A 141,744-nucleotide genomic window follows, 5' to 3' on the forward strand; every position below is an offset into this window, starting at 1 on the left:
GCTAACGAAATTGACATGAAATTGACAACGTCGTCATAGGTAAAATAGCGATAAATAGATTATCATTGTTCATCTCAACTCGATTGCCTTTCTCGCTTTCGCCGTCCCGGCTCAAGCGAGAAAATCAATCTCGTTGAGATGATCACCGATAATCTATATTTATCAGTTGGTAGTAAAAAGTGAATATACATTGTATATTGTATATAACAAAGATTTAAGTTGATTCTGGACAAAGAAAGATAACTCCAATTAAAAAAAAATCTTGCTATTGCACAATATTTTGCAATTAGATATTTCTTGCTTACTATTCTGGACAAAGAAAGATAACTCAAATTAAAAAAAAATTTGATATTTCACAATATTGTGCAATTAGATATTTCTTGCCATTGCGCAATACTGTGCAATTGAAAAGACTTGCTATTGCACAATACTTAATATAATAATTTTAGATCCTGATTTGGACCAACTTGAAAACTGGGCCCATAATAAAAAATCTAATTACATTTTTGGATTCAGCATATCAAAGAACTTCAAGATTTCAATTTTTGTTAAAATCAGACTAAGTTTAATTTTGGACCCTTTGGACTTTAGTGTAGACCAATTTGAAAACAGGACCAAAAATGAAGAATCTACATACACAGTTTGATTTGGTATATCAAAGAACCCCATTTATTCAATTTTTGATGAAATCAAACAAAGTTTAATTTTGGACCCTGATTTGGACCAACTTGAAAACTGGGCCAATAATCAAGAATCTAAGTACATTTTTAGATTCAGCATATCAAAGAACCTAACTGATTCATTTTTTGTCAAAATCAAACTAAGTTTAATTTTGGACCCTTTGGACCTTAATGTAGACCAATTTGAAAACGGGACCAAAAGTTAAGAATCTACATACACAGTCATGACAGTTAGATTCAGCATATCAAAGAACCCCAATTATTCAATTTTGATGAAATCAAACAAAAGTTTAATTTTGGACCCTTTGGGCCCCTTATTATGTTGGGACCAAAACTCCCAAAATCAAACCCAACCTTTCTTTTATGGTCATAAACCTTGTGTTTAAATTTCATAGATTTCTATTTACTTATACTAACGTTATGGTGCGAAAACCAAGAAAAATGCTTATTTGGGTCCCTTTTTGGCCCCTAATTCCTAAACTGTTGGGACCTAAACTCCCAAAATCAATACCAACCTTCCTTTTGTAGTCATTAACATTGTGTTTAAATTTCATTGATTTCTATTTACTTAAACTAATGTTATTGTGCGAAAACCAAGAATAATGCTTATTTGGGCCCTTGTTTGGCCCCTAATACCTAAACTGTTGAGACCAAAACTCCCAAAATCAATCCCAACCGTTCTTTTGTGGTCATAAACCTTGTGTCAAAATTTCATAGATTTCTATTAACTTAAACTAAAGTTATAGTGCGAAAACCAAGAAAATGCTTATTTGGGCCCTTTTTGGCCCCTAATTCCTAAAATGTTGGGACCAAAACTCCCAAAATCAATACCAACCTTCCTTTTGTGGTCATAAACCTTGTGTTAAAATTTCATAGATTTCCATTCACTTTTACTAAAGTTAGAGTGCGAAAACTAAAAGTATTCGGACGCCGGACGACGACGACGACGACGACGACGCCGACGCCAACGTGATAGCAATATACGACGAAAATTTTTTCAAAATTTGCGGTCGTATAAAAAGCGAATACAAGAAGATGTGATAGTTTAGTTTGAAGCTACAGAAGTATTGTACAACAAAATTAAACCTCAGTCGTTAATTATAATCTTAAAGATGTTAAAAGCCAAAGATACCTTGAACAACAGAGGAAGTCTTCAAAGTACGTCTCAATTTTTCGAAAAAACTAAGTCCCAGGCATAGATTACCTTAGCCGTATTTGGCACAACCTTTTGGAATTTTGGATCCTTAATGCTCTTCAACTTTTTACTTGTTTGGCTTAATAAATATTTTGATATGAGCGTCACTGATGAGTCTTATGTAGACGAAACGCGCGTCTGGCGTACTAAATTATAATCCTGGTACTTTTGATAACTAACAAATTCTACCTAATTACAGAAAAGCTTTTTGAAAAGCCAATACTTGTGATCAACTTACCCTCAGTGGTTGATCTAGAAGTTTGACCTTAAATACCAGAAACCCTTCCGGTCCGTCTTTTACATTCTCTACTAGAACTGATATTACTGTTAATATAAAATGGCACATTTTCAAAATGATATACAAATGTATTATCCTCACGTACAATTGTAATAATTAATTATTTGAGTACTGTGGATTCATTATAGTTCGTTGGATACCAATTTTCGTGGGTTTCGTTGGTACAGGTGAACCACGAAATCAAATGTTTAACAAAATGAATATTTTTAAATAGACTTTGTATACAGAGATTTTCAAAACCACGAAATCAAATATCCACGAATATGCAAGTTTTCTGCAATCTACTAAAATTGATACACACGAAAATATATGAATCTACAGTATACATAAGTACTTCTAGTTATGTGTATTAGCCATGAACTCCACATTGGTGGGAAACTAAGATGGACAAAATATAAAGCTCAAATATTAACATGATTAAAAACCCCCTCTTTTGTGGTTTAAATATAGGACAATTCAAATATTTCTGTATTCTAATTTTAAATCAGCAATCTTCAAGTTTAATTTTGATTTAAAACATTTAAAATTTGTGTTCTGAAATAGTTTGTATGCTGCATAATTTTGTAATTTTGTAAAGAAAAAAATTATAATTTTTTTTCTTATCCTACTCAGAACGGTTCTTGTATCTTTTCTTAATCTACCTATCTTAACATGCTTTGCTCTTTGTTGAAGGCCGTACGGTGACCTATAATTGTTAATTTCTGCGTCGCTCTCTTGTAGAGAGTTGTCTCATTGGCAATCATACCACATCTTTTTTTTTACATTTCCTTAACAATATACAGTTTACCCCAGAGGACTAATCATTTGATGGATTTAACACTTATTAGGAGTCGATGAATAAATTCAGTCACACAGGAGGTTTTACAGATCTAATACAGTGGCGGATCCAGAACTTGTCATAAAAGGGGAGTGGGGGCGCTGACTGACCTAAGGGGGTGCCGCTCAAGTCATGCTTTAGTGACTCAGCCCCCCTTTCCACCCAACCACTGGATCCGCCTATGTTATACAGTTGCTGATCGTTTTTGCTCTTATCGATTGAAGCTGTGTTTTCTATTCAATATGTCGGTTGATTTTATGCAAAATAAATGGGGAATGTGTTCATAGGAACACAGATGATGATCCCGCGAGCAAATATCATCATAAAGGGACATAACTCAAGAACTGTAAAAGTGACGCTTCCAAACTTTAAACTAAAACTGAGTTTTGTGGTAATAAGCATTGTATCATATGTTGTATCATTTAGTTGAGACTAACTAAAGGAAGAGAACGGAAACGACAAATTCAGCAATTTTAAATATTTTTAAAGGGGCGTAACTCTAGAATGGCAAATCTGACGCCACCAAAATGGTAATGAGCATTGTGTCTAAGTTTTATAACAGTTGGTAGACGCAAAGTAAAGTTAGAGAACGGAAACAATGTTTGGGACTTACGAATGGACGTTCAGACGAACAAGGGTAAAACGTAATGCCCTCCGCGGGCATGATTTTTTTTTATGTTCCATTCAAAGGGAGGTCAACCAATCTATGAACCCCTTTCGTCAGTCACTCACTGTTCTAAACATTTTAGCCACGTCAGATTTCCTTGTCTAACATGGTTTTCAAGATATCACTGTCTTAATCCTTATAGTAAGTAAAGACGGCCTTGCTGGTTGATCAAGTATAAAAAAGAAGATGTGGTATGATTGCCAATGAGACAACTATCCACAAAAGACCAAAATGACACAGACAATAACAACTATAGGTCACCGTACGGCCTTCAACAATGAGCAAAGCCCGTACCGCATAGTCAGCTATAAAAGGCCCCGATAAGACAATGTAAAAAAATTCAAACGAGAAAACTGACGGCCTTATTTATGTAAAAAAATGAACGAAAAACAAATATGTAACACATAAACAAACGACAACCACTGAATTACAGGCTCCTGACTCGGGACAGGCACATATATAAATAATGTGGCAGGGTTAAACATGTTAGTGTCAATCAAGGATATTTCAAATGGCATGGTGGATGACAGACTCCAAGTGATATGAATAGCTTATTTTTGCAACTTATTCGTACATGACACAACAACCAATTAGACAACCTGAAGATTTATTTTGTTGTTTGTGTGTTTGTTTGCCGTCTCATTGACGTAAATATACCACATGTCCTTTCATTCTGATACCAAGACGTTAAAATCGGGACTTTTACAACAACAAAAGCAAACAACATCATGTCAACCTCTAAACCTCACCCAAGGGTACTTTAAGATAAAACCAGAGTACAGGGCTGATATGCATAAAACCAATATTCAATCGTAGTACTAATTTATGGTAGGACATGGCAATCTCCCATACAGACAGACAGTCTGAGAGCTGTCGTCCTTTGCAGAAGGAGGCGTCAACCAGACCACACATGTGTATAAAGAATGTGCATGCTAACGGATTTAATTTTCTTTCATTTACAGGTCACTGGATGTCGGATCATGCTGGCTTTTTTCGTACACATTTATACGGGAAGACAGATTTGTTGATTCTAAGAGGAAAGGACGACAACTCTGTCTGGAAATGTAGAAAAATCCGTCCGTTCGGAACACATTTTACGCATGGGGCGCTTACGTACTGATTTGGTTCCCTCCTTTCAAATATTTATGATTTTATTTTATTAATGCTCGGTAATCAACACCAACGACTTACTTGTTTCTGCTGTACATAGGTTCCCAGAAATTTCTTCCCCATTGATGTAAATATTGTCATCCTTACAATCACACTGGTCAGAGGATTGTACTATGGACAATAGTAGTACAATTATAAGTATTTTCATTCTTAGAAATTAGTACCTGAAACGAATAACAATCATGTGACACTGTGTTTTCAATATTCAGTGTTATCATACCTGTCGGCATACAATTCAGAAAAAGACAATAATTATGATGGACAGCAACATTGCTAATTCATTCAAAGTCGCTGGACCAATAACTATATGCCGTCTGCAAGGACTCGAAAATATTACAACAACTGGGGGATATCAGTCATTGGACAAAGGGGAGTTCCCAGTCAAAAAATGTCCTCTCATTTCAACTAAAATCAATATTTTTTCAAAAAAATATTACTAAGTAACTACATGACTGATTTATATAAAATAAACATGATAAATACCATAAGATGTAGAAATGTTAAAAGTTTTATTGTTTATTTGGACATGATATATTATTCATGCTCATTTTAATTTTCTGACGAGATGAACACAAAGAAACATAGTTTTTTTTCTTGAAATGTTGCTATGTATTCTAACCAAATTAAAATCGTAAAAATTTGCATTTGTGTTTAAACCATTAGATAATGAAAACGAAACTCACGAAAATTATGGCCAAATAAACAATAAAACTTCAGACATCTCAACATCTTTTGGTATTTATTTGATAAAAATCGCTCATACAGTTACTTGGTAATATTTTTTTGTAAAATATCAATTTTAGTTGAAATGATAGGACATTTTTTGAGTGAGAACCCACTTTTATCTTGGTAATATTTTTTTGCAAAATATCAATTTTAGTTGAAATGATAGGACATTTTTTAAATGAGAACCCACTGTTATCCCATGAGTGTAGTTTAGTACACATGTTACGTTTTTTTTTTAACCGGCATCATACTCGGTGAATGAAGGCTTCAAATAGTCGCTTGAAAATTGCCAGGAACAATTTCAATTATTTTCTAATGCATTGTAATCCATTTAGCTTTTCAAAGAATTTGGAATCTTATTTTTGTCTAATAGAAAAAAAAAGACAACTGAAATATGGTTAAAAAAATATTCAAAGAAAAAAAGATGGACAAACTTACCAATATGTTTTGGTCAAACAAACTGCTCTTTAAAGAGCTTTTGAGCGATGCAAAAAAATATAGAAAATAATTTACCTCGTTTAATGGTTTATGAATGTGTGCTGTTTTTGTCCTTCCGTCGATCTAGCAGGTTATTAACAACATCCGATTTTATATATTAAACTATAATTACATTCACTTTTATAGAGTGATAATTTATATAAAAGATTTACCGATACCATAATTTACACATATATATATATGTAGAGGTCGATTAACCGACTAAGCACCTGCCTGAACAGTAACTGTTGCTGACGTTGAAAATAATGGAGTCAATCGTGAAGAAATGAAAAAGACGGTTATCATTTTGAGTCAAACTTTTTTCTTTCTCATTGTTGATCAGTTTTTGGCGAAAGTGCAAATTCAATGTACGAAATTTTCGTTCTTTATTTCGATCGAACAGCTTATTAGCAACATCCAATTTGTAAATTATTATACCGTATATAACTACACCATCAATACAGTGGTAATATTCATGTTTACAGATAATTAATTTTCCTCGTTTAAATTTAATAACATTAGATCCATTTATAAATGTACAGGTTATAATTCATAATTGCCGTGGAAATTGTTGGCAAGGGACTGTGTTTTTGGTTGCAGGTTCGATACATACGTCAAAGGAATGGGTTTTGTTTTTCATTCCATCGATCCTTGATCCTTCCGGAGCACCTGAGATCACCATTGTTCATGTTGTCTTTTTGTGTGTTTTTTTTTTTTGTTGCTTGTTTATTTTTGTTTTTGTTTGAGCATTTTAGGAGAGAGGAGGTTGCGTTGCTCTGCTTTTTGTTTCTAAATAGTGTTTTGTAGATTGTTGTTTGTTGCTTGTCTTCCCGTCGTATTTGTCCTTTTGTTATGGTGCTGTTGTCTTCCCATTGACTTAAAAGCATATGGGTAGTTCATCAACATAGGGAACCATATTGTCGTGCGAAATAATCGATGACCAACTCCCACGGTTACCTAAGGGCACCGATTACCCCAGGGCCTACATCAGCGGACCTTTCTTCCACCTGCATATGGGTACTGATTGTCCTTATGTATCTTTCGTAAGATTAAAAAAAAATACTAGAATATAATTGCAATAATTTTATAGTTAGCTCTTAGCTTGTGCTGCTATGTCACTCTCACATGTTAGGGGAGGATTGAGTACTCACAAACATACTTAAATAACCCCGTCATATTCTATATGATATTTATGCCGGTATCTAAAGTAGCCTGTCATGCCTGAAATTCCGTGTTTGTCATTGGTTGACGTTTTGCAAATTAATTTTTCGTTAATTGTTTTATCATACATAAGGCCGTTGGTTCTAAAAAAATGTTTCATTCATATTTTGTCATGTGTTTGCTTATTGTTAAAGCTGTCGTTTGGCAATCATAATTACAGTTCCGCTAATTACGACTAGCTTAGTCGGTATTTACTATGAAAGGGAAGCAATCCCGTAACGCACAACAGAAGAAAAAAATAATAATGCATGCAATATTTTCTTTCTAATCAAATACTGATTGTCTTGTAGCCATGTTTACAAACAAAGAACATTGGTGATACATATATACAGTAAATATACTAGAATAATGATATATTTTTTGTCCTTCCGTTCTCAATAATGCCTTCCATAGAAAACACAACGCATACATTTTAAAAAATGACAATGTGTAGTATATTATTATTCTGTAAATAATATCAAATGAATGTCAGAAAATGATTACACAATACTCACTAACTTGCGTAGATTGATCACCATTACAGATTGATACCCACTGATATTAATAATAACAGATTAATTGATATAGTTGTAACATCATTTACAATGAAGATTTGTTTACAAGGTGACGTATCAGGTAAATATGTATGGCAAACAGTAAGCGCCATTAATGATCTTCGACGGAAATACCTATATCTCTTTAAGATGGTTGACTGTAATGTAATTACCGTTTCACATATGATATCGGCTATATTCCGTATGTCGTAACTACAATCCTTTTCCCTTTTCACAAATGTGAACCACCGAATTGATTGATTGATTTTTTTATTTTTAGTGTTTTAACGCCACTTTTAAGCACCATATTTAGGATATTTTGTGGCGAATTATAATTTATTTATTCGTGAAATGCACATTTATACCCCTGGGGGTTGAAGGCATATACAAACAATACAATACAATATACACAATGGAAAATTAACATATTAAACATCATATATAAAGTGGTAAAACAGTAATATTTATGCAGGCGTTGCGTCCACTCCCCTCAGTGCAAATGACTTTTTAATGAACGGAACAGTAAGCTGCATAATATCAAATAAAGATAGAATTAATTGTAATCTATCTGTTTCAGACAATTTAAAGTGTAATTCTGGAGCTGATTACGTAAAGATTTATTAATTTTACATTTTAAGAAAAAGTTGGTTTCATCTTCAACCGCATTTATATTACAATGTTTACATATTCTGTTTTCTCTTTGAATTCTTTTATATCTACTCCTCTCTATTTCCAAGAAATGGTCACTTACTCGCATTTTACATAATAATTTTCTATTTTCAAAACTATTTTTAGAAATGTATTCGTCTATTTCATATTTTGTTTTTATTTTACTGTACAAGAATATTTTACTGGTTTCATTAGTTAATTTTAATTTTTCAAAGAAAATATTTTCAAAGCTATCTTTTAGTTCTTTTTTAATATTTTTTGAGAATGAACTCTTCTCTTGTTTATAGTTTATATCCTGTATTTTATTTATGTCTAATTTATTTACATTGGCTATATTTTCTACATATGAGAACCATGAAAATATACCGTTAGTGCTAAGCCATTTAGATAAACAGAAAGCATCATATACATGTAATAAAGGGTTATTTTCATCACTAGAAATTCTTGCTAAGTACTTCAATGATTGTACTTTAATAAAGACATCTATGGGATACTGAGCTAGTTCTGCTCTTGCAGCTATATATTTACTTGGTTTGTAATAACATTACAACAACACGACGGTTGACACATGTGGAGCAGAATAAGCTTACCCTTTCGGAGCACTTGAGATCACCTACCGTTTTTTTTGTATGGTTCGTGTTTCTTAGTCTTTAGTTTTCTATATAGTGTCTTGTGTACTTTTTTGACAATGTCTGTTTGTCTTTTTTTTTGCCATTGCCATGGCGTTGTCAGTTTATTATCTATGAGTTTGGCTTTCCCTCTGGTATCTTTCGCCCCTCTATAAATCGGCATTCTAAAATTTATTTTGAAGGGATGAATATATTTTTATAAATTCAATTCAAATGAAATCTTTAATGCAAATAAAATAGTGTCAAAGTCATAGTTCTGGACATTTTTAAATTGAAAAAAAAATGTTAACATTATGTGATTAAACTTGATTGACTCTGTCCTTTGTTTGATACCCAGTATCAAATATTTCATGAAAAAAAAGGTGATACAATGTAGTAGTTGTAATTGTGCCAGTCATTATACAGGGATGGGGATATATTTGCAGTTGAGTCACATGTAAACATATTCATAAAGTTTAACTATAACTGATTATTTTAAATAAAACCAATAAATAATAATTATAAATAGCAATTAATAGAGGAAAAACACAGGCACTTGTCTTTGAATTGTTTTTTTCCTGAGACAAGTGCCTGTGAGGAAAAATGGTAAAAAGAAACTCAGTAGAACATTAGCCTTATACTTTCGTACATCAAATACGACAGGCGTCTACCTAATAGGTATTAGACTAGTAAAAGATTGTAAAACGAAAACCGTTAACTTGATAACAGCAAAATATACAAAATAGCCTTTAGAATTTACAAAATGTACACTTTTCGTTTTATAGGCCTCATTGGCCTATAGTGGTATATATCAAATTAAAGCTTTTCAAAACTGAGGGTGCAAGTTCGAACCCCTCGCGTTAAATGTGATCTAAACTCCATACCATATACTAGTAGTAAGAACAACAGAAACTTGTCTCTGACCTTGAACCCTGGTGTTATAGATTATCACAAGAACATATAGTGCATGTAAAGTAGTTGGTAAGGGAATGTATTCATGCCTTCGATCTGCATTTAGCAAACCAACTAACAAAATTACATAAGACACAAGGAACCGACATAAGGGTACTCGCAGTTACTGGAAGCTAGATCAATTTCTATTTACAAGTAATAAATTAAACATATTTACGAAGGGTTAAAATATGAAGTTGTAAACCTGTTTCCTTTTCCTTTAAACTCGCGTGTTTGTCTCCTGAAACCTGTACAAACAAATTTTAACAAACGAACCCAACTCCAAAGTATATTCAAACAGAGGGAAGTCTATAAAAATTAAGCGGTAGACTATAATTTTATAAACCAATGCAACGAATGTAAAATTCGACATTCCCGACTTAGAATAGGTACATGTATATCCCGAAGTATATGGTGGATTAAACCTGGTTTTATTGCTAGCCAAACCTCTCACTATCGACACATATTATATGGCTGGTTATGATGAGGGGATAATATAGTAATAAATCAAACATCAGCGGTTTTAAGAAGAAGGTTTAAATTCAACATAGAATGTTACTTAGTCAAAAATTACTAAGTCTGCAGGGTCAGGTAGAGTAACCAGGGTCTCAATTTGACATTCGTCCCTTGCATCTCTTTTTAGCTCACGTGGCCCACAGGACCAAATGCGCGTTCATCAACTTTTGCGTCCGTCGTCGTCTGTTAATTTTGTACAACAACTTTCTTCTCTACAACTACTGGGACAAATTTGATCAAACTTGGCATCACTCATCATTAGGGTATTTATACTTTGAAACACGTGTCCGATGAGTTTGATCCGCCTGCGAACCAACGTTACATGACCTCAATATGTTCTTTTGAATATTTGTGTTGTTTGGTTGTAGTCCATTTAATTATATCAAAACCTCCTTTATTCACATACATGTAATAAATAAATAAATAAAAAGACGGATAACTTTTTATTATAAATGAAAAATAAACATATTCCATCAATTTGTGTAGTTAAAAAAATAATACACATATCATCTACAATTTCATCCAAATTATATACTGCAATATTTTTAAATCATCTGGTTTGGTAATTACTCACAACATTATTGATCTCAAAACCAGTAGCTGCAATTTTCATTTCATGAAATTCTTTTTTCTATCATCTTTGGATTATTCATTTTCTGAGGAAGTAACACTGGTTTACTGCATTGAAGAGAGTTATATGACAATTTGAGTTCATCCTATTTAATTTGAATGCACTAAATCAAAGAATCGCATCCTGATAGCCATATACTGAAAACAGTTAATAAATGTTAACTATTTGAAACACCCTATCTTACCCCAGCTTACAAATCGTAAATAATTCAAATAAGCCGGGTTATAAAGAAGAACTGCTACACTGCTCTTACAATTACCATTGACAGTTTTATTTTTAACTCGGCAAGTCTCGACATTTATTGAAAGAGATTCTATCTTTTAAAAGCAGATGCAAAGATACCTTCAATCATCTTAATTGGAAATAATATCATTGAAGCACCTTTGTCTATCGATTACATGCCAATCTAAATTTAACATATTTTTTTTAAATACAATTGAGAACGAAATGGGGAATGTGTCAAAGTCTGCATTGAAAAAAATTGCTTGTCAGACGTTTTATGGAATTTGATCTTGAATACGTTGATCTTTTAACTCGATGATGAATGTTCAATGCTTTATTTAATCTTCTTGTAACATTTCACTCTAAATTGCAGCAAACCAGTGTTACTTGCGCTCAAAATAAATTAAATTCAGGAATCAGGAATTGCTTTTTTTAAATTGTTATACAAAAATTCAGATGCATACATTTGTAATTCGATCATTCAAAGATAATTCTCAAATCTTCTTGATTGAAAAAAAGATCATCAACGCATCTTTGTTCCATAAATATACAAAAAGTTACAATTCTTTTTCTTAATATAGTTCATATGTGTATACAACAACTGTCTAAAGATTACATTATGTACGTAAACAATTACAGGCAACCGTACGGCCTGCAACAAAGCCGCTTTTCTTAGCGTTTTATATAATATACACCAAAAGTATAATTTTATAATCTTCTTTTTGGAGCACAGAAAGTTATGTCAATATATAAAAAAAAAAAAATACAAAACGTAAACGCAGTATATAATACACCATAAGTATAATTTCATAATCTGCTTTTTGCAACAAAGAAAGTAACATCAATATATATAAAAAAAAAAAACACTAGCACAATATCTTTCCTATAAAAGCAGACGCAAAGATACCTTCAATCATCTCAATTGGAAATAATATCATTAAAGCCTCGTTGTCATAACTACATGCCAATGTAATTGAAAGTGTTTTCAATATTCTGTATTGGAAAACGCAACCTTAACATTTTTGTTTATAAAAATATAAAAAAAAAGTATAAAAAGGACAATGCAGACGCACATCACAACTTTGTCATTCTTTTTAAATGGAAAAATATTATTTTGCGTCTTTGTTCCATAAAATGCATTAAAATGAAAAAATAAAAATATTTAGTTGCCATGGACTCGAGCGCGGATTGTGGTACTTTACGTCTGAGTAAAACACCTCTCAAAATTATGCATTTTTCTTTTTTAAAATAGAAAAAAATAAAACATTCGTGAGACGACAAAACACCTGCGATGTTTAAATTCCAGTGTTTAATTGTTTGGTATTATTCTCACTGAGAAGTATTTAAAATAGAAAAACAAGTTTTCTCTAATTTTTTTTCATTTATATAAAACTTATTTTTATACCAAAATAGATGATAAACTAAGATAGCGTTTATGCAGTAAAGCTCGGTATAAATGTACCTAAAAGTTTGGACACTTGTTTAATTTGTGTCAAACATGTATATTTTATACACAAAACCAACTAGTCAAACAAACCAAACCCAAATTTCAAACTTGATTTTCCTCTACGTTAAGACAGTCTAAAGTTATATTGACCATATACATTTACACAAAAAAAAACCACACACACACTAAGAAAACAACACAAAAGCAACAAAAAAATACAAAAGCAAAAATAAAACACACAAACGAAACAAAGAGTAAATAAATTTAACCATAGGAAACCCCCCTGTTTGAACAAACGAATTTTATATACAAAAGACATCCCATACAAACAAAGGCGAACGAAATAATCGTCAGTAGGCCGAATTCCTCTGGGTATGGGGCTAATATGACCATTAAAGCCTTCAACATGTCCATCAGCTGATTCAAAGAGTTCTGTACACCACTAACCAGACCTCGTTCTTTCTCTTTCACCGTCTGTAAGAAGAGCTGCGTTATGGAAAGATCTGCTATCCATAATCCTGGAAAATATACAAGAAGTATAAATATATCATTGAAATTCAATGTTCGAAAAAAATATGCATCTGGTGCAGTGAAACTAGTACCGTTATAATTGTAAATAATTAATAGTTGTCTATAACTTCACTGACAGATATCCAGGTTGACATGGCAATTAAATTCAATGCTCTTTTAAATATTCATAATCGTACTCCAGTAATAGAACAAATGCTACAAATTCAGAATGAACTCTTTATCCTTTCGGAGCACCTCAGGCTTGGTGTACTCTTTTTTCTTCTTTCGATTCTTTATGTTCAATTTGTGTTTTTTGTTCTACTTCATTTTATTTCTTTTATTCATGATGTTGTTCATGCATCTGTCTTTGACTTATCGTTTCTAAATCTGGATTTGTTTTTCCTCCAATTGACGGAACCAACAGTCCTTATTTTTGAAGGAACGGAACAGATGTCAATCGTAAACTTATTGTGTGATCATTTTTAAAATCTAGAATATGTTTTTAAGACCATCGATCGATCAAAGGTATTCCATTAATTGCAAATTAACATAGCAACAATACTTTCTTTTAGACTACATGTATATTCATATGACCGACTTTTGACTCCGGAGTAAATATTTTTTCGACAGGCAACTTCTCTGATCGAAAGATGCTTACAATCGGTGCAAATTAGGTAATATTTCGAAAATAATATAATCCAGTGTAAAAAGTCTGTTAATATGAAAATATTCTATTGAGCAATAAAAAGGGATTAGTTTGTATATTTAAAACAAAAATATAGCCGGAAAAAAATATTACCAAATCTAGCAACAATGAGTCCTCCCAGGAAAAATCCAATGGACAGGTAGGAATCGGGTTCGTCGCTGTCGACTGCAGAAGCACGTGTTGTATTCTGAAATATAGTTGTGGGATCGGATACGGATGCAGATGTGGTTAAATTAAAAAGTTCTGTCGATGCAGACATTGGAAACGTGGTTGTAGATGCTTCAGTTCCATTTATTATTGAACTATCATCGTCATTCAGTCGATGTAATAAATCGAATGGACTCCCAGCTAAGAATATTGATACTACGCATGCGCTCAAACAGGTAATTTGAAAAACCATTCCAGTTAGACCGGTTGATTTTAATCCTAAATGTTTTCGGAAAAGTGGATATGCAAATGTCCCAGTAATACCAAACAATGATCCGACGGCCATAAATATACCAAGAAGGGACTCGGATATTCCTTGTGAATATGCATAACCTACAATGGAAAAAAGAAGTGTTTGAACGAAAAAAAAAAAACATGATACACATAGCTGTTACATTATTTGGACGAAATTTTTTCTAAAGCCAGTAACTCAAACATTTATAAATAGATATTCGACAAGAATTTATTCTTTCTTTAAATTCATAATATCATCAATGCATAGATAATAACACGAAGTTTGTGTATCTAATAGAATATTATATTAACCTTGATTTATCTAATTGGTAAGATTTATTAACAAACAATTATGAGAAATGAACTAAATAGGACTTCATGAGGGGCTGTATAAGCTTTACAGAATAGAGAATAAAAAATTATAGACAAAATCTTCATAAACATTACAAAAAAAAAAGAATGGAGAAAAATAAACGAACAAATAAAGAAAGAGAATAAAGGGAAAAGAATATAAAGACTATAGAGAAAAATGACATAAAACAATAAATCAGTAATGAAGGACCCACACCCGGACTCACATTCATAGCAATGCCCATGATAATTATTACCATAAATGATGTTTAATAAGAATTTGATTCGCATCATATAACATAATATTCGGCAATTATGTTATATAATGCACGTGCTCTCTATGAAAACAGTAGAAACACTTTATCTATCTCGAAATTCTCTGGATTTTAGTATTCAGTAGTCTGTTTTACAAAAATACTTAAGACTAAGATTGATCGTAAGTCATAAACATTTCACTATACTTACGATTAATCTTAGTCGAAAATTTATTAAATGTTCCTCTTTAATATGGTCGAATAAGAGAATAAAGTCATTCTTACCAACTGTGATATTATCAAAACCTAGTACAGTCATATAGAGCGTGGCGAGACCAAGACCAGCAAAGGCAACTTTGTAACTCATGAATATCCTCCATCCCTTATACAGAACTATAAAACTGTAGAAAATTGTGTAACACCACGAATTAGGCTTTTCTTCTTTCTTCTTTTTAGGTAGTTCTTCTGTGATGTCAATGCCAACATCCTTTTCTTTAGAAGGTCCGCCATTTTGATTTTCGTTGCTACCATATGTGTACTCCGATTTTCCATCGTCTATCGTTATAGATTTGTCGTCTTGGTTGTATTTAACTGCTTTGACGCTATCATTCCCAATCAGTGGTGAAGTTTCATCTGTAGTTTCTGAAATGGAATTAGAAAATGAAATTTGATTTGATGGAACTATAAGTAGATAATTTGAAGAAAAATTAATTCCATGTTATTCAAATATCTAGAATACTGTGCAACGTGTGTATGTCGGTCTTGCGTAGACTCAAATAATATCCGTGTTCATTTGTTAGACCTTGTTCAGTGCGTAGGGTGTTATCGCGGTAAAACGGCTTACGATTATATCCTATCCAACTAAATAATTTTAAAATGAAATATGAAAAAATGTCCAACAACTCAATAACAAAGCCATATTAAGGACAACTACCAAAATCAAGCAATTCCTTCTCCACATTCGTCATTGCAAATATATTTTTTACTGTATTCACAAGATTCTGTCAAGTGGAAATTTCAAACAGAAATCGTAAAAATCATTTTGTTTTTTAGAAATCTAAGGGTTCCTATTTTTGATAGAATAGGTAGAATGATTTTTTTTATTATCTAAAATACACACAAACTTTAAGTCTGGTAGTGAGTATGACTTTATACAAACATTGAAAGCGCAGTTACAGTTTACTGTGTTAAAATATAGAAAGTGCATCAGATCTCGTGTTGATTACGAAGTACACACAGTACTGAAGTACGAAGAGCGCATACACAACTGGATGGAAATGTAATTTGGGTCGGTGTACCGCCTATGGAGGACAAATTAATAACAAACCTTCAGCACTGTCTAAGCCTTCTTTGAATTTCTGATCAGCAAGGGATGGTATCTGGTCATAAACTTTCTTGATCATATTGTACTCCAAAAATAGGGACACCACATTCCATGAAGCTATGAACACTCCTCCCCAACCGATATGTAGAAAGTAAATGACCTGTCCTGTCACTATCGGAGCTGCTAGTTTAGTAGTCAAATCAATCGATCTTAGAGTTGCCGTCATAGCTGTTAAATATAAAGGTAAAATTATTTTTATATTAAATATAAAAATAAGGTGATGTAAAACCAAATTACGTTGAAGGTTGACAACCATAGGCCACCGTAAGACATTCAACAATGAGAAGAACCAAATTGAATCCACATACCAGGAGGTATAAGGCTCCGAATAGAAAGATAGTCAAAACGAAAAAAATAACGAACAGTTTTATGTAAAGGGCAATAAAACAATATGACAAAACGCTAACCAAATGACAACCACTAACTTACGGGCTTCTGACCAGGGATAGGCACGTACAGAATGCAGGCTCACTGAAAGAACTGTTTACAAGTAAGGAAAATTAAGATAAGTTTATAACTACAGAAAATATTCAAACAAAAAATTCAAAGCAAACTATTTAAAATAGTAACGGCTACTGAAATCATATGATTTGTCGTTAGAACGAGTGTGTCTGAGATGAAGACTCCAGAAACAATAGTAAAAAAGAAAGTGATGTTATTAAAACTGAAATAACAGTTGCATAAATACAAATTTTAAGTTGACCTACTTCAAGATAATACAATCAATGATACTGATAAATAGAAATCTTTATTTGCACAAAACAAACTACGGTGTTGATATATATATATACTTGTTCATAATCTACCTTCTGAACTCTCTAATTTGACCAAATTTTTAAATATACACTTCATGAATATATGATATGATTTCGAACACTTGTAACACATTAAGGATGATTTTAAAAGTTTTGGAGTGGTATATAGTTAGATGTATTTTGTATTTTTTGTAGGATAAAATATTTCTCTCTTCTTTAGATTTTTTCCCTATTAATCTGTATTCTGTATATTGAAGCACCCAATATTCCCTTTTCTTTATTTTTTTGTCTATTCATTTGTCTACATTCCCCTTATAATTATTTTTGTTAATCTTCCATATTCTGTATTTTTATCACCCTAACACATCTGTCTTATTAATCTCTATTTTGTAAACTTATACAGTACAATCACAGCAGAAAGTTCTTGCTCTGTTTAAACCGGGTCGAAAGAAAAACAGCTATTTAGTAAAGTATAGTCTTTTAGATATGTCAAACAAGACAATAGATTATCTATCTACAGCTATATATTTGAAAGCTTTAATAAAAAAAGTAGTCAGTTAAACATATGATATTTAAACACGAAAATGACATTCTAATATCAGTATACTAAAGTCAGAAATCTATAAATGAAGGAACCCAACCCAGACCCTCATATTTTTATCACAATGATTGTAAAAATTGCTTTGCAGTGGCGGATCTAGATATTTTTATAAGTTGGGGCCCACTGACTCCCTAAGAAAGGCCCGCTTCCATCACGCTTCAGTGATTCCCTATATAACCAACCAAACATTTCCCCCGGGGGCACCCCCTTAATCCGCCTCTGCTTCGCACTAAACTAAACCTTACAGCCTAGCAGATCTGTGTCATGTTGACAGAGTTCTACCACCCAGTCTCTCTCTATTACTATGGTATTTGCTACACTTGCTAAGTCAGCACAGATTCCCAACAGAATGATAATGGCAAAACACAACGTAAGGAGCCATTCGTCTTCCCATTCCGCTTTGATCTCGTCAAGGTATTTGTGAACCACAAATACAACTGCGGCGCAAACGGCGACAAAAATGTTTTGCGTTGCTAAAGAAAGTCTTGCAGCTGAAAATATAATGATTATCAGAAGCAAATTATAAACTACAAAATCATTCCGTAAAGTTGTATCAAATACGGCTATTCCATTATATATTCCTTGCGTAGAAAAATGTTAGCATTTCGAACAATTCAACCTTTTTATTAGTCCGAGATTACTCTGACGTCCAACGGCTGTTTTGCCAGACAAGCTGGGGCCGTGGGACGTCAGAGCTCGTCCCATATCAAAAAGTGGATATTTGCCCACCCAAAATAGATACGCTGCTTCGTCGCTTCTGGTGCCGACTGACGGCCTTGGAATTATATAAATCGGGCATCAATCTGTTCATTTTTCATTTATCTTTTCATTTATGTAAGTTTCACCTACCTGTCAACTTTTATTTTTCCATATTTTAACAGTTTTCACAGAGACTCATCGATTTCTGCATTTTGACTTTCACTTTCAAATGGACGTCAAGTTACGAGAGAGTTCGTGGCCTCGAGAATCAAATATGCAAATTTTGTAGGAGATCGATGTTTAACATTTAGTAGCCAACCCCGATTTTTCACCTCCTTTACAGGAGATCGGTATTAAGCATTTAGTTCCGACCACGAGAACAATCGGAAGCTCTCGGACATTTAGATAACTTGCATCGTAAATGAACGAGGTGTTACATTATGGTCATTTGCCTAAATCATCACTGTTTTCTCGTGGTCACGTGATAATCTTTGAAAATGAAAGGCAAAATGCAGAAATCGATGGGTCTCTGTGAAAACTGTTAAAATATGGAAAAATAAAAGTTGACAGGTAGGTGCAACTTACATAAATGAAAAGATAAATGAAAAATGAACAGATTGATGCCCGATTTATATAATTCCAAGGCCGTCAGTCGGCACCAGAAGCGACGAAGCAGCGCATCTATTTTGGGTGGGCAAATATCCACTTTTTGATATGGGACGAGCTCTGACGTCCCACGGCCCCAGCTTGTCTGGCAAAACAGCCGTTGGACGTCAGAGTAATCTCGGACTACCTTTTTATAAACAGTGAATTTACAGAAAATGAGTATATCAATCGTACTTCATGTCAAGACAAAATATTTGTCTAAAATCTAATGATCCCTACTTTAAACAATGTGTTATGAATAAAATCGAAGCACACTTGTTTAGGCAATCGTTATGTTTTTTATGTTCGTTCTGTTTTTTTCCCAAACAAACAAAACAAAAGTAAACAAACAAATAACCAAACAAGAAAAATGTTTTAGGAAATCTTTTGAAATCTACGCTGTATCATTATCCCCTAATTCTTAATCAAGAGTGAATTGTTTCGAATATACAGTCAATAACATATTGAAGCACAAGACGCACATTTCGACAAATAATATCTTCACAGTGATGCTGGAGGACAAACCAGAAATGTAATATTGATTATAGCCCAAGGGGATTTAAAATAATATTCTATCTAAACTTTGAACAACCTTCAATTATCAGACAGAAAAACGGGCGATAAATCTTTACCTTCATGGTTTAGACACATAAAGACGTTTGTAATGTAATCTTAGTTTTAACTGTTCCTACATAATTCATAACAGCTCTAGCTTTTCCCTGGCCAATATAATAAAACATATCTACATCAAGCATTAATTTTTACCATTGCGACTGGAATATTATTTTATTTATATTTCAACCACATTTTTAAACAGTTTATCAGTTATATATCGTCCCATACATTTCATAAGAGAGAAAAACGACAGACATTTTCCCACATTTCCATTTGTTTTCAATACTTGTGTTTCAAGAACAAGAACACGGATCTAATAGTAGTATTTTTTTTTACCATAATGTTGATTGATTCGTAATATTATATTAAATACCTTTTAACCTAGCAGTCCTGTCAACCCAATCACCAATAAGGGTGGAAAGAAGAAGAGTCATGGCACCTGATATAAACCCATATATAGCAACCAGCTGTAATGAATCTGGCTCTAGTTCAATTAAAAACAAACCAATTCCAAACTGCCACATACGATCGCCCTTAAACAAGAAAAGTAACATTAACTATAAAATCATAGTATTATTGAATAACACACATTTTTCAAAAGGTTTGATTGATGTGTCACCTGCTAATATACCAAAAAAAGTCTGTTTGTTGACATTCCATTTTGTGTGGCTTTCGATTATTTTTGTCGTTGAGTTGCTGTATACCTAAAATATACCTAGCTCCCCTTTATCCATATTCATCGGAAATTGAATTTATTTAAGAAGAAAATAGATTTATGTAGAAATTTTAACACATCACTTTTCTTTTTTCTTACCCAGCAGACATTTTAATCGTCTAGATCAAAAGATAGAAGAAACGGAAATTATTTACCCAAAATACCATGATTGCAAGCTTATTTCTCATCAATATATTACAATCTTACGGTTAAATAGTTAAGTATTCATTGTGCTCCACCAAATCCCTTTAAATACTCACCCATGCTGAGAGAAAGTGACTGATATAGACAAATAGCCTCGTTTTCAGTGTTATAGTAGGATGTTCTACAAACAGAAAATTGTCAAATAGAGTTTTCAAGTATTTAAAGGAAAAAAAAGAATATTTCATTTTCGGAAGAAAATCTGTAATGTTATTTATGTAGTGCCTTTAGTAAGAACAACCACAAACAGCTTCATGTATATATGTATGGTTAATCGAATGTTACGGACCATTGTATTATTGAAAGTAATTATCACTGTCTTAACTACATGTATATATACATTTGTACATGTATTTTCAAATAAAAAAATAACCTGCACGAATTTTACTTTAGTATATATAACATAGAAAAAGTCGCAATAATGTTGGTTTAGTTTTGATATACTGATACATTTGTAAATATCACTTATCAATCTCCATCAAACAGACAAACTACTACAGGGAAAAACAATTTATACTTGCAACATAATTTAATAATTTAATTTTGGATGTAACGCGTCTTCTGATTGGCTGACGTTATTTTGTTGTGAGCCCATAGACATAATTTAGTCATGTGACCGTGACGTCATCAACGTTTTTTCATGGTTTTCTAAGGTTTAAAATTGAATTTAGAACTAAATTATAAGAAATGACTTTAATATTTTTTCTGTCTATTCGAAATAACATAAAAAATGTTGTGCACACTGTTAAATAACCCGCTACGCGCGTTATTCAGTGTGCATCAAATTTTTTTATGTTATTTCTTCATAGACAGAAAAAAATATTACAGTCATTCCTTAAATAAAATAAATAATTTAAACTTTTTACTCGGCCTATCAATAGGACCGCGGCATTTGATTAAAATACATTTAAATAGGAAACTTTCTTAATTTGTAGTTTTTCAAAAACAGAAATACAGTAAAGTAAAAAGAAAATTTTAGATTAAGATAGAAGTAATTCAACATGCAGTCTCCATAAATAAGGCCGTTAGTTTCTCGCTTGAATTTTTTTACATTGTCATTTTGGGGGTTTTCATAGCTGACTATGCAGTATGGGTTTTGTTCATTGTTGAAGGCTGTACAGTGACCTATAGTTGTAGATTTCTGTGTCGTTATGGTCTCTTGTGGAGTGTTGTCTCATTGGTAATCATGCCTCATCTTCTTTTTTTATATTGATCTTGTGATTAGGTGTATATTGTTTTAATTCTCTAGTAAAAGGCATTCTAACAATAGTCAAGATGAAGAAATAAATTCATCATAGAGGATTAAAATTTTGTACGCCAGACGCGTTTTTCATCTACGAAAGACACATCGGTGACGCTCGAATAATAAAATTAAAGGACCAACATAAAGTACGCAGAGAGCATTGAGGACCCACATTGTGACAACTCCGACAGGTTTTGTCAAATACATGTACATCTAGTAATCTATTCAAAGTAGAATTGTATGTCTTTTGTTTCATCATCTTCTATTTCCACTTTTTCAAAAAATTGAATGCCAACTTATCTAGAGAGAGAGAGTGAGAATATATCTAGAGAGAAAGTGAGAATATATCTAGAGAGAGAGTGAGAATATATCTAGAGAGAAAGTGAGAATATATCTAGAGAGAGAGTGAGAATATATCTAGAGAGAGAGTGAGAATATATCTAGAGAGAGAGTGAGAATATATCTAGAGAGAGAGTGAGAATATATCTAGAGAGAGAGTGAGAATATATCTAGAGAGAGAGAGTGAGAATATATCTAGAGAGAGAGTGAGAATATATCTAGAGAGAAAGTGAGAATATATCTAGAGAGAGAGTGAGAATATATCTAGAGAGAAAGTGAGAATATATCTAGAGAGAGAGTGAGAATATATCTCGAGAGAGAGTGAGAATATATCTAGAGAGAGAGTGAGAATATATCTAGAGAGAGAGTGAGAATATATCTAGAGAGAGAGTGAGAATATATCTAGAGAGAGAGTGAGAATATATCTAGAGAGAGAGTGAGAATATATCTAGAGAGAGAGTGAGAATATATCTAGAGAGAGAGTGAGAATATATCTAGAGAGAGAGTGAGAATATATCTAGAGAGAGAGTGAGAATATATCTAGAGAGAGAGTGAGAATATATCTAGAGAGAGAGTGAGAATATATCTAGAGAGAGAGTGAGAATATATCTAGAGAGAGAGTGAGAATATATCTAGAGAGAGAGTGAGAATATATCTAGAGAGAGAGTGAGAATATATCTAGAGAGAGAGTGAGAATATATCTAGAGAGAGAGTGAGAATATATCTAGAGAGAGAGTGAGAATATATCTAGAGAGAGAGTGAGAATATATCTAGAGAGAAAGTGAGAATATAGAGAGAAAGTGAGAATATATCTAGAGAGAGAGTGATAATATATCTAGAGAGAGAGAGTGAGAATATATCTAGAGAGAGAGTGATAATATATTTAGAGAGAGAGTGAGAATATATCTAGAGAGAAAGTGAGAATATATCTAGAGAGAGAGTGAGAATATATCTAGAGAGAGAGTGAGAATATATCTAGAGAGAAAGTGAGAATATATCTAGAGAGAGAGTGAGAATATATCTAGAGAGAGAGTGAGAATATATCTAGAGAGAGAGTGAGAATATATCTAGAGAGAGAGTGAGAATATATCTAGAGAGAGAGTGAGAATATATCTAGAGAGAGAGTGAGAATATATTTAGAGAGAGAGTGAGAATATATCTAGAGAGAGAGTGAGAATATATCTAGAGAGAGAGTGAGAATATATCTAGAGAGAGAGTGAGAATATATCTAGAGAGAGAGTGAGAATATATCTAGAGAGAGAGTGATAATATATTTAGAGAGAGAGTGAGAATATATCTAGAGAGAGAGTGAGAATATATCTAGAGAGAGAGTGAGAATATATCTAGAGAGAGAGTGAGAATATATCTAGAGAGAGAGAGTGAGAATATATCTAGAGAGAGAGTGAGAATATATCTAGAGAGAGAGTGAGAATATATCTAGAGAGAGAGTGAGAATATATCTAGAGAGAGAGTGAGAATATATCTAGAGAGAGAGTGAGAATATATCTAGAGAGAGAGTGAGAATATATCTAGAGAGAGAGTGAGAATATATCTAGAGAGAGAAAGCGAAAATATATCTAGAGAGAAAGTGAGAATACATCTAGAGAGAAAGTGAGAATATATCTGGAGAGAAAACGTGAATATATCTAGAGAGAAACACGAATATATCTAGATGGAAAACGAGAAAACGCGAATATATCTTGCAAAAACGCAAATATATCTTTAGATAAAACGCAAATATATCTTTAGATAAAACGCAAATATATCTAAAGAGAAAACGAACAGATATTACAACTTACCCATCCTTCTCCGACTAGTTTTCACAACAAGAGATAATTGAACGTTTTACTTTCGGTACAGTTAAGGACAGTCACAAACTACCACAACAGCAAGCGTCTATTTGTCGTGGTAATAATGCATTCCAGTTATTATGCTAGAAGTTTATGTTGGTTAGTAGTCTACAATAACATTGATACATTTAAAAATTCATATTGCTTCTCAAAGTATTTTTTCTCCTTTCAATTGACATTAACTAAAACACTTATGCACGACACGATTACGGTGAATGATTGTAGGTTACGACTTTATGTATCAATACAATTATCTGCACATCTACCCTTAATTGATAATTATTTATTTACTGTTATACAATCATATCACTTAGACATATGTGAGGATCATGTGACAAAAATTTGTCAACTGATTATTGTAAATGAAAAGATTAATGAAAAATAAAATGAACTGTGTGTCATTTTACAGATAAAACAAGTCTCGGATGGAGGACAACTGCATCTGTCAAAATGTCGTACTGCAGCTCCCATTCCTGAAGAGACATCATTTCTGTTCTCGGGCTTACCATTTGTTTCAGAACAAACATTTTTTTTTCTGTATCGAGACTAACTTTTTTCAAAAACTAGAATAAAACCAAACAAATCATTTAAAAACATAACAAGAAGAACAATTATTTATGTTTCGACAAAACTCTTGATTATTTTCTATGGAAAGACATTTGTTTATGACTTCTTTTCGAGAATACAACAATCTATTTACATATGTTCACATTTTATAAAACAATGAAGAAGATACAAATCTAGCAAACAAACAAAAACTAAAGGAAAGAGATTGGTTGCATCGACAGGAAATCGTATATTACTATGGCGGCTTCATCATATCAACAGACTTTATTCCAGTGATAGTCTTAGGTTACTGTCTGTCATATGTATTTCAGGGCCTCGGTGGCCGAGTGGTCTAAGTAGATACTATCGTAATCACTAGCCAGTCAACACTGATATTCTGAGTCTCGAATCCTGCATGCTCGTGCGAGTGCACTCAACTCCAATCTTGATTGACTAGGATTATCAGTTTTCCTATCGAAGGTCGGTGGTTTTCTTCGGGAATTCCAGCTTCCTCCCAACATAAAAACTGACTGCCACGAAATAGTCCAAATGCGGTGCATAAAAGTGGCGTTAAAATACAAAAAAAAAAAAAAAAAAAATGATATGTATTTCCCAAGTATTGTTTTAATAGGGGCGTTGTTTTTGTCGTTGGAATTTTGTTTCACGTGTGACAAAAAAAAGTCATGCCAACTCCTTTTACGGCTGACTTTGCCGTATCACGGTAAAGGTCTTGCTCGTTGTTGAAGGTTTAACTGTGACTTGAAGTTGTTAAGTTGTTTACACCCTCATCCTTTGATGTTTGGTTGATAGTTGTCTCATTGGCAATCATACCAGATCTCCATCTTTTGTATATATAGAGGGATTTGATAGTTATTTAATGTATAATATAGTCAGATATGGCACGCGTAACCGATTATTTGTCATCATAACATGTAGCCCTTGGATGATAATAAAATATCATGTATTATATGTGTATACGCATAGTCATAACGTATACCTATTTCGATTATATGAATTTATCAAACCGGACATAGATAATTAAAGAACATAATTACATAAGTTCGATTGTATAACGAGTTGAACAGGTGTGATTTAAAAAAGAAGATGTCCCAAGACCATGAGTACGTATATACAAGACTACTTTTGGGCAGAGAACACTGCATTCATTAGCAGCAGACAAAACATCAATGTAAAATAAAACTCTCCATATACCTGATATAGAGGCGTAGCATTTATAATTGGTATACATTTTTTTTGTTATAGTTTAAATAAACCTGACTGTGTCATTTCAATTTTGAATTGTTTAATTGTTTTGAACTTGGATTGTTATCTCAAAAAATGCAAACATGCAATGTGTTTGTTGCTTATTAATTTATAAATGATCTATGGTTGGTTATTGTCTTATTGACAATCATTAACATATTATTGTGTATATCGTGCGTAAACCCATATTCCTTAATTTTACTTTCGGTCCTTAAAAGCAACACGTCAGTTGCCAAATGCTAAGAAGAATCTGCTTACTCTTTAGGACCGTCAGAGATCACTACATGATTGTACTGGGGGATTTGTTGCGCAGTCTTAAGTATTCTATGTTGTATTGTATAGGCTGTTGCTTCTCTATACGGTGTTGTTTTTCTCCCCCTGACGTAGTCATATTGTTAATGACCTTTTGGATTATCCATTCGGTATCTCCCATCTCTTTTTTATCTTAATTTTTGATAGAATGATACACAAATGTTTCAGTGAAAAATAATAAGCATTCTGATTTATATCTAGAACCGTGTTTGCAATTGCTTTTCAAACAAATTCATAGTTCTTATAATATCTAATTTTTTTCTACTAAAGCCGCGAAATTGCGGAAACATCATAGAATTGTTAAGGTTTTGACATTGCATTGCTGCTTGTAGTATTTGAATTGTTTTAATTTTAATTCCCACGCCACTTATACCGTTGTATTTTTAATTCCAATGCTTTGCTGTATTTGCTACACATTGTGATGTTGTATTGCTACATTTTATGTTGGTGTATTCATGATATTGCTACACATTGTGATGTTGTATTGCTATATTCTATGTTTGTGTATTCATGATAATGCTTCACATTGTTGTTTTTCTAATATTTCTTATTGTTTTGTTGTATTACTACGCATTGTTCCTTTGTATTGCTCCACATTGTTTTTGTTGTATTGATATACATTGTTTTGTTGTATTATTACACATTGTTTTGTTGTATCGCTACAATTGTTTTGTTGTATTGCTCAACATTGTTTTTTGCTCCAGATTGTTTTGTTGTATTGCTTCACACTATTTTGTTGGATTGCTCCACATTGTTTTGTTGGATTGCTTCATATTGTTTTGTTGTATTGCTACACATTGTTTTGTTGTATTGCTACACATTGCTTTGTTGTATTGCTCCACACTGTTTTGTTGTATTACTACGCATTGTTTTGTTGTATTACTACACATTGTTCCTTTGTATTGCTCCACATTGTTTTGTTGTATTGCTCCACATTGTTTTGTTGTATCGCTACTCATTGTTTTGTTGTATTGCTCCACATTGTTTTTTTGTTATATTACTCCACATTGTTTTGTTGTATTGTTCCACATTGTTCTGTTGTATTGCTCCACATTGTTTTGTTGTATCACTACAATTGTTTTATTGTATTGCTCCACACTGGTCTGTTGTACTGCTCCACATTGTTTTGTTGTGTCGCTACAATTGTTTTGTTGTATGACTACACATTGTTTTGTTGTATTGCTCCACATTATTTTGTTGTTTTGCTCCACATTGTTTTGTTGTATCAGTACAATTGTTTTGTTGTATCAGTACAATTGTTTTGTTGTATGGCTACACATTGTTTTGTTGTATTACTCCATATTCTTTTGTTGTGTCGCTACAATTGTTTTGATGATGGCTACACATTGTTTTGTTGTATGGCATTGTTTTGTTGTATTGCTCCACATTGTTTTGTTGTATGGCTACACATTGTTTTGTTGTATTGCTCCACATTGTTTTGTTGTATGGCTACACACTGGTTTGTTGTATTGCTCTATATTCTTTTGTTGTGTCGCCACAATTGTTTTGATGATGGCTACACATTGTTTTGTTGTATGGCATTGTTTTGTTGTATTGCTCCACATTGTTCTGTTGTTTCGCTCCACATTGTTTTGTTGTTTCGCTCCACATTGTTTTGTTGTATGGCTACACATTGGTTTGTTGTATGGCTACTCATTGGTTTGTTGTATGGCTACACATTGTTTTGTTGTATGACTCCACATTGTTTTGTTGTATTGCTCCACATTGTTTTGTTGTTTCACTCCACATTGTTATGTTGTATAATTACACATAGTGTTGTTATATAGCTCCACATTTTTTTGTCTTTATTACTCCAACATATTTTTTTTTTTTAAATCCTCAAAACTTACAATGATGTCTTATACCTAACATGGATCTGCCTGCAATCATTGCATTGCATTGAATATTATCTTAATATCTTTTTTATATGCATCCTTCGATATTCCGGACGTAAACTGTGATACAATTTGGCTAAATATCCACGGCGTCAGTGTTTGTTTTTTATAACGAAAATACGTATTGATACGATTGAAATAATGTAACAGTTAAAACATGACATAATGATATCCTTTCATATCTTCTCATTTCTTTTCACTAAGCTATGAAATTCAGTAATTTTGTCATTGAATTTCCTTTTTTGATTAATTATCTCTTATTTAAATATGTTGAACACTGATCCCGATAGTACAATAACTTACTGTTTTATTCGCATATGAATACTACATGTTCATAGTAAGTTAATAACTCAAACAATTTACCTTAATCAAACTGTGTTTATTCATATACACGTGAGTATACACTATATCATAGTATTAGTATAATATAGACAATGATGTTTGTTGAAAAATGAGATACGAAAGAAATTAAGTTTATTGTATACCAACAAATGTATCTATTTTTTTTAACTTTTGTTCCTTTGTCTTTCATCTTAGCAACCTTTTTCACACAGAACAACGTCGTATCAAACATCTATAAAGGAAATGTACCCTTGAATTAACATACTTTATGAAATGAGTAGACACCTGAATGACAAATGGAATAAAGAATATTATTTTTATTAAGATATATGTATCTATATAGGGGGAGGGTTGAGATCTGAGACTCACAAACATGTTTAACCCCGCCGCATTTTTGCGCCTGTCCCAAGTCAGGAGCCTCTGGCCTTCAGGGCCGTAACTACATTTAGGCAAATGAGGCAAATGCCTCATGTTTTAAATTTAAAAAAAAAACCAAAAAAAAGCCTTAAACAAAAGATTATCTTTATATGATTGTCTTCATATCAAATAGTTTTCACTGAAAGTGTCTTGCAAGAAGCAAGTTCTCTTCACTCTCTGATGTCGCCCCTGCATATTTTTCGTAAACCATGTTTCTATTTTACTTTTGGTTTTCAGAGTTGATAATCTATTATTATATTGTTTGTACTTCTGTGTCCCGGGTTTGTCTTTTGTTCATTTATTGTCCTACTTAATGACTAGTTTGAGTGTTGATTTTATTTATAAAAATGTCAAACTGTGTAATGTTGCATGTCCACCGATGTCCTGACATTATGCGAGAAAATATTCTAAGAATATACGATGCTACTGGACACAGAAAAAAGGGGTCGTTTCTGCATGGAGAATTGAACTTGATATCAAAGAATACGAAACTGCCTTTCTTGTATATAAAACCATACCCAATTTTTCTTAGTATGTATTGCAAAATTAGGTATTTTCTGTAGGTGAGATATGCACAGAAGTGATCGATATGTTTTATAAATATAGAAAATTGAATATCTTAATCAACAAAAAAAATAAAAAAATAAAATAAAATAACTGTATCATATACCCAAGCGCCTGTGGATAAAACTAGATAGCTGACATTGTTTAAAGTTAAGTAAGACCACCAATTTCCCGGTATCAAATCATTTGTTGAAAAAAACATCAATGTATTGCCATATGACCTTTTTCATTCAAGGGTTAAATTTGCATTAAGTCGTGTTCTGACCCTTTAACAGAAAATAAAGGAATATGAAGTACACGTGCACGGGAGCTAATCGCACACAATGTCAATTTATAGAAAAAAATGCAAATGATCAATGGTCAAAGTTTTTATTCCTGTTGTTTATCTTGATAGTTGCTGGAGGGTCTTCAATAATGAAAGAATCATAAATACGGTAAAACAAGGTCAATATGGTCCCTAGTGTCGACTTGAGCAGTACTAGTATTTAACGTATATTACTGCACTAATGACTGTCACTATATTTAATTCTAGTCATAAAAAATCTCAAGTCAGCACAATACAAGACAAGAACAGACAGACAGACAGACAGACTCGGTATTAATGATTATGAGAATTACGATTTTTGCTTTATCCTACATATCAGTCTTTTAATGTTTTGAATTTCCCTAAAACTTTAAAGTCTTAAATAACAATAAATCTATGTTTTTGCTTTGAGACCAGAATATTGTCGAAAAAAAGCTAAAAAATAATTTGCGTTCCTATGTAAGAAAGAGTCCGGGAAACGCTCAGAATGCGCGATTTTGCGTTATTTTTCTCAGAGCTTGAAGACCTGTTGGTGACCTTCTGCTGTTGTCTGCTCTATGGTCGGGTTGTTGTCTCTTTGGCACATTCCCCATTTCCATTCTCCATTTTTTCTGATATCGCATTGTGGCCTATCAGATAAGATATGATTCCAAGGCTGAGTATGGATAGAAATATTGTGGATGGGGGTAAAGGGGGTAGAATTTCATGGATATTAAAAAAAAAAGAATGCAATTATAGGCAACCATACGGCCTTCAACAATGAGAAAAAGATATTCCATATAATCGGTTCTAAACGGACCCACATGAAATGTGAAACAATTCAAACGAGAAAATTATACGGCCTAATTTGTGTAAAATAATTAACGAACAACAAATATGACAGATATGAACAAACGAAAACCACTGAAATGCAGGCTCCTGACTTTGGACATGCACACAAAGAATATCGCGGGTTTAAACATGTTTGTAAGCGTTCAATCCTCTCTTAACTAGGGACAGTGGTGTATCAGTACAACATCAGAAAAACCGAAACAAAAACATCAGTTGCAATCGGCTTAACTAAAAAATCGTTACGAGGCATAATATAACTTATATAAATACAAAAGACGCAAAGCACGAAATAAGGAGTCATTAACTGAGTTTAGTCTTTGAATGATCATATTCTCTCAGACTGAAGTATCATTCAGTACATATCCAACGAATTTAGTGTAAAGACGTCATAAACAGTCTGAGAAACGCATGACCGTATGCCATGCCAAACTATATAAGTAAAGTTAACAACACCAACAGGATGAAGGTTAATTCGTGAGTTCTCATAACTGTAAATACATGTATATAGCTAAATATATATAGTTTTGTTCGTCCTCGGTCAATATAATCTGAACAGGTCCATATATAACGTATTGACCTCGTCAATAATTGATAAATATATTATTTTCCCTAAAAAGGTTCAACAACCTTAACAGCTCCCAGTTTGCTATACAGTTGGTACGTTATTAGTCCTCTGACATATGACTTCGCATTTTATTTTCTGTACGTATTTATGTTGATTTTTCCTTTTTCTTTTTTTTTATATAGGATATTACAATTTTCATAATGCATTTCAGGGCGAAAAGAACATTGCCCTCAATATCGACCAAAGATGCGACAAAAAATAGTTTTGTTTTGTAGGGTTATTTCATGAATGTTTTGAATATTGTCCCACGTAGAATTTCAATTGTAGTACGTCTTGATAGTGCAATATATATTCTACAATGGACACTATTCCCAAATATTCTTTCAATGCATTGTATATTGTATAAAGTGTACTTTTATTTGGGGTTTATTTTCACGACAAACTTATCAATCAGTAAATAGTGTATAATGGAGACATTTCTTTACTTTTTTCGTAAGAGTTAGTAGTGATATTAAGAATTTACTATGGATTGAAATGGTATATTTTACTAGGACCATTTGTGCGAGGGGCTTGCCCCAAACACTTTATTTTATAGTACAATTTGGCGGATCCAGGGACGGGTGTTTCTGGGGTTGGAACCCCCTTTTTATTATTAATTTTAATTTTAATAATGGAAACGATTAATGGCATACCCCTTTTCCCGTCATAATGTAATTACCCCTTCCCATTTCGGACATACGTATTTTTCTCCGTGTTCAAAACTTCAGTGTGACTTTTCAGATGAAGAACAGTAATACAAGAGCTATTTCGTTGCATTATGTGTGTTCCTTTGCTGTGTCAGCTTTACAGTCATTCTGTTATTCTTCCTCTTCCGTGTCATACTGTTAGTATACCTTCCCTTACCTGACACACTGTCAGTATCCCAAATAAATTTCATTGTCATACTCTTAAATACCAAATCCTTGTGATATTATCAGTAACCCCATTATCTTCTCCGTGATAACGAAATATCGTTCCCCTTACCTGTGATACTGTCTCCCTACCTTTATTTTGCCTTACTGTGAATACCTCAGTCCTTGTGATACTGTAAGTACCCCTCCCCAAGGGTGGCTAGGGATTATAAATATTGTCACTCTTGATCTTTTTCTTTGAAAAAAAAACGCTTGCAAAAGTTGCCCGTTCGTTTGGCTGTGCTCGCTGTGCTGGCTGTACAAATGTTAAATCCGATGCCGTTTGTAAAGACAGTGCCATGCTCTCTATACGTTATTAACCCTTTCAAAAACTCTTTGAGGGGTTCGTAGGTGGTCTCGTGCGGGACAACATTTCTGCCACGTTCCAAAAAATATACAAGTTAATTACTGATTTCCCTCTAAGAAAAACAATGTTATATTTGAAAGCACATTTAATTCAAGTCTTGGTTTATTTAAGGTCTGTGTATTCGTATACGAGTTATGGTATGCGCATAGTAACTTTCGACACTAATGCCATTTACATGAAATACAATATACATATGAACATGCTAGAACAGAACAAAAAAAATAAAAAGAGATTTATAAAATGCCTGCTTATTATTTCAGTGAGTGCACACAGAACATCAGATGCAATCAAAGCTAAACAACACCAAAAGCTGTCTATGGATGAAACAACACCAAACGCTGCTGTATATGGATGAAACAACACCAAACGCTGCTGTCTATGGATGAAACAACACCAAACGCTGCTGTCTATGGATGAAACAACACCAAACGCTGCTGTCTATGGATGAAACGACACCAAACGCTGCTGTCTATGGATGAAACAACACCAAACGCTGCTGTCTATGGATGGAACAACACCAAACGCTGCTGTCTATGGATGAAACAACACCAAACGCTGCTGTCTATGGATGAAACAACACCAAACGCTGCTGTCTATGGATGAAACAGATCTCCACAAACTTATTGGCGAGTCAGTGTCCTCAGCGTTGGACGATATTATTAAAAATCCTTTCTACAACAACGCTACATCATTAAGGGACAGGATACCATCGAATTGGCTTCATTCAAGTTCGAAATTAAAGATGAGAATAATATAGTACAACAAATAATTGCTGTAATAGAACAACCCTTTACAGATATTGTCAAATCAATAGAAAATGACTGCTGTCTAGACCTTTACCCAACTGAGAGACCTTTCAACAAATACAATGGTCTTAACACTGACAACGAGATTCAATCTCAAACCTCTTATAATAAATACTTTACACAAATGATGTGTCTTATTGTGCATCTCTTTCTGTAAAGTCGTTGTTGGCAGTTTTACAAGATGACATTCACAAGTGAGTGTAAAACATATTACAACAAGAGAGCTAGTGAACCATCACAACTTTTGGACACTGACATGTTAGTTTTATTTTGCATTATATGTGGTTATATTATAAGTGATTAAAACAAACAATCATAAGGACCCGGTAAAGTAGATAAAAATTATGATTGCTGTAGACAATGCAACAGGAAAAAATTGCAGCCAAGTTTGCCAGCTGGACAGCGTCACTCAACTATGGTGGTTTATTAATTCCAGTTGACAATTTCAATATTCTGATGGATGGGTTCGAGACCATCTTCAGAAATAACGTTGACCTGAACAGCCTTACTAACGCTGGACAGATGATCCCTTATTGTGAACATTATAGACAATTTTATGGATAACTTTTACTTTAACGTACAGGTACAAGTAACAAACTATGCTCAAGTAATAAAACTATGTACAAGTTACAAACTATGTACAAGTAATAAAAAATATGTAAGAGTATCAAACTATGTACAAGTCATACACTATGTTCAAGTAATAAACTATGTACAAGTTACAAACTATGTACAAGTTACAAACTATGTACAAGTAATACACTATGTACAAATAACCGACTATGTAAAAGTAACAAGTTCAAAGAAATTCTGCTTGAAAAATGTGTCATGCTTCACCTTACTATCAGGCAATTTAACTGCTCTTTATTTGAGGAAAAGAGGTCTACCACCAAACCCTTGTGGAAAATACTGAAAGACACTGGTCACTGAAACAAATATTTTGTAGAGGTTCAATCCATATTACTTGAATACATTTTTATGACCAGGAAATATGTAGCTCACATATTGAATCATTATCTCATCTGTTCTTTGTAACTTAGAATGTGTTTTGTATGAATATATGATATGCACATGTTTACATATTAATAATGTATGTTATCTTATGCTCTCGTGTCCTCAATGCTTTTCAACTTCGTACTTTATTTGACCTTTTTAACTTTATTTTATTCGAGCGTCACTAATGAGTCTTTTGTATATACAAAATTTAGATACTGGTATCTATGATGAGTTTTTTTTATGGACGTTCTTTTATAACCTTTTTTCCTACTATTTAAAAAAAAAACTGGTACTGATCTCATTAATATGAATATATTAAAATGATTGATATATTTCAATAAAACATTGTACAACACCAACAATATACATGATATACATTGTATATATAAAAAAGAAGATTTGGTATAATTGCCATTGCCACAAGAGACCAAAATGACACAGAAATTAACAACTATAGGTCACCGTACGGCTTTCAACAATGAGTAAAGCCCATACCGCATAATCAGCTTTAAAAGGTCCTAAAATGACAACGTAAAACAATTTATACGAGAAAACTAACGGTCAAATTTATGTACAAAATAAGAACGAAAAACAAATATGTAACACATAAACAAACGACAACCACTGAATCATGTAATTTCCTTTTAATTTTACTTTGTGTAATGCAACTTGTAGCTTGTTAAATTTTATAATATCATATTGCTTATAAATAAATCTATAGTAATATTCTTAACAAAGCACAAACATGTCGGCTTTCACCTCAAAAGCTAACAAACCTTTAAATAAATTTATTAAGAAGGGATGTAGTAACGATGCTGTTGCCATGTCAATAAAGATTTCACATTTTGGCTTAATATTGATTCACTTTTAGAGTCTTTGCATCGGAAATAAACACATTTGTTCTAAAACCAGTTTTTTGCATGATACGGGTTATGTTCTTTTCATATGTTTTATGATGGTATGATACAACACCCCTAACGTGAAGGATTGTACTTGATATTCATATAATGAAGACATAATCTTTCAATCTTTCAATCAGTTTAATTGAAGTCTGCAGCTGGCATGTCAGTAACTGCTAGTACAATGTTGTCCTTTGTTAATGTATGTATCATTGTCATTTTGTTTAGTTTCTTTTGTTACCTATTCTGACATCGGACTCGGACTTCTTTTGCACTGAGTTTTACTGTGCGAGTTGTTGTGTGTTTGTTTTTTTTCTACTTTGGCTAGAGGGAGGGTTGGGATCTCAAAAACATGTTTAATACCGCCGCATTTTTGCGCCTGTCCGAAGTCAGGAGCATCCGGTCTTTGTTAGTCTTGTATGATTTTTAATTCTAGTTTTTTGTGTATATATCGCAGTTAAGTATGAGAATACATTTTTGTTTAGGGCCCAGCTGAAGCACGCCTACGGATGCGGGAGTTTCTCGCTGCATTGAAGACCCATTGGTGGCCCTCAGCTGTTGTCTGTTCTTTGGTCGGGTTGTTGTCTCTTTGACAAATTCTCCATTTCTATTTTCAATTTTATTATAGATGTACGTTGAACCCTCTTGTTTGTAATGATAAGGTTGAAAAGCTGATTGCATGCAATCTCTGTTCAGTTTGAGCGCCAAATTTAAGAGTGATCAAGAATAGAGTGTGTGTAATTGTCTTCTGAAAGGTATAACAGAAAGTGGTTTTAAATCAAATAGGCCAAGATTGAGAAGCTATATGTATACACATAATATATCTGCTTATCTATCGAATACATGTATACGTGATCTGAATTAAACAAAATCTGTCTAGCTTTAAATTGATAATTTTTGTTTATCATTAAACATGGATAACGTCGAAGACAGAGAAACTCCAAGTGAACCATTTTTAAAGCAAAGCCAGATACGAGGTAAATTTATGGAACGACATTATTAAGTACTGTTATTCATGAAAGGAAAACCATGCATAAATAGTAATTATATCAAGGCAAACAAATCGTTTTAATATTTTTGTAGTTGTGCATTTCCATGTTATAGTATTATTTAAGAATTGAATGCTTCTTTTTGTAACTTCATTGGGATGTAAAAGCGTTGACCGAAGTACATTTTGTATGAAGCGCGGAAGCACTTCATACTAAAAATGTGCGCACGGTCAACACTTTTACAACCCTATGAAGTTACAAAAAGAAGCATTCAATACTTATAATTACATTTTTTTTAGCAATGATCAAGAAAACACGAATTTTATTATTGTTTTTTTTAATTCACGTGTGCACTTTATTGTGTGACCACGTGTTATCATGAATGAAAAGTTTTATTGAGCAATCCAATGCTTACGGAATAACACGCGATGTGCAGTTAGCCAATCAGAATAAAGTATCATAATGAAACATACATCTAATGTAATTATATAGAAAACAAATCGTTTTTATGGATGTTTTATACTACCCGTTATAATATAGATTGTCAGCGGCAGAAGTTATCAAAATAAAAACAACACTTTCTAAATTGCCTGCGTCCGAAGCGTTTTTGTGGATTAACCTACACCAGGAAAGCTCTAAAAACCAAGGGTGTATAAGAACCGAAACAGTTAAAGAGCTATAGACCCAAAAAGACTAAAAACAGACAATTTTAGAAAGGATTATTATAAAACATGTCAGTACCGATGTACTGACTAATACACAAGATAATTGATAAACATAATGTTTTTGAAATAAACCAAATGGCCAATTGCTCTTGAAATTGTGTCATACACATGTTAAAAATATGAAATTGGATTAAAATTTAGTAGAGTGTTTGTTGATTAAATGTTTTAAACATGATTCTCATAAATTATTAAAACAAAGGCTCCCTATATAATACAAATGTAATTCGGATTATTATCCTGGATTTGTAAAATATTAAAACTTTACCAAAATCTATTGGCATTGCAGTTTGTGTGACATGTATCTTCCAGCGTTTTATGATACGAGCACGTCAATCTATTTTTATTTTCTGTTTAAAACATTTCCGGTATCCTCGGGTTTTGTCAAAATGATACACACATTCACAAATGTGAAAGCAGACATTTCATTGCTTGGAGGAATTATTATAAAACACAAAAAAGAACGTAGTGCTCGAAGCTACATGAAAGAGAATCATGATTACAACATGTAGATATAAACGGGATAGCACATCCTAATGTTGTTTACAGAGTCCGGAAATTTAAATACGATCAGGGTTAACTAATCGATCATCCCTAAAATACACTTACTATAAAAGAATACCGATTCAACACTGTAATACTATCTTTAAATACTGTTTCATTGGTAAAAATATTGATTTTTTCATCAGTTAATTGACACCTAACTAATATTATTGTTTTAAACATATACATACATGTATGCACTGTTCTACAATCTGTCGATATCTGTATTTTATCATTGCATAAGGTCATGATTTTCCCTTAGATACATTTCTTATTAGTTGTTTCTGGCTTTGATTTATCTGTCAGTAACTGTGAGTACTTTCAGATCTGCACTAAGTGTCTCTTTTTCGTAGAGGTATATAAATACTCTGCCACGTTCGGTCTGTGTTTTCCCCCTTTTTCAACATACGGGAATGCCTTTCCCAAGACAAGAATATGAAAGTTATTTTCCATCCGCATTCGTTAAATGTTTAAATTTTTTGATGAATCTATTTGATAAAGGACTTCAGGTTTTGAATTTGCCTTTCAGTTCGATTTTTTTTTGTGACTTGTTTGTTTTTTGCTTTATATCGATCTAGTGAGCTTAGCTTTTCATCTGATTTTAAAAGTTTGTTCATATTTTTAACTGTTACAACACTGTCCGATATTAAGGGAAATTCAATGTTTGGGTGCCCGCTAATATGCTTAACTCCGCCACATTCTTAATGTGCCTGTCCCAAGATCTATTTTCTTATTTTGCTTTTACTTTGATAAAGTTTGACGAGAGACACACAATTAATAACACGTATTTGCCTTTCGGGGGAATGGTTATACACCGTGTAAGTTCACTTGATGTACATGTATTATTTGTTTATGCATGTTAAATTATGTATTCAATCTTGAAAATGTTAACATTATTTTGCACCTTTATAACTTTCCCGAACATGTGTTTAAGTGTATGCATCATTCTAGCGGATTGCAATGAGTTCTTCCAAAGGTAAGTTAAGCAAATGAGAACTGTAATTAACATGAATTAAAACGAAGTTTAATAGGTGCTTGACAGGTTAAGGATACATGTGTTCAGCCATTTATTTCATTAGGTAAAAGTAAAAGTTACATGCTAGTAGTAATCGGTTAAAACACCATTGCATGTTAATCTATCAAGGCAGATCGATGCTTTAGATTGAATATTTCGATTTTTATTCCTGATAATTTTTATCATTAAGTTTATAATAACTGTGATAATATTTTGAAAATATGTTACCGAAACTAAATTTAGTTTTTTTAAGCAAGCAACTCCTGATCAAAATACATAGGAGCGGCCTGTATAATGTTCCGATTGCAATTTTTATTTCTAGAGAACTCTTTCTCGTAATGCTCCACCTACGGTAGTAGAGGGATATTATATTTTCTGGTCTGTGCCTCCGTCCTTCCGTTCGTTCGTCGTACCGTCCCTCTTCAGTTTAAAGTTTTTAGTCAAGGGAGTTTTTGATAAAGTTGAAGTACAATCAACTTGACACTTAGTACAAATGTGTCTCATGATATGATCTTTCTAATATTAATGCCAAATTAAAATTTGGACCCCAATTTCACAGTCCACTGAACATGGTGAATGATAGTGCGAGTGGGGCATCTATGTACTATGGACACATTTTTTTCTCTTAATTTAATGTCCATTAGCAGAGCAATCATAAGTTTTTATATTTTTCATTACACGCTGAGACTTTTATAAATGTAACACGGGACAGTATATATTTTGACTTAATCCCTAGAAAGCAAGATCAGTCAATTTACTTTGGACTTTTTGTGCGTGTATTTTTTTCTTAAAACATGTAATCTAACCGATAGATATAACCAAGAAAGGGAATAAAAATAGTTTGATATAAACAAAATTAGTGTATATTCACATGCAGCCATTTGTTAAAACGTAGACAAGAAGTTTTTCGATCGGTAGTTCTCTCTGTCTACTCATGCTTTCTCCACCAATACAAACTAATTATACATAGAAAAATGAATATATAACGTCACGAAATAACAATTTGTTAAACAATTACTTTCATTTCCGTTTCAGATGTTCCATGTTGTTGTTCACAGCGCTGGATTTTGGCGTATACTAGTTTTGTTGGTTTCTTCTTTGTGTATTCATTACGTGTGAATATTAGTGTGGCTATTGTGTGTATGGTTAAGACACCAAATATTACAACAGCCAATACATTTGACAATTCGTCATCTAGTATATGTACCGGTACTGCTTCGTCAAGACAAGTCTTCAATGAGGTACATGTATTATATTTGAAACTTTAAAAAAAAAAATTGAAATAACACTTTATACATGTTAATGTTAGACATCTGAATCGCTTTTCTGGAACATTACAAATGCCTTTGCCGATAGGAGAAACTTTACGTATATGACCAGTATCTTAGAATAAAACGCTTTCAAATTTATTCTATTAAAATCGAAAGACATTAATTTTTTTTATATGGTTTTCTAACAAACCGGTTTTGAGGATGTTCGCTCTGGTGTCATAATATCCAGCAATTTAAAAAACTGCTTTACATGATTGATAGCATATGAATAAAGAAACTTAAAAAGAATAGGCAAAATGGAAGGTCTGTGTCCTTTTTTTTTTTTTTAAAGTAAAAAGGTATAATAATTCACAATTTGCGGGTAATGATTCTCTCTAGAATTGTCATACATTGTACATTATTATTACCTTCTTTCAAAAACTGAAAAATGTAAAAATCTTATATATACGTAAACAAAATATGAATAGAAAGGTAGGGGTAAGATGGTCTATATATATATTTTTAACTATATACATATGGGTAAATGCATGTCTAGAGGATTCCGAAAAGGTCAAATCCAAGAAAACCGAACAACCTCAACTCATAATATACATGTAGTACATTTATGACACACTTTCCTAAACTATTTCAATCCATCATGCAATATATATATGCCTACTGTATATTTATGTATTGCAAGTAGTGAGACTGTAATAAAATATTGAATCTGAATCTGCAATATGTAAATTTGTAGAAATTTTGTATCCTAATTATAGCACGCCGAATTTGATTGGAACAAGGAAGTGACGTCATCAATATTGGCATCTTTTTTCTATGGTTACATCATAACCCAGATTCCAGGAGGTTGGTTGTCAGACAGATTTGGCGGCAGATATGTGTTTGGGGTTGCCATGGCAATTTCTTCCATCAGTACGTTGCTGATACCCGTATGTGCCAGGAATTCAGTAGTTTCTGTTTATGTATTACGTGTTATTCTGGGATTAGCTACAGTAAGTTTATAAATGTAAATTATATATCAGCTGTATTGACTAAAACTGGTCATCGTTTGGACTGCACAAATCAAAGTTTTAAAATGATTGTCGTCAGACCTCACTATGACTTTCAGAGGATGCTCAGCAAGTGGTTCCTTTAAACTTGGTTTGTCCATATGCCTGCGGACGTTTTTTGTCATGTTTTGATTCTACATAACCTACATATAATATTATTCTGTTATATGTTCTATCTTACAAAGGTTTCAAATACGATCTGGTCATATTATGACAAATGTTTAGTTTGGGTGCAATATACAATTCGTTTTTTGTTTGTTTAGTCAAGGTTAAAACAATTATTTATGAAACACCTTAGCTCCAAGCTGGGATCACTCCAGGAACATTTTCCATTTTCTAACCGAGTTTCTTTTGCCTGTTTGTTTTTTCAAAATCTTTTATTTCAGTGAATTTTTTAACGTGGTCATCCTTTTCATCAAGACATTTCAAGTGCACCTTAAAAATTCTAAATTATACTTCATAAGCAAGCTAAAATCAGTGGGTCCCGTCATTTCAAAATAAATACTATGGTTAGCAAGTATACAACGATGCCAACATTTCTTTGAAAAGTGTCAACATACATTTTTGTTTCCTGACAATTAATTTTTAAGAACAAAATTCAATTGAATTCTTAAACAAAACCCCCGAGAATAAAAGGGAATAAATCAAGCCTTTAGAAACATACCAAAGGGATATTTAAACTCGAAAACAAACTGACAATGGAACTAAAAATCTGCATAATGATTTTGAATGCAAACATTTAAATATTTCAATATACAAACTTTATATATATATATGCCGACTCTAAATAAAATTTACTAACTTAAATAGCTATATTCAGATCTATTCAGTTATCTGACATGCGATTTCTCATTATTGCGATACTCATCCAGTCGCATTATTCGCATTGGTAATAACTTCGCATTCATTTCTGAATTGACAGTGATGTGGTCGAATCAGTAATATTTACGAAGCCATCTGATTATATGGCTTTGTACAATAAAATTGAGAATGGAAATGGGAAATGTGTCAAAGAGACAACAACCCGACCATATAACAGACAACAGCAGAAGGTCACCAATAGGTCTTCAATGCAGCGAAAAATACCCGCACCCGGAGGTGTCCTTCAGCTGGCCACTAAATAAATATATATTATACTATTTCAGTGATAATGAACGCCATACTAAACTCCAAATTATACACAAGAAACTAAGTTAAAAATGATACAAGACTAATAATTAAAGGCCAGAGGCTCCGGACTTTGACAGGCGCAAAAATGCGGCGGAGTTAAACATGTTTATGAGATCTCAACCCTCCGCCTACACCTCTAGCCAATGTAGAAAAGTAAATGCATAACAATACGCACATTAAAATTCAGTTTAGGTAAAGTCCGAGTCTGATGTCAGAAGATGTACCAAAAGAAACTAAACCAAGTGACAATTAAAAACCAATTGTTCAGAGAACAATTGAAGGTCTTTCCACTAGTAAAGATCTATTTTGATATTGAAATATGAAAAATCAGTTTAAAATGTTAGTTCCTATGGCTTTATGATGTATTAATATCAATTTAAAGCAAGGTCAAAATCTAGAACGTCCTATTAACCTATGACCTTGACCTCAATTTCAAGGTCACAAACCAAGGATCTTAAATCAAAAGACTCTAGGTCTTTAATATGTTTGGTTAAAGAGTAATAATACTTTACGGGTAAACCTAAAAATAAGATGGGCAAAAACTCCCATTTATTGTCTGCGCACCCTTTCACCCAAAATATACAAGTAAGGACATGTCGCAACTAACAATTTATGAAAAATTATTTGTCGATATGTCATACAGTATTTGAAAATCATTGAAAATAAGCAAAAATCAAAATTTAGAACATGACCTTGACCTTTGACCTTGACCTCATTTTCATTTTTTGGACCAAGGACCTCAAATCTGAAGACCCTAGGTCTCTATCAATCATGGTTTACCAGTTAAAAATGCATAATACTTATATCATTTACATAAGGGGAAATAACTTTCATATGGAGTCCCTGGAAAGCTTCGGTCCAAATGATTTGCCTAATCCTGAAGATGTAACGAGCAATTTGGTAAAATAAATTTGTCGTAATCTTTTACGGTTGCGAAGGAGTAGTGGCCACAAGAAAAACAGTGTTTGGGGAGATAACCATTACAACGTAAAGTATTTTGTTACGCGGTTGAAAATTTTTAAAGCGTATAAACTATACGATATCATATTCCAAATATCTAAGCAACATCTTTTGAAACATCAACAATACGCAAGAAAAAATTTAGGCGGAAGAAAAAAAAAAAAAAAAATAATCAGAACAAAAGCAATAGGTCTTTCCACGGAAAGGTGGAAAGACCTAATAATACATAATAACAACAGACTACTAGCATGCCAGCTTCAGACCTCAATTACACTGATTGAAAGATTATGTCTTCATCATATGAATAACAGGCAGAATCCCTCCCGTTAAGGGTTTAGTATCATATTCAAATGGAGAGCTCTTAATTGGAAGAATATTCAGAGGCCATAATGTTTTCTAAATGAAAACTGCAATTTTTATTTCTGTTCTTCAATTTATAGCTCTTTTTGTCAAATAACAAAATAACATTGAAATATTTGCAAATAAGAGCTGATTATGATTTTGTGTAATATTATATTTGTGACAGGGTGTATCATTTCCGTGTGTGCAGTCGATGTGGGGACGCTGGGCTCCTCCCCTAGAACGCAGCAAACTAATCAGTGTATCTTTTCTAGGTAACGTACTGTAATTTTGATAAAAGCCTTCATCCGGTAAAGGTGTCAAGTTATCTTCATTTCGACTTTATTTAATATAAGGAAAAAAAACTGCTCATTGTCAAAGAATTATTTTAAATGTACAGAAGAATCATATCAATAATAATCTAGATTTTAACTGAATTCATAAAATAGGTAATAAGAACGACGCTTTATCTGATATCAATTTATTAATAGAAATGTAAAAATAGAAAATTGTCTTTATTTGTGGTCGCTAGTACGCCCATTTAAAAAAAAATGGTGTGTCTAGTGCAGAAATTATATTTTTTTCAATAAATTGTTTAACCTTCTGTTTTGCTTTTTAAGGTACAATGTTCGGGAATGTAGCCACATTTGGATCATCGGGGTATTTATGTGAATATGGTTTTGACAACGGATGGGGATCTATATTCTATATAACGGGTAAATCAAAAAAATACGCTTTCACTGGATGAGAACATTTCTGTTTGTCAAAATTACTTATTTTGTTATAGTGTTTTAATACAAAGGAGAGATCTATTGATTGTTTTCTAACATGAGGTACTGTGAATTTATATTGGTTATACTGTCCGATTTCTTAAAACCGTATGCTTGCAGACAAAACTTTTCGAATCTGAAATTTCGAAATCAATATTTCGACATTCGTTCGCATTATTAAACTTCACATATTAAGTTGGTATTCAGTGTGTAGAATGATCATTCATAGTTTTCTTGTGATTATGAATATCAATTATTATTTGATATAAAATAAGGAGATGGGTATGATTACCAATCAGACAACTATCTACCAAAGTTCAAATTAAGTGAATGGAAGCAATTATAGGCAATTGTGCGACCTTTAACGACGAGAAAAAAAAAACCATACCGTATTGTAGGCTATAAAAGGGCCCGACATGAAAAAAAAGAAAAACAATTTACGAAAAACAAATATTACAGACATAAATCCCCTTGCTTTCTTTCTTTTCTGCTATGATTTAAAAGAGTAAATAATATATGTTATATGAGTTCCTGTGTTTTTCCTGCAGGCGGTCTTTCTGCTATTTGGGTAGTTATATGGTTCGTGGTGGTACGTGACACACCGTCGGAACATCCTTGGATCAGTGAGGTCGAGAGAGATTATATTAACAATGCCATAGAATATGACACGTCAAAAAGGGTGAAGTTGTTTTTCTTTTTTCTAACAAAGTTTTTCATAACATTGGAGTTTAATAATGACAAAACAGTGAAATAACAATAATACCGAACTCCAAGGAGTAATAAAACGGAAAGTCCAGGTCTACTAAAGGCTAAATAAATAGCCCATTCACATCAAACGAATGAAAAAAAACCCTGCATATTCCTCATTTGGTACAGGCATTTCCTTAATTAGAAAATAGAAGATTAAATCTGGTTTAATAGTTAGGTAAACCTCTTACTTATATGAACATCGCATAACAGGCAATCCTTGTGTTGCCCTCAATTGGGGAAATCATTTAGGTATTGAGTTATTTTTTTTTATTTCAAAGAACCTAATGTGATATAAATACGTCGTGTTATATTAGACTCAAAACAAATTAGTGAAAAGTAAAATCACAAAAATACTAAACTCCGAGGATAAATCAATAGCGCAAACACATCAAACGAACGAATAACAACCGTCATATTCCAGACTTGGTACAGGCATTTTCTTATGTAGAAAATGGTGGATTGAACCTGGTGTTGTAGCTAGCTAAACCTCTTACTTTTATGACAAATTCCATTATATTGACAACGTTGCGTGAACAAAACAAACATACACATTAGGTAAAAATGTCACAAAAATAGGGATACAGCAGTCAACATTGTGTTATAATCTTAATCACTATAAAAGCAAACATATGTAATATTAAATAAATAAAAAAAGTATAACATACTACCCGTTTTAAAAAGGATACATATAATCAATGTAAACGGTTCAGCGGTTACGCCTCTATTAAACAATGAAAGCCAATTCGTCAGGTTGGGGACTTTTATAACTTTATATATATACTAATGTACTCCACTTTTTGTCTTTATAGAGTTAGGTCATCAAGTGTGATTCATAAATGTAAAGTACCAAATATCGATAAAAACGACACAATTAGTAGTGGTAAAAGAAAAGTGCTATTTGTTCGGAGCACTTTCCTGAGGTTACCTTCATTTATAGGAATTATCTAACCAAAATCGTTGATATATAAATACATTATATTTTATATTGAATTATATGACCATAACAGGACATAAAAGGAAACAAAACAATTTAGAGCCAGTTTTGACTGAGTTTTTTAAAATCTTTTTGTATTTACATAGATACAATGTACATAAACATACCATTTTAGGTAAAACATATTGATAAGTGTACGTTTTGATAAGTTATAAAAATATAGAAATAATACACGAGTGTCAACGGTTTCAAACTGATCCACAAAAGTATGTATAGCTTATACATGTTATATAAAAATTAAACATGGCAGGCGAATTATTTGTTTGTAAGAAGACATGTTATTTCTAGACAGGCAAGGTACCATGGTTAGAAATGGCAAAATCACCAGCACTTCTTGCCTGTACCACTGCTCATATATGTAATAACTGGACAAACTACACATTGTTAACAAGTTTGCCGGCATTTTTGAAGGCAGTCCACAAGTTTAATATAAAAAGTGTGAGTATTTATGTTTTAAACTGCATTTGGATAAAACCCTTCTGGCAATTTTCATTGTGAAAGGACAAAGCCTCTTTTATAAGCACAGCACTATATATTCAAGCTGATGGTCTTGATGTTGACTTGAAGATAGAAAATCTGATCTCATGATAACATCTATATAACCATTTAAAAAAAAAATATTCAAACATTCAAAATTGAAAAACTGTATTTGTCAAAGCGACAACAATCTGACTTAAAAAAACCAGATATCAACAAAATCTGGCACCCGGAGGTCAGCTTCAACCAAGCGTTGTCATTAAACGAAATATACGTATTCAAAACTTTCGAGTTTTGCCGTGATAGATTTGTATCAAACTTGAAAGAAGTCTGATCAAAACATATTGATGGTATTGTTCATTTAGATCTTGGCCAAATCTAGCATTGTCTCTGTGACAAAAATAAAATGGAAAATGGGAATAGGGAATGAAGAGCAGAACACCACCGAAATCCACCAATGGAACCAACTAAGGTCTATAGGTCATACCATCAACTTTTTTATTTGTATGCTTTATAAATAACGATTGAAATCCTTTTCCAATGTTTTTCTTCTCGTTCAAAAAGAGAAAATTGCTTTACACAACAAGGACAAGGCGTATACAGCAAACGCTTATCTACCCGTATCATTATTTCAGAATGGTTTACTTAGTGCTTTACCATACATTTGCCAGGCTGTATCAGGATTTAGTTCAGGACAGATAGCTGATATTTTACGCAGTAAAGGTGTTTTATCAACTACTGCAACACGACGACTACTTCAGATCATTGGTAAATTGATAATAAGCAGATTAGAATGACGTTTGGGTAACTAAAGGATGCTTTGATCGGTTCTTAAAGTTTTGTTAAAATTGCTGACAAGGTGTGACACATTAATTTTTAAATTGAACAAATATCTTCTTCATTTAGCATAGCTCAGATTTGTAAAACAAAGTCCGGCTTACATGTTAATTCTCGTTTAAATACTGACAACATGACCGATGCGAAAGAGTTTGTAAAAAATTCTCATCGGAGTTCATGCCGTTTATGTTGATTATTCCACATTGTTTTAAGACCAAAACGCTATCAAAACAATGAAACACATATTAGTGGGGTGACATAATTACAAACAAATGTACTTTTTAAGACGACTTTTAATTACCAAGTTGGGTGTATTTGATGGGATTTGTGTTGCTCAGTCTTCAGTTTTCAATGAAATGTTTAAATACTGTTGTTTGTGTTGTTTGTGTTTTTTCTGTCCTTTCCTTTTTTTCATGGCGTTGTCAGTTTCTATCTGACTTACTAGTATGAGCTGAAATGTCCAATTGGTATCTTTCTCCTCTCTTTGAAATTTAGAAGAATATTAATTATATTGTTTGAAATTTGCAATTTTTCCAAATATGATCCTCATGTTATTCAAATGACAAAACATACTTACTTTAATGAATTTAAGCAATTATCCTTTCAATAAGTCCATCTGTAATTATGACATTATTGTCCAGTATGTTCGTCCTATGATGATATGCACTACACGGGTCTATTCAAACAATAGATGCATTTATTATTACACGTTTTTATCGAATAAAATCCGTAAACTTTGAAATCAACATTTATTTTTAAAATATTATGATTTAATAATACTGCACACCATGAAAACATATCATTGTAAAATATTTTATTGCTATGCAATTTACTTGCATCAATAGTCTGAATGGCACGGACTTTTATTACTCAGATCATGAAACATAAATTCTGATTGAGTTAAGTTCCAATATATTTTTTTTAACAACACAAGTCAGGCACATTTGTTGATAATTAAAGCAAGCTCTTTTTTTTGAAGCGACTCAGATTTTGACATAGTCGCCTTTGCTGTGTTTTTCCTATTGTAAGGTGTTCTAATATAACATATCAGAACACATTGTTCAGCTGGGCTACCATAATGATATGAAATTTATCTGTTGGTAATATGTACTTTTTTTCTTACACTTAGCTTTTTCGGGATCTGGTATATTCTTGGTCGCTACTGGATTTACTTCATGTGAGCACAGATCCCTTGCTATAGCATTTTTATCACTAGCTGTCGGAATAAACGGATTTTGTAGAGCTGGTTATGTTGTAAACCACGTTGATTTTGGGCCAAAGTAAGTTATACATATAGACAGTTACAATGTTAAAATGATCCAAAAAATGGTTGAGGAATAATAGATCTAGTCCGCAGTTAAGTGTTATATACTTGATTTGTATATGATTTTTGAAAGCGTAGAATAACAGGGGTGCTCCTGATGGTTTTTGTAAATAAAATATTCATCTATACATAAAATTGAGAATGGAAATTGAGAATGGGACAACAACCCGACCATAGAGCAGACAACAGCCGAAGGCCACCAATGGGTCTTCAATGTAGCACCGGAGGTGTCCTTCAGTTAGCCCATAAACAAATATGTACACTAGTTCAGTGATAATGAACGTCATTCTAAACTCTGAATTATACAAAAGAAACTAAAATTAAAAATCATACAAGACTAACAAAGGCCAGAGACTCCTGACTTGGGACAGGCGCAAAATTGCGGCGGGGTTAAACATGTTAATTAGTATGGCGTTCATTATCACTGGACTAGTATATATTTGTTTAGGGGCCAGCTGAAGGACGCCTCCGGGTGCGGGAATTTCTCGCTACATTGAAGACCTGTTGGTGACCCTCTGCTGTTGTTTTTTATTTGGTCGGGTTGTTGTCTCTTTGACACATTCCCCATTTCCATTCTCAATTTTATTTACATGTATCCACTGTATCATACTTTGTTAGCATGCCTTCTCTATCTCTCTGTTCCACCGCATGTCAAGGTAGTCACACACAAATATATGTAGAGCAGTAAAGCTCAATTTTAAAAACGATTTTGACTTTTTTAGTCCCCCAAGGAAATCAGATATGTAGTCGAATACAATTTAGATACTCTAAACTTTCCATTCAAGTATATTGATAACAAAAGCTCATGTTTTTGCTGACTGTTTATAACGTCTTCACACTTAACCCATATACAATTGTTTTAAGTCTGGGAAACGTAAAATATATATAAAGTTGTAATTGGTGTTAAAGTTGGATTCAGTGGCTATGAGTAGTCCTCAATCGTTTTGTGGCTTATTATTTTGTACGTTGTTATTGTGTCGTTAACGTGGAATGTGTCAAAGAGACGACAACCAGTTCAAAAAGCAGAAAACAACACAAGGCCACCAATGGGTCTTCAACGACGCGGAAAAAATCCACAATACCAGCTGGCCTCTAAACAACAATGTTTAATAGTTTAGCGAAATGGAGTTAACACTAAACTGTGTTCAAATGGTTTAAGTCTTATTTTGTGCTGTTGCACAAGAAATCAAGAGCACTATTAAGATATAGTGTATGCTGCACTCTTTTGACGAAAATTAAATGAAACAATGTGCGTACTGTTAACTGTTGTTTGTTCCAAGTGTGAACCACATATTCCAACAACAAAGTATGTCATTCATTATTTTGCACTCTTTTCATTGTCAGATATGCAGGAGTTTTATATGGAATCACCAATTCATTCGCCACTATTCCTGGGATGTTGGCACCAATAGTAGCTGGCAAGCTTACACCAAATGTATGTTATCTAAAGGAATAACATTTCTTTTTATGTAAATGCTAAAAAAACTGGAGTGTTCCATCAGTGTAACAAATTGATAGAGTTAAAATCGAACAATTTACATTTCTTAAAGAAGCGAGACAGGAATATTACTAATATTAAGAAAACGATCCAATAGTTATAAATATGGTGAAAAGATATCTATTTAAGAGTCGTTGTAATGCTTTCAAAAATGAAAATTAATGTAATATTAAATATTATTATAAAATAATTCATAACGTATGTAACTATTTTTCCCTGACATATGATGTGTGGTACGAGCCGGCCAAAACACAAAATGTTTTTGTTTATAGTAAATCAGTGAGACGTTGAACAGCTGTAGATCATAATTAGCAATTAATATTTTCAAAATATTTAGTCGCACTTAGCTTTCAATTCTAGTTAATTCATTCTTAAAGGTGCTGAAAAGCGGACCATACTGTCAAATATTATATCCGGAAATCAAATTAAGAAACCAAATTCTTCTTTATTTCGTACATATAGTTTTTCTTAATTTATTTAGAAATGTGTCTCTAAAATTTTCTTTTGATGGAGTATTCATTCAACCGTGAATCTTTCGCTTCAAATTCGAAAACGGCCTAGTCTTAAGATGATTTTATTTTACCTGATATATATTTAACAGTACTTTTATCACTTAGATGGTACATAAATATTTTCAGGATACACAGGAAGAATGGAGAAATGTATTCTATGTGTGTGCTGCCTTCAATGTTTTAGGAATATTGGTTTATGGCTGTTTCAGTAGAGGGGAAATCCAGGAATGGGCTAAAGATGAAGAGGAAATTGTGATAGAAAAACAAAATGATAATATGCAAACTAAATTGTGATCAAATATAAATATAAAAAATATAACCTAAAAGTGTTACAGAATTTGTTCTTTCTTATATGTTTGTTTGTGTTCTACGCCTCGTATGATAATGATAACTCTTCAACAAATCATGTTTTACATCAAGAACAAAACAATATAATTTTGATAAATAAAATCCTTTCATCCACAAACTCTCTAATGAACATCAGTTACAGACAGAAGGTAACTTGAATGCCAATAAATGTTAAAATACATTGAAAAATATGAAAAATAGTAAATCTCCAGAGATGAATGGATTTACAACTGAATTTTATATGAGTTTATTACAACGTTTTTTAATTATAGCTTACAAAATGGAACTTTATCTATTGGTCAGAAACAATCATATTATCAAGTAATAACCTACATCCGACAAAAGGTCAAATTAAAATTTCAATTGAAAAATAGAGACCAATCACTTAATTAATTGTTGATACAAAACAATGCATCAGCAGCTAAAGCAAATAGAATAAAACATTTATTTCTATATAATCAGTGAAACTTAGCAATATTTCTTAAAGGGGAGGTATATTGGAGAATGTCCTATGTTTATTTTTGACATTTTGAAAAGGGCAGGAGAAGATAATCTTTTACTTTTATTAAACTTTGAGAAAGCATTTGATACTCTTGAATGGTCAATAATGACTTGACTTTGTCGTATGGGAGTTTTGGTCTTGTTTTTTTGTTAAATGGGTCAATACCTCATATTCAGAATCTCAGAGCTGTATTGTAAGCAATGGACATTGTTCTCAATTTTTTATATTGGCCTTGGTGTTAGACAATAAGATCCTTTATCTCCATATATCTTTGTATTATCTTTAGAACTTATGAGTGCTGCACTTAAAAAACAACCCAGAGATTAAGGGTAAAAAAACTATGAATATCTGCTAAACCAGTATGCAGATGACTCGAGTCTTTTATATGATGAGCATGAGTAATTTGTAGAAAAGTGCTTATATAAATATGGATAGGTTCAAATACTCATTTGAGTGACAATCTAATAACTAAAGAATTTTTATCTGCAATTTTTTCAGGAAAATTTGAACTTTTGTAAATTAAATTTGATCCGTTCATTGAAAATAAAACGATTGTTAATTTTGAAGAAATAAAACAATCTAAAACATTGTTACATACACGAGCGAATCGTACAAGTTGAGATATATAAACACCGTAAGATGGTGACAAGGGAACGTCACCATCTAAAAACGGATAATTAACGATAGGAAATAAAAAATCATCCCTTTTATCATAAATTGTAGTATTCAGCTTTCCATTAGTGATATAGATATCAAGATCGAGAAAAGGGCAGTGGTCATTGTTAGTATTAGCTTTATTTAAAGTAAGTTCAACAGGATAAATTTCATTAATATACATACTGAAGTCGTCATTATTGAGAGCCAAAATATCATCCAAATATCTAAAAGTATTATTAAATTTGTTTATCAGATGTTGTTTCGATGGGTCTTTGCTTATTTTTGTCATAAATTGTAACTCATAACAATACAAAAACAGGTCGCAATAAGTGGTGCACAGTTAGTCCCCATTGGAATTCCGATAATCTGACGATATACGGAATCCCCAAAGCGAACAAAAATGTTATCTAGTAAAAATTCAAGGGCATATATAGTATCAAAGCATGTCCAATTAACATAGTTTTTTTGTTTATTGCTACTAAAAAATGACCTAAAAGAGTTTGAACATATATATTCACATTCTGATTTTTTGAATGCCCATTTAATTAGGTGTGTGAATTTTTTCTTAATGAGAATGTGAGGCAATGTGGTATACAGGGTAGAAAAATCAAAACTTTGAACAGATTCAAAATCACCAATATAAGCATGCAATTTATCAAGTACTTCCAACGAGTTCTTGACACTCCAAAAGTAATTTATTCCACTATTTTCGAAGGCCTTATTTGAACAATTTATTATCAGGTTTTTAATTGTACCAAGTGTGCTGGTAAGAAGAATAGACAATTTAGTAGTTGAACAATGGCTTGAAGACGAAATAAATCTATATTTGTAAGGGGTTTTGTGTAGCTTCGGAAGCCAATACATAGTTGGGACTTTCATTGTATTTGGCTCTGCTTGTAAAGCGGTGCCTAAAAGTTTATGTTTGTTACAGATTTCGTTTTCTGAAAATGGAGTAAGTTGGAATGTTGGTGAATTGGTGATTTCCTTTTTCAGAACCTCAATGTAAAATTTACGTCAAACAATAATAATATTATTAGCAGCTTTATCTGCCGGGACAAAAACAAATTCCTTGGCTAGTTCTTTTAGTTTATGTTTGATACGAGAAATAGGTTTATTGTTGTTATTGTTTATAGTAAAATGTTCTTTAAAATGTTGAATACGTATATCAACTATCTTCATTACTGAATTAAAAAAAGAGTCCAAAGATTTTTTGTCAGCTTTTTCCCGTTTTATCCATTTCATACAGTAAGTATGGAGTGAGTCGTGGATGATATTACGACACTCATTCCAATTAATAATTGACGGGGGACGATATTTAGGTCCTTTACTGAGGAATGATTTTTAACTGTCGGTCTTAAACGATGTTAAGATCTCCTGTTATAACATGGGAAATGGGTCCATAAATATATTCGGAATTACTGCAATTACATGAAGTAGGTGTATTTTCACTGATATTAACATCTTTACACAATTGACTATAATTAAACACAAATTTCCGGGTAGATTTCTTGTAAATATAACAAATAAGAGGTAGCTCAGTATTGTCAAAATATCCAGGAATTTGTTCTTTAACAGAATGGTCGTTAAATATACCGGCAATATTTACAAAATCAAAGCCTTTATTGACATACTTAATTTTAATAAAATGTTTTTTATGATCTTCAGGGCGATCAATTTTGGGAAATAATTTAGAATAACAATATGCCATAATAATTTGAACAATTTCATACTTAGGACTGCTATATGAAATTGTGTTGCAATCCTCCAAAAATTTTATTTAACTTATTAACCGGTAACGAACAGAGTTTTGTTAACAGATAATGTCTGCCGTTGTTTTTTGAAATAGAAATTAGGTCCGAAATATTGGTATGATTGGCCCGAAATTTTCTTTGATTGCGATTTGTTCTACGACCGTGAGAACGTTTTTTACGAACAGTTTTAGAAACTATATCCAAAATGTTAACGGAATTGGTTCTAGATATATTACCAATTCCCATGATATTATCATTTAGACCGAGAGGGTAAACTGTCTGTAAATTTTTAATCCAATTTAATTCAATTATTTTCCGTGATCGTACAAACTTTGAATGCGATTCACCAGGCTGCTTATTTACTACTTCTAAAGGTTGAACTGCTAAATATTTAAAAGGATGGTTGTGCTTCTTAAGGTGTTGGTAAATGATACTTTTGAATTTATTGGGTCTTTTAAAACGATACAGATGTTCTTGAGTGCGTTTAGATAAATATCGTCCAGTTTCTCCTACGTACTGAATACCACACCCCGGTTTGTCTTACAAGTCATATTGGCGTTCACATGAAATTTTTTGCCATCTTTAAATGATTTTGTTTTACCCGTTTCTAAATATTTTGTATCTTGACCGCAAACACTGCATCTTGAATCTCCGCAAGACTTTATTTCAAAGTCACTAACCTTCGGTTCAAACCGAGCTCTTAGGTTGTCTTCGGCTGTAGATTAAGTTTCCTTCCGGTATCAATTTTTTCATAGTTTCACTTTCGTGTAGAATCGGGAGGTTTGATTTAATTGTATTGAAAACGTTTGGTAAATACGGGTCATGTGTACTTACAAACGGTATTTTCTTTAAGTTGTCATCGGTGTCTTTCACTTTCGGGGTTCGTAATTCTTTAAGTGTCAATAGTCTAGATTATCGAATTCTAATGAAGAGTCCCAATGGAAGGATGAAATCGATAGAATGGAACTGTTAACTTTTTACTTATTTTATTATTTTATTTAATGAATATATATATAGACAATAACTGTTTATTGTTTTTAAATATCAGCTGTATTTGTACGTATGTACGAGGCTCAGAAACAGCTGTAATGCGAGCTTTAGCTTTGTCTTTATCCTGCAAAAAATTCTGTATATTATTTGTGCTTTAAAAGACACAAAAAACTCACATTTTGTTACATTAGTTTTTGATTGAAAATCTCTTGAGGACCGCGTCGTAATATTAAAATCACAGTTAGCTGAGGACGGGTTCGCAAAATCAAATCTCAAATGGTCAACAATAATACATCGCTAAAGGTGAATAATTATCTATTTTAACTTAACGACTAATTTCAACAGTAAAACACATAACAAAACATTGTACAATTGGAAACAGAAGTGTACGAGTTGTCCTACGCTATTAAATTTTGAACTGAACTTGACATTCACCTAACATGCATGCATGCCGAAATTGACATGTTTGACTTTGTTACATATGTACACATTCAAGTTTTGAAATCGATGATTGTCGTCGTAAAAAATACTGCTGTTCATGTTTGTCTGTTATCAGAAAATTTGTTTTATTCTTATTGCTCTAAAGAAGTGTTTGAAAACAAACGGAAAGTATAAAAGTAATCGTAAGTTTGCATAAGGTCAAACAATACTTCATTCGAATGCGCCTGCAATACACATTCTGATGTCACGTAGGTTCATACAACACTTGTCAACAGCAATACACAAACGTAGTCCGGCAGTAAGCTGGAGCTTAAATGTGATATCTGTATATGAGATCAACCCCAGTTTTTGTTGGGGTTCGTGTTGTTTAATCTTTAGTTTTCTATGTTGTGTCATTTGTACTATTGTTTGACTGTTTGTTATTTTCATTTTTTAGCCTGGCTATGTCAGTTTATTTTCGATATATGAGTTTAACTGTCCCTCTGGTATCTTTCGCCCCTCTCTTATACAGCATAGCGATATCTTTAGGGATATATATGTATAGTAAGACACCCGATTGCAGGATAAATAGATATACTTGATTTTGTTATATTGTATTAGAATTGCCTCCTCTTGACTTTGTAATTTTATCCAACATGTCCTGTATAGCCTTTTATGTTAATGTTAATAAGTTACGCATCATAGTATTGACAGAGATACAAAGTGGTAAGAAAAGAAAGCATATGCCATCATTACATTTTTCGACGTATTCATGTTATAAATTTCAGAGTGATAATTAGTAGATCTTGTATATAATTACCATATATATTCATAAAATGAACGTACCTAACATTTTAGCTTTAGACTGCTTTTAAAAAGTTTAATATTAATATTTACATTATAAACTATCTATGTATCTCAGTGTTTGACGTTTTGTTTTTTGAAGAAAATGAAAACCAAAAATCTGGGCATATATTTGCCAGCTAATACAATATTTCACGGCTTGTATTTCCTATCATGATTTTCTATCATGATTTCCTTGATGGAGGGTTGTTCCTCACAAGGAAGGTATTAAACAAAGAGTTCCAAGTGGTAAAGTTGAAATAAATCCTTTTTAAATTTTACGGACGCAACCAAGAGTTAGTTTACCATTTAAGGAATACCTGTTTCACAGATGAAGATGAATATGTTCTAATTGTCGAAGCTACAATCCCGTCTCCTTTTCCGTCCTTTACCTTAATTAGACTTATCATAGGTTTTGGGAGTTCACCAACAGTTTATGGTGGAATTCGTGTTGCTTCGTTTTTGGTTTTCTATGCTGTGTTTTGTGTACTGATCGGTTGACCTTAATATTCTGAAAATTTCTGACATCTACTCTATGATTCAATCTATTTGACGATTTGAATATAATATGATCTCATAACATTGAAAAGATAAATGCATAAATTCTTTCAATGGTTATATTTTATGGTAAATGCGTTTACCATAAGTTAAAATATTTCTTTCAGACTTAAAAATGTGTATTATTTTACGTTTGCAACGATATATTTAATCATTTGTTTCTTATCATATTGAATGTTTTATAACAAAATGCTTTTATAATTTAAAACGATATTTTGACACTTGAGTAGTTTTTGTTAAATGTACATTTAAATTCTTACATATACAATGCAAAGAAGAATTTTAAAACATGAATGACATATATGGTGTCGGCGTATTTGCCTTTTGAACCGGATGTTCTATATTTATACCTGTGTAATGATCCGGATGTTTCAGATTGATATTCCGATTAGAACCAGTTTTCCCAAAACGAGGGTATTGTAGCCTTTGCAATACATTCATTCTTGCTTGAGAAGATAGACACATTCGAAAAAAAGGTATGTACAACCTTTATATTTGATTGACCGTAACATTTATTTTACTAAAAGATAACAATTCCGTAATTTTGTAAAACTGCTATATTTTGGGGCCAAAAAGGGGTCTTACTGAACCTACTCCTTTGATATCTAGCACAAACATACTTAAATTTTAGTTTTTACTTAATTAATTGAACCGCATGATCAAAGTTTGGTGTGTCTGACTGTAATCTCTATAGTCATCGAATTCACGAATCAATAATTTAAAGTGCTTTATCTGAGAACAACTGTTCTTGGTATTGTATTTAGAAGAAGCAAATATACCTCAAAACCTCGACTTCGCGATATATACCACGTTTTGCCTGGACCTGAAATTAAAAATGGCTGTTTCCTAAGCATATTCAAACAAAAAAAAACCCATTAAGTTGATATAATCCTTCCGACCAGCAATGTATTTTTTAAGATCTAGATCTCTGTACTGTGATGACCAGACAGCGACGGGAAGCCTACCACCAAAATTTGATTTGAACATTGAAAAAATACCATCACTAATGGGGAAAAAGTGTTGAAATGTGTCATTAAGTAATGTGTTTATCGTATCTTAGGTAGTCAGATATAGTGAAATATATAAGTATAAAAGGTCTGAATTGTTTCATGGACAGTGTTTAAGGGCTTCGTATTATGTATGTAGGAGAGACAGGAAGAGGGGTACAAAACAGTCAATTTATTGCATTTAAGCTTTATAAAAGGTAATGTAAACCATCAACTTTTTATAAAACTAACTGATTATATCTTGCAGTCGAATTACAGTTAACATTTAGGTTATTGATATTACAACCAATCTTTTCTATCAAGTTTTAGTATGTTTTAAACATCATACTATCATGCAATAGTGAAGCAGTGGAGTGTTAACTAAAGTTTATGTGCAAATAGGGATTTAAATAAAGAATTTAACTTCTCATAACAATAACCTTTTGTTCAAAATATCTGTACATCTCTAAAATATTTAAATGGTTATAGTTAACAATAGACATTTGAAATAAATGTGTCATTTTTATAAATTGCTTAGTTACACTGGTTGTCGTAATCAAATTATAACTATTCAAAATAATTATATTAAAAAAATATTATGAATGAGAACGTTTTTCAATAGAAACGCCACCTCATACCAATACAAATAACTGCAAGCATCTTGAAACCAATAAATACCATTATGCACGAATCAGACGATAACAAGCAAAAATACTTCTTATTTAAAATGTCTTAATACCATGTATTAATATGGTCGTTTGGCTTAGATTTATGACATCGTATGCATTGAACTTGTATCACAATATAGACAATAACATGCTGATTTACAGTTTAATGAGACAGCACGGTTTTAAATAACAAAACTTACCAATCTCTTTACCTCTAATTTGACATCAGGTCTAACATGGACGACTTTCACCTTTCCATTAAATATACTGTTACCAGTGTTAATTTTTTATTGTTTAAAAGAACTAACGGGTTTTCATATGTTTTCCCGAAAATTTAGTGTGAGAATGTTTATACTTTGAAGTTCGTTACTATCCCCCATATTTTTTGTTTCCTAAATTGAAAGCAAACGTGGTCACAGGCATTTAAAAGTATTAAAACTACTCCGACTCACAATCTGTATCCTGTTCTAACAGGCACTTGTCTCAGAATTCCCTCCCCTATATACCTTTATATAACGCAAGGTACTTAACTAAATTTTTTGAAAAATGTCAACCAGTCCCGAATTTCCGTTATTTTTTTATTTCTCGGTTGTCAAACCTACTTAAACTTATTATGCCGTAAATCTAAATTGATTTATCTACACAATGGTATATGCCACGACTACCATTGTTGTCAGGATCATTAGTAGCAGGCCTCGGAAGTCGGTCAACGTGATTGTTTTTTCATACCGCTTCAGACTTGGCAACACCGAGTCTCCAGTGATTGATTTATTATAAAAGTTAATAAGAAAAAAAAAACTGTCAGCTTCCCTCTGAATATGAATTATTATCTTTATTGTAAATTCAGTAAAGATCATGTGATACAAACCTAAATAAGTGTTATGAAACACACGTGTACACAACGTTAGACATGTAGACACTAATGTTGAGTTATAAGTTGACCAAAATTTCCCACATTTATTTTTAGCCAGACGATTGACCAATGAGAAACCGGTATAAAATTACCTGCGGACTCTGTGTTGCCAAGTCTGGAGCGGTATGCCAAAAAAAAAAAAAAAATCACTTTGTCCGACTTCTGAGGCCTGCTCCTAATGATCCCGACAACAATGGTAGTCGTGTCATATACCATTGTGTAGATAAATCAATTTAGATTTACGGCATAATAAGTTTAAGTAGGTTTGACAACCGAGAAATCGAAAAATAATGGAAATTCGGGACTGGGTGACATTTTTCAAAAAATGTAGTTAAGTACCTTGTGTTATATAAAGGTATATAGAAAAAAAAACCTGAGACAAGTGCCTGTGCCAGTTCTGCCTCAATGCATAGTATAACCATAAGCCACAAAAAGGTATACAAATTTGTTCCGAAAACCAAGAAATAATATGAGTTCTATATATGTTTGCTATGATATTGATTGAAAACTAATTTTGATACATAGATTTGAGCTGTAAGTTTTACGATTTTTGCAGTTGAAAGGTCGGTCATTTAAAAACGTATCAACCGTATCGTATACGTTGACGTATCCGCATCTGCAGATCTATCAAAAAATATTATGTGATCCCGAGCTTAAGAACACTTTTCGTTTGAAACAATCAAACATTCACTTTCAAAATTTGCAATAGTGGTGTTTAGTAAAAATAATAATAAGGGGGTCAATAAACTACTTTTACATGCCCTTAAAAAGGAGCCAATGTAGGGCAGGGACACGAATATCGTACACAATCCTTTAATAATCTAGTTAAAAAATATTTCAAGATCTTACATGAATAAACACACACAAAAAATCAAAATTTTTTAATGTACTATTTATATACATGTAAGGAACTTTGAATATTGTTCATTTGCGATGTTATCATAAGAGGTAATAAAAACACGACTTGTCTTCCGATATCATATTAATACATGTACATTTAATAAAACAGTACTGAGTATCACTCTACTTGTCAAATAACCTTCTACGTGAGGACCAGTTATCACACAAATAAACGATTTTACCGTATTCACTCCTATCATGTCTGTAAACTATCCGGAATATAGTTAAAAGTCGGATTACATGTTCCACAAAAACACGATATTTCTTAATTGTATTGTTATTTGTTTGCATTAGAAATTAATCAGTTGCTCATTTGAAATTATTGAAAGTACATAAGATTAAAGCTCGAGATCACATACTGTTTTTCGGTATGTCTGCAGATGCGGATACGTCAACGTAAACGATACGGTTGATACGTCTTTAAATGACCGACCTCTAATGATTATGATGAGTTGGCTAAGGTTTTTGTTTTTGTTTTTTTGTAGCTGTTTACAAATATCACAGCAGAGCTCATTCCAAATAGTATACAAAACCTTAAAGTGATAAAAGAACAAGTTTTATTAATATAAATTAAATGTACGATTTGTTGAGCTCTAAATCACGAAGAAAATAATTAGTGTTTGTCCATATAAATCTAAAACTAGTGCTTAATATTCAATTTTAGGGAAGAAACATGACAGTATATGAAGTCACAACCCAATTAATGTCGAAATGTGACTTCATGCATCTAAAATAAAAACTACAATATAATAGTCAATAACGTGTTTGCGCTACTGATCGCTCGTCAGTAAAAAGGTAATACCAGTCAGCCTTTCTCGTATAGTACATTTGTATATTGTAAACTCAAGAACCTTTTCTAAATATTTGTTTGTTAATATTTAAAATTCATACTCTTTATGTATGATACCATAACTTCAAAACCTGTAAAAATGGTTACTAAAATTTGATTGCAAATATTTGTTCAAAAGACCCATGTCGGTGAAGGCAGACTTTTTTCTTTAATAAATGTGCATGAACAATCTGTAGTAAAAAACTAAAAACAACACGTTTAATAATGTCTTGCGTCCGAAGCGCTTTTCTTGATTTATCTTCATCAGGATCACTCATAGCCAAGTAAATGTTGTGGCTCTGTTGTTTTAGTCCCTTTATTTAACCAGCAGGATTGGTCAAACTATCAAATAAATAAGGTAAAAGATAAGGATGATCATTAATAATGAACATCGAATTAGACACATAACTTCAAAAATGTTTATGTCTCAGAAGGTCGTATTGACAAATTTCACCAGTCGACTTCTAATGTGAATTGTTGCTCTTAATGCATTAGTTTGATTGAATGCTATCCTTTTCCCATCAAGACGACTATACAATAAGTATTACACAAGATAATTACATTAGATGTATGTTTCATTATAATACGTTATTATGATTAGCTACACTGCAATCTCGCATTTTTTCTTAATCAACTTCATTACACATTAAAATTTAACATTCATAATGTCACGAGGTCCCACAATAAAGTGCAAAGGTAAATTAAATAAAAACTTGACAAAAATCGTGTTTTCATGATCCTAGCTTCCGCGCTTCATACAAAATGTACTTCGGTCAACGCTTTTACACCCCAAAATCATGATATTCAAATCAAATAACGACAGAAACAGTGAACTAACTTTTTGAGGGTGTTATTACAATAGATAAAAAATAATTTGTCAATTTCATATGTTTTTACTGTAATTTTTACCGAAAAAAATTAATATATAGTTATCAGTTTCGGGACAGTTAAGCGACCTAGGGCAATCTTGTGACAACACATCTGTTTCCATGAGATAACGTAAGAAGCATCTACAATTTTCTGAAAAATTGATTTATTAGGATCTCATGCCAACATAAATTATATTTCCCCACCTTAGTAGCAATATACCAACTTCACCTGCATATGGGATATGCATTTCCCAACTCATTTGATATTCAAGAGCTTGCAGCTCCTACTCAGACTTTGTAAAACGTCATCAGTATCGGAACAGAAAATTGATGAACCGGGGTTATGTCAAAGAACGTCTCGTCATTTTTCTAAAAAAGTTTATCAAATGGTACCAAGACCTTGTTGATAAATATTCTGTATCAACTTTCCAAATAATACAGGATGGTCTTGATGTATAGATTCTGTGTACTGACGTTGTTTATCATCTTAACAAAGTGTTATACTGTTATATCATTTGTCTTTGTTCTATTATTAATATTACTTTAACTGTTGGATTGTTTTCTGTGATATCCATTAAACGTGGCTTTTGTTTGAAAATTTGAAAATAGACCCATGCCAACATAGGCTGAATTAGTTTCTGATTTTTTGTTTGATGTTCTATGTAAAAGTAATTAGCATTTCATAGTGTCACCAATGATTTATAATACCACAAAACAGATACAATATAAAATGATGCCTTCGTCATGTTCCATGCATGAAATGTGATCCTTTTACTTGAAAATGTCTATTTTGCGGAACCTTACACGTACATTTTTACATTTGTTTGAAAATAGATCTAAATTCAGTCCAAACGATGCTTTAAATTTCTAAAAAATTATCAATTGTTCGTTTTGTTTGAAAGTTTCTTAAATCATCACTTGGATTTAATCCCTTTTACGATTTTAACTATATTTACACGCTTTGTTGAACACATTTCATTTCATGCTGGACTTAGATATGTGCAATCTTATGAAAACTGGCAGATAAGCAGAAACAATTTAAGGATAAAATATAAACATCTTGTTACATATATGTAGACTAATGTACTGAATCTGATGAGATATTTCGATTGACACAAGTTAAAATATTTCTTTAATGTTTATTACTGTACGTTTTTAATAAGTCATTTAATTATTATTTTCTTATCATGTCAAACAGTAATATAACGAAAGCATATAAAGATCTAATACGATATGTTGTCAATTGAGTTTTATTTGTTAAATATATCTTTTAATCATTACGCATGGATGTACAATGAAAAGAAGAATTCAAAGATGAATAAGTATGTCGTTTGTTTACTGCATATTTGCCTTTTCGACCGGATGTTCTATATTTATTCATGTATAATCATGTTTAATCATCCAGCTGTTCAAGAATGATACCCTACTGAAGTTACTGTAGCTATTGCAAACGGTATCATACAAGCCATGTTTACATGATAAAATATATATATTCGACAGAAAGGTATGTTCACCCTTAATATTTGATTGAACGATAATTTTATTTATATTTGGTAGTTGCTATTTGAATATAATTCAATTCAATATTAACGGAAATTCCATATATACCAATATTATATAACATTCGTTTTTCGCTTTGGAAACAAAGCCATGTTAAAATTTGAATAAAACATTGGCTGCGCGTGATTGACTTCACAATTGAACTTGCAGTTTTTATACGTTTACGGGACGTTTTATGATATACCTTTGTCCGTGTCTCCATCCGTCGCCAACATGTCAGACAATTACTAAAATACGCTTTAACCGATTTTAATTAAACTTTGGTGAATTGTTTATATCAATTTAGGTTAGCTCACTTTTAATTTTTATAAATTTTGGATTTTGTGTTTCTGAGTTATTGGATTTTATACATAAAAAGTTGGTCCTAGTTTTCGATCAATAGCTCAAAAATGCTTTGAGTAGTGTTCATAAAACTTTGGTGACTGGGTTATATTTATTAAAATCAGCTTACTCTAGTTTTCAAATATATTTCTGATGGGACATTGAGGAGTTATGGAAGTTTATTCATAGAAAAAAGCAACGGGCATATAATACGCTCATGGCGCAGCTCCTAATTAAATTGCAAACACAGTAAGATAATATAATTCCCCAGATTATCGTTGATTTTTGAAAGTTCTATATCTCTGTACTAATGACCTCTTTTGTTTCCAAATTCAAATAATTTATTGCAAAACTAGTCGCGAACAATGTCCAATAGAGCTACAACATGTATAATGACGTATAGGTTCCTTCCTGTGAGGTTAATAAATAAAGGCAACAGTAGTATACTGCTGTTCAAAACTCATAAATCCATGGACAAAAAACAAAATCGGGGTAACAAACGAAAACCGAGGGAAACGCATTAAATATAAGAGGAGAACTTGGTACAGGGCATTTTTAAAGGAAAAAATGGTGGGTTGAACCTGGTTTTGTGGCATGCCAAACCTCGCACTATTATGGCCATGTGAAATATAACATCAAAATGACAACACAGGACTACAATATAAATAAATTGGAAAACACAATTGACAAAGAATCACACGAACAACAGCCAACAAAAGGCAACAAGTTCAAAATTTTAATACGCCAGAAGTGTATTTTGTCCACACAAGACCTACGTGTGACGCCCAGATACAAAAGTTTGAAAGCCGAAACGAGTACAAAGTTGAACAGCATCGAGGACCAAAAGATCAAAAAGGTTGTGCCAAAAACGGCAAGGGTTTTCAGTTAGTTACCAGAAAATCCCTATAATTTAGAATAATTTATACTTTTGCAAACAGTAAATTTTATAAAATGAATATTCAAAAGATGTACATGATAAAACTGAAGTATTAACTAATTTCAGGAAACAACTGAAATACATTTACATTACCAGACATTTAAAACACAAAAGTAGACACATCCGAATAAGTTTAAACCTCTACGCCAAGTGACGTCCTATTAACTGCTAAAGAAACCAGGGGATTCAATTTGCCAAACAAATCATACATTTATATTCTGTGCTAGTTGCATTTTACAAAGTATTTCTACGAGCAGAAAATGCATATACACTATTCAGTGATACTTAACTGTTATAAGAGTAAACATACCGGATTTTTGTCCGTCATTTGTGTTGATAATAAATTCGAGTTAAAACCGAAAGTAGAATTATTCAAATAAGCAGGGTTGGCCAAAGGGGCTTGACAATAATTTCTAAAAATTGCAAGTAGTTATTGCATTTATTATGATTATCTATTCCATATTAATATCTCATTGTTCAAAGAAATGTGTTTTTACATTAAATGATCAAATACTTCTGGTACGTACATAAATTGAATCAATGTAGGAGTCATTGATCACCCTTGTTTGAAACTTACATACTTTAGTACATATTTATAGTATAATTCTCATAAAAAAGAGATAAATGTAATCAAAGTTCTAATATTGTTCTCAAACCTTTTCTCAATAGTAGACTATATGGATGGTTTGGGTTTCAATTTCATGTTTTAGGACTGATAAGTGTGTTATATTCAATATATAAAATTTGTATCCAAGTTCAAGATTGTAAAGACAAAAGACATGTTGATCAACATTGAAATACATAAATAATTGACCAATAATGTTTAACCTATTTGCTTTCAGAGAAAATAATTGGTTATTGTTATTACATTTGAAACAATTCTAACAGTTTGGATTATTAGATACCTTCCAACGATACAAATTATGATTAGTTGCTGTTAGGCGAGTGACTTATTAAAAAAGACGCTTAGTTAACGACTTTAATGCACCCACCTAACACACGGCTATATTATATATTATTCGAAAGCTGTTAATCTGTACTTTCTGTTTTGCCCGGTCGTAAAAAAAATCGTACGGTGCAATTTTTGTTAAATCAAGGTCAAAGGTCATGAAAAAAACATTCCAATTTTTGCGATTGCTGAATAAAACGACATTTTCTAATTCTTGTACCATAACATTTTTCAAAAGATCTTATGAACTTTATGGAACATGATACATTATTTCCAAATCAAACAAAAAATAAGAGATTCGATGCGCAAAATTTCCGAAAATTGAAATTATCACAAATCCTAAAAAAATGAAAAAAGCAAAATATATCTTGGGGAATCGATATTTGTATGCTAAAAAAATAGATAAATGTTTATGTTTCAGGTCAAGGAATATTTGTTTTGTAATTTTCAGATGCAATTATTAATTATTGTCCATGGAACAGCCTTCTATTGAAGTGTCTGCAGTTGCCCAAAAATCTGCCATCTGCAAATAGCGATCATTTTGTTAATCTATGTTAAAATAGCACATCGCTAATTGTGAATATCAGGGAGGAGAATGATTTTCCATAATAAAAGAAGGGGTATTTAAAGTAAGAAAAGAATATATGCGAGGTAATTGAGGTTAAAATATGTTTTTGACGAAGTCAAACTTTTTTTACTTTTTGTAATCATGTTTAAATGCAAACATTACTTTGCGACTAAATCGTAGGCAACATTGAAATAAGTAACCTTTTTTGGAAACACTTGGTTGTCTAAAGCGGAGTGTAAACGAACTAAATAAAATGCGGCTGCTTCTTATTTAGTTTAAAATCGTGATATAGTAAGTCATATTAAATGTGTTTAGAAGTTTAATCGCTTTAATTATTTGAATAAAAGATGCTTTGAGTATTTTCTACATAAGCTTTAAAACACTATAAGCAGTTGTGAAATAACAAAATGAAAAAGTTGAATACCCTTCCTGACTTCATAAAATCATTCGCTGTTTTTGGAGTGTTCGTTTTCATGGTATTCTGTGTTTTTTGGACTGTTGTTCGTCTCTTGGACTTTAATTTTATTTTGTTCATGGTTTTAATTAACCTTATTTGATTCATGGTTTGAGATGTTGATTGTCCCTTTGGTATTATTTTACTTTAAAGACATTAACTTGCAGTAATGAAAATCGGCCAAAAAATCACCTCAAAGTAAAATGAAGAAGATTAACGCAATAAGACAAATATCCGCGAAAATAACTTAATTTCCACACGGTGATATATATATAAAACCAAATCGTTATCATGATACATTTAGCTACACTGATCTATAATTGTTAAACCTTTACTACTTGAATAGTGAAATATATCAAAGGGACATCAAACTCATAATTAAAAACGAACTGACAAAGCCGGGCAAACAACGGAAAAGACAAGCAACAGTATACAAAACACAACATATAAAACTACAGATTGAGTAACACAAACCCCCCAAAAAAAATTTGAGTGAATTCAGGGGCTCCCAAAGGGTAGGCAGATCATTTTTACATGTGACACCCGTCTTAGTTTTAACATATATATTTATAGTGGATTGGGAAACAAGTTTTGCAACTTTAATTAACCGCTTTCCACTTTGCGGGTGCGAGTGCTCCTATTAGCGGCATTAACCTGCTCTTTTTCGAAATCTACAAAGGTGTGTTTAACGTGCAAGAGATATGGCTTTTTCTTAACACGGATCAGCCATTTATCGTCCCCTTCCGACGGACTTTCATCGTTTCCTCAAGACCATACTCACAAATGGTGTCAAGGAAGAGCCGAAAATTCAGTCCCTGAAATTTTCATCACGGAACGGGAATCGAACCAGAAATCTTTGTGTTAGAATTCCGATGCACTAACCACTACACCACGGCTCTCTTTTACCCGTCTTGTGGCTCATGCATTTCCTAACTCGGTGTCAAGCCTTATTCGGTTGGTGACATTCACGACAGAAATGACGGCAATTTGGTTACGTGGATGGAACTTATCAGTCGTCATCTGGCGAAACAGATATCTCATAATTGTCAACCAACTCGTAGTGGCGTCCATGAAATTTTCAAAGGGATGATTTCAACTTTGCATTTGAACTCTGGTTTAAAACATGTTTAAACCACCATTTTTCTTCAAATGTCCTGTACCAAGTCAGGCATATGGCAGTTGGTATCGAATAATCTGTTTCTTTGTATGTTGGCGTTTGTTTTTGTTGCAGCTCTGTGTTTCTGTTATATCGTTGTGTTTCTCTTATAGTTGGTGCGTTTTCCTAGCTTTTGATTTGTGACCCGGATTTATTTCAGTTACTAGTAAATCGATTGATGACTATTGAATAGCGGTATACTATAGTTGCCTTTATTTCAGAAGAGTTTAATAGTATAGATATGCAGGCGTTGCTATAATGGTGTTACAAAGAAATGAAAAGTTTATAATTTGGTAGTAAGGGGTGTTTTTATGGGTTGTTTTATGCTCATCTCTTTTGTCGTAAAACTTGTTCTCAACCAACCCTCATCATGGATTTCAAGATACGTGATAGAGTAAACTATATCTGTTGAGTCTTTTATTTTTAATTTCAATGGAGTCCAACATTGTCACAAATTTTGCACTATTCATTGAGATGACATCATCTATATAATGGAAAGTGAAGTTTCAAGATAATGATAGCTTCTTTTCAGTCGTCATCAGAAACTCTTGCATGAAGTCATCCTCGTATGAAATATGAACTAGTCATTCAAGCTATTCAGGAAGTCTAGTTGTAACTAGAATCGTTGCGTATTAATGGATATTTTTTCTTCAAAATTATTCTTATTTGATGAATTAATGCATTTTAACAATGAACAACGCAATTTAAGCAATCGAGAAGTCAAGTTTTATAATGTGTTTACTAGTTTTTGAAATTCTTTGAAATTTCAATTTTCATCAATTTATTTTCTACTTATTTTGGTCTAAATTTTCAATTCACATAAAATAAATAAAAGGTCTTTTCACTACATCAATATTTATAATGAAGCTACAAATCAAACAATTAGAAAAGTCGAAATATGTTTATTTCAGTCTGGTAGTTACAATGCAGATTGCAATCTCTTAGTTTCACCCCCTTTTATTTCAAGCAATAAGACGATTCGCGCACATATTTTTTTACTCTAAATTTTTCAGATTCTTAAGAATTTGTTTATTAAATCTTATATTGACCACATATAATGTTTAAATAGGAAGAAATGCTTAAAAGCTGTTTTTTCGCAGATGGCGGTATTTTGGGCAACTGTATGAGTTGTTATGATTTGCTGTTTGATAAGAAGTAAGCATAATTTTAGGAATATTTATGATGTCAAAAACTTTTTTGATAGTTATTACAGGGTTTTACTTAGTTTTAATTGAATAGCATTTGCACCAGAAAGAAAAATTTGGGTTTTCACACATTTTGTTAACTTTTACTCGAATTTCAGGAAACATGTGCTCTCTGTCAAAAACACGCTTTGAATATTAAAAAATGCATTTGAATAATGACTGTTAATCTCTCTGCTAAAAGTTTAAATTGTTTGCATATGTGGATTTAGTATATAAAAGTCATATTATGCAATCAGGCTGAAATCTTAGAAAATATGCACTCATTCGTCCTTGGCCTTTGATCTTGATTTGACGGAAATTGCACCGTACGATTTTTTTACGACCGGGCAAAACAGATAGTACAGATGTGTAGCTTTCAAATGATATATAATTTAGCCGTGTGTTAGGTAGGTGCATTAAAAATTTAATTTTATGGTTAAAGTCACTCGCCTATGTAATGTTATTCAATAGTTTGCATCTAAATATTTTCATTCTATTATCGTTTAAAAATCGGAATGTAATAGAAAAGTTCTTCTTTGTGAAAAAGGTAACTTTTACAAAAGTGAAATGATTTGTCCATACACAAACCCTATTGGAAGCTCTTAAGTGGATCTGATTATAATATTATTTATTTCTTGGAATACAATTTTCTCTGTCTAAGATTGGGTATAGCTTTTTATATGGTACAGATGACCCCTGCATAATGTATTTTCCCATCTGTTAGTTGGTATTCAATTATATAGTTATATAACTATATATAAAAACTGACGAGGAAAGGTAACAGCCGGCCACCGAAATCTTTTTTGTAAGAGCCTAGGTGATCAAGTGGTCTAGCGCGTCGGACACGCTGCAGGCGGTATGGTGCCACGATATCTCAGTTGCATTAGTTCGAATCAAGGCGAGGTAAGAACAAAACATTTGCGAAATCAAATTTACAGATATAACATTGTTAGGCTGATGTGTAGACGAATTATATATACAGAATGTATTTTCAGCCTTGTATCATCAACATCACTCCTGGTGATCCGATGGATAGAATCTGTTGTAGAGTCGTCACTGGTTCAGACGTACTAATAATATAATTATTTCTGTGACTGCATCTTACATTTATGTGTATGATCCTTTACAATAGATAATTCAGCTGATCTGCAACAATTGCATCTTCATGCCTTATATATAATAACACCCGGCAACCGAAAGCTCTTTTTTATCAAAAGCCTAGGTGGTCGAGTGTTGTAGGTGTCAGACCACCAATTAAAAATCCCTATCTGTTCAACCAAATTTTGCAATTTTCACAGCCTTTCTAAATATTTTACCCTAAGTTTAAACAGGTATATCCTGAATTTTACACGTATCACCTTTCTACATACCAATTTTCAACCAATGTTTAAAGTCTGATAAGAAATTTTTGATCTTGAAAACACAGGTACTACCAAAATAACTCCCGATTTTCTGAAAATCTTAAATAAGTGTAATATGTAGCGCATTAATCCTGAACTTAAAATGCAAACTCATAGACAAGTGAATTTTGGCTCAAAATGGTCTAAATATATATCTCCCTTTCACCAAAAGTTTCAATTCTGTAAATTTGTTAGTTAGTTTAAGTAAACAATGACATCAAATGCACTATTTTTGTCCGAGTAGGCCTACTTTGACATACATTCTAAATTGGAGGAAGTAATGGGTGGTCTGATACCTGTAGCGCGTCGGACACGGTGCAGCCGATTTGGTGCCATGATAACTCAGTAGCAAGAATTCGAATTTCGGCGATGGGAAAACAAAAAAATTGCGAAAGCAAATTTACAGATCTTACATTGTTGTGCTGATGTTCAGGCTAACTATATACATATATTTTATAAAATAAGCTTAATGTGTGAAATATTTATATGTATAGGGAATACCTGAAAATTGCGAAAGTTGGCAGTTTTGGTATTCCCACTCTTTAAACTTAATTTAAACACAATGCCACAAAACCAGGTTCAACCCACCACTTTTATTCCCCTTTAAAAGTGTCCTGTACCAAGTCAGGAAGATGGCCATTGTTATATTATTGTTCGTTTCTGTGTGTGTTGCATTTTAACGTTGAGTCGTTTGTGTTTTCTCTTATTTTTGAGATATTGAGATAAGACGTGGCACGGTACTTGTCTATCCCAAATTCATGTAATTGGTTTTCATGTTATATTTGTTATTCTCGTGGTGTTTTGTCTGATGCTTGGTCCGTTTCTGTGTGTGTTACGTTTCGGTGTAATGTCGTTGTTCTCCTCTTATATTTAATGCGTTTCCCTCGGTTTTAGTTTGTTACCCCGATTTTGTTTTTTGTCCATGGATTTATGAGTTTTGAACAGCGGTATACTACTGTTGCCTTTATTGATAAAACCAATATTTTCATTTTTGATTAGATGTCGTTTGTAAAGTTGATTGCACATATATTTGTTGCAACTCAAATGAAAAAGGTTAATACGTTAAATAAATATACTTAAAAGAGTGGTGATGAGATGATTTTAAAAAGCTGTACATTTTCTGCTTTACAATCTTCCTGACCATTTCTGAGATAAAGTTTATCAACAGATTGTAGGTATTTTATGGGCAACAATAGTGCCCCTTTTATCGGAGACTTGTAACTGTACTACAGGTTATGACCAAACTCAGTACATAACCGTCTATCAAAATTCGAATTAATTAAAAAAATTAACATAACTAACCATTATCTTGATTACATTTTGCGTTAAATGATCAAGATTCTTTTAACTATTCTGCCGAAATGAACACCAAGTTACTTATTTAAAAGAATAAATATTAACAGCAATATTTATCCTTTCTTGATTGAAATATTTTTAAAATCGAGAAATTATACACAAAAAGATACGACAAAAGGGACAAAAGGGGATACTCTTATGGCACCGTCTCATAGTGTTTATATATACCAATTCGTTCGCTATGACCGTGTCTTTAATGACGTTTTAGATTTCAATAAACGTAATCTATATATCACGGAGGATTTTGTAAGTCAGAGATTGCGTTTTAACGAGTTACATTAAACTTTGACTTTATGATTCCATAGATTTGGTTTGGAAGTTTACATTTGTTAAACGACATAGCATATTCTAATTTAAACGGTGATTTAAAATATGATATGGAAATATAGATACGATTCGGGTGAACCTATTATTACTCTAAATAAACGTATTCTAAAAGGTTAACAATTCATTTGGATGAATGTAACTAACGGTAACGTAATGTCACGATAACCAGTCAGTAACAATACATTAAAGTGACGTAACCCTTACAAAAGTAACGTCTTATCTGTTTAGGCTTGGTTTGTACTTTTGTGTAAACATATTTTCTTTATTAATTCTCATTTTTTCGGTGAATTGGTCGTCACATTAATAAAATGGGAAAACATAGTATTTGGGTGATGTATAGTAGAAAGTATACACATGGAAAAAAGTATTAAAACACCTTGATTTTTTTAAACTTGAAAAATCAGCCTCTTAGTCTTATTTTGGATGGAATATGATAAAATATTTGTAAAATAATATTGAAATATAGTTAATGATAACATTGGTATTAATAAGGGAAATAAAAAATGCATGGAAAAAATGTTTTATCTAACCACAATTTTGATAACAAATAAAGTGTTTTTTGTACAAAAATATGCGTTTAACAACTTTTACTGTAGTCGAACTTTACAATGTCAGACATTTCAAAATGAATCTTAAGATGATTGTTCACATCATGGTTGATCGTTATACGCCCAAAAAATAGTACTTTTTGCGCAGTCTTCATCCAAACGGATATCCGCCTCTTAATGTCTTCTGATTCCTGCCATAAGTCGACTAATTTGTTGCTAAGGTAGCAGCAACCATTCCTGATGAAGGGCATTGTTTATTTCATGACGTGTTTGAACTCGGGTGTCTTTTCGTGCACTTTACGCCCAATAGTGTCCCATATATGCTCAATTTGGGAAAAATCCGGGCTACGATCGAGCCAAAGAAGATCAACAGAGTTCCATTGGAATAATGGATCTTCCTCCACGATGCTTATTTCCAACTTTGGCGAGCTCTGCACTACATTGGATACGGGCAATTGTGTGTCTGTTCGTAAGCAAAAGTCCCCGAAATGGTCTTATCGTACGATAACCAGTAACGATCAGTCGATCTCGAACAGTTCTTGTTTCAAGGCTCCTGTATGGCCACCACTCTCTTTTAAGGATTGTATTGTTTGCGATGGGGTTCCTTCTTACCAACCTTCATTATGCTTAATTTATCCAAAAAGATGTTATAGGGGGTCTCCTTGATCTCGGAAGGTCTTTGACATCGTTTGTTGCCTGATTTTTATTCTCAAAACGACTTATAGTGAAATGGTGATGACCAACAATACGTACAAATGTCATAGCGACATACCTGCTTCTCTCATGCTGATAATCTGCCGTCTTGCTGCAGTTTAGAGTTGTGGATGACCCATTACAAGATGTCAATCACATAACTTTATAAACTTGGTTATTTAAAGTGTTGAAAAACAATGAGGATAAAAACATCTGTTTTATTGTTTACGGGTACAGCTGCCAGGGGCGTGTCCAGGATATTTGAAAGGGGGGGCGTAGAATAAAATAATTTTTTTGGACCTTTTTTGGCTTATAAACATAAAATAATAGAGAATTGCACTAATGTAACGGTTCCTGACTTGGAGCATGTATATTTTATAGTTAAAGTGTCAGGGTGTGACATTTTTTATGCCGAGTTTTCTTCATTAATTGTCTATGGTATATTAAAATGATTGGATGGATCTTAACAGCAGTAGACCAATAACGAGAAATTCTAAACTCAAGGGTATAAGGAGTAACTTAAGGTTCATCATAACCTTTTGGCTAAAATGGCCGTATTTACACCCCAAATTTTACTCTGAGTACAGACTAACCTATACACCTGCAACAGTTTTAAGGGATGGCACGAACTAGATATATAAATTTTAAATGCATTTTATGTTTCAGAAAATTATAAACTTTTCTAGATTTTGCTATCCCTTTTGTTTCCGTTCCTGCAGAAGGTGCAAAAATTAACTAAGTAGTGAAAACGATTGAGAAGCTCCCCTCATATAATCAATGTTGTGAGTAGTATTGATTTAAATGGACAATAGATGGACAATAGACACCTGTAAACAATAGGTGATTTAACAGGTTTAAACTGTGTAACTGAGTGGACCGTATCAAATGAAACTCGGGTGTTTGTTTATTTTGCTATCTTCTGCAGACTGGAAAAAAATGAACATCAAAATCCAGGTAAGTTTATAATTTTCTGAAACGTAGACTTCATATAACTTTTATATATCTAGTTCCTGCCATGCCTTAAAACTTTCCTGGATGTACCAGTTTGTCTGTACTCATAGTAATTTTGGAGGTGTAAACACGGCCATATTTTTCAATTCCTTATGATGAACCTTAACATTTCAATACCTAGGCCAGGATTTTATGAACGATTTTAAGGTCTTTTGACGTTTTGTTTTTGACATCGACATCTTTGCGAATTCTTTATCATATCAACAACAATGGATACTAATCGCAGAGTCGAACACGCCGGACTCCGAGAAACGAAATTTTACGGTTGATGATGACCCATCAAATTGGGGAATCCGTATAAAAAGAAATCAGAGTATGTGTTTAATTAAATGAATATGATAAATTGCCATCATTCAATACAATACTAGCAGATTATAACGTAATTTTTTTTATTTATTTTTTTTTTTTTTAAAGGGGGGGGGGGGCGTACGCCCATTACGCCCTTACCTGGACCCGCCCCTGGCTGCTGCATGTTCAGATCGAGTCGATATTTATTGTTTAAACTTAGGTGAGATTTAAATAATGTTTTACAAGTTCTATTTCAACAAATTATATCACAAAAAAATAAAGAGCGTTTTTTTAATTTGAATTTCAATTTGGTGTTGCAGTACTTTTTTCCATATGTATATATGAACCAGGGGTATGTCAAAGAACTTCTCGTCCTTTTTCTAAAAAAAGTTCATCGGAAGGTACAAAGACCTAGTTGATAAATATTCCGTATCAACTTCACAAATAATACATGATGGTCTTGATGTATAGATTCTGCATACTGATGTTGTTAATCATCTTAACAACATGTTATATTGCTCTTATTGTCTTTTTTCTATTATTACCCAGTAGTCAACACTTCGCTGTTGACATGACTATCAATTATGTGGTCATTTTTATAAATTTCCTGCTTACAAAACTTTGAATTTTTCTAAAACTAAGGATTTCTTATCCCAGGCATAGATTACCTTAGCCGTATTTAGCACAACTTTTGGGAAATTTTGGTCCTCAATGCTCTTTAACTTTGTACTTGTTTGGCTATATAAACATTTTAATATGAGCTTCACTGATGAGTCTTATGTAGACAAAACGCGCGTCTGACGTACTAAATTATATTCCTGGTACCTTTGCTAACTAATAATATTACTTTTACTGTTGGATTGTTTTATATGAGATACTCATTTAACGTGGCTCGGTACTTAAACATCCCGTCAATGTGTTAGTATTATCTTTCATTTTTTGCTTGTGTTTTTTGTATATGCGACTTTTTGTGTTTCTTTGGTTCTTATACCGTGATTCTATACTTTAAAAGATCCTGTGAGTATGATATTGTTCTATTATATGTCTTTATGATATATTTCTATTATGAATTAGAAAATACGTTGAACCACAAACGTCAAAATTATTCAATCGTAGTGGAATGAACGAATTGTGAATTCTTATAAATTCCATAGAACCTTTGTATTTCTATTTGTATTTTTGAATAATCTAAAACCCAATCAATAAATTCATCAAAATAGAATTAAAGGTAAGTATACAGCTAATGTGTCAATAAGGTCCTAAAATGGCCCCCATGTCTTGCTAAAATTTAAAATTGGGAGAAATTGACCAATACAAAAATGAATCATAGCTAATAATATGACAACATTGGAAAAATATTATTTTGATAATTTACGTACTTGCGCTTTGTTCCTGACGTCACAAATAGCACTCATTTTGATTTTCGACGAAAAATCAATGAAAATGAATACATTTCCAATGATTTTTGGGATAGAAAACATTGAGCGAAATCGTCGACAAAAATTGAATTATAATAATCTTTGTAATGGCATTTTATATATTTGACACAAATATTTAGTTTGTCGTTGCTTGCACTCTATGTTTTCTAGCATAATTTTGGTTGGAATCAGTACAATATGGTCAAATTTGTAAAAAAACTCTGTTTTTGACCTATTTGGGATGTAAAGATTAACGCTTCAGAATAAACTTTGGCAAAAATACTTCCATTTAACTTTCTCACACGTCTTTCTGTGACATTAACACATTTTTTATCCTGAAACGTTGAAATACATAATCAAAGCCAATTATGGCTCATACCGAACCTTTTCCTTTCCGTAGATAGAACATAGAATTGGTATCAACGATTTACTGTTATTATACTACAATTAACAAATATATTGTCTTTTCTCAAAATTGTATCTTTACTTACAGGTAATATTGGAACGAGCAGGGCGATAATCCAGGTTATAAAAATATTAGATTCAACAAGTATTACAAACGAAAATTATACGCATCAATTTAAATTTGATAAGCTAGAATGAAAAGTAGTAGCTACTCGTGTAGCCATGAATAATATAAATAGAAATACTTCATGATTTATCAGCAAGTTGGATAAACTCTTAAATACTACTTACGCAATCTGTGACGATATGAGCAGTATATGCATGTACTATTTGAATGAGCCGATAGTAGGACATATATACACCGACAATTGGTATAAGAAGCAAGGGAAGCAATCTTTCATCTGACATTTTAAAGAATGTAAAAATCATTACTGGACAGAACGAAAAACAGCCATTGTTAACAATATAGAGTAGAAGTTCTTTAAGCAATGGAGGCACATGTAGAAAATATTAAATGATGAATAAAATACTTGGTAAATGCTTGAATAGGTTGGCAGAAGTAGGGCTATTTTTACCAAAAGCTTTACGGAACTACTTCAAGATTTAAAAGGATAACTTTCAAAATGACAACTGTATCACATGTTTTAGAGGAAGAAGAGAACTATTTGAGAATACAACTATTGTTGACTGGAATTTCTACGAGGGCTGTGCGTGTTTTATTTGATTACGAGTTCCATCCTTCCTGCTTATATTCTACAATTAAAAATAGCTACAATACACTGAAGGACATGCAAAAAAAGAATCGTATAAACACAGAGCAGTGGAACTTACTGTATCCCCGCTATAATGGTAGGCATAATGCAATTTCTTGTTCACAACTTGGGTATGATATTTCTTAATTTGAGTTAAAAGGATACGTAATGCCCCGTTTACAAAATGTCATTTCCGGTTGGCTTTTTCAAGGTCACATCGCTTGCAACCTAATGCAAAAGTCCCATGGCTTTATCATGAATACATATGAGGTAAAAGCAAAAGTCAAAATCTAAAACGTTAAAATTTACCAATGACCTTGAGCTCTATTTCAAGGTCATCAATCAAGGACCTCAATTCAAAAGACTCTAGGCCTCTACTTTAATGGTTAATGAGCTATATTACCATAAGACTAATATTAGATATTAAAGGGGGAAAACTTGCATCAAATGTCTACGTACCCTTACGACTAAAAATTATGTGTTATGACATGTCGCAACTAACAATTGTGTGAAAGTGTTTTGTCGATATATTATATGATTTCTTAAAATAAGAGATAACAAAACAAAATCAAAATTTTGAACATTACCTTGACCTCTGACCTTGACCCATTTTTCATTTTTTTGGATGAAAGACCTTTATCACTTATGGTTTTCAAGTTGAAAGTACATTTCATTTATATCAAATACAAAAGTGGAAGTAACTCTCATGGAATCTCTATACGGCTTCGGTCAAAGTTAAACAGAACATCCTGAGGATATAACAAGCAATTTGGAAAAATAAATTTGTCGGTTTCTTTTTTGGTTGTAAAGCCTTAGAGATCACAAGTGTTCGGGGAGATAACTCTTATATGGGAAAGTATTCGGTTAAGCAAGGTAAGTTTCAAAAGCGCATAAACTGTTCGTGAATGATGGTATACCGCACTACCATTTAAGGGTTCTTCCCCACGTGTATTTTCGCCTCGTGCTTCCTCCCCACGTACGTTTGTTGTGTTTGATGTGATACTATCGGAATTTTCGTATCGTTTCAAAAGACGTACCAATGTCAAACGTTTTGCATTTGAATATATCATATTCCAAATATCTAAGCGACATCTTGCGAAACAAATAACAGCGCAGGAAAAAAATTAGGCGGAAGAAAAAAAAATAGTCAGAAGAAAACCAAAAGGTCTTTCCACAGAAAAGTGGAAATACCTAAATATACGGTTAACAGGCGTAATGGCATTTGAAACAAATGTGATGCGATTGATAATTTGGAATCACCTTTTGACAAAATATGTTTTTTAACCTATATGGAAGTTTTGTTAGAACTATGAATCTGCCTTTTAAAGAACAAAATCTCTGACGCTACAAAATTTCAATGAAAAGTGCCTCAAGACGTAACATTAAATTAAAGAATGTTTTTATTCTATAAATCTTGTGTAACGAATTCATCATACAGACTATCTAAATATGAGGATTTTAGACTAGTGATCAAGTCCTTATATTATGAAAAGACTTTAATTGATATATACAAAATAAATTGATAAAAAAAAATTATGTGTTTGCTTTTATGTTTTTTTTTCAAAATCTATCACAAATCGTGTACTATCAATTTCATCAGTTGTTATCTGAGCAAAACATTTCGTGTATTTCTTTAACGGTTTATTATTTTGTTTAAAAGAACGTAACACCACAAGAAACGAATAATAGGATAAAACAATCCTAAATGACAAAATCTTAAATAATGACGGTATACACGTGTTCGTCTTATGTAGACGAAACGCGCATCTGGCGTATAAAATTATAATCCTAGTACTTTTGATAACTATTTACACCACTGGGTCGATGCCACTGCTGGTGGACGTTTCGTCCCCGAGGGCATCACCAGCCCAGTAGTCAGCACTTCGGTGTTGACATGAATATCAATTATATGGTCATTTTTATAAATTTTCTGTTTACAAAACTTTGAATTTTTCGAAATACTAAGGATTTTCTTACCCCAGGAGTAGATTACCTTAGCCGTATTTGGCACAACTTTTTGGAATTTTGGATTCTCAATGCTCTTCAACTTTGTATTTATTTGACTTTTTAACTATTTTGATCTGAGCGTCACTGATGAGTCTTATGTAGACGAAACGCGCGTCTGGCGTATAAAATTATAATCCCGGTACTTTTGATAACTATTTACACCACTGGGTCGATGCCACTGCTGGTGGACATTTCGTCCCCGAGGGTATCACAAGCCCAGTAGTCAGCACTTCGGTGTTGACATGAATATCAATTATATGGTCATTTTTATAAATTTTCTGTTTACAAAACTTTGAATTTTTCGAAATACTATGGATTTTCTTACCCCAGGAGTAGATTACCTTAGCCGTATTTGGCACAACTTTTTGGAATTTTGGATCCTCAATGCTATTCAACTTTGTATTTATTTGACTTTTTAACTATTTTGATCTGAGCGTCACTGATGAGTCTTATGTAGACGAAACGCGCGTCTGACGTATAAAATTATAATCCTGGTACTTTTAATAACTATTAACCCATGCTATTCCTATAGAGTATAGGATGTAAGATAATGGCCTGTATGTGGTCATTTGTTTACCCGGATTAATATCCGAACCACAATTATCCACCAATGTTCAAATGAAGTGGACGTAAGCAATTATAGATAACCGTACTACTCCAACATTGAGAAAAAACATTTGATTCATGGGATTTTACATATTTTTATGATATTTTTGGAATTTATTCGTCAAAATTATCTAACTTAAGATGGTAAAGAAATATAGACTGCGATATATCATATAACAAAGCTATAGTCTAGGGCCAAAATAAGGTTTTTCTTGCAATATCCATTTGCTCTATAAGAAAATTAAACATATATCAGAGTAACAAATGTTCGATACAAGAAGAAATAGTAAAATATAAACAAAAAATTAAATAGCAAGTGTAATTGTGTATTGATGAATTTTGTGATTGAATTCAATTCAAGATAAAAATAAAAAGGTGCTTCTTCACCCTTTCACTTCAAAGGGTCTATTAGGGTCAGCAACACTCCTAATACTTCCAAACCAAATTGATACTTATGTACGGTAAAATAGATTGCGTTCATTAAAATGTCTCAACCAATGCAGACAAATCGAATATTCTGGGAAGTATTAACACCGTAAGATTACCTTCATAATGCTTGATAATGACTACAAAAGATCTTCTCTAAATGGCCTTATAAGGGCATATAACTAGAAACCACACCAGCTTCGGTTAATTTGTGACAAATATCCGGACTGGAATTCAGGAAAAAAGCAGATATTTAGACAAATATTTATCTTTTTACGCATTAACTTCAAAAAGTTAATCGGGTTGATTGAAGTATAATACGGCGGCTTTCCTGCTGTACCTTTAAAACACATCTATATTGCACGTGCAAATAATGCAAGATAAAAAACGATGATTTTTCCGCGTTATTTTCAACTTTTTTTCAGATGCATACTACTCCACATAAAGAACTACTTCAAAAATGCCTTCATAGCTTATAAGTGCAGCGGCGAAATCTGAAAAGACGCTTAGTGAAAAATTTAATTCACCTAGAGATCACACACCTGGATTTTTTTAAATGAAAGAATACATGTTAAACTTATATTTTAAACATGCCGTAGGAAAATCGTTTGGTCGAATTTCCGTAAAAATAGCTTTTTAGGGTGTTGTGTATTGTATAAGACAAAATTCACTGATACACTAAAATAATAATTTTACGAATCACAATATCACGGTTATTTTTTACTTTGCACATGTAAGAATATAACACTGACTATGAAAATAAACAATAATTTCTTTTAAATATGTACCATCAACATTTTAAAAATCGGTTTACTTCAGGTTTTGTGGTTAACACGAGTTTCACCGGTTCAATAGCAGGATAGTAATAAAAACCTTTATTTGCGTTTATTTGGCATAAATAGACACTTTATTATTTACTTTATACAACACAACTTTCATTTGTAACATTTCTTATTCGATTTACAAGACATTTGTAATTCAGATAGGACTCATCAATCCGTAACACAATTAATGTAATTCCGGAATCGCGGTCCGAGACGTTTTTTTTAAATTTATTTCTCATTCTGATCAGTTCTATCACTGTTCAAGCCATGTTTAATTGTTTATATCTGTCTTAACATTATTTTCATATGTGCTTTCTTGCTAATTTCATTTTTTTTTATATTTTGAACATCTAGAGAGGATATAAATGTATTTTTTTTTATCAATATTAACATTGTGTTAAATGATCGTTATATCATATTACGGATCTGTTTAGAAAAATTTTCCGTAAAATGCCACAGTTAGGTTGTCCTTTTAAAATTTGACCCAACAAGTGCCAATAGAGGGAAATCGTCCTTAGATTGGCGTAAATGCATTACTTGTGAGACCAAAAGATTGGAAACAAATTTTCACTGACAAGGGCAAAGCAAGTTTTGTTTAAGGTACCAGAGACATATAATATTATATGTCTCTGAAGCCACTAAAGCAGGGAAAGAAGAGATATATTTGAAGATTGTAGAAGAGTTGTTTTCTTTCAATCATATCATTTCGATTTTTTTTTTAGGTAAAACACCGTAGATCTTGTTGTAAATGATACACAAAAAGTTGAAAGTTCCAAATGAAGTACGAGGTGAAAGAGCATTGAGGACAAAAAGTTTTAAATCGGAAAGTCCATAATCACATGGCAAAATTAAATGACAAAACTCATCAAAAACGAATGGACAAGAACTGTCATATCCCTGACTTAGTACAGGGATTTTCAAATGTAGAAAGTGGTGGATTAAACATGGTTTTATAGCGCTAAACCTCTCACTTTGTTGACAGTCTCATTCAATTCCTGTATATTTACAATGATGCGTGAACTTAACAGACATACTAAATAAAAAAGTTAAAATATGGGTACAGCAGTCATCATCGTGTAACAATTTTAAAAGGAACAATTTAACAGAATACAAAAACATCTATCTACAAATACATTTTTTAATTCGAGTGTCTGACGTCGGAAAATTTTATACGTCACATATTGTTGTCGTTCAATGTTTATACAAACAATTTTAAAATTTCACATGGGCAATGTTAGCATACAGGGTTAAAAATCAAAAGAATGTCAGAATTAATTTCAGAAATAGACCGAGATTTAAAATAGTTCAAAGGTTCTATGGAATTTATAAGAATCCACATATAGTTCATTCCGCGACGCTATTGAATGATTTTCTAATTCATAATAGAAATATATCATAATGACATATTATAGAACAATAACATATTGACGGGATAAACCCAAGTCAGTGATTGTAAATAAACTCAACATAAAGTGGAAATCACCTATAACCTTTCATTACAACTGTCAGAATAACCTGTCCTTGAACATTTAGACCCTAGGATTGTTCTTAGTAGAACTGTCAGAATCACTTGTAGGTAGAACTGTTAGAATCAGTTCTAGGTAGAACTGTCAGAACCAGTTATAGGTTAAACTGACCAAATCAGTTTTAGTTAGACCTATCAGGATACGTTTTAGGGTATAACTGTCTAAAACTGTTTCAGGTAGAACTGTCTAAAATGTTCTAGGTAGAAGTGTAAAATCAGTTCTAGTTGTAGAACTGTCAGCAGAACTGACTAAATCAGTTGTAACCATAGAACTGTCAGCAGAACTCTCTAAAACTGTTCTATCCGTAGAACTGTTTAAAACTGTTTTAGCCGTAGATCTGACCAAACCTGTCAGGATTGTAGAACATGGTGTCACTGAGAAGATTTTAATGTATGTTATGTTCTTTTGACTTATTTATATTTGAGATACATAGTTCTTAAAACTGATCTATGGATAGAACCGATTAAATCAATTCTAGCCATAGAACGGATCAAATCAGTTCTAATCGAGGAACTGTTGTAGTCGTAGAACTGTAACATTGGTCAGTTCTAGGTACAGCTGTCTACAACTGTTCTAGGGCATAACTGTCAGTATCAGTTATAGGTAGAACTGTCTAAATCAGTTCAAGGTAGAACTGAACAAATCAGTTCAAGGTAGAACTGAACTAATCAGTTCAAGGTAGAACTGAACAAATCAGTTCTAGGCAAGAACTGTTCTAGCTAGAACTGTCTAAAAAGGATGACAGTTCTATATAATGTCATAGAACAGTTCTCCTGACAGATTCTGACAGATTTGATGAGAGGGTAGAAGTGATCTACATTGAAGAAACCAGGAATGCAATTTTGTATTTGCACCAAAAGTGACGCTCGAATAAAAAAAGTTAGATATAGTTAAGAATGCACAAGAGCCAGTCAGAAAGAATTCGGGTCATTGATTCAACGGTTTTACAGGATAATTTTACTAAAAATGATAATGGTTAGGTATATGCGTGCTGGAATTAAAGTAAAATAAAAAAAAATACCATACTCCGCAGAAAAGTCAAACAGAAAAGTCCCTAATAAAATGGCAAAATCAAAAACTCAAACACATCAACAAATGGATACCAACAGTCATACACCTTCTTAATGTTCTCTTCTGTTTTCAATTCAATCAATGCCTCCCTACCTGATAAAAGTTATTTGTTGTTCATTTCATGAAAAATCTTTTCTGACCATTACAAGCCAAAATCAAACGACTGTTGAAAAAATGCTAAGATGCATGCCGCTTACAGCAAGCATAATATTATGTTCTTATTTAATAACTTCGTTTCATATTAGGCTTGCGTTTCAATTGTTTCACGAATAAAAAAAAACAGTTAACGCATTATTTGCTCACGAGTTTGGCCGCTCATATAATGAGATAAGGCGATATCTAACAGCTAGGTCCGACTCCTTCCTTGTGAAGAATAATTTAACATCACGTCTTTAGGTTTTCTTTCCAAACCAAAGTCTGGATGAATGAACATATCACCAAAGTCGGCTTTCGGATCGACTCTACAGTTTGTTTGGAAAAATAGAAATCTTACTCATGAATCTGTATTGTTTGAAGATCAACTTTCGTGTGATTTCCTTCAAGATTTGATGTGCACGTACAAAGGAAAATCAGTTTGCAGTAAGGGTTGTGTGTGCTTTAAAAATAATTTATCCTGTACTGAACCTTGTCAATTTCTAGCATCTGACTTTTATGAAAATATCAATACACACCTGACAGAGGTTGATTATGATGATCATGATGATGCTTTTTACGTCTTTTACATGCTTATGACTCAATAAAACTTATTTAACCTTCAGTTATTATCTACTTTATCTGTTATTCATACGTTTTTGTAAGTTTGACAACCAAACCTATGTCCATTTCTTGTGTTATGACGAATTCGACATCACGAACTTCAAATAACGTCAGAAACGTTGATATGATGCTTCTATATTTCATAAACCTTATATATATATACCTTTTGATTGTGGAGAACACATATTTTAGACAGCCTTAGTCAGAATTGAAAATTAATAAAACAAACTAAATAAATACAGCCAATGGACTTGAAATCCATGAAATTACATTCAATCCCTCCTTTACTTGACTTTAAAGTTCTGCAAAGTAACATGTCGTGTTTACACTTCATGTTGATGAAAAAAATAGTACCAAAGTTCAAGGCCATCATTGTATGGAAATAAAATGAAGTCATACATGAAATAAATGTCAAATCTAAGAAGAACGTCCATTTCAATGTTTAGAAATAACGTTGTTTAAAAAAAAACCAGTATTCTCTACAGGCTACATATATTCTGAATGAAAATTGTTCTATGCTTTCTTTATATATTTTCATTTTATTTCTGCATTTTACCCAATATTAACAGTTAGGACAATATTTGTAAATTTAGAATTGTTGACCACTTTCATGGTTACGGCATCACAATGTATATAATTCAGCCGTGTGTTTGGTGGGTGCATTAAATAATGTTTTTTTTTCTGATTCTACTGCTGGTCTATAAAATTTCAAGAGTAACTTATTGCAGTGTATTTGACAATTTTGTTCACAAATTATTATTAGAAGGGGTAAGTTATGAAATTTGTCTACCGAATCAGCAGTGGCGTAATTGTTGTAAGTTGGGTAACGTCAGCTAAGGATGTTTTTAACGTCATTTGTACCAGATTTGATATTTACGAAAAACATTTTTCTGAAGGTGAATAATCGATAGATAATTTAAGACATTAAAATTCCATGAGGTATTAAGGTAATTTAAACTCGTTAACTGAGCGACTTTTTCAACATTCGCGCTCCACTATTTGTATTCGTCCAGTATTTAGTTTTCTAAATATAAGGGTCATAATAAACATGTACTAGACGATCGATTATTTGTAGTTTATAAGTTTAAAATAAATGAGAATTGCAAATAAAATTTAAAACATAAAAAAGCACTTGCATTTAACCTTTGATGTTAAAATCAGATTGTCTGATTATATCAACAGAATGCATATTAATTGAAACTAAACGGTTATTTATGCTTTACGTTCAGTAGTGTTATGCAGTGTTTAAATAAATTTTGTATTCAAGAATACTTTACTTGTTATGAGTACCAAAAAGCAGTGTTTCCACTGGCGGTCGTGCATTTTACGAACCAAACAATATGATTGAATTAAGAAATAAAAAAAGCGGTTCAACATTGTCTATCATGTTTATGTTTTACGTTTTAAGACATGACGACTTTTCCTCAGTAGTCAGAATTGTAACCTTTTAACATGTTTTGATGTTGACAGAACATAAATCATCATCAGCTAACTGGACACAGCTACAAGCATTTTAATAGGTATCCCCAGAAAACTTATAATAAAAGGTGTAAACAAAACTGTGTGGACAAATTGCTGCACATGTCCGTTTAATACGTTGCGATTAGAATTTTAATAAAATAATAGATGGCCTTTCGAAATCTTTTGTAGCGCTGCTGTTTAAAATGGAAGATTCCTAAACTTGCATAATTATGTGGACCTGAAATAATAATTTCTACAAATTATGAAAAATATATTTAATTATATTTATAGCACATTAGCTAAATAGAAACAAACCGATAACAGGATTAAAGATGCTGATGTTTTCGTTACCAAGACAATTATTGGTACTTCGATAACCACGAAAAGGGATCAGTTAGAAAAATGTCTGTCCTTTGCAATGTAATTTTACCGAATCCTTGACTAAAAATATTGTTTTAATTCAGTGCTTATCTATCAAAATGTTGATTTTGAAACAGAGATGTGGGATGTATGTACACTGGGACTTAATAATACACGCAGACGGACATGAGACGAGAGCGCTTCAAATTGAAGCTTAGCTTATCCGCAAAGAAAAAAATCAGTTGGCGAAAAAATGAGAGTTGCGCAAGAAATAGTTGTGGCACTTGTCGTTCAAAGTAACAGAAAATTGCCTGTCTGTTGATTTGTTTTCATAAATCGTTAAAGTACTCTCTAAATTGATTATTTTAGCATTATCATCAAGTTTGTTTTTGTGAGAAAGATTCGAATCGCAATAAGATCAAAGTCTCAAACGCATTTAAACGTTATTCATTATATAACCTATATAGGTCCGTAATCATAATTTATATCTGATTAATATCCTAAGCATTTTCGTTGCTAGATAATTTATGAGACGTTGACTATTTCGGAAAACACAAAGGTGTATCAACTTGAATAATCGCGAGATTCGAGTTCAGGGTTATAAACATATTAAGTAGTCTCTGCCATTTTCAATTTTCTGATATGAAAAACTCGATCTCAAATGAAGCAAGATACTTTCAAATAAAGCCATGCGTTTTTATTTATTTCGGTGTTTTGGGATGATTTTATTACTGTTAAACTTAAACGGTAAACACAACATTACCTCCATCGACACATACCTATACAAAACAAAATCAAAGATAACCTTTCAATTGTTTCTTATAAGAGCATATAAACGCACCCTGACTGAATGATCTTCCAATTGAACAGTAGCAGTACCACTTAACTATCTAAGTCATAAAGGAGATTATAATTATTTTAGCAGCATTTACAGCATGCATTTTAAATTGTTAACCAGATGAATTAATGTCACTGATGACTCTTTTGTAGACGAAACGCGCGTCTGGCGCAATTACAAAATTTCAATCCTGCTATCTATGATGAGTGTATTTACAAATTGAAATATGATGCATATATGATTGATTTTTAAAATATGCCGGATTTATATAACAAATGATATTTATTTACAGTTCAACCAAATTCGGAGACTTTTGATGTCACATTGATGATAGCATTAATAAGGAATATGACGAAACTTTCTCTACCTGTAGCTGGATATGACAAATTACCTGAAAATAAGGATATAACAAGTACGGATGACTTGGCAAGAATTAAATACTACAGAAACAAGATGTCTCATGTCAAAGACGGGAAAATCGATTCCGCATTTTTCATTGCTGCATGGAATGATGTCAGTGGGGTAAGATTATAATTTTGTGCCTAGTAATGACAATAGGGTAAGTCTATCATTTTAAGTTGTTCGTCAATTTCTAATCATGCTGATCAGCTAAAATTGAAATTAGTAATCAGAATATATTGAACAACAAAAATACTTAAAAAAAACTGGATAAATCTTGGACTTCACAATTGCAATTTCATTGTATCTAAACTAGTATGGTTTGTTGTCAGTTAATGTGTATTTAAGGTACATTTGTACATGATTCAACACAAACAAGTTTTGTGGTCTAATGTACACCATTTGTTAACTTTTAATTGTCAACTTAATTATTAACGTTAGGCAGCCAAAACTGCTTCATACCAGAACTATAAATTTAACAAAATTATGGGTCAGGACAGTACTCAGAGTTCAAGGCATACTTGTACAATAAATAAAAGGTATGCATTTGTTATGGACTTGCATACAGTATGTAACACTATTTTAAACATAAAGCCCCAGTCACACTGTCAAGTTTATGAGATTTGAACAGCGGTATACTACTGTTGCCTTTATTTACTACGTTTTGAAAGTCTACGTTTCAACTACCTTTTGAACAAAAGTGTCGCGTTATTTTTAAAAACTAGGTTATCTAGGTTTGTGCTACGTTTTATCACGTTTTGCTACGGATTCGTACGTGTAGACCCACGTTTTCATCACGCATTGATACGTTTCGATACGTATTAAGCACGTTTTTTTTGCGTTCCGTTAAACTTTGTTACGTATTTACTAGGTTTCTACTTCGTTTCAATTTTCGCTACGTTTGTTGTTAATTTTTCAAAACATATGGGGCAGGTCTAGTTTTGAAAAAAGGATCACTACGTTTCGATACGCTTCGTTTCGTATATTCCTGTTTCGCTACGCTTTTAAAACGTAGTAAAACGTAGCACTTGAAACGTGACAGTGTGACTGGGGCTTAACAAGCACATTTTAAAGCGTGGTGAGCTTAAATATTTTTTTTAATGAACAGAACTTTTGTCGAAAATCTATACTAAATGTTTGATTAGTATGCATTGATATCAGCGTTGAATTCTTACATTCATTTGAATATCTATCGAAATCCCACAGGACGTCTTATTAACGATAACATCCTGCTATCTTTATGATTTAGGTGTCAACTACATCATTTAAACTCTTATCTCTAAAGCTTTCGGAAGTGGATGTTTTCACGAATGCAGACAATTGTTGAAGAAAAGACAACTCGGATTAGCTTATTGAACTATGGCGGATGTACTGGTTTGAATATTCATAAACAGGATATGTATTTCCCCCGATCTGATATCTATCGATATCCTTATTTCATGAATACATCGCATATGAATCTATAATATTTATATCCCAATATAAATTCAGTACGTATAGGAAACATGTCCACTATTGTTCAAATGACTTAGTCGGTTCTCAACTTACATGTACGACTCATCCCTTCCTATCTAAATCAAAAACCAATCCCAAGATAAACTGGGCACAATATGAAGAGGTCTAAATATGTCCAACCTGATGACCGATTTTTTTGAATGATGAGCAAGTAAGGTGCTCATATTCGAAAATATCAGTTCACCCTTATTAGGATTTTTTTTATATCTGCTGTGCAGCCACACCTCTTTGCCGATAGTTTGAAATTATACATCACTCAGATGAACAACGCATTTTTTTTTGATTCAACGATTTTATTAAATAATCATTTATGCTTCAAAAACAATTTACTTCTATCAATTGCATGATTTTACAGGTGGTCCTTTTATTTATTTGAATAATCATAATGATAAGCTTCTACTTTTAGATATTTGGATGATATATTGGCTCTAAATAATGACGACTTCAGTATGTATACTAAAGAAATTTATCCTGTAGAACTTACTTTAAATAAAGCTAATGATAACAATGACCACTGCCCTTTCCTCGATCTTGATATCTATATCATAAACGGGAAGCTTAATACAAAAATTTATGATAAAAGAGATGATTTTTCATTTCCTATTGTTAATTATCCATTTTTAGATGGTGACGTTCCCTTGTCACCATCTTATGGTGTTTATATATCTCAACTTGTACGATTCGCTCGTGTATGTAACAATGTATTAGATTTTAGCGAGAGAAATTTATGTATTACTGAAAAATTATTACACCAGGGTTTTCGATATCACAAACTGGTCAAAACATTTACTAAATTTTATCACCGGTATAAGGAAATAATTCGTAAATATAACTCAACATGCAGACATCTTATACGTTCAGGTATTTCACATCCAAAATTTTATGGAAATATTCTTTATAAAGCACAAAAATGTCAGTATTCTCCTCAGAAACTAACAAAACCTTTAAATAGACTTATTAAAAGGGGATATAGTTACGATACTGTTGTCAGGTCATTAAAGATTGCATATTTTGGCTTTAACATTGATTCACTGATAGGGTCTTTGCATCGGAACTAAACACATTTATTTCTAAAAAAACAGTTGTTGGCATGACACGGGTTATGTTCTTCTCATATATTTTATGATAGTATGATACTAAACCCCTAACGGGAGGGATTGTACCTGATATTCATATGATGAAGACATAATCTTTCAATCAGTTTAATTGAGGTCTGGAGCTGGCATGTCAGTTAACTGCTAGTAGTCTGTTGTTATTTATGTATTATTGTCATTTTATTTATTTTCTTTTGTTACATCTTTTGACATCAGACTCGGACTTCTCTTGAACTGAATTTTAATGTGCGTATTGTTATTCTTTTACTTTTCTACATTGGCTAGAGGTATAGGGGGAGGGTTGAGATCTCATAAACATGTTTAACCCCGCCGCAACTTTGCGCCTGTCCCAAGTCAGGAGCCTCTGGCCTTTGTTAGTCTTGTATGATTTTAATTTTTAGTTTCTTGTGTATAATTCGGAGTTTAGTATGACGTCCATTATCACTGTACTATTATGCATATTTTAGGGGCCAGCTGAAGGACACCTACGGGTGCGGGAATTCTCGCTACATTGAAGACCCATTGGTTGCCTTCGGCTGTTGTTTGCTCTATGGTCGGGTGGTTGTCGCTTTGACATATTCACCATTTCCTTTCTCAATTTTATTCTGAATGTTGCTGTACAACCATATACGCTTTAAATGGAGCGTTATGTTTGTTTGTCTGTGCGTCTGTCCACTTGTCTATCCGGAATAAGGTTAATGTTTTTGCTAAAGGACAAATTCGGCATAATCCTTAATCTAGTATTACTCACTGAACATTGACATTCACATAATATTGAACTAAAAATTACATGTTACACTCATAAAACTATAGAATGCACTTCTGTATATATAGTCAATGGAATTTCTCTAAAGAACTAGTTTACAGCTACAACTATTCCACTTTACTATGAAGTATTGTAAAAAAACTATATCCTAGAATAGAAAGTTGATTGATATGCACTACTATTTTATTCAAAAGTCAACATGTATGGCTACGCGACAAATTGTCAACAATTATATACCTCGAACACTTTTAATAGCTTAAACTTACACTCAAATTTTGTACTGCCTTTTCCTTAACAATGAGTTTTCTCAAAATTCAATTTCGCCGCTATTTATGTGTATTAAACTGGTAACATTCCCAAGTTATATATGATATGCAACATAGAGCTAATCTTGGAACCACTATGCAATCAGAACAAAATATCTATGAATATAATATATCTTCCAACTAGTGGCGCAGTGTGTGAGACAGCTGTATGTACAAAGTGCAACCCCTGTAATGTATGGAAAATACTGAAACACAGGATACCAATGTCTTTAAAAGCATTTGAAACGAGTTTCTAGATATTTTAATGTTATCGAAATCATTGTGTCAATTCATGTCTTTATACTATACATGTTATACTAGATCGAGTATTGCATATTTGATTTTTTTATCATCTATTGCTCATCTATAACGTATTATCGACAAATTTGTTTTCAGTCAGTGGTTGTTGATCACAAGCTTATTACCTTTCGAGTTTTTTGCCAACGTTAAGGTAACAAGTACGTAAATGGCATGTCCGGCGATTTTAAAAAGAATTTATAAGCACGTAGAACTTTTAAAAAGATAATGAAAAATCGAAAAATTTAAGTCGGTAACCGATCTAGTTTCCGAGTTCCAGACATTTGAAAATGGAAAGGAAACAACATAGTACATAGAGATAACGTCAAATTTGAACCAAAAATAAGAAATTTCAAGCTTAATTTTATTCTCCAGTTAAAACCAATCCTACAATTTTTCTATAAAAATTAAATATTTTTAAGGTAATTTTTTTCCTTTCTATTGATATATAATTTTTAAGGGGTCACCGAACTCCTTTTTCATATATCAGCCGTTGAAATGGTGCTGCTGACGGGAAAAAGGAAAAAAAAAATCATGACGTCGCCGAAAGGATTACGCAACGTCAAGGCTATATCAGCAGAAATGTCAAGACATCGACCGCTTTATTATATTTTTTTTCAGCACTACTAATGCGCTATAGAGCATTTTATCATGTCTGAAAAAAGGACGAATTACCTATTATTAATTTGTCAGTGATTATACAAGACCCTATGTATTTATGACTAGTTGAAACTATTTTATTATTTTTAATTTAAACTAAATCTGTGTTAAGCATTGTGTATAAGTTTCCTAACATTTGATTGAGGCAAAGTAAAGTTAGAGAACAGAAATCAATTTTGGAACGGACGGACGGACAGACAAGTGTAAAACTTAATGCCCCCTCCGCTACGGCGGGTGCATAATAAACACAACAGTAAAATCTTATTCACCCGATACTTACAGAAGGTCATGCATATAAAAAATATAAAATTATGTTTCAATGGCACGGGAACGGAACACAAACATAGCCACATACTTCAATCACAATATTACTGGTCATTTGCAAACTTAATTTATGTGTTTATGACGCGAAAGGAGATGTGCGATAAATTTAAATTATAGGCAAAAGCCGAACAAAAATAGTTTTTAAAGTTTGATGCATATTATCACTACTTTGTTCCCTATCGTTGGTTTTGGTCCATTATTATAGTTACAGCAATGCATAGATGTGAATATTTAAAAACAAATGTATATAAATTCCAACTTATGTATCTTTTGATATTTTTGTTAGTCGGCGTTTCCGTCAAACTGTTATGTTCGCTATTCGTGAACACCATCAACACCTCCTCTTTTTCCTGGAAGGATTAGATCTTGCAAAATAATACCCTTTGAAAAAGCATTGTCAACCTTGGCTTTTCCACGGTTGACACTGTTTCCTCGGGATAACAGTCTGCTCTCTCCCCCCTCAGCTATGTGTTATTTATATATTGTTCAACGCGGGTTTTGAACACACATAAGATGACGTTCTGATAAATGTACTATCGCCAACTGCATTATGTGCCTCGTAATTTATGCCAACAATACTCCTGTTCGTACTTCAGAATCTTTTGCAAAGTTTTAATTATTGTGAAAATTGAGAAGAAATATGTACATGTATAGCAAAATTAAAAACTCATATAGCTAACTTTTAATAGCAGCTTTTGCACATGTATACAAACAGCATCAACTTAAATCGAAATTGACCATTATTCCGACGAAGCGGAACATATTCCAACATCTTGAATACTCTTTTTCTGGTGTACGGGAGATAACTCCCATAACAAAAGACGTCGATTTTCCCGTTTTCCGCTAGAGGCGTTCATGTACGTACCTCTCAACTTAACCAGATCGTGACATTGATAAACAATGAAAACAGAGCATGTGAAAAGCGTGAAAGATAATTGAACTGAAAGCGACATGACATTTATTTTAATATTTTCAATGTGTTCCTATTTGCTAATAAAACTATTCCTTAACAGTTGTTTTAAAAATAATTTGTGGTGCTAAATTTGTTCTTTTACAATTTGTCATTTCTATTTATCTCAAGAGAACGTTTGTTTGCATTCTTTGATCAAGGTTTCACCTTGGACTTACGATGTGCGGTGAGCGCAGTTCAAACGAGAGGTTTCGTAGTTAATGTAACTGCATACGGGACTATATCGGCAAATCAGTGTCTTGGAAGTTAATAGTTCAAAATCGGTACATTTGATTTTGATAATATAGAAGAAAAGTTTACATTATCTTCTTTCAGAGTGAAACTTAGCCTTTCAAGTATATAAAACTTGTTCCCCTTTTTTTTAATATTAAATTTGAAGTTTCATATGGATCTAAATATTGTGTTTCAAAGTCGCAAATTAGTTTTGGAAACTTAAGGTTACATGGTTACTAAATCTTGTACACAGGTAAAACAAGAGATGAACATGTGATATGTTAATTTCCAGTGATGGTTATTTTCTAATATGCAATGAAATTTTATGTGAAATGTTGTTTTTAGTACAGGACAGGATTAAACTTGAATTATGCAAAGTACAATAAAGTATTCCTTTATTTGTAACACAGATAAATTCTGCACAATTATTTGAAAAGAGCTAATTTTACAAAGACTAATAGGGTAAAACCAATAGTGGTATTACACCTTCTGATTAATATATAGTATCAATTTTAAATTGTAGTTTTTTTTAATTTCGCCTTAGTATATCCTTAATGATGTTTGTTTTATTTTCATAGGCTGTAGGAAGATTAGGTGGTAAAGACATGGTCGAAGAGTGTGAAGAACTGAGAACAAAATACTTAAACGAATCAACCGTACCCTGGAACATTAGAGGTAAAGACAGAAACCATTGACACATAACTGTTTGAACAATTGATGTTCCAGAAATATGCCATTCAAATGTTTAAGTTATGTGAAAACATTTTTATTAATTTTATTTCTAATATGACTCCACAATATATCATAATGATAAGCCACCAGGTAGAGATAGGCATCATAGTTTGTCAAATGTGTTTGTTTGTTGGAGGTTTGTCTTGTTCTTGACTTTTGAATACTTTGAAGGATATCAGCGCAACATTTGTCAATAATACTGCCACACAAGTCCATTCCAATTCACTATAACATTTCGTTTAGAAATGCCTCTTCCAAGTGAAAAATATGGAACGAAAATATATAACACATTCAATTTGTCAGTGGTGTGGTTATCAATGGATACCATTGATTCCTGCGATAGTCAGTATGTCTCCATGTTGCAAATGGAAGAGGAAAACTTTACCAGATCGAACAAGTAAATGAAAATAGTTCTGTTTGAAGTGTTTCTTTTAAATAAATGTTCATCAAATCACTTTAACTCAAACTTTTAAGAATTAAGAACAACACAAAAAAAAAGATAACCCGACATGAACAAAGAAGAGATTTTTTTAAGCTATGGTGTCCAACCTGTGCTAGAAAAAAAAATAAAACTGTATAAATTAGTTGCGGCTAACATTTTTTATCATATATTTTTTTAATATATGTACATAGTTGGGAAATAAAATTCTATAGTTAATGGGTAAAAAAAATTGATATCAGATTCTTTGAACCATGTTAAAGTGAGTAAAGCATTTGGAATAATGTTCAAAACTTGGAAACCAGACGGAGACTAGATGATAACTTTTGTTTGCTATAGACTAAATCTTCCAATAACAAACTATACTTTATTTAATAGGAGTTTCCTTAATATGCAGTTTTCGTTATATTATGAAACCAAACGGATTAGAAGAGTTTTAAATCGGTATCCTTTAAATGGAATTCCAATGGTTGTTATCAATACAGTTATGGATAAAAAAAAATATATACATTGACCCTTATTCCGAATGATTGGTGCAAAACTGTTTTCTCTGTCTGGCTGTGTCATAGAATTTCCTGGCATATTTTAACGAAAATACATTACTTATGACTGAATTAGGGTTCATGAAATATGATATAACGTATTGAGCAGTTTCAGATTAATCGCTAAACAAATTCCTGCTTACCAAATATTTATATTTTATTCTTACACACACTGGCCATGTATGTAATGTTTGTCGTATATCTCTACAGATTAACAAATAACGGACTTCTTAAAATAGAGGCTTACTTAGTAAGCAATAGCTTACAGTTCAATGTGTTTTCTTATATAACATGTATAGTTACATTTGATTTTCTGTACACGTACCAATCAGTAGTGTACTCATATGCAAAGTATGTTAGCTAACCATGATATCAGTATTACCCTGATAACTTGTGAAGTTAACTACAAGGTAAACATAACATGAAATGTAATGAAATACCATAGAAAAATGACATTTTGTAAAACAACATTTTTGCCACTCAGTCACTGTTCCTGTCATGGCATCATTTCTTATTAAGTATCATAATGATTCCAAAGTCAACCTAACAGCTCAGTTAACCAAAAACTGATTGGAACATGACATATTTAAACATATATAACAAAAATGATCCAATGCAAGCTGGTTTAAATGGCCAGGTTCGGCACGTCAATTTTGGATTTGACAATATGCAAAACATTTTAAGAATCAGTGTCAACAGTACATAATCATGATAATTGTAACTTCATACAGACATTGAACAAATAAATTCCGGATAAGTGTTTTCTTCTTGTAAGCACCCATACACGAACAAATAATGTGGCTGCTTCCATATAGATAGTTCAGTGCCAAGAAAATCAAAACCAAGCGTAAAAAACATGTTTCTGATAATTGAAATGATCAATAAATTGATGAATTTACATTTCAGAACATATTAAACAGAGATTGGATCTGTGGCAAAAGAATACAGATAACTTTGTAGAAACTCGAGCTGCAAATTATGTGTTAGCATCTGTCAAAGAAAACAGTTGTGTAACAATCACTGGTAGTTCTGGTGTGGGAAAGACAGCAACCCTACAACATGTGGTTGTTAAAATGGCAGAAGACGGGTATGATGTACTTCTGGTAACAAATCCACAGGACATTGTGAATTTTCATAACCAACATCAGAAGACATTATTTGTTATCGATGATTTTTGTGGAACATATTCCATAAATGAGTCTGACCTTAACAACTGGGAATCAGTTATTAAGCTGATTGAAGAAATACTTCATAACAAACTAACAAAACTTATTGTAGCCTGTCGTTTACAAATTTACAAAGATACAAAATTTGAGTCTTTATCAATTTTTAGAACCAACGTTTGTAACTTGCAATCAGATGATTTAAGTTTCTCACAATCGGAAAAACAGTCAATTGCAAAGCGTTATTTGGGACAAAAGGCAACACAGATTATTAAGTATTGTAATTTATTTGACAGTTTCCCACTACTTTGTAAACTGTATCATGATAACTCTAAACTCGATATTAAAGATTTCTTCCAGAATCCATTTTCAGTTTATGAAACAGAGATAGAAAAACTGGAGAAAAACGAAAATGTTGGTAAATACTGTGCTTTGGCGTTGTGTGTCATGTTCAATAACAGACTACAGGAGAAAGTACTGACAGAAGATGTAGATGAAAAAACCAAAAATATCATAGAGAACACGTGTGAAGCATGTAAACTAGACAGAAGTACCTCCAAATTAATTTTCCTGAATGAACTGAATTTGCTTGACCAAACGTTTTTGACAAAAAAGGATGGTATTTATAGAGCTATACATAATAAACTATTTGACTTTTTATCGTATTATTTTGGAAAAAGGAAAATTCAGTGTTTAATAAAGAATGCACATGAAGAATTTATCATGGAACGTTTTTTATTAGAAAAAGAAACCGATATGAACCAGTTCATCACGGTAGTCCCTCCTGAGTATCACCAAATGTACATGCAGCGAATGGTTGATGACTGGTCTAATGGTAATGTAAGAGCTGTGTTCTGTAATATTAACATGGACAAACCAAAGTTCAGACGACGGTTCCTATGTTATTTGAATACTTTTGACAAACTATTGCAGAGACAATTAGCACAAACCAGTGATGTCAATAAAAAAGAAACTGTACTGTTACGATGTTGTTTTCAAGGAGATATTTCTTTTATTCAGTGGTGTTGTGATAATGGCGTAGATATCAATCTGTGTAGATATGATGGTGTGAGTCCTTTACATATAGCATCACAAAATGGTCATACTGAAGTAGTAAAATTTTTATTAAACCACAAGGCAGACATTAATAAGTGTAGAAATGATGAAACATCTCCCCTGATGATGGCTTGTTACAAAAACCATGTTAAAACCGTAAAGCTATTACTAGAAAACAAAGCAGACGTTGATAAGTGTATGCAAAATGAAGTTTCTCCCCTGTTTATCGCTTGTCAGAAGAATCATATGGATATATTAAAGCTATTACTGGCAAACAAAGCCAACACAAACACGATATGTAAACGAAATGATAACAAATCATCTCCCTTATTTACAGCTTGTAAGAAAGGACATCGTGATATAGTAGAGTTGTTACTTAACAATCGAGCAGACATAAATATGTGCATGGATGATGAAATGTCACCGCTGTATATAAGTTGTCTGCATAATCATGTAGATATAGTAAAGGTGTTACTTGACAACAAGGCAAGCATAAATAAGTGTAAGGATGATGAGTCATCTCCCTTCTTAATTGCCTGTCGGGAAGGTCTTGTAGATATAGTTCAGCTGTTACTGAAAAACAAAGCAGACATTAATAAGAGTATGAATAATAACGCATCCCCATTGTTTATGGCTTGTCAGGAAGGGCACAGAGATATAGTACAATTGCTACTGAATAAAAAGGTAAACATAAGTCAGTGTACAAATAAAGGAGAATCCCCCTTGTTTATTGCTTGTCGGAAGGGATATAAAGATATAGTATTGCTCCTGCTGAATAATAATGCAGAAATTAATACGTTTAAGGATGATAAAAGATCTCCCTTGTATATTGCTTGTCGGGAAGGACGGATAGATATAGTACAGTTGTTACTTGACAACAAAGCAGATGTTAATAAAAGTACAAGTAACAGAACATCCCCCTTGTATGTCGCCTGTATACATAATCATCAAGATATAATGATGCTGTTACTGGAAAACAAGGCCGACATCAATACATGTACCGACGATGAGAATTCACCCTTGTATATTGCTTGTCGAGAAGGACATGTAGATGTAGTGAAGCTGTTGCTTGTTAACCAAAGAGACAGTCAAAACTGTAAGAATGAAGAAGGATACCCGTTATTTATTGCTTGTCAAGAAGGACATATAGATATAGTACAGCTGTTCCTGGACAACAATGTAGACATTAATAAGTGTTGTGATGATGATCAATCACCCTTTCATATTGCTTGTCGGAAAGGTCATTTAAAGATAGTACAATTATTACTAGAAAATGAGGCAGACATTAATAAATGTAACGATTATGGCGCATCTCCTTTGTTTGTGGCTTGTCAGGAAGGATATAAAGATATAGTACAGCTGTTACTAGACAACAATGCAGATATGAACAAGTGCTGTGACGAAGATCAATCTCCCTTGTTCATTGCTTGTCGGGAAGGACATAAAGATAGTGTACAGCTATTACTAGACAACGAGGCGCACATTAACAAATGTAACACATATGGCGCATCTCCCTTGTTTGCGGCCTGTCAGGAAGGTCACATAAATATAGTACTGATGCTTCTGACAAATAATGCAGACATTGATAAATGCGATGATGAAGAAGTCTCTCCCTTATTTATGGCTTGTCAGGAAGGATACAAAGATATAGTACAGCTGTTACTAGACAACAATGCAGATATTAACAAGTGCTGTGACGAAGATCAATCTCCTCTGTTCATTGCTTGTCAGGAAGGACATATAGATATTATAAAGCTGTTACTAGACAATGAGGCAGCCATTAATATGCGGAACGATGAAAATATATCTCCCCTGTGTATTGCTTGTCAGAAAGGATATACAGAAATAGTACAGCTCTTAATAGACTATGAGGCAGACATTAACAAATGTAAGGATGACGAATCATCTCCCTTGTTTATGGCTTGTAAAGAAGGTCATATTGATATAGTACAGATGTTGCTTAATAACAATGCAAATTTAAATAAGTGTAACGATGATGAAGAATCGCCCTTGTTTATTGCTTGTAAAAAAAATCAGAAAGATATAGTACAACTGTTACTGGATAAAAAAGCAGACATAAATAAATGTAGGAATGGTAACGCATCACCCTTGTATATTGCCTGTCAGTATGGACTGATAGATATAGTACAGTTGTTACTAGACAACAATGCAGACATATATCGGTGTAAAAATAGTGGAGAGTCCCCCATTTTTATTGCTTGTTTGAAAGGATATAAAGATATAGTGTTACTTTTACTGAATAACAATGCGGATATCAATAAGGGGAATGAAGCATCTCCCTTGTTTATTGCATGCGAAAAAGGACATATTGATATAGTAAAGCTGTTGCTGGACAACAAGGCAGATATTAATACGTGTAAGTATACTGATGGATCCCCATTGTATATCGCTTGTCAAGAAGGACACATTGAGATAGTGCAGCAGTTGTTAGACAACAAGGCAGATATTAACATCTGCAAGTATGATGCAGCTTCTCCATTATATATTGCTTGTCAAAAAGGACATATTGGTATCGTACAAATGTTGCTTGTCAACAAGGCAGACATTAATAAATCTAAGTTTAATGAAGCAACTCCCTTGTTCGTGGCCTGTCAGGAAGGTCATGTTGATATAGTACAATTGTTGCTAGACAGCAAAGCAAATGTTAACAAATGCAGAGATAACGAAGTTTCCCCTTTATCTATTGCTTGTGAACAAAGACATATAAACATAGTACAGCTGTTGCTATATTTTAAAGCAGACATTAATAAGTGTGATGAAAATGAAGCATCACCCTTGTGTCTTGCTTGTATGGAAGGACAGGTTGATATAGTAAAATTATTGATTGATAATAAGGCAGACATTGATAAGTGCATGGATGATAACACATCACCATTGTTTGTGGCTTGTAAGGCAGGATTTTATGATATAGTACAACTGTTACTAGATAATAATGCAGACATAAATAGGTATAATGATAAGAAGATATCACCATTATTTATTGCTTGTCAGAAAGAATATGTAGATATAGTTCAGCTGTTGCTGAACAACAATGCAGGTATAAATAAATGTAACAATGGAGGAGCAACTCCCTTGTTTATGGCTTGTCAAGAAGGAAATGAAGATATAGTCAAGATGTTACTAGACAACAAGGCAGACATTAATATTTGTAACGATGATGAAGCATCACCTTTATTTATTGCTTGTGAGAAAGGATTTAAAGATATAGTGCAGTTGTTAATAGACAACAAAGCAGACATTAATAAACATAACGACGTAAACGTATCTCCCTTGTGGATAGCTTGCCAAGAAAGAAATACAGATATAGTCAATATGTTGCTAGACAACAAGGCAGACATTTATATTTGTGCTGTTGATGAAGCTTCTCCTTTATTCATTGCTTGTAAAAACGGATGTAAAGGTATAGTACAGTTGTTATTAAAGAATAAAGCAGATGTTAATAAATACAACGACGACGGAGCATCTCCCTTGTGGATAGCTTGTCATAAAGGACATAAAGATATAGTCAAAATGTTACTAGACAATGAGGCTGACATTTATAATTATACTGTTGATGAAGCTTCTCCTTTTTTCATTGCTTGTCAGAAAGGATATTTAGACATAGTTCAATTATTATTGAACAACAAAGCGGATTTTAATAAATGTAACAATGAAAAAGCGTCCCCCTTGTTTGTTGCTTGTCAAGAAGGACATACAGAAATTGTTCAGCTGTTAGTGAACAAGAACGCAGATATTAATAAATGTAAGAATGATAAAGTATCTCCCTTGTTTATAGCTTGTCAGGAAGGACATGGAGATATAGTTCAGATATTGCTAGACAACAATGCAGACGTTGATAAGTGTAACGATGATGCAGCCTCTCCCTTATTTATTGCTTGTCAGGAAGGACATGGAGATATAGTTCAGATATTGCTAGACAACAAGGCAGACATTGATAAGTGTAACGACGATGAAGCCTCTCCCTTATTTATTGCTTGTCAGGAAGGACATGAAGATATAGTTCAGATATTGCTAGACAACAAGGCAGACATTGATAAGTGTAACGACGATGAAGCCTCTCCCTTATTTATTGCTTGTCAGGAAGGACATAAAAATATAGTACAGATATTGCTAGACAACAATGCAGACATTGATATGTGTATGGATAATGAATCATCTCCCTTGTTTGTGGCTTGTCAGGAAGGATATGATGATATAGTCCAGATTTTGCACGATAATAATGATAAATATTCATAAGTGTTCTTTTGACCAATGGATTATTTTCCTTGTAGATTTCGTGTAAAGGGAATCGTGCAGATTTGTTTAAAGCTGTTTAAAAGGCAGATATTAATTGGTTCATGAACAAGGACCAATATCCCGTAATAATTGCTCGTCAGAACTACAAAGAGGACATTGAAACGTGTAAGGATAATGACGCAAAAGTCGCATGTTTATCGCCTGTCTAGAATGAAATAATATATAAGCAATATTGTTCCTGGAAAACAAGAGAGACATCAAAAAGTTTCAAGATAAACCATCTTCTTTTGATAATAATTAAAATATAATTGAACTGTTAGTGGAAACCAAGTAGGAAAACAATTAGTTCATCGAAAATGAACCCTCTCCGGTTTTTTTATAACTTGCAATGTAATTATACATGGTATAGTAAACGTAAATTTAGCGAAGCTCTTAATGTGGAACTTGGCAATTTTTAATGAATTTTGACATAAGGGAGCATCACTTATATAGTGCAGCTAATAGAGAAGGTTATATGGACAATTAATATAAAAAAGGAAGCGAAATTTATTACAATAGCTATGATGAACAAATTGCATAATTGCCGGTTTTATTGAATCCGAATTACCGTAAATATGGTATAATTATCATATATTAGTGTATTCTTTCTTTTGAATGGCTCATAAAAATTTGAATGTCATTAAAAGATATAACATATACATAAAGTAAGAAATTTTATAAATGTATTATCTTAATCAGAAGTGAACCAGTTCATTGTGATATTTTGAAAATGATTAGATTACTATTCTGCTAGAGTTTCAGATATTTCAGATACACATAAGCATGGAAATAAAGCACATGCTGATGCTAACGTCAATGATGGACCCTTAATCACAATGGCATATAGTTTACCCTTGTATATGTCCGTATCTCTTTGTTAGTATGTTGGCAGATATATCCCAATTTGTTTCCACCAATTGAGTAATCTTCTTAAATCATTTGTTATTTCATTATGTGATCCTCTAATAACAGATCCAGTCCGCATAAGATGAATGTCGTTTGTTTGCCTTTACAAGGTTAAATGTGTTAATCCCTTGCTACATGTATAGCTGGAAATATACCATTGTCTTTTGTTGGTTTCCGAAAAATAACGTGATATGTCTGTTTCAATCTGCGAAACTTGTATCAGTATAAACATGACTACTAATAGATCTGATAACTTAATTAAGCTTCCTCCAAATCAGTTGACATGACGTACAAGTCAGAACAGATTGGTTATCATTACTGTTGACTTTACAAATTTATTTTCTTTGAATAGCAAACAATTTTGTATTTTTTTCCATTTTTCGTTTTTTTTGTGGACGAACATTTGGTTATAATGTTCGGAATATCTAGATGCAGAATTTTACCAACTTCTCACTTTTTTTTTATTAAATCAAATGCGTCTTTATTTCTGCGCAAAAAAGACAATGTGGCGTTCTACAATTTGTTGTTGTGTTAACCTATATTTATATTGAGTTTAAAGTATCTTATGAACTCTGATTAAGATATTAGCCCAATGCTATATTGAAAGATCGAAAAACTAAGTTTCCTTGATAATCAATTAAGTAAGCTTGAATTAAATCATTCACTGAACAGCATTTATTTTCTTGATTTGTCATCTTTTGCAGTTATATATTTTTTGTATATGTAATATTTTATGGTAGCCAATGTTATAACCTTATTTTTATATAACTGAAATCAATGTTTTTTTTCCATGGTACAACAACACACTTTCTTATAGATTGTAAGCATGAATTCGTACATGTTTTACATTGAATGATTTTAAGTTGTTGTATATTGATATATTTGCTGGTAATGAATCAACTAATACGTTGTAATTTTTGTCTAAATATAGAATAGTGTTACGATATAAATGAAAATAAATAATCATACGTAATGAATAAAAGACTTTGTGTTAAATATTCTTTGAAAGTTGTTTTGATCGAATAATTGCAAAATTGTAAGTTTTTGTTATACATCTCTTACAGTTCAATGCTTATTGGTGTGAATCAGTTGCAAATGAATTACGGTAGAGTTTTTCCATGAACAATCTAACCAAATTTTAGGCAATTTTTAACGACTCATAGCTTGAAAATAGCACGGTGACCTCTACTTTTTATTATATTTTTGAAAAGATCATATTAAAATCTTCATTTTGTTTAAGTATAAGAAAATTCTGTCTCAAAAAATATTTACTTATGATCTACCTTAAGATGAAGGGGAAGAGTTTAAAACTTTGTGAACAATACAAATGCTCATTAAAAACTCACTTGTTCATACAAACTGACAACGCCAATGCAAACATCGGGATGTGATAAAAAAAAACGTACAAAAACAATACACAGACAACTATAGATTGAGAAACACCAACTCTATAAAATCTGATTGTTGGAATAAATTCGGTAAACAGTTTTGTACAGTGATGTCACAATCGAAAAAAAGAAGAATGATTATGGAAGTACTATTTCAATAAAAGTTTCAAGAAAAATACTGAACTTCAAGGCAAATAAAAAAAATAGAGAGATTAATAAAAATTGAAAAAAAAATAATCAAATACTGGACTTTATCAACAATGAAAAACAACTGTCATATTTCTGACTTGGCACATGCATTTTCAGAACTAAATTTAAAACTAGCTAAACATCTTCCTTTTATAACATGTTTTTAAGTTCCATTATATTCACAAAGTAGAGCGAGCAACCAAAACAAACATACTAGATTAATGGTACAATTCATGGGATCACGCTGCCAGTATTGTGTAACATAATTATATTACACTTTTACAGATAGTCAACACGACTGACTAAAATATTCAAACAAACATACAATTAAAGTACAGACGCAACAACAATGATTTTGCAGATGATAATATGTTTGCCAAAGACGTGTAGAAAGTAAAATCACAAAAATAATAAACTTCGAGGAAAATTCAAAACTATGAAACTACAAAATGTACAAAATACACAAATTCAGCAACTAGAAAAAAGAAACAGTCCTGTAACAGTGTTATTTCATTTGTGATATTTCTAATGTTCAGTGATGTTTTTTAAATGCTGTTGATTTGAACAAGTGTAAACGCGTTCTTTATTTGTGTTTTGCGATTTTGTTTTAGCTGTGCATGTACAGATATTGAGTCTTTGATTGATACCTCATATCCTTTGATTTTTTTCTGAATACATAAATGACATCATCTGTGACTTGTTATTTAAAGTTTTTTTTTAAACTAATAGGTTCGTTATTCAACTGTTTATAGATTGATGCACTAGACCACAATCGCACCACGCTCACCGCGATCTAAAATAAATTCAGATCGTATTGAGGTCGCAGTAAAAGCGGCATAAAATTGTAGATTTTCGTTGTTTTCACTATGCTACTACGTCATCATTACGCTACGATTATACCACGTTCTCACCACGCATATTCTGCAACCTCACTACGATTATCGCTATCTTACTACGCTCATCACGTTCTCATTACGACCATAACACGATGCATCCGATTGTAACCCGATCTTACCACGCTTCCTCTGTGATTATAGCACGCTCTTACCACGACCATTTAACGATATTTCCACGTTCATATCGCGATCTAACTACATGTACGCTCTCAGCAATAACGTCAACATCATTTTCTATATAAATACTGTTCCATTTCTTCTTATTGTCCTTTATACGTAGAATTATCAAAAGCACACAGGCATACCACCAAAATGTACCAGAACTCGTGGGCGTTGGGATAGAGGTAGATGTAGAATCAAAGGGGTCGCTAATACGAATCCTGATTCAGTTGACATGTTGGATCAACCGATTCAACCTGAATCACAACGAATTGCTGATCTAGCCAGATTAAATTACGATCTTCTATTGAAAAATAGTGGGAATGATACAGACGTGGAAATTAGGGACATGAGGTCCAAATTACATACAGACAAACAAAAACTGGAGAATTTTAATATATTTTATATGACAATGACAAGGAGCATGACTTGAACTCGAAATGGTCGAAGTATGAACGTTGTCAGGTCGTAAAAAGAATATATATATGATAATGAGACATGAGCGTGCTAGAATGGTACTTTGGTTTTGAACAGAGTAGTATAGTCGAAGTAGAAGCGTTGTTGGGTCACTATGAGAGGGTGATGGTCGTTGTGAGGTCGTAGTAAGGTCGTTGTGAGATCGTAGCACAATATCGCCGACTAGAATCGCGCTTTCGCTACGCTCTCGGTACATTAGTACAGCGACCTTTGCGATATTACCACGACCATACTGCTCTCTCGCTATGCTTCTACTACGACCTGATTTCAACAGATTTGAATATATTTAAAATTGACCACGTTCATCACGATCATAAAGACCTCATCACGACAATACCTAGACCTTAATGCGATCTGCACGATCATAAAGACCTGATCACGACCGTACCAAGACCTTACTGCGATGTCGATCATTAAGACCTCATCACGACCGTACCAAGACCTAATTACTGCGATCTACATGATCATAAAGACTTCAGACTTCATCACGACCGTACCTAGACCTTACTACGATCTACACGATAATAAAGACCTCATCACGATCGTACCAAGAACTTACTGCGATTTACACGATCATACGGACTTCATCACGACCGTACCTAAACCTTACTGCGATCTCCACGATAATAAAGACCTCAGCACGACTGTACCAAGACCTTACTGCGATATAATGATCATAAATACCTCATTACGACCGTACCAAGACCTTACTGCGATCTACACGATCGTACCAAGAACTTACTGTGATCTACACGATCATAAGGACCTCTTTACGACCCTACCTAGACCTTACTGTGATCTACACGATAATAAAGACCTCAGCACGACTGTACCAAGACCTTACTGCGATCTATATGATCATAAATACCTCATTACAACCGTACCAAGACCTTACTGCGATCTACACGATCATAAAGGCCTCATCACGACCGCACCAAGACCTTAATTACTGCGATCTACACGATCATAAAGACCTCATCACGACCGTACCAAGACCTTACTGCGATCAAAACGATCGTCAAAATTTGCATTTGTTTTAGAGATCGTAATACGATCGTGGCCTAGTATGACTGGCCTGCGGTTTTTTATCGCATGAACTTATATCAAAGAAAGTAACAAAAAATACCGAACTTCAAGGAAAACCAAATCGGAAGATCACTTATCAAATGGCAAAATCAAACGATCAAACGATGGAAAAGAACTATTACATTTCTGACTTGGTACCTAATAAAATCGTGGATTAAACCTGGTTTCGTAGCTAGCTAAACCTCTTACTTGTATACCAGCGGCATATTATTCAATTTAATTGACGATTATGTGTAACTGACATAATAATTACGATTGATAATAGGTAATACAGTCATAAATATGGGTACAGCAGACAACATTGACCAAATTTGGCATACAGACGAGGCACAGAAGCGAAAATGAAGAAGAAGAATACAAAATAAATAACACAGAACATTAACACAATGGTGGTATGTATAAGTACCGACCCACGTCAAAAGGATATTAAAAAATAATAGAAATAATAGTACAGTAAAAGTTAATGCTGTACAAAGACAAATGAAAGAATACTATAACATGTATAAAGTAGAATTAAAATAATAAACAACGTCAATACCTATAATCTATACTTCAAGAGTATTATGTATTTTTTTGAAGTTGAGACATAATATTCACATCAACAAGGGAAAACTATACTGTGAAATGTTTTAGAGGGAAATCTCATCTCGCAAATGAGCCTCTCGTTAACGGTATTGACCTAGATGGTTTTCGAATTATGAAATTCCAAAGTGATCGAAATCACCACCTACTATACTTTTTCTGATAACGATATGTTTCGCTTTACACAAAGAAGTAGGTTCAAGAAGGTCAATGTTGTCCATTACATCTTGTGAAAGTGACATTGAGTATTAATTTAATGATTAGATAAGACAAAATATGAAGAAAAAAAATCGACTAATACAATTTTACCAAGCTTTGATGTCAAAATCGTGCACTCTGGTGAAATCACTATCCTCATATGATTTCTTAGAATGTGTATATGGTCTATCTTTTTGTTACAAATTAATTTTGATCGGAGCGTGTTGCCAATGTTTTTGCCGAACTTAACAAACCTTATAAATGTATACAAATTTGCAATTTGGCTTTAACAAGTAAAACATCATGCTTTAAGCAAAAGTGTCTTGTCTTTCTAGATTTGCATACATCAGATTGTCAGAAAGATTTTTCAAAGTTTGCTTTCTGGAAGCAATGTGAACCTTTGAAGATATTCATCTTCACAATGTCGGCTGTTTTCTGTTGTCAGCAAAATATTTTATTATTTGATACCTAACACTTTAACAAGTTTATTACTTGTTATATACTTGAATAGTTAAGTTAAAATATAAACTAATTAAACGTTGACTTTCTTGTGAGAGAAATTCATTTATGTTATCAAAAATATAAAGGAAGATGTGGTATAATTGCCAATGAGACAACTCTCAACAAGAGACCAAAATGACAAAGAAATTTACAACTAAAGGTCACCGTACGGCATTCAACAATGAACCAAGCCCATACCGCATAGTCAGCTATAAAAGGCCCGGAAATGACAATGTAAAAAAAACGAGAAAACTAACGGCCTCATTTATATATAAAAAAAATAGCCTACTTATGAGTGCCAATGAGACAAATTTCCGTCCAAGTAACAATTAAGTAAGCAATTATAGATCAAATTACGGCATTGAATACGGAGCCTTAGCTCACGCCGAACAGCAAGATATAAAGGGCGCTAACAAATACTAACGTAAAACCATTAAAACGGGAAAATCAACGGTCTAATCTATATACAACGAGGAACAAGAAACACTTATGAACCACATAAATAGACAACAACCAATTAACATCAGATTCCAGACTAATGACAGGTGCAAATAATTGCAGCGGAATTAAACGTTTTTATGGTACCAAACCTTTTCCCTTTTACGAAATAATATTTTAACATCATATCACAGAAAGACACACCATAACATATTAATTGGAAGGCTTAACTCAATCAAAAAACGAAGTAACTACAGAAATCGACACACAATGGACGAATAAATTTCATCTGTGATACAATGCAATTGCATAGGTAATGAAAATGAGGGATTAATCATTAAGGTGAAGAGTAAATACAAAGTTTAAACTAAGTTTAAAGCATAAAACCGTTGTGAAATGTTAAACAATTTTTATAAAAACATCAACTTGGTAAAATAATTACGTCATATTATACACAAGTAAATGAATATAATTTTGTTGTCAAAAAGTAAAGGTTTCAACTGCATTTTAAATTTTGTATATAAGGTAACCTTAATTATCTTGGCAAAACACTTGGTTTCAAAAGAAATGTGATCAATAATAAACATGATAAATGTAAACTGTATTTACACTAACCGAATCATTCCAATTTATCAAATTGTCTTTGTAAATATTGATTGATTTAATAAATACTATAACACATTGCAATTTCCTCCCAGAAAAATACTTGTTTCTTTTGCCATCATTATTCTGGTTGCCTGTCATATTTTATGTGCATCTGTAAGCCAAGGAAGCGAATACAGAAAGCCCATCATCCTGTTTGTTTTTCTATTATATATATAAGACGATGAGATATAATTGCCACTTAGAAAACTATCTATCAAAGTTCAATTGAAGTGGATGTAAGCAATTGTAGGCAACTGTACAACTCTTAAAAATGTGTAAACCCATACCTTATAATCTGATGTAAAATATGAAGTTTGCGTAAAAAATGATTGTTAGATTCTTTTAAATGATAATCGTCTAGTGAATTGTTTTAGATTGGTAATTACACGTTATTCATTACAGGTGAGTGATCATGGTGGGCGCCCAGTGGATTGTTTTATATTGGTAAATAGACGTTATTCATTACAGGTAGGTGATAATGGTTGGGTTCCAGTGAAATATTTAAGATAGGTTAAAAGACGTTATTGATTACAGGTAGGTGATAATGGTAGGGATCCAGTGGATTGTTTTAGATTGGTTAATAGACGTTATTCATTACAGGAAGGTGATAATGGTAGGGATCCAGTGGATTGTTTTAGCTTGGTTATTAGACGTTATTCATTACAGGAAGGTGATAGTGGGGGGCTTTTAGATTCCTCGATCCATATTTGATACATATGAACCGGAGACGTTTTCACATAATTATGTGGAAACATTTTCGGGGTACGATCGATGATTCATTTTTTATAATTTGGTTTACCCCGAAAATCCCTTACATGTAGTTATGCGTTTTTTTCGAGGTACAAACTCCCTTATTTAACGCAAAACGTTCTATGGAAAATATATTTTTTAATAAATTCTTAGTTTTAAAATAAAAAAAAATCGAATACTGTCTGCTTTGCAAATCAATACAAGTGACTAAACTTGCTCAGTTGTATAAAATTGCTGTTGTGCAACATCAATGCACATGTGAAAGACTCATTGATGGTATTAATCCAGATGGTTCTGGAATTATTTATTTCCCCGGTGAAATGACGTAACCACTTACCATACTTTTACTAATAACACTTGAAAGTTTGCGACCATAAAACACGGAGTGAAATAAAAAAATGTCGATAATATGTAACAGTTGTTAATTCACCAGTTTAGTGTGTTATGTCTGACACAGCCCGCTGAGTATGTAAATTAATATAAGTGAAACGTATCCATTACAGCTAACAGGGCATCACTACGGTGCCATGTTAGATAAACAGGGATTTTAAGCAAGAGTTTCAAATTATTGCAAATGGTGAAGTCAAAATCATCTTCGTAAATCTTACGGACGCAATCACGAGTTGGTTGACCGTTATAGAATATCCGTTATACATATGGTATCGGATATGTTCTCTTTGTCGTCACTAAAATCCCGTTCCCTTTTCACGAATGTGACCTACCGAATAAGACTTTTATGGGGGTTCGTGTTGTTCTTGTACCCCTATTTGTGACATTTTGTCCACGCATCATTGTCAATACAATGGAATTTGATGCGAATGTCGTACAAGTGAGAGGTTTAACGCTATTTAACCAGGTTCAATCCACCGTTTTCTACATTTGAAAATGCCAGTACAAAGTAAGGAATATGACAGTTATTGTCTATTCGTTTGATTTTGCCATTTCATAAGGGATTTTCTGTTTTGAAATTACCTCGGAGTTCAGTATTTTTGTGATTTTCCTTTTGATAAGAAGCAAGGGCATTCATGTTACAGAAAAAATGCAATTATAAAAAGAACAGGACCATTAAAAATATTATGGTCTATGACGAATTTTCGGTTGTTATCAATTCAAATAAATTTCTGGGGAGATGGAAGCATTCATCGAACGAAAAAAAACGCAAAATGATGTCTGGACCTAAACTATGTGACGTTACAGGTATTCCTTGGCGTCAAAGGTAAACACCGGACAATTTCAAGCTTCTTAGCAGCTTCAGAACGTAATAAAACTAGATAAAGAAGATTTCTAGGTGCACAATTTGAGTTGTTTTGATTATTCATGTTTTTATTGGAGATATTACCTGTCAATACATTCCAGAATTAAAAATGTCGGCTTTTTCAGTTACAGACAAGGAGGTAGACAGTAAAATCACAAAAATACTGAACTCCGATGAAAATTCATAACGGAAAGTCCCTAATCAAATGATAAAGAAGTTTATGCTAAGTGTCTTCCAATCAGAACCCTAGCTACTGAATAATTGCATTAGAATATGATGTTTACATGTTCGGAAAAAACGAGGTTATGTACCTGATTATCGAATATAAGACAAAGTGAAAAAGGTATAATTTTGACAGAAAAGTAAGTTCAAAAGAAATGTGGACTGAAGCCTCATAATTATCTATATAAACATATGAAAATATGAATCATGTATTTATAGAATTTTTGTAAACGAGATTGGATATATTTATATCTATTTGTACTATCCTGTGACGAATATTTAAAAACCATTCAATAAGGAACAATGTCGTTCTATAAAGAGAAGTGTGAATAAGGATTTAAACAAGGAAAAAATGTTGTCAATTTAAATTTTATTCTATACCTGAAGTTACTTACAAATTTTGAAACGCATCATCGCATGTAGTGATTGGCATTCAAGTATTAAATTTTAAATTGTTATATTTACCTTTAAAGGCCTCCCTTTTACAATGAAAAGATCAATTTAAAGACGAGTATGTATAATATTTGACAACCCAAAATCTGCATTTTAGATCGGATGTTCTATATTCAAACAAAATTTTTTAATCGTTGCTAATATAACCATGTTACTTGTATGCAATAGTGATTATCGTAACCACGAAAAACAAGTTGTACAGTTTCAGGTGAGTAACGAGATAAAGTCGATAGAAAAGTAAACAAAAAATGTTTTAATTAATAGTTCATATTTTACTATTTCTTTATAGATAAGATTAATTCAATGTAATCTTCCTCTCCATTGCGAAATATATAAATCATATTTATTCCAGTAGAGCTAAATGAATATACTTTCAAGTGTATCGTAAATTAACCATTTTTGAAACATACATAAATTAAGCCGTTAGTTTTCTCGTTTGAATTGTTTTACATTGTCATTTCGGGGCCTTTTATAGCTGACTATACAGTATGGGGTTTTCTCATTGGCAATCATACCACATCTTCCTTTTTATATTTGCTCATTGTTAAAGGCTGTACGGTGACCTATAATTGCTAATTTCTGTATCATTTCGGTCTCTGTTGAATAGTTGTCTAATAAGCAATCATAATACATCTTATTTTTTTATATTAGAACTGAAGACAGGGTATTCTTGATAAATTGTTTTGCTTTTTGACTTGTATATGTTTTATTGGGTATGTTTTCCATGGGTTTGTTTTTAAAATGTTATTTGTGTATGTTTATATTGAAATAATTTCCCACAAACTTATTGTTACAGATTTATATTCGAAAGAACTTCTGTAAATCTCAGTCTGTTTCTGAAATTAATTCTAGCATAAATTTAGATTTTTTTTAACCCTGCATACCACCATTCCCCATGTGAAATCAAAATTGTTTTGAATATACATTGAACGACAAAATTTCTTCCTATGTGAAGTTTACATTTTTTGTCACCAAACACGCGAAACAATGAATGTGTTTTTTAATATGATAGATGTTTTTTGTGCTGTTTTGTAAATGTTTGTTTGTTTTGAGATTGTGAACAGTGATGACTGCTGTATCCATATTTTGACTAGTTTACCGATTATGTCTGTTTTGTTTACACATCGTTGTGAATATTACGAAATTTGATGCGACTGTCATACAAGTGACAGGTTTAGCCCTATAAAACAAGGTCCAATCCACCATTTTCTACATTTGAAATGCTGGTACTAAGGCCGTGTTCACACTGAACGCCATGTAAGTAAATAAAGGCAACAGTAGTATACCGCTGTTCAAACTCATAAATCCATGGACAAAAAACATAATCGGGGTAACAAACTAAAACTGAGGGAAACGCATTAAATATAAGAGGAGAACAACGACACAACACTACAATGTAACACACACAGAAACAGACCAAGCAACAAGCAAAATCCCACGAGAATAACGAATATAACATCAAAACCAAATACATATATTTGGGATAGACAAGTACCGTGACACGTCTTATCGCAATGTGAATTTACACTAAAAAATAAGAGAAAACAAACGACGCAACGTTAAAATGTAACACATACAGAAACGAACTATAATATAACAATGGCCATATTCCTGACTTGGTACAGGACATTTTTAAAGAAAAAAATGGCGGGTTGAACCTGGTTTTGTGGCATGCCAAACCTCCCCTTTTATAGCCATGTGAAATATATCATTAAGATCACAACTCATAACCACAGGACTACAATATAAATAAATTGGAGAATACAAATGACAAAGAAACACACGAACAACAGCCAACAAACGGCAACAAGTTGAAAATTTTAATACGCCAGAAGAAAAAAAAAAGTTGTGCCAAAAAAACGCTAGGGCTTTCTGTTAGTTACCAGAACATCCTTATCATTTAGAATAATTTATACTTTAGCAAACAGTAAATTTATAAAATTGAGAAACAAAAGCTGTACATGATAGAACTGAAATATTAACTAATTACAGGAAACATCTAAAATACATTACATAACCAGACATTTGCAACACTATATGTAGACACATCTGAATATGTTTAAATCTCAACGCCAAGGGACGTCATATTTGAAATTGTAAAAAATGACAAAAAATGATGACGTCATTTGAATTTGTAAAACAGATCATTAAAAAATGAAAAATGACGTCATTTGAATGAATAAGATAGAACTAGGACTGACCCAAAATTACATTTGAACTAAATACTGATATTGCACTTAATAAAAATGCACATTTCAATATTTATTAAAAGCAAACTAAGACAGCAATTAACTATATTATAAAGACTGTAAACATGTTTACAATTAGTTTAATGTAATGTACACTAATTTCACATTAAATTTGTTTACATCTTTACACCTGGTTTAGGTACATATGCATAACTTTTGTTCACACTTATAAACTATATGTCATTCAAATGTTCATTACATAGAATCGAAATAAAGTTTCTTGAACAACTTTTCTAGCAGTGATAAAAGCCATACTAAAGATGTCGCGATTACAAGAGGCAGATAAAGACATTTTTAAAATGAAGGGGGTTCCAAACATTGATCGTCCGTAAAAGAGGGTTCTAATCCCCAGAACCCGCCCCAATCTCAATCCGCCACTTATCACACAATACATCACGTAGGTTACAAACGAAGAAGGATTGAAATGTTTAGGTTGTTTTAGTAATGCATTTATGAGTGAATCGTTGATTGTGTGTGAAAAATATTTCTGTGTACGTCCAAGTCAGGAAAACATTTTCATATGAACTATTTGTTCGACAATGATGATGCTTGAAGTCTGGATAAGGGACTAAGGTAATGACCATTCAAGTAAAAAAAAAGGGGTTGTTATTTAAAAAAAAAAAAAATTTGATTCTAAAATTGATGAAAAAATATTCTGTTCAATGAGGGAAAAAAATTCTGAATTCAGATTTTTTGCCATACCTTATAGTGTTTAATTTTGAACACAATTATTTGATTGATGGCTTTCAAAAACTGTATAATATTGTTCGTGCTATGCGTGAAAAAAAATTATGTGTCGAACATAAAAACCATAACCTTTTACAGATACAAATTTTACTCAAAAAACTTTTCTTTTATAAATAAACATGGTAAACTGCATGTTCTAAATACCTTGTTTTGTGTACACGTACTGAACCATACAAGTTCTTCATTGACTATTGATTGCATTTAGACAAAACATGATTTAAACTACATGTAAACATTGAGTTTTATCAATGGAAACGTTATTGTTTTTAGTTTACATGTAAATTTCACTAACACAACACCGAGTTTAGGTCAATGAGAACACGGTCTAAATCAAGAATATGACACGAATATGTTGTCTGTTTGTTTTATGTGTTTTATCATTTGATTTTGCCTTTCGATTAGGGACGTTTTGAATTTTCCTCGGAGTTCAATATTTTTGTGATTTAACTTTTTATACGATATTGAATATTTGAATAGAATGGAATTTATATGAAACTTACATAGTTATCTCAAAGGATGAATAAGCAGTCACATAATCATTTTCAAAATACAAAAATAATAACAAGCTTGTGCTTACTAATATATGTTTTCGTTATAGCTTTGTAATAACATTAACGGCCCCAAATGCGCATTTCGACAATACATGTCTCTTCAGTGATGCTTGTAGCCTAAATATTTGAAATCCAAAGCTTATATAAAAAATGAAGAGCTATAATCGAAAAGGTCCAAAAAGTATAGCCAACTCCGTGTAATGTTTTATAGGAACTGATTACATTATAATAGGTAACTTACTCACACACGTTAAAGTATTTGTGTTGTAATGATCAGATTAATGAAATAATGACATTTCCTAAACCCTGGACAATTCATCTCACTCTTAATGCCAAAGCATTCGTTTGCTATGCAAACATTCGATAAACGATCTCAGTCAAGATTAAATGGATGTCTAAAAAAATGTGCTACACAAACATAATAACAATCCTTGTGTTTCATAAAATAAATAGAGTAACAGCTATCTTAATGCAAAATTCGTTTCCTTGTGCACTGGTCAATATATTTTCATATATAGAATATATAAAAAATGCCACCATAATTAGGTAGGTAATAAAGGGTATACATGTACTTCAATGAGACAGCAACCATCTACTATAGAAAGCTGCAAAGAGGTCGCAATAAGAATTCATGTTTACTATATCAGATATTGCTTTTCAAATTAAGGTTAGGCAAAAATAATAAATAATCAATTGTGTGTGTTACTCCTCACTCTTGTAAGGACGGATACGGAAGAAATACTAAAAAAAATGTTCTCCATAATTTGTAGTATAATTGGGCCATTTTATTATGTGTTAATCTTAAACAAATGCATTGATGAACCAATCAGAAACAGTGGTGGTATATCTGTGTCTGGATCAATAAAAATAAATCTTGGTCGCCATTTTCCCTGAAATGAGTATGTAGGATTTATATAGACAATATATGAAGAAATTGTGTATGTAAGGTTCCTTTTATCTCATTTTATTTTATCTTTGGGTGAATTATTTTTTTATGGATAAAAAGAAACTGTAATCAAAGCAATAAAATAACATATTAATTTAAGTCATTGGCAAATGTTTTATTCGCTTTTTTTTTTAAAACATTAGTATCGCTAAATCCATTTAACCGATTAAAACTGAAATTCAATTTTACTTACAGAATATAAGTGAATATTAGATCTACAATCGGAAAATAGTACACACGACAATTATAGACATAACATGGACTTACAGTTGAAATACTGACTACACAAACTGTGCGGATCTAATCATCGCATAATATGTGAACCACACAGCTAGACATTTTATATATATACTTGCAAATGTCACTATAAGCAAGGGAGACAAGCACCAGAATCCATCAACACTAACATTGGCAAGAAAGGTATTATCAGTTTTAATCAAATTCTAGAAACCTCAGACAGAAAGGATGACAATAAATTATTCAGAATAAAAAAAAAGTGACATACAATCAAACAAGAAAGACGGCATATCATTGGACCAGTAAATATTCAATTACTTGATAGAAAAGAATACAGTTCCAAGTAGTAGTGTAAAGTGAAACTACTAACTGCAAAGGAGGCAACTGTAGAGAACACACTTTAATGAAATTCGAACTAAGTGACAAAGAATATACTTTTCATGAATAGAGTGACAACAACAGGATTTTTTTTATAATAAATTTGAAGAAACTGCTTACGATTTTACAAGAATATAGGCAAAATGACAACTGGCAATGCCATATCAGTATCACATGTTTCAGAGGAAGAGGAAAATTATTTGAGAATACATTTGTTGCTAACTGGTATTTCTCCGAGGGCTGTGCGTGTACTATTTGATAGAGAATTTTACCCTTCTTGCTTATCTTCTTCAATTAAAAAGGAACATAAAAAACTGAATGACTTAAAAAAGAAGCATATTATTAACGCAGAGCAGTGGAAGTTACTATTTCCCCGTGGAGGTTGGTATAATATACATTATACTACAAATCACTAGTACATCCCATCATTGTGTTATTCTGCTATGTTAGATGTTGAATTCTTGTCTTTTGTTTTTGATAATATGCTTTGTCTGTATGCCTTTTTGTTTATCTTTGTTGCCATAGATGTTTGTTTTTATATTGATTAATATTATAACACAATATAGACTGTTGTTCCCCTATTTTTGACATTTTTACCTGTTAAGTCTGTTCGTTTTGTTCACACATCGTTAACGATATAATTGAATTTCATGCGACGGTCATAACATTGAGAGGTTTAACGAGTTGGCTAGCTTCGGTATTTTTGTTATTTTACTTTTGGCAAAAAGTTTCTATCATTAAATTATTTTAAATGTAATCTGATTTTATTTAGAGGAAATAAAAGATGTATATACCAACAAGAAAGCTATCTAAGAATACAGTAGACCCAAGATGCTGTGTAATTTTTCGCATTATTAAAAATAACAGGATTTTTGGACTGCACGCCATCAATTAACCATCGACATTAACTCCAGGGATTTTATATATGCATTTTATTCCCATGTTTTAAGTTAGATCAATAAAACAGCGAGAATGAAAAAGAAATTGTCAGTCAGTAAGATCAATGGAAAATTTCGTGTAATAGCGATAATTTGCATTTGTTCACATGCAAATTTGGATGTTCCAAAACAAAAAATCATGATCGCCGTACACTTTCAAATAATGAGAAAACTCATGCTGTATAGTTAGCAATAAAAAAAATCCGAAAACGACAATAAACAGGAGTAAAAAAAATGTGTTTTGTCTTCTCTCTGCTACATAAACAATCAGAACAAAATAAAAAATCAGTAAACAGCAAGTCCGTTTGGTAGCCATTGTGTTGTCAGTTTAAATTTGATTTATTATTTTCCATGAAACTTTGGTATCTTCCGCCTCTGTTCGTCTGTTGTGTGTTGTCTCTTCCTTTCTCTCTTAAAACTTTGAGCCGAAAAGTATTGAAAAACATTTTTATCCATTCTGCAGATATTAAGAGTTTACTTGTTAGACATTTGTTCAATGAATTCTTAACCAAAATATGGTGAGTGAAAACAAAGTTTCAAACGTACAGCTAATGTACCCTTTTTCATCGGACTTATTTTAATGAAATTTGAATGGTAAAATTAGAATGAAAGAAACCACCAATCAAAATTAAAAACCAATTGTTCAGAGAACAATTGAAGGTCTTTCCACCAAAACAATGTATTTTAATATGAAAGGTGTAAAAATAGGTTTAAAATGTCATTTCAATCGTCAAATGATAGCTTATTGTACGCTGATTCCAAAAATATGGTTTCTAAACAATATTTTTTTAGAAAAGGGAGATAATTTCTTACTTCCGGTTTGAAAAACTCTATTTCCGATAATATTTGACTATTTACTTGACACTGATTCCAAAAATATCTTGTTTTTTATACTTTTATGTAATAAAGTACAATAAATAGCTACTTCCGGTTTACACAAGGTCACTTCCGGTTGTTTTTTAAGTTTAAATGGTTTGATACCGTTTGTCAAAAAGTCTCATGACTTTATTATGTATACAGATGGGGTAAAACCAAAGGTCAAAATCTAGAACGTCAAATTAAGCTATGACCTTGTGATCAATTTCAAGGTCATTAACCAAGAACCTCAAATCAAAAGACCATAGGTCTTAATTATGTTTAGTTAATGAGTTGATTCCAAAAATATATTGTTTCCATACATTTTTTTTTAAATAAGGGAGATAATTTGTTACTTCCGGTTTGAAAAATGTTACTTCCGATTATATTTAAATATTTACTTGAAACCGATTCCAAAAATATCTGGTTCTATATACTTTTATATTAATAAAGTACAAAAAATAGCTACTTCCGGTTTACAAAAGGTCACTTCCGGTTGTTTTTTTTAAGGTTAAATGGCTTGATACCTTTTTCTAAAAGTTGTATATCTTTATCATGTATACATATAGAATAAAAGCAAAGGTCAAAATATAGAACGTCAAATTAAGCTATGACCTTGAGATCAATTTCAAGGTCATAAACCAAGGACCTCAAATCAAAAGACCATAGGTCTTAATTATATTTAGTTAATGAGTTATATCACCAAACGCGTATTTTTTAATACAAGAGGGGAGAAAACTCCCTTTCACATTCAACGTACGCTTGCAATCAAAATTTACATCTTACGACATGTCGCAACTAACAATTTAGTAAAAATAATTTGTTGATATCTTATACAGTCTTTGGATATAAGTGAAAATAAGCCAAATTCAAATATTAAAATATGACCTTGACCTTTGACCTTGACCTAATTTTCATTTTTTGGGACCAAGGACCTCAAATCAAAAGATCCTAGGTCTCTATCACTTATGGTTTATAAGATAGAAATTCATATCACTTATATCAGATGCATAAGGGGAAATAACTCTCATATGGAGCGGTCATATCGCTTCGGTCAAAATAGGACAAATCATGCGAAGGATATAACGAGCAATTTTGTAAAATAAATTTGTCATAATCTTTTACGGTTGCGAAGGAGATGCGCTAACAAGGAAAACAGTGTTTGGGGAGATAACTCCTACAAAGAAAAGTATTTGTTTACGCAGGGTAAATTTCAAAAGCGCATAAACTGTTCGATATCATATACAAAATATCTAAGCGACATATTGCGAAACAAATGTTTATCGCAAGAACAAAATTAGGCGGAAGAAAAAAAAAAAAAAAATTAAAAACCAATTGTTCAGAGAACAATTGAAGGTCTTTCCATCAAAACAATGTAATTTGATATGAAAAGTTGTGAAACTAAGTTTAAAATGTCATTTCAATCGTCAAATGATAGCTTCTAGTAAGCTGATTCCAAAAATATATTGTTTCCATACATTTTTTTTTTAAATAAAGGAGATAATTTGTTACTTCCGGTTTGAAAAATGTTACTTCCGATTATATTTGAATATTTACTTGACACTGATTCCAAAAATATCTGGTTCTATATACTTTTATACTAATAAAGTACAAAAAATAGCTACTTCCGGTTTACAAAAAGTCACTTCCGGTTGTTTTTTTTAAGGTTAAATGGTTTGATACCTTTTTCTAAAAGTTGTATATCTTTATCATGTATACATATAGAATAAAAGCAAAGGTCAAAATCTAGAACGTCAAATTAAGCTATGACCTTGAGATCAATTTCAAGGTCATAAACCAAGGACCTCAAATCAAAAGACCATAGGCCTTAATTATATTTAGTTAATGAGTTATATCACCAAACGCGTATTTTTAAATACAAGAGGGGAGAAAACTCCCTTTTACATTCAACGTACGCTTGCAATCAAAATTTACATCTTACGACATGTCGCAACTAACAATTTAGTAAAAATAATTTGTTGATATCTTATACAGTCTTTGGATATAAGTGAAAATAAGCCAAATTCAAATATTAGAATATGACCTTGACCTTTGACCTTGACCTAATTTTCATTTTTTGGGACCAAGGACCTCAAATCAAAAGATCCTAGGTCTCTATCACTTATGGTTTATAAGATAGAAATTCATATCACTTATATCAGATGCATAAGGGGAAATAACTCTCATATGGAGCGGTCATATCGCTTCGGTCAAAATAGGACAAATCATGCGAAGGATATAACGAGCAATTTGGTAAAATAAATTTGTCATAATCTTTAACGGTTGCGAAGGAGATGCGATAACAAGGAAAACAGTGTTTGGGGAGATAACTCCTACAAAGAAAAGTATTCGTTTACGCAGGGTAAATTTCAAAAGCGCATAAACTGTTCGATATCATATACAAAATATCTAAGCGACATATTGCGAAACAAATGTTTATCGCAAGAACAAAATTAGGCGGAAGAAAAAAAAAAATAATCAGAAGAAAAACAATAGGTCTTTCCACAGAAAAGTGGAAAGACCTAATAATCAGAAGAAAAACAATAGGTCTTTCCACAGAAAAGTGGAAAGACCTAATTAACAGATATTGAGTTAACCTTGTTCTATCTAGTATGAATTACCTAATTTTGTTGTTCCTGCAAATCAATCAAAATGGGCACCATCGAAACACTTAACAAATTGGGAAAAAGCTATTGAGAATTCTGTTTCCATTTCTATTTTTACCAAAAACAATCATAAATTGCCTTACTGGATTTATTGTAAATTATATTATTTGAATGTTTTTTTTTTTTTCTCAAAGTAATCATCATGAATATAACACATGTAGTCAATAGAGATCAGTTGTGACTGAAACTGATCAGTGTACCCGAATCAAACAACGTTAACATGTTTTGATTTTGTTTTGATTTTGGTTTGATTTTATGGTTAACAGTCTTGTCTTTCTCGAATAACGCATTTCTATTTCCAAATTTAACACTAAGGCAAGTTTCACTGTTAGATTATTTACATTTAAATAAATACTCGTTTCGGTTTTATTTTAAGGTGTGTCGATTATCAATCCTTAATTACTTGATATAACCCACTTCTTATTTTAGGAGTAACACAACGAATGTCAAATGTGGAGTTGAATTTACTTGCCTATTCGCATTACAAACTGTCAATTTGTCATCGCTTTATGACCTTGAATATTCCTTTTTGTATTTTTCTAATCTCTGATGATTTATAAATCATTTCATGGATTCATTAAACTAAAAGCTAAGTGTTTTATAGGTTCAATAACATCTGAGACGTTTGATGTGACATTAATGGTAGCATTAATCAGGAACTTGACAACCTTACCTCAACCTGCAGGTGGATATGACCATTTACCATCGCCAACAGATATCACAGCAACAGACGACCTGGCAAGAATTAAATACTACCGAAACAATCTAGCTCATATTGAAGATATGAAAATCACATCTCCTTTCTTCTTGATTGCATGGGAGGATATAAAAGGGGTAATTATTTATTGTCCTGTCTAGCATTTTGTCTAAAGTAATTTTATTTTTTTTAAATGAATATATTATATCAAGTTTTCAGATAGATATGAAATGTATAAGTTAGACCAAAATTTAAATTAAAAACAAATTACATTTTTGTGACCATATGCCAGATACTGTAGGTATAAAGACAATGGTTTGTGTAGCTCAGGCTGAGAGCTCAGGTGGTTGTAAGAATCATGAACTTTTTTCTTTTGTCATTTCGTGACATCTGGAATAGTTTGCGATTACCATAGCCAATATTGTAAATTTAGGACAAGTAATTCTGAACAAACTGTAGTGTGTTATCATCCGCAATCTTGGATTGAAAAACATCAGAACACAATCGGTTTGGATGCAATTAGGTCGAAAGCGGTGGCGAAAACTATCTGCCCAAATGTTTTAATAATGAGAATGTCGAATGCCGACATATTTCATATCATAGAAACATATGCATTGTTATATAAGGATTTCATCTGGTATTTGCCTCTGGTCCGTTCCAAAATTTTCAAGGTTCGTTGAGCAAAATAATATTTTATATAAATAGGTATGCTTGGTGCATGGCAATATTGTAAGTTATCATTTTTCATGGATAATTGATAACGCTAAGTTGATATGGGAATTGTAACACATTTTTCACAGCTAGTTTTGATCAGTTAAAGCAGGTCATACATTTCTGTTCGTGTATTCTTGTTTAGAATATTCAGTAAACAAAATCATCGAACATATATTTCATTAAAGTTAGTCAGTGGCTGCTGTCTAAAGTTATACTGCCTGTAATAAGTCCTGAAACTGTCCTTCTTTAACCGTAGAAGGGTTTTTAATAGATTTGTTAGAACAAAGACATAGACAAATAAGAATTTAGTTCAAGCTAGTCCATGTTTTCCTTCAAAGTTCAACAGTACGTCCTGGTTGGTTTCAAAATACACTGACTTCTAATAAAATGTCAATAAAGAAACGAATTAATGTCAACTCTCGTTTTATAAATATGTTTCCTAGATATGAAATAACTGTCAGTTAGATTTATGAATTTGACTGTCCCTTTGGTATCTTTCGTCCCTCTTTTATATCCTGTCAGTTATATACTGTCAGTCTATGTTGTGTCAAGTGTACTATTGTTTTTTTTCTGATTTTCTTTAAGTCATTGCGTTGTCAGTTTATTTTCGATTTATGAGTTTGACTGTCCCTCTGGTACCTTTCGTTCCTCTTTTATATAAAACATATAAGGTATAAATCGAAGTTGGTCAATTTTGGTCAATTTTGAGCTTGGCATCTGTGAATTGTTAAAATATGTCCCCTCTTATGGCTCATACATACACATTTTGTAGATGTTTCAGCTTTTCACCAATTAAGTTATAAATGTGTTTTTTAAAGGCCGTAGAAAGACTAGGTGGTTCACAAATGGAGGAGGAATGCAAGGAGCTAAGAACAAAATATTTAAACCAATCAACTGTACCTTGGAACATAAGACGTAAGTGCAGTTACGTGGTATTCGAAACTTCATCATTAATGCAATGAACATTCATGAGAATTAATGGGAATTCAGAATCTAAAAAAATCTTCCCAGTATTATCATACAACTTGCAATAATAATAGGTACCCATAAAGGGGAGGTCTCATTTTCATCAATATCCAAAAGTTAATTTTTACTTTACTTTATTCAATGTAGCTATATATATATATAGAGTATACAACTAAATGAAATTGGAAACTTTAACCTTATATCACATATAATAGCATTGCAGCACACCTTCTTATACAGGTGTCAGACGTTTCAGTATGAAAGAAAGTTATAGTATTGCCAATTTATGATAAAATATGTGATAAATGAAATGTACGTTTTAATATTACAGTTCAGTTCAGTCAGATAATGAATCAATGGAAGAAGAATGATGCATTTTTTGTAGAGACAAGAGCAGCAAAACATGTGCTTAAATGTATCATGGAAAACAGTTGCGTAACTATTACTGCTAGTTCTGGTGTTGGGAAGACATCAACTCTCCGGCATTCGGTTTTAAAAATGGCGAATGATGGTTATGATGTACTACCGGTAACAAATCCAGATGACATTGTTAAGTTTTATAATCCAAAACAGAAGACATTGTTTGTTATGGATGACTTTTGTGGAACTTATTCCGTAAATCAGTCTGATCTTAACAATTGGGAACCAGTTATAAAGCGTGTTGAAAAAATCATTCAAAACAAATTGACCAAAATTATCGTCGCCTGTCGGTTACAAGTTTATAGAGACGAAAAATTTGAATCTTTGACAATTTTCAGAACCACTGTTTGCAATTTGTTATAAGACGACTTGTGCTTGTTGCAATCGGAAAGGAAATCAATAGCAGAATTATATCTAGGAACAGAAGCTGCAGATATAATTCAATATTGTGATAAATATGATTGTTTTCCACTACTGTGCAAACTGTATCATGATAATCCTGACCTCAGAATTACAGATTTCTTTGAAAATCCATTTTCAGTGTATGAAGTTGAGTTGGAACAACTAAGGAAGAAGGGTCATTTTGTAAAATACTGTGCACTGGCATTGTGTGTCATAACAAACAATGCGATGCCGGAAAAAATGTTTACACAAGAGATAAGTACTGAAAGAAGAATAGTCATTGAGAACACATGTGAAGCATGTAGATTGGATAAGGGAACATCGCGATTATCCCTATTGGATGAACTAAATTCGCTTGAGCAGACATTCATTAAAAAAGAACACGGGGTATACAAAACTGTACATGATAAACTTTTCGATTTTTTATCTTACTATTTTGGAAAACAGATGATTCAGTGTTTAATCAAGAATGCAGACAGTAATCTTATCATGGAAAGATTTTTATTTGAAAGAGAAAACGACATGGACAGCTTCACCACAATTGTTCAACCTAAATACCATAAAAGTTACATACAAAGACTTGTCGAGGATTGGTCAATTGGGAAAGTAATGCATGTTTTCGCTAATAACAACATGGAACAATCAAAGTTCAGACAGAAACTTTTGATTTATTTGAACACACTTGATGTATCACACCAAAAACAACTGGCTGATACGCGTTTTGTCAGTTCGAAAGATACTGTCTTGTTACAATGCTGTTTTAGAGGTGACATCCCTTTTACTCAATGGTGTTGTGATCAAGGAGTTGATGTTAATCTTTGTAGGTTTGATGGTACTAGTCCCTTATTTGCAGCATCAGAGGAAGGCCATACTCAAGTTGTAAAAATCCTTTTGGACAACAAAGCAGATGTTAATAAGTGTAAATTTGATAGAACATCTCCCCTATTTGGTGCTTGTCTGTATAATAATGCAGATATAGTAAAACTATTACTCGAAAACAAGGCAAACGTTGATCAGGCTAGAAATTCTGATAGTTTAACCTCCCTGTGTGTTGCTTGTATAGAAGGTTATATAGATATCGTAAAAATGTTAATTTGTTACCAAGCAAATATTAATGAATGTAACAGTTGCGGATATACTCCTCTGTTATTAGCCTGTATATATAATCATGTTGGTATAATAAAATTGTTAATTGAAAACAAGGCAGACATTAATGAGTGTAGTAATACTGAAACATCTCCACTGTGTGTGGCTTGTCAAAACAATAATATTGATATAGTTAAGATTTTGCTTGACAATAAAGCAGACATAAATATGTGTGATAATGGTGGAGAATCGCCCTTACTTGCTGCCTGTGAAAGAGGATATTTTGATATAGTAGAGCTTTTACTGCGTAACGAAGTAGACATAAATAAATGCTTAGATGGTCTACAATCTGCATTACATATTGCTTGTCAATATAGTCATGTAGATATAGTGAAACTGTTGCTAGACAACAATGCAGATATAAATAAGTGTCCAGATAATGGCGAATCTCCCATTTTTGTTGCATGTCAAAAAAATAATCTATATATAGTGAAGTTGTTATTAAACAAAAATGCAGACATAAATAAGAGTCGTCCAGATACTGGAGAATCTCCCTTGTTTGTTGCTTGTCGGTATAATCATGTAGATATAGTGAAAGTGTTACTGGAAAACAAGGCAGACATTAATAAGAGCAGAAGTAGTATTACACCTATTTTTGCAGGTTGTCATGAAGGTCATACAGAAATAGTAAAAATATTACTGGAAAAAGGAGCAGATATCAATATTTGTGCGAGTGAAGACGGACTTAATTTCATCACACCCATGCAAATAGCAATCAAAAAAGACCACACTGATATAGTGAATTTATTCCGTGAATATTTGAACATGCAGTCTCTAGTATTAGAAGAAAGTAGATAAACAAGTGTTATAACTGATTTTAATACTCTATATATATCATGTATATAGCAACAATGTTAACGGAAAACAAATAAATATTTATGTTTAACTGTCATTGCACTAAGTCATTATAAGTTAACTTAGTAATATGCTTTTGGTTTTAAGGGATTCAGAAACAGTCCTTGGGTGAATTACATGGTAAAGTGATAAACTACAACACAATTACATTAATTTCCTAATATAAATAATTACCTTACAATTACATTGCAAATTTAATTAATAATGTTTCAATAATTTTTAACCAAAGGCATATATTTTAGAATAAAATCATGAAAATTAAAACAACTCAAATAGAATGAACTTACAACATGTACAAATGTATATACATATATATTGATGCGTTCACTTTTTAACAGTAAAACAATTAAACAAACTTTGTTTAGAAAATAAAATGAAATTTCTAACATCATTGTTACATTTAGCCACCGTTAGATACATGTATATTATTTTTATGGGGAAAATCAAGATAACAACACATAATTGACTGTTGTACCCCTTTTTAGGGGCCAAGTGAGCTTTTCTCATCACTTAGGACCCGGCGTCAATCTTCGTCGTCTGTCGTCCGTCGTCCATCGTCCTTCGTCGTTAATTTTACAAAAATCTTCTCCCCTGAAACTTCTGGACCAAATTTAACCACAATCATAATTAGCGTATCTAGTTTAACAAATGTGTCCAGTAACCCGGCCAACAAACCAAAATGGCCACCATGGCTTAAAATAGAACATAGGAGTAAAATGTATATTTTGGCTTATATCTCTGAAACCAAGGCATTTAGAGCAAATTAAACATGGGTAACATTGTTAATCAGGACAAGAACTATCTGCCCAGAAATTTGCAGATGAATCGGACAACCCGTTGTTGGGTCGCTGCCCCCTAAATTGGTAATTTTAAGGAAATTTTGCCGTTTTTGGTTATCATCTTTAATACTATAATTATAGATAGAGATAAATTGTAAACAGCAATAATGTTCAACTAAGTAAGATCTACAAATTAGTGAACATAAGTAAAAAGGTCAGTTGACCCCTAAAGGAGTTATTGTCCTTTATAGTCAGTTTTTAACAATTTTATAACAAATTGTTTTAATTTTTTCTCCGCTGAAACTACTAAAACAAATTTAGCCAAACTTGTCCATTAGGGTATCTTGTTTAAAAAATGTGTACGATGACCCATCCCGCAAACCAAGATGGCCGACATGGCTAACTATTGTACATAGGTTAAAATGCAATGTTTGGCTCATATCTATGAACATGCTGAAACCAAAGAATTTAGAGAACATCTGATTGGAATATAATTGCTCATCAGGTCAAGATCTGTCTACCCCGAAATTATCAGACCAATTAGAAAAACCGTTGTTGGGTTGCTACCTCTGAATTGGTAATTTTAAGAAAATTTTGCAGCTTTTGTTATTATCTTCAATATTATTATAGATAGAGATAAACTGTAAACAGCAATAGTGTGCAGCAAAGTAAGACCTACAAATAAGTCAACTTGATCAAAATGGTCAATTGACCCCTTAAGGAGTTTTTACAAAATATTTTCCACTGTTACTAATTGTCCAAGTTCTTTATAGATAGATAGTGTGAGAGATAATGGTAAGCAACAAGAATTTCAGTAAAGTAAGATCTAAAAACACATCACCATCCCCAAAACACAATATTGCCATGAATCAATCTATGTCCTTTGTTTAATATGCAATTGACCAAAGTGAGCGACACAGGCTCCTTAGAGTTTCTAGTTGACCTTTTTACCTGTCTGTTTGTTTTGCTGACACATTGTGGTCAATATATGCAATTTATATGCGACTTTCACAAAGGTGAGATGTTCAGCTAGCTATTAAATCAGATTAAATGCACCTTTTTCTACATAAGGAAATGAGCGTAACTAGTTGGGTTTATGACACTTGTTTTCAATTCGTTTGATGTGTATATAATTTATATTTTGCAATTTGACGACTTTTTGTTCTAAATTTTGCCTTTAAAATGTTTTTTTGTTGGTTTATGAATCAAGATGAAAATTTCGCAGCAAACTTGTTCATTTAAATTGCAGACACACTATTATTTAGAAAGATCATGCATCGGATTATATCTAATTGACTTGCAAACTTCATCTTTGTTGAAAATTTAATAAATATTTGACAAGAAGATTGACTTGATTTTAAATATAAAGAGTTAAATATATACATATGTTTTTGTTATCGTACGTCCAATGTTTGTCCCTTTGCGCTAACGATTGTAGTAAAAGGCTTGTAGAAATCTGTTGGTTAGATTTGAAACTGAAATTGAAAAAGAAAAATGTTTTATAAATTTGATTTCCATTAAATAAACATGTTAAATGCTTATTCATATAGCTACATTGTATTTCTCCTCTCACATATATTCTTTTTTATCATTGCAACATAGGATGCACAATGCGTTACTTGTCACTCGATCGATTTAAACTCGAACTCCAAAATATAATTTATAAATCTTGAATCTTTTTCATCGTTTTGAGCTAACAATCGGCGCTTCTGACAACGGCACAGGCCCTGAAAACGACCTCTATCTGTGCACATTTCCCCATTAAAGTGAATTTGAAAGAAAGTCACACAATTGTTAAAACTAATCACAAACTTCTTACCTTTTACTGTTTGTCCATACACAAAAATAAACAATATGGCAGCCAAACATTTACTTCGAATTTTTCGGTATTTATCGCCGAAAAAGGAAAACAACCCAAGAATAGCGATATCCCTAACGACCTAAAAATTAAAAAGAACGAAAAAGCGTGTAATTGCGTGTAAAGTGGTGAAAAGCGTGTACACGCCATTTGACAAAATTTTCGCGTGTAAACCGTTAAAAAATCGTGTATTACACGCGAATATCATGTCACTTGGCATGTATGATATTATCTTATACGTAATATGGAAGTAACAATATCAAGGAACAATGAAGAATCATTCCTGGGATAAAAAGAGATGAGAATACGTGCCATTACCCGGTCCTTGATATTGTTATCAACAACAATTATTTATCTAATATATAAATGAGTTGTACCGTTAACATTAGCACAGAAATATTATAGGTTGCACTTTGTAAATACAGCTGTTTCACAAACCAAGACTCTTTTCGGGGAGATATATAATATTCATAGATATTTTGTTTTGTTTACGTACTGGTTCCATACATGATTTCTATGTTTCATCTCATAGAGACATGATATGGAAATCTTACCAGTATATAAACCCAGGTTTGCGGCGAATTTTGAAATCTGAGGAATACCCAAGGTTAAGGGAGGGGTAGTACAGAATTTTATTTTAAGATGAAAATCTTAAAAGAACGGGGCATATAAATGTTGAAAACATGCCGCACAGCTCTATGTTTTGAACTATGCATAAAATAGTAGTGCATATCAACTTTCCATTTTAGGATACATTTTTTACGAAACTTCATAGAAAAAATGGCACAGTTTTAGCCGTAAAAGGACTTCCTATGGGAAATTGAAATTTCTATATTTTTAGAAATGCAACATTTAATTAAATGACCAAGAAATTAACAGATATAGATCAACGTATGGCCTTCAACAATGAGTAAAGCCCATAACGTGTAGTCAGCTATAAACGCCCAGATATGACAAATGTAAAAACAACACATGAACAATTCAAATACTAATAAGAAAACTAACGGCCTAATTAATCATGTTAATGTACCAAAAAATGATCGAAACAGAAATATGTAACATCTAAACAAAAAAAACCTAATGAATTTCTAGCTCATAATTTGAGACAGACACAAACATACAGAATTTGTTGGGGTCAAACATGTTAGCGGGATCCCTCCCCTCCCCTAACATGGGACAGTGGTGTGACAGTACAAAATAAGAACGAACTATAAAAATCCGTTGAAAAAGGCTTTACTCATCAGAAGGATACAGATAGAATACATCTAACAAAAACACAGAATGGACATGGCCGGAGACTTGTACATCCAAACAACAACACGACACTAATGACAGATCTGAGAGTACTGGCAGTAACGGATATCAAGTTCGAAGTGAATAACAACTATAAACAAAATCATGCATCAAAACCTGAATTATCAATCGGATCACATTCGGTAGAACCGGGACGCTGTGGGGACAGATTCTGTCGTTTTGTACCATGCAAAATATAAAGATTGGATAAGAATCGGATGGAGAACGGGATAATCGGGACAAATTCGGTTTGAATCGGCTGAATTTGTACGCTTCCTGAACAATATCTGATTGTTGTCGTGATTCAATAAATATTTTTACAAATTTTAGTTAAAGTTTGAATATCCAGCCACGATTCACAGGATCTTGATCAGACTAATGACAAAGTTTAATCGGAAATAGTCCTGTCATTGACGGCAGTAAAAATCGTGAATGTGTGACCCCAGCTTAATGCAGTCGTGGCCATAACTAGTCGTATAAGACGCGTAAAAAGGTCGTATTAAGGACGTGGTAAGATCGGGAAGGGCATAGAAGCATCGTATTGTAAATATGGTGCAATCGGTAATGCCAATGAAAAGAAATATTTCGCTGTGACCTTATTACTATTTCACTGAGACTATCCCGATTTCTCTACGTCTTTATTACGCTTCTACTACGATATTGATACGATTATACTACAACGAGGAAGACAATAATACTCTGGTTTTACGCGCTTTTCGTCCTCAGTACGACCTCACTACTATTCTACTACGTCCTATCTACGACAATTGCACGACCTAGTTCTTTTCATACCTGTACTTTTATAACCACGATCTCTAAGTGTATTTGATACTTTAAATGGCATGTTTTCTCAAAGAAACGGATGTGAGCAATGGGAAAGTGAAGATATTTATAGGAGGAAGAGCGTAGTGACAACGTAGTGGAAAAGTAGTGGAGTCGTGGTTAAATCGTAGTAGACTCGTATTGATATCGTTATGTGACCTGACGGTCTTGACAGAAGCGTACAGAGATCGTGTGAGATGTGGTAAGGTCTTATTAGACGTAGTAAAAGCGTGATCAGATTGTAACCAGAACGTGCTACTGTCGTAGCGGAATTATAGTTGTTTCTTATCATGATCATAGCAAGTTCGTAGTATTAACGTGAAAACTATGGATCATAGCAAGGTTGTAGTATGAATTTAAACACTATAAGATATTGAATATGCAAGCCAACCATACCACGATTTCACCACAATCTGGTTCTTTTGTAGATCGTAGTGGTATCTTCATGTTCTTGGTCTAGTGTGATTTTGTCTCAACCTTTTAGAATAAGTCAATTTAAAGGATCGTTAAGTTTAAACGAATCGTTTTTCCTGGCAGGGGTAAACAACATCTCCGTTAAAATGAGGATATGCTATCCCGTTTAAAGTAAGTTTTCTACAGGTACAACCAAAACTTCAAAACCAAATCTTAATATCTATATAAGAATTTATTAAAGTTTTAAGTAATTCATGGTAACGAAATCCTTAATAATTTACCAGTAATATCCAGATTAATTAGATAAAGGCAGATGTGGTGTGAGTGCCAATGAGACAACTCTCCATCCAAATAACAATTTAAAAAAGTAAACCATTATAGGTTAAAGTACGGCCTTCAACACGGTTCAGTTTATTAAAATATAAAACGTCACAACAGACACGGACATAGTGAACGAGGTGTGATATATAAACTCAGTAAGATTGTACGTGTCAAAGGAATATCAACATCCAAAAAAGTAAAATTAACAATAGGGAACAAAACGCCGTCCCTTTTTTTCGGAAATTTGAGTGTTAGTGTGGATTTCCTTATTTGAAAGATATTATTAGAGAGTTATTTTTAAAATAGTTATTGATTGCAATTGTTGTCATCAAAGAGGTTCAAAAGTGGTCTGGACTTTCCACAATGTTAAAGACTGACATAAAATTAATAATTGCTGTGTCTTTTGGGATCTTGTGAAGAGTTTTCTCATTGGAAATCATACCACATCTTTTAGGTATATTTATTTTACATTTTAAAAGTGCATAACTTATTATAAAGACATGTGTCTACTGTTTACGGTATATTCTTACTTGAGCAGTATTGTTCTAAGGTTGCTGTCTCATTTCAATTGACTCAAATTTTTCCCTAATACCTTATAAGTAAAAATGAGAAAATGGAAAGATATTTTTTAGGATAGTTTAAACAAATGTACCGTATTTCATGCGCAGTTAAAACTCATTTGAATGTTTTCAATTTATCAAACAGAGACCGCAAAACAAAATATTCGTTTAAATTGTTTTAAATGTTGTAATAAAAAGGCCTTAAAAGCAGAAAATGCCCAATATCGCTTTGGTTTATTTTTGAAAGCCGTACGATACTTTAACATGCTAAAATCAAAGGTATTTTGACTTTACTTGATAGTTACATCATCGTTAATTATAACACATACACATCCTCTTATGTTATAAAGGTTAATTTGAGAACGAGCCTTACTGTTATGAGATTTCGAAAAATTCATGAAAATTGTATGCTCTCAGTATTGCCATTATTATGAAATATAAGTAAGACTTAAGGGAAACCAAATGACAATCTAAATATGTTAGCTAATTTGATTGTTATCTTACTAGATGCATAAACCCTACAAATGGTTACCGTTATAAGTATTTAGCTACACGGCCGCTAAGTGATCGAGGAAATGTGTGGGGTTCAAATTGTCTTAAGAAGTACAATGAAGTATGCCAGTCAAGTGATCGTTGTGAAAAGTTAAATGAAAAATGTGCATTAAATACCAATAAGGTCTACTGTACGGTGATGTATGTTCTGTTGAAAGAAAAAGTATTGTACTAGTATGAAAAATATACGACTAATTTCAGTTAACAGGTAAAGGTATATTTCTTACTTAATTAAATACAATTATTGATTTTGATTTATACATTAAGTTTGACAGATTTTAAATGGTATGTTTCACCTAACTGGATAACATGACTAACACAATGGTTTAAAAGAGGGACGAAAGATACCAAAGGGACAGTCAAACTCATAAATCTAAAACAAACTGACAACGCCATGGCTAAATAAAAAAGACAAACAGAAAAACAATAGTACACACGACACAACATAGAAAACTAAAGAATAAACAACACGAACCCCACCAAAAACTAGGGGTGATCTCAGGTGCTCCGGAAGGGTAAGCAGATCCTGCTCCACATGTGGCACCCGTCGTGTTGCTTAAGTGATTACAAATCCGGTAAATAGTCTAATTCGGTAGGTCATATTCATGAAAGGGAAGGGGATTGTAGTTACGACGTAAGGAACATATCCGATATCATTTGTGAAACGGTTATTCCATAACGGTCAACCAACTCGTGATGGCGTCCGTAAAATTTACGAAGGGATGATTTCAACTTCACCATTTGGAACTCTTGGTTTAATAGCTTCCTTGTGAGCAGCAAACCTCTATCAAGAAAATCATGATAGGAAATGCAAGCACGGGAATATCGTATCAATTGGGAGATATATACCCCGTATGCAGGTGCTGCTGGAATGTTGCTACTTAGAAATGGAAAGTTCACAATTGGAAAGCTGAAATCATCTCTTTTGTCGTAAAGTTTTGTTTTCAACCGACCCTCATTGTCAATTTCTAGATGTAAGTCAAGATATGAAGCCGACTTAACTGTATCTGTAGTATCCTTTATCTCTAGTTCGATTGGATAGATGCGTTCCACATAGTCACCAAATTTTGAATTGTTTAGTGAAAGAACATCATCTATATAGCGGAAAGTAGAGTTAAAGGATATTGCTAACTTCTTATCTTTCTTCCTAAGAAGTTCCTGCATGAAGTCAGCCTCATAATAATAAAGAAACAAGTCGGCGAGTAGAGGGGCACAGTTTGTTCCCATTGGAATGCCGACAGTCTGTTGAAAAACACGTCCTCCGAACGTAACAAATATGTTTATATCAATCAAGAAATCAAGCATCTTGATAATATCAGTTTCAGAGAATTTTTTGTTTGAATCAGAGTGATTCTTTACAAAGTAGGATTTATCCCTCCCTAAGACAAGATACTTGTATCTACGTTGGCCATTCTTTTTTATGAAGCAAAGTAATATCAACTCTTTCAATTTGTCTTTTAGTTTGGAATGTGGAATACTTGTGTACAGGGTAGAAAAGTCAAATGTTTTAATACTGTTACAAGATGAAAGAGAGTTAGATTGTATGTACTCTAAAAGATCTTTTGAATTTTTAAGTATCCACATCTGATTCACGCCACCTCTAGAATAGGCAGTTTCACAATAACTTTGAAGCCCGTCTTTGATTGCTGATAAAATAGATGTTAATAATTTAGAAAGAGGTTTCGTGGAGCACTTGGAAGACCCAGCAATATACCGTTGTTTGTAAGGACACTTATGTAGTTTAGGTATCCAATACAGTGATGGAAGATCCAGTTCTTCATCTTTGGTTGAAATTCCAAAGGAACATAGAACAGACCTATGATTATCCAGGATTTCCTCTTTGGTAAGTGTCGTGAGGGTATATGTTGAGTTACCAAGTGAATTGTCAATACCTAATTCGTTTATCAAGCAGTTGATGTAGTGACTTTTACACACAAAAACGATGTTATTTGGGGCTTTTTCTGCAGGGACAACAACATATTTGTCATGGAGGTCGGATAGGTGTTTTGCAACATTTGGGTCTTTAAAGATTGACGTAGCATGGGCATTGATGGACCCATTCAGTTTCTTAATTCTGATTTGTATCAACGACCTCACTGCCTTAATCCATTCGGAAAGAGTGTCTACGTCTTCCTTCTCGCGCTTAGCCCATTGCCTGGCATAATCCTCGACTGAATCCATCAAAATTTTAAAGTTGTATTTCCAATTGATGGATTTAGGCTCACGATATTTGGGACCTTTCGATAACACATTTCGTAGAGAAGTGTTATTAACAATGTTAAGGTCACCGGTAATAACGTGGCCAGCAGGATTATATGTGAATTTGGAACTAGCACAAGAGCAATCAGGAGGTTTAGACTTGAAGTCGTCAATATCGAGATCCTGCAAAACGCGTTTGTAATTGAAAATTTTAGTTGCAATAGGTTTGGTATAGGTATAAGAAATTATTGGTACAGACTGGTCTTTGAAATAAGGAGGTATTTTCGATTGCACTAATTTATGATGAAGGATATTGCCTAGCTTTAAATTATTTTTCAAAAGGATGTTTGAATTGTTAAACTTTCAATACGGTGAACAGATTTCAACAATGGAAACACTGTAACATACTTTGAACATAGAACTCATTCTAATGTTTTTGTATTTAATTTGTAAAGCCTTATTTGTTATCTATAGTCTAAATTAGATGTATACAAATAATCCAAATTCAAGTGTAAAATATACATAAACAAAATGGAGGCAAAGCGAACAGTTAAAATATTTTCACCAACCCTTCGAAGCGACTCAAATTTAAAATAATTTTCTCTAGAGATCTGGAAACCAATAGATAGTAAGTGTTTAATTTTGCTTTCAATTTATATCTAATTATCTAATTTTTTTTGCCGTATTTGGCACAACTTGTTTGGAATTTTGGGTCCTCAATGCTCTTCAACTTTGTACTTGTTTGGCTCTATAACTATTTTGATGTAGACAAAACGCACGTCTGGCGTACTAAATTATAATTCTGGTACCTTTGATAACTATTTATTGTCAATCTACCAGTGAAACGAAATGTATTTCATATATGCCAAGTGAACGACCACTTTTGCATCTTACTGTCATTGGATACAGTATTGCTTTTTTTGTGTATTTATGTTTATATTGTGACTCCGAATCATCGCGTATATTGTTAAAACTTATATGCCTGGTCAAGACAAAGATTAAAAACTGAGTTTCGCATAAAGAGTACGGCTGTCTTATAAATACATCATTTTTTATCGATGGAGAAATATTTTACCGTTATTTGTTAAATTTACATGTATATCTTCAAATAATAAAAACCGTATATGATTGGAGAGATTCTGTTGCTTAAGACACAACATTTTAGGAAACAAAATCTATAAATAAGCGTGTTTAACAAAAAAAAAACAGTATAGCATAAACTGCTTGATAAAGGAATTAGGAAGTGACAATTTACTTTGAAACTCGACAAAAAATCCCCAGACACTTCACATCTAAGAAATCCTGATTAAACAGAGGTCTTTTCTATGTTACTTTAGAATTTCAACCAAAGATGAGGAACTTGATCTTCCTTTACAGTATTCCATACCTAAACTACAGAAGTGTCGTTACAATAACATGAATAACGTTATTTTGATGAGTCTTTCAAGTGCTCCACGAAAACGTTCGTAATTATAATTTTTTTTATCAGACAGTATCAAAGTAGTTGTTAAACTACCTACTCTAGGAGCGGCTTGAACTAGATGTTAATACTTAAAAATGCTTTAGATCTGTTAAAGTACATAACATTTAAATATCTTACCTCTTGCAATTGCGTTGATATATTTACTCTAATGTCTGTGCACAAGTATTGCCTAATCACATTTAAAAAATTGGTCCTGCTTTGAATCATAAAAAAATAGTTAACGTAGGTACAAGTATCTTTTCTCAGGCAGGAATCAATCGTACTTTGTAAAACATCACTATGATATTCACTGGTGGGGTTACGGATGCCCAATCTTTGGTTTTCTATGATGTTTTTTGTTTACCACATTTTGTATCTTCGTCGTTATTTGATTTTTTTTGCTAAGACACACTAGTAACCCGAATTTAACTTGATCGGACAAAAACGTGTTAACGCTATTTAAATGAGATTGATCGTTATTTGATAAAGATTGACAAAAATTAAAAATTATATTTAATTCATTTCAATTCATATCAATTCATTTTAACGCCAGTCAAATAGATTTCTCTGCAGTCGATCAATTGAAATCAAGTTAGTGGTTAGTTGCGTCAAACTAATAGGCCACGCCCCTGTTAAGCTATTTCAAACATGCATTAATTCGTTTTAAACATGGATGAGACCCGGACTTTTTACAGGTAAATCACTTAAGCGAAACGACCTCGATGTATCTATCGTTTGGGCAGAATCAATTTGCGCAGAATCAATTTGCGCCAATTGCAGTTTTTTGTTTCAAACTTTAAATGCGTACAGTCTTAGTAAAGTCACATGTTTCACAATTTAAACAAGCGAATGAATAATAGGGCGCCCGAATAATACACGTGACATGTTCATATATAAGGAATTAAAATAAAAACATTAAAATATATATGCACACGCGGTTTAAAAATGCAAAACTTTTGAATTTGTTGAAAATAAAATAGATAGATAATTATATAACATGATTTTAATTTGCTCAAATGCACTAGATCTTTATCGCATATAAACATGCGTTTCAAAAAATTGCCAAGTTCTATGAAAACTCGTGGCATGTAAGTTACGTGTGGTCCTTTGCAACTATTTACAAAACTTTATGTATTCCTGTATATTTACCGTTTTTCTTTTTAACTATAATAATTCTTTATTCCGTAAGAAAATTAATATACAGCTCATAGGATCAAATACATACACAAATTATACAGTTTACTATATTGTACTCGTATGTAAATGTAGACACGGAAAACTACACAGAAATTATTCATTGTGTACATAATTTAAATCGATGTATTTCATATTTTCGGTATTGACTGTAAAAAGTGCTTAAGTGCAGTATGAGTAAAATACAGAATTAACTCTATCTTTTTTTTTATATTTCTTTATTTTAGAGGTAAGCTGCTGGCCAAGTTTCACTTATTCTGTCGCAAATCATTTACTTCAATAACCAATCAATTGTATTCTGAAAGAAGTTGATTTGTTCTCTGTACGAATACATGAAATATTTCTCACTGAACATTATGTTTGCAATCGATGATCAAATACAAATCTACAGTATTTATATGAAAGAGACTTAATAATATATTTCTTTATTATTATTCTACATATATTTGAAGGATCGAAATAATCAGTTCTACAAATGGATGTTATTTAAAGACTTGAAATTTTACAATTATCAAGTGCATCCATGAAAGTTTTATCGACGCACCAAATTTTTCCGTTTCATCGTGCATAACGATCTTCTTACTTGTTCGTTGCATTCTAAAATTAAAATCCTACACAAATTGCAAAAACTTTTATTCTCCGGCTAGACTGCGTAAAAGATAAATATTGCTTTGTTTGTGTATACACAATGTTTTGAAGTCCGATATCCAGTTTGGCTAAAAAAGAATTAATTTGCGCCACAAGTTAATTACGCGAATTCTTTTTTTTTTGTATTACTTAAAGGGGCACTAGCTACGATATATATATAAAAATAAAGTATGATTTTTTTTATATCAATCATTAATCAAATTGGAATAATGAAATAATAATTTGCTTTTAGCAATCAATTACCTTTAATTTTGTTGAAATAAGCGATTAAACATAATTTTTGACTGATTCACTTGCAAGTGAAAACGTCATCATCATTCTAACCGGTATTCATGTGAACTTCAAGTTAACCCCTAGCTAGAGATTGACAACGCATGCATTGTACGTGTACTGGTTATTTAAAGAAAAAGAATGTCAACAATGAAAGTAAAACTACGGTAAATCATTTGATTACTAATTCGATGCACATAAAATCATTCTTATATGGTTAAAAATAATGAGAAACATCTATTTTTAATCTATAAAATAAAATCAAACAGACCTATAAAAATGCAATTGCACGTGTTGGTTTAATCTATTCGTATCTTTATTTTTGTTTACATCGCTTATATGGTCATCTGAGGTCAAATCGATAGTTAATTAGATGGCGTCTGGACTAAAATACACACGAAACGAACCTATATATTATCTACCCCATGCTCTGTAAACTGTTTATTTTAGACTTTTGATAGTTTGGATAAATGTTTTACATTGTTATAAACCAAATATGAGAATTTGAGTCAAATCGGTTACAATGAATTTGACAGCTAGTGCCCCTTTAATCATAAAAACTGCAGCATTCATTTGCGCCAATAAAACAATCATTTAATTGTGCAAATATCAGTGTATATAAAGTGCGAATCCAGCTAGTTCGTTTTTACTGTTATATGCGGGTATGTCTATTGTAGAATAAAGGATCATGGGAAAACTGTATTTGTTTACGTTTTGAAAATATCAAGTTAAAGGATTTTATGTTACGTTTTAACATATTTTCATTGTGATATGTCTTTATAATATACAAACATAGCATTAAAATTCAAAAAAGTGTTATAAAAGCATCATAATATAGCATATCGATTATTGAAAGCGATCCATTTTAACTATAGGTGCGATGAATTATCACTGTTAGTGCAGTCATTATTAATGTAGAATTTTCAAAGATGCGAGGAATTTTTATTGTAGAATTATGTGATAAATGCACTTGCAACAAATGAAAAAAAACTTAGTTGATGACTTTAGGATTTATGATACATGTATTTTCAAATTGAAATACAAACTCCTCATTCATTCTTCATCAAATATATAGCTTTTCAAACTTGCAACAACAGCGATTCTCAAAATGTCATATTGTATTCTTCAGATTACGTTTCTTCTTGATTTTAACTTATATAGGGAATCACTGGAGCGTGACAGCAGCGGGCCGGCCCTCTTAGGCAGTCAGTGGGCCCCTAATGAAAAATTCTAGATCCGCGAATGGATACTACCGCAGAGGTAAAACCATACACATATGGGTTATTGTACATGAAATGCATGCTTCAATTCATTTTTGTTGATTATAGACCCTTTGGAACTCTATGTGGGCTATTTCAGCAACTAGGCAAACAATCCCCAAACTAGATACACGGTTAGATTCAGCATGTCAACGAATTCCAAATATCTATATTAAAGGACATTTGTCTATAAATGTGGAACCCACAAAATTGAAAAAGGGATCAAAAATAAAAAAAAATGCATGCATCGAATACATTTGTTATTGAAGGCATGACTGTAACAATAGGATGAATATACAAAAATATCTTATTCTGGGGTCTCATTGGGGGGTTCTGATCCCGGATCCCGCTTACTGTTTTGGCAGATTCCCGTATTCCGCTTATTGTTTTGTCAGATTCCCGTATCCCGCTTATACTATGCAGTTCTATTTTTTTGTGATTATCCGTGTCCCGCTAGACTTCATTTCCCGTTTTTCACTTCACAATCATTTGACTTTCACCTGTCACGCTTGCAAAAAATCGGCAATCCGGCGTGACGCTTATACCCAAATGCGACCCACTATTTTAGTGTTTTACTCTATTTTGACTCATATTAAGCCCATTATAAATATAGTAAAAAAGTAGCGTGGATTTTTGTGTCCCTTTTTATCCCGTCTCGTTTCGTTTTTGAGCCATATATAGATGTCGTATGTGACAATGAAACAACTCTCAATCCGATTCACAATTTATAAAAGTAGACTATTATACGTCAAAATACTGTCTTCAACATGGAGTCTTGGCTCACACCGAATAGCAAGTTATAAAGGGCTCCAGTGTAAAACCTTTTAAACGGGAAAACAAAGGTGCAATCTATATCAAGATGTACGTAATTAGTGGTGAAGTGTCATGGAAATGGATAAAAAAATAAGGATAAAAGATCCCTATACGCTTTATAAGAAACTAAATGGAATACATTTGAAATAAATGTTATTTCTATTGAATTTATTAGAGTGTTTTAAAACCAAACTTTCCTCCGTAAGTTAAATTTTATCAAATCTTTCTCTTACTTTATCTATTGTTTGAGCAAGTCGGCTAAATTAAGGCTTTACAGCTTATTTCCTAATGCATGTAAAGCAAAACGTTGGTTGGCTTGCTTGCTTTGTTTGTATAATTGTTTATACAAACTTTGTAAATAAGATTGACATTTTTAAACAATATGAATAGGCATAGTTTAACCTGTATTTTTAATATTTGAATTAAATTGGGTGTTAACATAATGATTATCCAATAACAAAAAGCAAGCAAATCAACTAAAGTCTTGCTCTACATGCTTAAAGAAATGAGCTGTAATAGATAAAAAAAATAATAATTATACAGTGAAAATGCACCGCATATACAATACTAATGATTCGCTCCACAGTGAAAATGAAAGAATAGTATCATTATTCGACAGTAAACATGACTAGCATTACGAAATCATCATGGTGGAATTTAGTTAAATATAAAGAAACTGAATGACAAAGCATATTCTACGTTATACAACTTTAATAATTGTATTAAAATGAATATTTTTTACTGCAACAACATCTTACCTGTTAGTTATG

At 32.4% G+C, this 141,744-nt stretch overlaps 5 protein-coding genes across 7 annotated transcripts in view; 3 read left to right on the forward strand and 2 right to left on the reverse strand.

Annotated features, from left to right (window-relative positions):
- The window catches only part of LOC139499939 (uncharacterized), a 10,598-nt gene extending 2,717 nt beyond the window's left edge, over nucleotides 1-7,881 (reverse strand). The window contains exons 1-3 of one of the 2 annotated variants that reach the window (XM_071288602.1): nucleotides 7,750-7,881; nucleotides 4,849-4,991; nucleotides 2,114-2,199 (exon numbers count right to left, since the gene is read on the reverse strand). In XM_071288602.1, coding sequence (XP_071144703.1) covers nucleotides 2,114-2,199; nucleotides 4,849-4,975 — 213 coding nt within the window. In that variant the 5' untranslated portion in view covers nucleotides 4,976-4,991; nucleotides 7,750-7,881. Of the gene's footprint in view, nucleotides 1-2,113; nucleotides 2,200-4,848; nucleotides 4,992-7,745 lie in introns of both variants that reach the window. The other variant, XM_071288601.1, reaches the window with a different exon arrangement.
- A 4,458-nt stretch (nucleotides 7,882-12,339) lies between these two features.
- Nucleotides 12,340-24,288, reverse strand: LOC139500741 (solute carrier family 40 member 1-like). Its single transcript, XM_071289580.1, has 8 exons — nucleotides 24,087-24,288; nucleotides 20,765-20,829; nucleotides 20,163-20,322; nucleotides 18,076-18,321; nucleotides 16,418-16,642; nucleotides 15,376-15,732; nucleotides 14,138-14,584; nucleotides 12,340-13,346 (listed from the first exon to the last, which is right to left on the reverse strand). The coding sequence occupies exons 1-8, from the start codon at nucleotides 24,088-24,090 to the stop codon at nucleotides 13,093-13,095; spliced, it is 1,758 nt and encodes a 585-aa protein (XP_071145681.1). The 5' UTR covers nucleotides 24,091-24,288; the 3' UTR covers nucleotides 12,340-13,092.
- Nucleotides 24,289-36,089: 11,801 nt separating this feature from the next.
- On the forward strand, nucleotides 36,090-50,725 carry LOC139501084 (sialin-like). 2 transcript variants are annotated; one of them, XM_071290060.1, is made up of 11 exons: nucleotides 36,090-36,171; nucleotides 39,499-39,704; nucleotides 40,490-40,723; nucleotides 43,437-43,524; nucleotides 43,870-43,965; nucleotides 44,568-44,698; nucleotides 46,052-46,201; nucleotides 46,876-47,008; nucleotides 48,207-48,357; nucleotides 49,746-49,836; nucleotides 50,538-50,725. In XM_071290060.1, the coding sequence occupies exons 1-11, from the start codon at nucleotides 36,108-36,110 to the stop codon at nucleotides 50,703-50,705; spliced, it is 1,512 nt and encodes a 503-aa protein (XP_071146161.1). In that variant the 5' UTR covers nucleotides 36,090-36,107; the 3' UTR covers nucleotides 50,706-50,725. The 2 variants fall into 2 exon arrangements, with proteins under 2 accessions (XP_071146161.1, XP_071146162.1); XM_071290061.1 differs by lacking the exon at nucleotides 36,090-36,171 and adding an exon at nucleotides 38,317-38,424.
- Nucleotides 50,726-56,806: 6,081 nt separating this feature from the next.
- Nucleotides 56,807-103,506, forward strand: LOC139500631 (ankyrin repeat domain-containing protein 17-like). Its single transcript, XM_071289387.1, has 5 exons — nucleotides 56,807-56,956; nucleotides 76,309-77,069; nucleotides 87,140-87,369; nucleotides 93,969-94,065; nucleotides 96,010-103,506. The coding sequence occupies exons 2-5, from the start codon at nucleotides 76,844-76,846 to the stop codon at nucleotides 101,577-101,579; spliced, it is 6,123 nt and encodes a 2,040-aa protein (XP_071145488.1). The 5' UTR covers nucleotides 56,807-56,956; nucleotides 76,309-76,843; the 3' UTR covers nucleotides 101,580-103,506.
- Nucleotides 103,507-123,461: 19,955 nt separating this feature from the next.
- On the forward strand, nucleotides 123,462-126,473 carry LOC139500090 (ankyrin repeat domain-containing protein 50-like). Its single transcript, XM_071288828.1, has 2 exons — nucleotides 123,462-123,656; nucleotides 124,039-126,473. Exon 2 carries the CDS (start codon nucleotides 124,758-124,760, stop codon nucleotides 126,471-126,473), a length of 1,716 nt encoding a protein of 571 aa, XP_071144929.1. The 5' UTR covers nucleotides 123,462-123,656; nucleotides 124,039-124,757.
- The last annotated feature ends 15,271 nt before the right edge of the window (nucleotides 126,474-141,744 follow it).

This window comes from Mytilus edulis, chromosome 13 (genome assembly GCF_963676685.1).
Source record: "Mytilus edulis chromosome 13, xbMytEdul2.2, whole genome shotgun sequence".
NCBI classification, from domain to species: domain Eukaryota; kingdom Metazoa; phylum Mollusca; class Bivalvia; order Mytilida; family Mytilidae; genus Mytilus; species Mytilus edulis.

Bases quoted from the DNA above. Each gene is read 5' to 3' on its own strand.
- LOC139500741 (XM_071289580.1), bottom strand. The intron at 20,323-20,764 runs GTGAGTATTTAA...TTCTTGTTTAAG, and splicing joins GTCACTTTCTCTCAGCATGG to GGCGATCGTATGTGGCAGTT. The intron at 13,347-14,137 runs GTAATATTTTTT...TATATTTTCCAG, and splicing joins ACTCATTGTTGCTAGATTTG to GATTATGGATAGCAGATCTT.
- LOC139501084 (XM_071290060.1), top strand. From the start codon at position 36,108: ATGGATAACGTCGAAGACAGAGAAACTCCAAGTGAACCATTTTTAAAG. The intron at 36,172-39,498 runs GTAAATTTATGG...TTTCCGTTTCAG, and splicing joins AAAGCAAAGCCAGATACGAG to ATGTTCCATGTTGTTGTTCA. The intron at 43,966-44,567 runs GTAAATCAAAAA...TTTTTCCTGCAG, and splicing joins ATCTATATTCTATATAACGG to GCGGTCTTTCTGCTATTTGG.
- LOC139500631 (XM_071289387.1), top strand. From the start codon at position 76,844: ATGACAACTGTATCACATGTTTTAGAGGAAGAAGAGAACTATTTGAGA. The intron at 87,370-93,968 runs GTAAGATTATAA...TTATTTTCATAG, and splicing joins CATGGAATGATGTCAGTGGG to GCTGTAGGAAGATTAGGTGG. The intron at 94,066-96,009 runs GTAAAGACAGAA...TTTACATTTCAG, and splicing joins CGTACCCTGGAACATTAGAG to AACATATTAAACAGAGATTG.
- LOC139500090 (XM_071288828.1), top strand. From the start codon at position 124,758: ATGCCGGAAAAAATGTTTACACAAGAGATAAGTACTGAAAGAAGAATA.